The 144,179-nt window shown below is 41.3% G+C and overlaps 7 protein-coding genes across 23 annotated transcripts in view; 3 read left to right on the top strand and 4 right to left on the bottom strand.

Annotated features, from left to right (window-relative positions):
- LOC110523727 (SET domain containing 1B, histone lysine methyltransferase) overlaps positions 1-9,773 on the bottom strand; it is a 23,366-nt gene extending 13,593 nt beyond the window's left edge. For 2 of the 3 annotated variants that reach the window (XM_021602673.2, XM_021602675.2), the window contains exons 1-5: positions 7,628-9,633; positions 7,287-7,441; positions 6,896-6,994; positions 6,398-6,668; positions 3,632-3,741 (exon numbers count right to left, since the gene is read on the bottom strand). In XM_021602673.2, the coding sequence (XP_021458348.2) occupies positions 3,632-3,741; positions 6,398-6,668; positions 6,896-6,994; positions 7,287-7,441; positions 7,628-7,688 (696 nt within the window). In that variant the 5' untranslated portion in view covers positions 7,689-9,633. Of the gene's footprint in view, positions 1-3,631; positions 3,742-6,397; positions 6,669-6,895; positions 6,995-7,286; positions 7,442-7,627; positions 9,634-9,656 lie in introns of those variants that run through there. The other variant, XM_021602674.2, reaches the window with a different exon arrangement.
- Positions 9,774-9,882: 109 nt separating this feature from the next.
- rhof (ras homolog family member F) lies at positions 9,883-18,278 on the top strand. Of its 3 annotated transcripts, none has more exons than XM_021602677.2 (5): positions 9,883-10,016; positions 15,063-15,150; positions 16,484-16,593; positions 17,313-17,447; positions 17,666-18,278. In XM_021602677.2, exons 1-5 carry the CDS (start codon positions 9,957-9,959, stop codon positions 17,828-17,830), a joined length of 558 nt encoding a protein of 185 aa, XP_021458352.1. In that variant the 5' UTR covers positions 9,883-9,956; the 3' UTR covers positions 17,831-18,278. The 3 variants fall into 3 exon arrangements, with proteins under 3 accessions (XP_021458352.1, XP_036833303.1, XP_021458351.1); XM_036977408.1 differs by lacking the exon at positions 9,883-10,016 and adding an exon at positions 10,764-11,678; XM_021602676.2 differs by lacking the exon at positions 9,883-10,016 and adding an exon at positions 13,383-14,340.
- A 4,621-nt stretch (positions 18,279-22,899) lies between these two features.
- LOC100653458 (transmembrane protein 120B) lies at positions 22,900-31,297 on the bottom strand. Its single transcript, XM_021602667.2, has 12 exons — positions 31,138-31,297; positions 30,129-30,247; positions 29,883-29,999; positions 29,729-29,788; positions 29,536-29,631; positions 29,349-29,438; positions 29,160-29,225; positions 28,943-29,004; positions 28,707-28,799; positions 25,281-25,345; positions 24,892-24,960; positions 22,900-24,493 (listed from the first exon to the last, which is right to left on the bottom strand). The coding sequence occupies exons 1-12, from the start codon at positions 31,198-31,200 to the stop codon at positions 24,377-24,379; spliced, it is 1,017 nt and encodes a 338-aa protein (XP_021458342.1). The 5' UTR covers positions 31,201-31,297; the 3' UTR covers positions 22,900-24,376.
- morn3 (MORN repeat containing 3) lies at positions 30,345-38,337 on the top strand. 2 transcript variants are annotated; one of them, XM_021602670.2, is made up of 6 exons: positions 30,345-30,582; positions 32,041-32,187; positions 36,760-36,917; positions 37,062-37,221; positions 37,822-38,006; positions 38,146-38,337. In XM_021602670.2, the coding sequence occupies exons 2-6, from the start codon at positions 32,043-32,045 to the stop codon at positions 38,206-38,208; spliced, it is 711 nt and encodes a 236-aa protein (XP_021458345.2). In that variant the 5' UTR covers positions 30,345-30,582; positions 32,041-32,042; the 3' UTR covers positions 38,209-38,337. The 2 variants fall into 2 exon arrangements, with proteins under 2 accessions (XP_021458345.2, XP_021458344.2); XM_021602669.2 differs by lacking the exon at positions 30,345-30,582 and adding an exon at positions 31,368-31,686.
- On the bottom strand, positions 38,335-42,727 carry LOC110523726 (calcium release-activated calcium channel protein 1). The gene is made up of 2 exons (XM_021602671.2): positions 41,597-42,727; positions 38,335-41,360 (listed from the first exon to the last, which is right to left on the bottom strand). The coding sequence occupies exons 1-2, from the start codon at positions 41,708-41,710 to the stop codon at positions 40,800-40,802; spliced, it is 675 nt and encodes a 224-aa protein (XP_021458346.1). The 5' UTR covers positions 41,711-42,727; the 3' UTR covers positions 38,335-40,799.
- A 14,223-nt stretch (positions 42,728-56,950) lies between these two features.
- LOC110522926 (lysine-specific demethylase 2B) lies at positions 56,951-112,970 on the top strand. 8 transcript variants are annotated; one of them, XM_036977406.1, is made up of 21 exons: positions 56,951-57,033; positions 58,734-58,878; positions 59,132-59,210; positions 59,633-59,679; positions 60,588-60,766; positions 60,861-60,967; positions 67,568-67,661; positions 68,078-68,231; positions 68,416-68,531; positions 80,094-80,220; positions 80,525-80,946; positions 81,058-81,144; positions 104,530-104,766; positions 104,918-105,061; positions 105,305-105,391; positions 105,547-105,894; positions 106,161-107,233; positions 107,473-107,636; positions 108,380-108,541; positions 108,814-109,032; positions 110,602-112,970. In XM_036977406.1, exons 2-21 carry the CDS (start codon positions 58,752-58,754, stop codon positions 110,781-110,783), a joined length of 4,155 nt encoding a protein of 1,384 aa, XP_036833301.1. In that variant the 5' UTR covers positions 56,951-57,033; positions 58,734-58,751; the 3' UTR covers positions 110,784-112,970. The 8 variants fall into 8 exon arrangements, with proteins under 8 accessions (XP_036833301.1, XP_036833300.1, XP_036833295.1 ...); XM_036977405.1 differs by having other exon boundaries at positions 56,982-57,438; XM_036977400.1 differs by lacking the exon at positions 56,951-57,033 and adding an exon at positions 57,866-58,088.
- A 346-nt stretch (positions 112,971-113,316) lies between these two features.
- LOC110523723 (E3 ubiquitin-protein ligase RNF34) lies at positions 113,317-139,221 on the bottom strand. 5 transcript variants are annotated; one of them, XM_021602665.2, is made up of 9 exons: positions 139,093-139,221; positions 138,859-138,894; positions 123,717-123,935; positions 119,542-119,925; positions 117,628-117,693; positions 117,231-117,432; positions 116,966-117,001; positions 116,725-116,766; positions 113,317-115,191 (listed from the first exon to the last, which is right to left on the bottom strand). In XM_021602665.2, exons 2-9 carry the CDS (start codon positions 138,865-138,867, stop codon positions 115,007-115,009), a joined length of 1,143 nt encoding a protein of 380 aa, XP_021458340.2. In that variant the 5' UTR covers positions 138,868-138,894; positions 139,093-139,221; the 3' UTR covers positions 113,317-115,006. The 5 variants fall into 5 exon arrangements, with proteins under 5 accessions (XP_021458340.2, XP_021458337.2, XP_021458338.2 ...); XM_021602662.2 differs by having other exon boundaries at positions 119,542-119,979; positions 139,093-139,220; XM_021602663.2 differs by having other exon boundaries at positions 119,542-119,979; positions 139,088-139,211.
- Positions 139,222-144,179: the final 4,958 nt, after the last annotated feature.

Genomic DNA, 144,179 nt, shown 5'->3' with positions numbered 1-144,179 from the left:
TCACAGAAGGCAGTGATGAAACACAGTCAGGTCAAATTAATTAAATTATTACCACCCTTGATAAAGAGGAGCAAAACAAAGAACTGTACAAATACTGAGCTTTATTGTGCAGTATGCTAAAAAGAAAATTGGGTAAATATATTATTTTATACTAATACAATTGCTCAGAGAAATATATTTTAACAAGCAATACATATTTTTCTCAAAAAGATAGGTCAAAAGTATTGGCACCCCTGTTTTGAATATCTCACCTTCCAAGGATAATGCCACAGCCTTTTTATAAAAAGGTGTAATGAGATTGGAGAACACAGGGATCTTATACCATTCCTCCATACATAATCCATTCTAGATCCTTGATATCCTTAAGTCTGCGCGTATGGACTGCCCTCTGTAGCTAGGTTTCCATCCAATGGGCGACATATTTGCATGCAAATATTCTCAAATCTGCATAAAGAAAATGTATGCATTTACCCACCAGTGGTGTGTTTCCACACAACTGACTTGCGGATAAAAACATTTTTTTTTTTTAAAGTGATGACGACGTAGTGCACAGAAAATGTAATTTTTTCACTTACGTTTTCATGTACTGAATAAAAATATATAAAGGTCAATGTGTTTCCATCGCATGTTAACAAATTTAAACTAGTTTAACAAAAACTGTTGCATTAAATAACTCATGTCTGGTCTTGGCAAGGGTGCTCTAGCCAAGAACTAGCAGACACGGTGAGGGTAGGCTTGACTGCATGAGATTATTATGGATAAGAGCAAGAATATTTGTATTTATCAAATGGCAGTGAAGCATCATGTCATCAGAATATGACCCTGGATATTTATTGGAAAGGAGCATCAAGCTCATCAACATGCACTTTCACCACCCTGCGAAGTTCATCATAACTTAAAATATATCTGTAGTCTATTAACCTGCTTGGTTTCTCGAGTCGTAGTGGGAAGACCACACACACCATATCATCGTGTGACTCCAAGTTTACCTCAATATGATGGTTATTATTGAAATATTTGCGCATAAAGGCATTTCCACTGCCATTTCTCGCATAACTAATTTTACAGACACAAAGGGATCCCATGTCGAGCAAACAATTAATCGGTCGGCATTTAGAAAATTGTACCGAAATCACCTGTTTCCATCACAGATTATTTTTTTTATACGATACGAGTTTATTTGCATAAAAACTATGGATGGAAACATGGTTTGTGTGGCCATAGAGATCCACGTCCATGTAATCTGAACATTGCACAGGTTCAAATCCAAGTGTCTATTCCGTTTAGTAATCTCCAGGCTTTTACATTTATTGGATGACATGAAAATAGAGCTCTTTGGCCACGCACACCAGTGGTAGGTTTGGCGTCACAAGAAAAATGCATATGAAGTAAAGAACCCCATACCTACTGTAAAATATGGTGGTGGATATTTTATCTTATGGAGACATTTTGCATCCACTGGTCCTGGGGCCCTTGTTAAGGTCAACAGCATCATTAACTTTACCCAGTACTAAGGCATTTTAGCCAAAAAAAACTGGTTTCCTCTACCATGAGGCTGAAACTTGGCCACAAGTGGATCTTCCAGCAAGACAATAACCAAGCACACATTAAAATCCACAAAAAATCTAAATTTTGCAATAGCTATCTCAGTCTTCGGCTTGAACCCCATTGAAAACCTGTGGTTTGAATGGAAGAGGACAGTCCATAAGCCAGGGGCGTAAATTGGTTATGGCAGTAGCTCAACACCAACAATGTAAAATAGGCTACTAAATCATTCTAATACCGATTAAAAAGCAAATGCAGTTCAGCAGTATTAGCGGGTTGAATTCCCCCCGTCACTTTACCATACCCTAGGTTTAGCTGAAATGACGTCCCTGCCATAAGCGCAGACAAAGGATATCAAGGATCTGGAAAGATTCTGTACAGAGGAAGGGTCCAAGATCCCACCCAGTGTGTTCTCCAAACTAAAAAATAATTATATATATATATTTTAAAGGCTCAGTGTCATTATGCGCACATGGTGAGGTATTGAAAAACAGAGGTGCCATTGATTTTGACTCCCATTAAAATAAAATATTAGTGGTAAAAAAAAAATTGCATGCAATACAGCTCAGTATTTGTATTATTTATAATTGCTAATCAAGGGTGCCAATAACTCAGAGCCTGACTGTATATAACATCAGATTATCAGCACCAGAGTTATGATTTCACTTAACAGGCCAACAGTTATATCTACAGATGTATGGTCAAATTTGAGTTTTTGCAACACTTCCCAATATGTATTAATTAAAACAGCTAAAAACAGCCTAGCAGTGCTTGCAGGAGCAGCTGGGCAGTAAGGGCTACGGTTCAAAGTACAGGCAGCCCCTTTTCTCTGCAGGCAGGCAGACGTTCTTGACAACATTCCTTCCTGGGCCCCATTTTACCACCTGCTGCACTGATAGAGATTAGAGATAAGGGTGTCAGCTTAGATTGGCTAGGGGTTCACTGGGACTCACTTGAGTACAGGGCAGTAACAATTATCCCTTTCATACACAGACCAAAATCCCACTAATTTACCATGCCTACTTCATTTTACATGCTTTATGTTAGATCTGAAAGGGGTAGGGGGTAAAAACAACAACATAGCAAATGAAAAGCCACCTAAAGACCTAGACATGATTCCTGCATTTTCACAGACCACGTAACCAAAATACAGGTATTGTGTCTGTGTAAATGGTTCTGTGCTTTTTCTGTAGGTAAATTAATTAACACGTCGGCAGGTAGCCTAGTGGTTAGAGCGTTGGACTAGAAACCGAAACGTTGCAAGATCGAATCCCCGAGCTAACAAGGTAAAAATCTGTCGTTCTGCCCCTGAACAAGGCAGTTAACCCACTCTTCCTATGCCGTCATTGAAAATAAGAATGGGTTCTTAACTGACTTGCTTAGTTAAATAAAAGGTCAAATAAAATGTAACACCTCCCTAATTTGAAATGCCAACAGCCCCCATAGTTTTACAACACACCCCACCCATCACAATTTGCAAGAACATGGTAAAGGGGCTGTATGAAAGGAGGTTATATAAACATTGCTATATATCCATATCTCTCTCTCTCATATATATATATATATATATATATTCTTTATTAGATGTAATAAACCACATCTGTCTGAAATGGGTAAATGAGTCAGGCATAGAGCAAAATGATTCACCAAACAAACCTTTGAAGCTGGAAAAACTACTGACAGTAATTACTTAACTAGGCCTTCAACTGAAATACATTTCAGGTGAGATACACTGGCTATTCTGCAGTATATATTGACAATGGAACATACAGGGAGGATTTCTGCATTTTGAAAATTACATATCTTGAAAACTAAGTCAATAATTGACAAACACCAAAAGATCCTTTTGGTTGGAGTTTTCCTTGAAAGTTGGGAGACTCAGGATTATGCTCAGAACTTTACAATCAATTCAAGGGACTAGGGCATTGTCTATCAGTGGGCACTGCTACAAAAGGTACATCAAATAGAATGTTCAGACAAATTAAACATGCTGACCTTTCCTGTGAGCCTGTTATGGAACACTTGCACATTTTCTTAAATACAACATAAGTGCTGCTAAACATCAACACAAAAAGGGTGGTCTTACCAGAAGAGCCTCTGCCAGGCTACGAGGGGACACTTCTCCTCCCACCGGAAGTGTCCGAGGGGTGAAGGTGCCATTCAGAAGTAGCTGGAAGTATCGAAGGCGATTCTCTCCTGAATGGATAAGGTTAAGATATGGTAAATAAAGGTTTGGTGGCACCTTACTGAAATAGAAAATTATATTTCTCAGTTACCCTTTAGTTGACGCCTTAGGAGGTGAGTAAAAAGAACATCATGCACAGCAATAAATACAAAATAATGTATATGCAATAATATGTGATATATAGTGCCTTTACACCCCTTGACTTTTTCCACATTTTGAATTTAACATGGATTCAATTGAGTTGTCACTGGCCTACCCAAAATCCCCATAATGTTATAGTGGAGTTATGTTGTTTGAAATTTTTCCAAAAAATAAAATATGAAAAGCTGAAATGTCTTGAGTCAATAAGTATTCAACCCCTTTGTTATGGAAAGCATACAATTCAGGAGTAAAAATATGCCTAACAATTAAAATAATATGTTGCATGGATTCTATGTGCAATAACAGTGTTTAACATGAGTTTTGAATGTCTACTTCAAGCTCTGTACTCCACACATACAGATAAGTGTAAGGTCCCACAGTCCTGCAGTGAATTTCAAACACAGATTCAACCACAAAGACCAGGGAGGTTTTCCAATGCCTCTCAAAGAATGGCACCTATTGGTAGATGGGTACAAATAAATAAAAAAAAGACATTGAATATCCCTTTGAGCATGGTGAATTGAATTATTACACTTTGGATGGTTTATCAATACACCCAGTCACAACAAGTAAACAAGTGCCCTTCTTAACTCAGTTGCCGGAGTGGAAGGAAACCTCTCAGGGATTTCACAATGAGGCCAATGGTGACTTTAAAACATTGTTTAATGGTTGTGATAGGAGAAAACTGAAGATGGATCAACAACATTTTAGTTACTCCACAATACTAACCTAATTGACAGAGTGAAAAGAAGGAAGCCTCTACAGAATACAAATATTCCAAAACATGCATCCTGTTTGCTTCAGCACTAAAGAAATACTGCAACAAATGTGGCAAAGCAATACACTTTTTGTCCTGAGTACAAAATTATGTTGGGGCAAATCCAATACAACACATTACTGTGTACCATTCTCCATATGTTCAAGCATAGTGGTGGCTGCATCATGTTATGGGTATGCTTGTAATCTTTAATGAAGGGGGAGTTTTTCAGGATAAAAATAAATAAAACAAATGCCGCTAAGCACAGGCAAAATCCTAGTGGGAAAACCTGGTTCAGTCTGCTTTCCACCACACACTGGAAGAATAATTCACCTTTCAGCAGGACAATAACCCAAAGCACAAGGCAAAATCTGTACTGGAGTTGCTTACCAAGAACACAGTGAACGTTCATGAGTGTCCGAATAACATTTGACTTAAATCTACTTGAAAATACATGGCAGGGCCTGAAAATGGTTGTCTGGCAATGATCAACAACCAATTTGAGAGAGCTTGAAGAGTTTTGAAAATAATAAATGGACAAATGTTGCACAATCCAGGTGTGGAAAGCTCTTAGAGACTTACCCAGAAAGACACACAGCTGTAATTGCTACCAAAGGTGCTTCTACTGACTCAGGTGTATGAATGTTTATGTAAATGAGATAGATTTGCAAACATTTCAAAAAACATGTTTTCACTTTGTCATTATGGGTTATTGTGTGTAGATGGATGAGAATTATATATTTTTTCATCCAACATGAATTCAGGCTGAAACACAACCAAATGTGGAAAAAATCAAGGGGTATGAATACTTTCTGAAGGCATTATTATTCAATTTATTTAATAAAACAGAAAATGATGGTTTGGAGGAGTTTCTGCATGATTTATAACAAGACATTTTCTCGTGACATTTCATGGACGTTTTAAATCAGCAGCTACACATGGAGATCATTAGCCTAGTTGAAAAATACATTTCAGGGATATATGCCTACTACTGCCGGCAGGTGAAAATATAATAACAAATTGACAGTACTCAGTAGGCCTAAGATTTTATGCATGATCTCCAGCCTTTCTATATAGGCTACCAGTAGGCCTATAAACCAAATGCATCACTGAGCACCTTCTGCTGACATGAGAGGAACCTCTGTCTCTTTAAGAGAATGAAACTGTTACAGGTTCTTGATGTGTCAATTTTAAATAAGATACATTACCAATATTAATGGCTACAGCCAAAGATATTAAGATTGTAAAATGCAGCTAGCATGAACCGGTAAAATATTGTTTAATTACAGGCTGAAAGTAAGCAACTATATTTTGGCTATAGTTTAACATATTTCAAGTCTAATCGTTTGATTATAGGCCATCCCTGTGCATAGAAAGAAACAAACTACAAATATAACTAATTCAATGATTACTGCAATAATCAGATATAAATAAAATAAACAAGTCCAAACCGATATAGGCCTAACAGTGTTTCATTTGTATTTTAGTCTAAAAAAGACCGTTCTGCAGTTTGTACACCGTTTTGATGCTCGTGGGCTGAATCCCATGTAAATCGTACTGACATTGAGATGCAATTACTCTGGTAACCAAGCAACCAGAGTAAATGTATACACGTGACTAAATGTTCTCCTCCAAAAGTTTAATTAGTGACACCTTATAAATAAAGGATCATGTTATCACATATGTGTAAATGTAGTTCCTACAACAGCATTAATTGCACATTATTTATAAATACTCTCATATATTTAGCCCATGCAAAGATTGCTTACCTTTAGGATCCAGCTCCACGTGGATGATGTTGCCCATGACAGACGTGTTGTGTAGAGTCTGGACAGCATCCTTGGCTGCTTTTACAGTTCCAAAAATAACTTTAGCTATTCCTAAATGCTTTTTGTTCTTCGGATTGTAGAGAATTTCCACCTCTTCTATGTCTCCAAATTTCTTGCACATGTCAGTCAAAAAACCTTCTCTGATGTTATCATTCAGCCTGGCAAATGTCACCTCCTTGGGTGGAACACGGCCAATGTAACATTCGTCAATCTGGAGAAATAAAATAGTTGCATTACATTATGAATGTTACATTTATGGCATGTGTTGCCTGCCTGGCGCACTACATCCTAAATAAAAAAACATGACGCAATCAACATCAGCGAGGGGGTGTGTCTGCATACCTAAAACTTCGGAACTTTAGAAGGCTGTAACAGACCGAAAATGTCTAAATCATTGCACATTCGTTTAAGATCTTAGTGTTTAACTCATTAGCCTACCTTAAACTTTGGAACCGGCAGATCGATCTCCTTGTACTTTGTCCAGAGACGACCGATTCTTGGGTCTCGGACGATATCGACGGGTGGCATCCCAGGGTTCTGTAGAATGAATGATAAAATGTAGCCTAGCCATTCAAAGTTCTGACAAGCAGGAGTGTTATAACAGGCCGATTGCCGATCAATCAAGTTGATAGGATTTTTTTTTTTTTTACATAAACCCTTGACTGCGTTTGTAGCGCCGGGATAGTGACACTTTTGATGCACTGTGTCAGGTGCAGAAAGTAGCGTGTCCTGCCCACTAACAATGTACATTGTGTCAATCTTTGAGGCGAACACTATGCAACAATGTAGGGAAGGGGTTTCTCTTTTCTAATACGGATGTAACACTTACGGGCATGTTAAATGAAGTTCCATCGTAACGATACAGTTTGTGCGATCCCTTTTTCAACGCTGGGTCAATAATCAACTTGAAACTTCTCCAATGGTGACTTCGTTTCTCTCCCGAACTGCAAACGGGATGGTGGTTGTCCATGCCGTTCGCCAAACCTGTAGAAATTTCAAGAAGATGAGAGCAACAGACTCACGCACGAACACTCGTTACATGGTAGCGATAGCCTACAGTAGTAGATGCTTGAATTTGCAAATACTGAGGAAGAAAATGGGGGTCAGAAGAGTATCCCAGTAACCGAAACAGACATTACAGAGGAAAGAAAAAAAAAAGAGCAGGCTTACTTGAACTCTGCTTTCTGCCATGGTCTTCGTTTAGCCTGTTTCTTTCCCCTGGCTTGGACATGATTTATCCGATCGAACGATATTTTAATAATCAAACGGCGAGATCGTTTACCTCCCACTGATTACACTACATGATTTAAAGGATACTGCCTCCTTTTTGCGAGCCAACACATATTGTGCCTCCAGTCTGGGGTTTCGGTCTCTCCCACAATACACCACTATTGAGCTTCCCTTCCCTCATACCATTCGCACTTTCGATTCGAGGTTCTTTACGTATGCGTATATTTTTTAATATTATGGGACAATTTTAAACACAAAATCACACTAATAAATCAAGATATGTATTCATTTTAATGCAAATATTAAAAGTAATTGTATAGTAACTATAGCTCGCACATTGGGCATGTAATAAGTGTTGAATCTACCGCCTACATTTACTCATACGGGAAACAAGATGGACATAGAAGGCAGACGCAACTTCTGTCTAAGCACAGATCTAGGGTCAGTATTACGTTAATTCCTGCTTGAAAAGGTTAGCCAAAGGAATTTTAAAACCTGACCCTAGAGCTGTGTTAATGGTGCTTCTCATGAAAACTGTTGGGTCTGTTTACAATATATTACGTAAATAAAACATTACTCAAAAACAGTTTGCAACTGCAGACTAGGACTACATTATAACCTATGCAATTAGTCTGTAATACCCTTATAATATCCAAAAGCCAAATATGGGGAGATTTTAAAGTAACCATTTATCTTAGCCGACACGTTCTGCATTATTAATCTGTTCAATTGTCCTTTTGAGCTTTTGTGTTAAGTATGTAAGGAGATGTACCATCCATTGCATGATATTTTGCAGTGCTTGGGCAATTGGCTGGTTAACAGTAGCAGTTCCACTGGCCAATCAGAGCGAAGCTCCATTTTAGCTTCTGCTATTAGAGGCACGGCTGAGGAATCCTTTAACAGTGAGCAGAGAGGGGGCTGAGCGCGCGCTCAGCAGCCATTTTCCTGAAATGGGACTCAATGGCCAATATGGGTTTCCTTTGTTCCAAAAGGGATCTTATACTTGATTTCCTCATCTCTTTATGGACTATGATAAATTACAATGATTCATCATTGACAGGATTGAGAAGAAGGAAGATAAAATACTGGATGTTATCCCTTTGACATTTTTAACCTTTTTTTCTCCTCTGCTTGGAATCCATCTTTGTCCTAACTAGGTCATGGCACACCCATAAAAGTATTTGTGATTCTAAAGTAAAAAATAGTGAATAAACAGCTTGTAGTTGCTATGAAGAGAAAAAGTATAATGACATTGTAATGGCATTTTGCACTGTAAATGGCCATGTATGATAGCATTTGTAAATTACATTTTATTAACTTTTGTAAAATTTTAAATGCAGGAAATGTGCAGTTACTGTTATTAAAATATCACAATTCTGTTTATTCATTGACTTCTATCATACATTGATCATTTATGAGTAATGGTGTCAGTAGAATTGCCACCTCTCTTCAATACATTAATTTGCATGCTGTTTTAACTATATCCATCAGAGGCTAAGTATATTTGCTGCTCTGTCAGCACAAAACAGGCCAGAGAGCAAATGGCCTTTCTCAAAAATGCTGAATCTGGAAATTGGCTGTTTGTTCTCAGCTAACCCCCTTTTTCTACATTAAAGAGTGGTTGCTTCTCATCTTTCACATGGTAGGCTACAGTATCTAGTTACACAACAGACACCTTTAATGCCCTGAAAGTTAGTAAGTATTCTTCCTTCAAATGATGGCTCATGCACTAAATGTGTGAAATGATAAAGGTTCATAGTAAGGAGAAGGCTATAGGCCTACATTGTTTTGGGACATTAGACAGAACGAATGTGAGGGTAACATTTACTTGACCTTGTTTCAAGGGCATATTTTTATTTCTGTAGAATTCCAGACTCAATCCTACTTATTAGTATCCCCAAAGGCTAAGCACATAGATACTGAATCCAACAGGAAGCAGATGAAAAATGAAACTAATGAAAATATTTACCTTAACATTGTGATGAAATACATTTATCAGGCCTAAATGCAGGGGGAAATGGAACGTTTTCATTCCCATCTTCGGATCCTCTAATATTGGCTTAAGGGAAGGGTGGGGATGCAACACCTAAAAAAGGAAGAAAACAATTAGCCCAAAACTATTTCACTTAGTCTTCACTGCTATTTGACCAACGAATAACAAATGCTGAAAATCTTCCATCAGCATCAGTGAGAGCAGTATGCAAACCAACTCCCCTCTCTCTTCCTGAAGACAGAATTGCAGTCAAATCCCTCACCCTCGAATTTGAAGATGTTAAAAGTGAAGCTACACGACATAACATACTGCCATGGAAATCTTGTCATTTTAAAGGTAATGGATTTTGAGCTGTCTCAAAGCATAGGCTATAGTTCTAAACAACAATAATGGGAAAGCTGATTGTTTTAAGAAGCAGGTTCACCAAGGATGTATTTATCCAAGTTTATCTTAACAAGTATTATATTGAAATAAGTGAAATTATATTGTTGGAATTAAATACTAATCATACACTTACAGTTAATTAAACATGTAATCCAATAGAAAGATGTCTTATTGGGAGCACTGAAATGCTTTAAGGGGTCATTAATCTTGTAGACATCTCATTGCTCCCACTTGTCCAAAAAACGACCTTTTTATATGTACTGTTGTTTAATGGCTTCTCTCTGCTGTTCTGTTCTCAATTTCAAAATGGCTTCTTCACAGACAAACGAGATCACTATGTGCTGGTTATGTTGCTGCGCCATTGCTGGGCGAAATAGTCAGTCGCAAAAAATAACTGAGTCTCCCACACAGGTCTCTGTTTGCTCACTGGAAATGTAGCATATCAATGGTGCGCAAGAAATATGACTTCAACGGGTGTGTGTGTATCTGTGTGTAAAAGAGTGTAGGCTACAGCAGAATTCAAACGACAGAGCGGAGAAACATGGCACATTCAGTCTAGTTGCTGGTAGATCTAAACCGGTTTTGGCGAACGACAGTAATCTGAGAATCTGGCCGGTTGCCACGCGTCTGAGAGAACTGCACCCACACAGCCATATAAGGTCAGAAGAAACGATTTCGAACATAGTGCTGTATTTCGTTCAGGATACTCAAAGGGGATTTCAGACTTCTTCGTGCTCTCTCTATTTCCCCTTCAAGATAATGGTTCGATGTTGTATTTCGAGGTGTTGATCAGCTACTCAGAAGATGTTACATGTCAGACAAGCAAGATGTAATCCATCCTATAGGTAAAGCAGAACAATAGGAACAAAGCTGTGTGTGTGTGGTGAGGTTGTTTTCCTGAGTAAGGGTCTCCAGGTGTGCTCGTCTGGCTACAGTTGCTATGCGTACAGTAGTCTATGCCATGCATAATGCTGATCAATCTTAGTCTCTTGATCAACACAGCGGTTGAATAACCTCACTGTCAAAAACAGAGAACAGTCTACATGTCGGAACTGTTTTAGAGTCAACTGTAGAGGAGCTGGGTTTTCCAGGAAGGGTTCAATACCCAATGCACAATTGCTGCGTAAATGGCCAAGGTTAAAAGGATAGTCGAACCATAAGGTCACGAGGCTAAACTAGCCTAAAGCAGCCATCCAACGACGTGTTTACACCCTCTGAAAACAAAATTGATGCGTTGGGCATACCAGATACCAGCAATTGATGGGCCTTTCTTGTAGAGAATATAACATATAGAATATAACCATGCAGACCATTCCATTCGTTCCTCAGTGCTCAAATTATTGCAGGGCATGTTTTTACTATTATAGAAGCAACTAGAGTAGAAGGTAAAATGTAAAAAAAAAAAACATTGTTGGCCAAATGTCTTTCTATGACCGGCAGACCTCTATTAAAAATCCGACTGAATCATAGTAACGTTTTTTTGTATGGCAAAACCGGACAGCTGTTTTTGTGCAATGTTAGCATTACGTAAGCATAGAAGGAACACAAAAGCACACCCAGTGGGGGAAGGGAATGGGCCTCTTGTGCAGAAGACCAACGACTGCTCGCAGTACAGTAGGCTACACTATTTCTCTTTGCACATTCGTAAATACAGAGCCTAATACTCGGACCGTTGCACGTCAAGCTGTTCTATGCAGGCAAGATGGGTATCTATTTAGGCCTTTATGTCAATCTGTTAATAGTTCAAATGATAGCATAACTCAATTCATGTTTATATATTTTGGGGATAATGTTGCTTTCGATAGTTGTATAAAATGTTTTGGAATGTATTTGGAGAGCTGGACACAGGTTACTGCACCATTTTTTTGCATTTAATTTAGAATAATACATTTAAATGTATTCAACCAGCATTCATCGCCTGGAGCCTATAGACAAAATAAAATTGTCTTCAAAATAAATAGACCCAGGGTAATTTAGATAATTTGCCAAATGACTAAACACTGTTAAAAGTTACAAAATGTATATTTACCGTTATAAACGTTGAACATATACTATACATTCAACACGTCAATTTTTCGAATCACATTTTGACCATTCTAATCTGGATTGCAGTCCCACAGAAATATAATCGATTATAGGGAGGAGGTTTTTACAATGATCAAATTGGGCTACTCCCGTTGATTTATGTTGCGTGCACATGATATTTTAGCTCATAAATTGTGTTAATTCAGTAGGCCTATGTCACAGGAAAAAAAATATATAATTGTAAGATTTAAACACAAATGTTGCTTAAAAAATTTATTCGCCTACAACATTATCCAAATCAAAATGAATCCCATGGATCGTTTTGATTTGGATAGTGTTGGAGGCGAATACATTATGTGGAGTCAAGATTTCCTCGAGTTTGGCCTCGACTCCAGCGTCACCATTTGCGCACAGTACGAAATGGACAGAAGAGAGAGAGCGGCCATTTTAGTACCGCTAGTCAAAACTGTATTTTACTCCAATTTAATGCGAATATTGAATGTTTATGCATGTGTTTAAACATAGGGCCTACATTATTCATATGCGTTCACTCTCTTTTCTGAATAGTCTTTTCCCTGCTCCATGACCGCTTGAGAGCATAGGAGTGTTATAGGCCTAGCCCTTCAAAAGGGCAGCTGCCTGTTCTCCAAAGGGCTGAAATAAATCTTAAGAGAAATTGATTAACTGTTATTGGTGCAATAATAACAGAATATAGCCAACGTTATTATTCATATAACATATCACTTCACATAAATCCCACAATTTAGATTAGAAAAACATGACAAAATCCACTGATACAAATGTAGATATTGTGTGTATATTGAAATTGCCTTTATTTTTCTTTGGGTCTATTTATTTTGCCACAAACTGTATGCTATCTAAACCAAATATATCTCTCCTTATCTCTCCTTATTTTTTTTCACACACATACTGCCTGTCAGAATCCAAAATGAAATATCCCTTTTGGTGGCATTCCTGTAGGTGGCAATGAAGCACTAGGTTGAAAATAGTTACATAAAAGTATGCATTTAAACATAAAAAAATGTTTAACAGTTTACCCAATGGTCTTTCAAATGTGCTTTCTCTTATAAAATGTTAATCAAAATATCATGTTACTTTTGTAAGAAATTGTTTAAAAAATATAATTTTTAATTGTAAATAAATATAAATCAATAAGATGTCTGTCTTGTGTTGTCTTTGCGCTTTTGAAATTGTTGGTGGTTTAAAATACTGACAACTGTCAAAATGAAGAAGACATCTCAGAGATGATGATTTCTTAAAGAAAATTGCATCTTTACACTAAGAAAAAAGTATCTTTAGTACTAAACTGCCAACTTACATTTATTGTGGTTTAGTGGTCACATTTTCAGTATAATTTTAGAGGCCTAGTGAAGGCACACAGGGTGACATAGAATAGCATTTTCATCCATAGTGGTTATATCTCTAACTCTAAGTAAAATAAGAGAGCTCCAGAATTCAAGGTGGCACAGATCCATCAAGTCAAAGGTTACTAGGCCTGTGTGATCCCTGACCCCATCTAACCCCAATCTTCATCAGAGTCCTTGCAATAATATCCCTCTATATCACATAGCACCAATACTTCTCAGATGCCACTGATCATTATTGATTTCTTCTCTGAGAGGGAGGAGGAAGGCACAGAGGAGAGTGAACTACTCAGAACTTTGCTGAAGCACACTCAATACACCTTTTTAAATACAGACAATGCCTCTGTGTGAGCCTCAGCCCCACCTAGTGATGTTAAGGGACAGGCCAGATGACTACAGAGCGGGAAGGTGAGAGAGCACTGCTGTTGACTATTGCATGACAGCTCTTACCACAGAGACTCTTCCGGTGAACAAATTGATGTGGGTGAGAAGTGTTTGGACAGGAACAAGAAGTGGTGAGCAGAGCAGAGGGAAAGACCTGGTTAAGATGAGACTGAACTTGGTTTCTTCCTTTCCTGTTTTTACTCACTTATTCTTCTCACTTAGCCAAGCTCTGTTTCTTTAAATTAACTTATCGTACAACACTGACATGTGTTTAGACTCAGTTTGGAGGAACTGACATTACCCTGACTTCTGTCTGACGGCGACCTGTTGGACCGTACAGAAGAGATATGACACAGAAAGGTACTATGACAAGCAATGGCACCGCTAAGAAGGGAGAAGAGCTCAAAATTGTTATTGTGGGTGATGGGGGTTGTGGGAAAACATCCCTTCTAATGGTCTATGCTAAAGGAGACTTTCCAGAGGTAAGGACAGCATGGCATCTCTTTAAATATAAGAGTATAAGAAGGTAAATGTGTTTGAATTTTATTGTTTAGATTAAGATAATCACCCTTTAAAAATATATTGAATTATGCAGTCATGATTAATTTGTGCCCTGTTGACACTGTCATCACCAAGCCAAACTCAGAGGTTGGCTGTGAAACTAAAATGTTATGAGTAGCCTAATGATTATCTCCACTTCTCTATCATGAAATTAATATAAAATTATATTGTTTAAATATTTAATCTTACCAAAATGCCTTAATACAAATAAAACAATTATTCTATTGACATCTCCATTATTTAATTTTGGTCAGCAGATTTATGTTAAGTTCATTATACAAGTTCAGACTGAAGTGTGTGTAATGCCAAAGGTCCAGCATAAACATGAACCTTTCAAATAATGAAGGCAAATATATTCCTTTTACACTGCATTAACACTCCCAAACAAAATCATGGTATTTGAGAACAGAAAAATAACACTATTCTAAATATAGGCTTCCATCTCCAAAGATAATGTTGTTACATAATTAGGGTATTGTCCTAGACAGATATTGAATACATGTACCGGTAGTGTTCTATGGCACTGTATCCAGTTTTGGTTCTATTATGTCTCAATTATGTGCTTTAATATTATCCCATGGAGGAAATGCAAAAGGATTGAAATACGGAATTTCTTTCTCCCTTTGTCATTTCTGTTTAACAGAAGTATGCTCCGTCTGTGTTTGAGAAATATGTCACCACAGTCAAGTATGGAGGGAAAGAGATTAGACTCAACCTCTATGACACAGCTGGTAAGTATTATTAAGTATCTATATATCTAACAGAGTGTTACATTTCAGCATGTGGGCAGATATGCAGGGTGTGAATGTGGAGTCACTTTGCCTGTCCTGTTTGAGCAGAGGTATTCTGATAGCAGATCTTTGATCAGCTAGGTGGAACATAAAGCTAGAGAAGGATAGAATTGTGTCAGACGTCAATGCATTCAAAACAATGGGTTCAAAACAGAGATTCTGAAAGGGTTTCAATTAGAAACTAATATAGCCACCCGTTTTAAAAAGATAGTCTTGTTTTCTGGAGAATAAGCAGTAAAAACTAACATTGGACTAGGACGAGCACTGAACATGTCTTATGCCTTTCTCTGACTGGCTCCTTTTTCCCGAACAAGGTGTTGTGTTGAAATGTCATAATGGATTATTGTAGAATACTGTCTGACTTTGTAGTTAATAAAACATTTTTGGTAAACTATGAGTATGACACGACATCTCACTGAGCATTACACCTTGCCCTCCTGCAGCACTGATAAGCAGCCGTTTTGTAGAAAGCTGTTGTGACAGGATGTGGCCTAGGCTCATCTATAGACAGAAATGCTGTTTCTATCTGTGTTTGTCATCTGACTGGTCTTTGAAACTTTTAACTAGACATTGTCAACGAAACCTCAGATTATCAGCTGAAATGGCTAGATATTGAATTGAAAATCTTTGTTTTATTGTTACTTACTTGCAAAGTAGTTTCAAAATAATGCCTTACTCTGTTGAAAAGTTTTTTATTTGATTAGGATCATGTCAAACTTGATTTCTAGTCTTTTCAGCTCCTTGTTATGGATTTTAGATTTTTATCCAGACTTGTAGGACACTTGGCTTCTTGAGAAATTAGTTTCAGAAATGACTTTATACTTGTTCTCTATCAATACTGGATATTCAACTCCCCTCTAGATATGCACATGACACGTATTGACTAATAAGTGGCAGAATGATCTACTTAGGTTGTTCCTGGAACATAGTATCACGTCCCAGCACATTGTTTACTGTGAGTCATCACTGCTGCACCAGCCACTTTATTTTACAGGAAATGGAAGTTGAAGCCAGGATGTGGTTTTATAACTCACCCCCAGCATGGTTCTGTATCAACTTGTTCCATACTAGAGTTTATTTTTTTAGATAAAAGTGGAACATTTTAATTTGACATACTTTTAACATTGTTATTTTATGAATGTGCCATTATTTTTCATTCTTGGACTGCAAGGATAAGCCCAATGGATCAGATCCTTGTTTGCCATTGTCTGTATTTTCTTTAAAAAATGTCATCAAACACTTAACATTGTGTATTTCTGTGTACCTTTTTCAGGCCAAGATGACTACGATCGTTTGAGGCCACTCTCCTATCAGAATGCCAACCTGGTGTTAGTCTGTTATGACGTAACCAACCCCACCAGTTTTGAAAATGTCTTAATCAAAGTAAGCTCACTGACCATGATTCATCAACGATATTCCATTATGCAGTGACAGCCAATGACATTCATATTCTGCCCAACAATATCCAACGCTAATGCAGCTCACCACAGAGTGAATTGGACAGGCCGGTGTGTTTTGCTAGGATCCCAGTACAGTGCATAATGAACCTAACATTAACTGAGTGTGGTTTGGTAAACAAACCCAACATTAGTCACTACAGAGAGGTGGAAAAGGATTGTGTGAGTTCCCCTCTTATCAGTGGTTAGACGTCATGTCTAGGTAGGAATTTAGTTTGATGAATGATTGTAAATGATTGACTTTGATATAGTGGTGTACTTTCTTTTGACTCCCTTCGCTACATGTGAATCAACCACAGCACAAACTGGGACTGTGCTGGAAGCCTCCCTCAATGAGCAGGGAAATGTCAATACAGAGCCATGAATGCAAACAGTGTGATAAAGACATGGGGAATGTAGTCAGAGTGAGACGTACGCGTAAAACACTACAGCAAGGGAGGGGGGTGGTAAACACAAAAGAAAACACACCTATTTGTAGAACCGATACCTGGGTGTGTGATGCAATGGGCGTAGAGCCAAGCCAAACAACCTGTCTATGGAGTGTTTTTTGCAATCCCAATGTGGTATTTTGACCACCTTCCTTCCTACCTTGACCTCTGACCCCTGACCCCTATATTAACTTTTGTGATCTGCTGACTCACACAGTGGTACCCGGAAGTGAACCACTTCTGTCGTGATGTTCCTGTCATTCTGATTGGCTGTAAGACTGACCTGAGAAAGGATAAGGAACGTACCAGAAGGCTCAAAGCCATGGACCAGGCTCCCATTACTTACACACAGGTGAGGATCAACCTGTCCTCCTGATGAAAGGGTTTATACACATAACTTACGGTGTGCAGCTTTGACTTTAACCATTTCATTTGAATTATGGATGATGGCCTTCAATTGCTTCTCAAATGTTTGATCCTAGTCCCCCTGATTTGCCCTGTGTGTCAGTTTCCAATTCTGATCCAGTACTCCCCTGTCTTCCAATGAATACTCTTTGTTTGGTTTCACAGGGTGAGGAGACCAGGCGGCACATGAGTGCTGAGCTTTATCTGGAGTGTTCAGCCAAATATCGTGAAAACGTGGAGGACATTTTCAGAGAGGCCACTAAAAAAGCCCTGGCATCCTGCCGCAGAGCAAAACACCGTACGAGGAAGAGGCATTGTGTCGTCCTGTGACCTCTTAGTGAAAGGACAGAGGCTTGAAGTCAATTGACACAACAGGACACCCTGTCCCCTGGTCTTACATGTCAAATCTACACCATCTGCTGCTTGTCTATTATAAACAACTGCTTGCCACATCCTGGGTCAACCTAATTCAATTTCATCAAGAGCCTGTCTGGAGACACCGTCCCCAGCCAACTCATGCCCTTGGAATCTGGACAATGATATTCAACACTGAACTAATGTCTGCTAGGGTCGAGATGGTAATCCTGCTAGTTCTGTGGTCTATCCTGGGATTCCAGAGTGGTTTTGTCTCCACGTTAGGCCAAAGTATAAGTGGGAATATGATAAAGTAGATTGAATATGATAAAGTAGATTGTGTACCATAGAATTTTGTCAAATGTCCTTTTTATCAGTGACTGAATTGCTATTTTTACTTTTATAAATAATTTGTTGTACCCATTGCTGGTCTGTGATATATTAGTTTATTTTTAACCAGTTAAATGTAATATCAAAATGTAGATTTCTGCCTGAATAGACATAGCAAAAGTAATTATTTATCATGAGAGGGCCATAAACAATACCAAGAAATGCTTATACTGCCAGAAAGATTCAAATCTCACCTTTCCGGTAAAAATAGTTAGAAATTGCTGAGTTATAATCACTTTTGAGGACACAAGCTTATGTACACAGTACAAATATGATAGAAATATGACAAATCATATGATTTTTCCCCTATTCAACAAAAGTGGGTGAATAGGGCTGGAAATGGTTGATATGCTTTCTAAATATAATAACAATCAAATTATAACTTACTATAATATTTCACCTTCTAAATAGAAAATAAATATGATCATACAGTTGAAGTCTGAAGTTTACATACGCCTTAGCCAAATACATTTAAACTCAATTTTTCACAATTCCTGACATTTAATCATAGTAAAAATTCCCTGTCTTAGGTCAGTTAGGATCACCACTTTATTTTAAGAATGTGAAATGTCAGAATAATTGTTGAGAGAATTATTTATTTCAGATTTGATTTCTTTCATCACATTCCCAGTGGGTCAGAAGTTTACATACACTCAATTAGTATTTGGTAGCATTGCCTTTAAATTGTTTGACTTTGATTCAGGTAGCCTTCCACAAGCTTCCCACAATAAGTTGGGTGAATTTTGGCCCATTCCTTCTGACAGAGCTGGTGTAACTGAGTCAGTTTTGTAGGCCTCCTTGCTCGCACATGCGTTTTCAGTTCTGCCGAAAAATATCTATAGGATTGAGGTCAGGGCTTTGTGATGGCCACGCCAATACCTTGACTTTGTTGTCCTTAAGCCATTTTGCCACAACTTTGTAAGTATGCTTGGGGTCATTGTCCATTTGGAAGACCCATTTGTGACCAAGCTTTAACTTCCTGACTGATGTCCTGAGATGTTGCTTCAATATATCCACATAATTTTCATTCCTCATGATGTCATCTATTCTGTGAAGTGCACCAGTTCCTCCTGCAGCAAAGCACCCCCACAACATGATGCTGCCACCCCCGTGCTTCATGATTGGGATAGTGTTCTTCGGCTTGCAAGCCTCCCCCTTTTTCCTCCAAACATAACAATGGTCATTATGGCCAAACAGTTTTATTTTTGTTTAATCAGACCAGAGGATATTTCTGAAAAAAGTATGATCTTTGTTCCCATGTGCAGTTGCAAACTGTAGTCTGGCTTTTTTATGGCGGTTTAGGAACAGTGGCTTCTACCTTGCTGAGCGGCCTTTCAGGTTATGTCGATATAGGACTCGTTTTACTGTGGATATAGATACTTTTGCACCTGTTTCCTCCAGCATCTTCACAAGGTCCTTGGCTGTTGTTCCGGGATTGATTTGCACTTTTCGCACCAAAGTACGTTCATCTCTAGGAGACGGAACGCATATCCTTTCTGAGCGGTATGACGGCTGCGTGATCCCATGGTGTTTATACTTGCATATTGTTTGTACAGATGAACGTGGTACCTTCAGGTGTTTGGAAATTGAACCAGACTTGTGGAGGTCTACAATTTTTTTCTGAGGTCTTGGCTGATTTTTAGATTTTCCCATGATGTCAAGCAAAGAGGCACTGAGTTTGAAGGTAGGCCTTAAAATACATCCACAGGTACGCCTCCAATTGTTTCAAATTATGTCAATTAGCCTATCAGAAGCTTCTAAAGCCATGACATAATATTCTGGAATTTTCCAAGCTGTTTAAAGGCAATAGGCAACTTAGTGTATGTAAACTTCTGACCCACTGGAATTGTGTTACAGTGAATTATAAGTTAAGTAATCTGTCTGTGAACAATTTTTGGAAAAATTACTTGTGTCATGAACAAAATAGATGTCCTAATCGACTTGCCAAAACTATAGTTTCTTAACAAGAAATTTGTGGAGTGGTTAAAAAACGAGTTTTAATGACTCCAACCTAAGTGTATGTAAACTTCCGACTTCAACTGTACTTAGTGGCAGTACAAAATTGGTACCCTTTCTGCCCAGAGACGCCATTCAAATGCCTGCTAACTCGTTACAACTTCAGCTTTAAGCACAAAGTGATTTAGTCCCCCTGTGACCAAGAAAAAGTGCTCTTGTTTGAATTCTACGTTTTTTCATGTTGATCTCTAAATCCATCTGAGAACATCACAGCAAGATGACACTGCTTTTGCCGCAGATGCTTTCCCGTCTCATATGCCATATTGTGAGCTGAGCTGCGAGGTTCACAGGCAGAGGAAATCGATCCCTTGTCTGGATAGGCCAGAAAATGTGACGTGTTTTCTCTATGCAAATTAGGTGTCAGATTACACCTACTGCATCTCAGCCATAGAATTTGAATTTAATAGGATCTCTATGATCTCATCATTGGCTTACAGGAACGCGTCAATTCTGCCTGTACATGTTGCGCGATTCACAGAGCGCCCGTACACACAAATGTCAGTCGGAACCGGTCCAAGAACTGCTCATAGTCCCCTAAATAGGGGACTTAACATTTAAACTTGTCTCACCATCCATCATTGAGAGGATGAATGTAATTTTCTTTAGCAGTTCAATTTCTAGGAAGAGCTTGGTTCTACTGATCACTTTATCACCTGGCAAGATTTGTTTCACGAAGTCGTCTATAAATAAATACCCACTCAAGGAATAGTTTGCCCATTACACAGTGGTGGAAGAAGTACCCAGTTGTCATACTTGAGTAAAAGTAAAAAATACCCAAACAGAAAATGACTCAAGTAAAAGTGGAAGTCACACAGTAAAATACTACTTGAGTTAGTCTAAAAGCATTTGTTTTTAAATATATTTACAGTACCAGTCAAATGTATTTTTTTTTCTATATTTGTACTATTTCTACATTGTATAACAATAGTGAAGACATCAAAACTATGAAGTAACACATGGAATTATGTAGTAACCAAAAAAGTGTTAAACAAATTCAAAATACATTTTAGAATCTTCAAAGGTGCCACCCTTTGCCTTGATGACAGCTTTGTACACTCTTGGCATTCTCTCAACCAGCTTTACCTGGAATGCTTTTCCAACAGTAATGATGGACTGTCATTTCTCATTGCTTATTTGAGCAGTTCTTGCCATAATATGGACTTGGACTTTTACCAAATAGCTTCTGTATACCTACCCCTACCTTGTCACAACACAACTGATTGGCTCAAACGCATTAAGAAGGAAAGAAATTCCAAAAATGTCACACCTGTTAATTGAAATGCATTCCAGGTAACTACCTCAAAGTTGGTTGAGAGAATGCCAAGAGTGTGCAAAGCTGTCAAGGCAAAGGGTGACTAATTTGAAGAATCTCAAATATAAAATATTAGATTTTTTTAAACATTTTTTTGGTTACATGATTCCATCTGTTATTTCATAGTTTTGATGTCTTCACTATTATTCTACAATGTAGAAAAGAGTAAAAAGAAAAACCTTAATGAGTAGATGTCCAAACTTTTGAATGGTACTGTAAGTATCAAAAATAAAAGTATAAAATCACTTCACATTCCTTGTAATAAATAAGCAAACCAGATAGCATGGTTCTTTTTTTATTTAAAAGATAGTGTTGGAGTGTGCCCCTGGCTAAGACAATTTACAAACAAAACATATGTTCAGTGAGCCCACCAGATCAGAGGCAGTGGGGATGACCAGGGGTATTTTTAAAGAAAAACATTTAACTAGGCAAGTCGGTTAAGAACAAATTCATATTTACAATGACGGCCTACACTTGATAAGTGTGAATTTGAAAATGTTCCTGTCCTGCTAAGCATTTGAAATGTAACTTTGGGAGTCAGGGAAAAAGTATGGCGTAGCAATTACACTATTTTCTTTTGGAATGTAGTGGAGTAGAAGTAGTCAAACATAAATGGTAAAGTAGAGATACTCCAAAAAAACTACTTAAGTAGTACTTTAAAGTATTTTTACTTGAGTACTTTACACCACTGCCATTACACATGTTCATGTAAGCGACTTACCCTTTCTGCAGAGGATGATAAGTAGACTGCACCTTTTACATTGTCAGGACAATTTACAACTATTTACTATTGTGGTTGAAAGCTGATAGACATCAGTTCCTTTCAGAGCTGGAGTCTGGACAAATATCTATTGCAGTTTTCTAAAGTTTAATGACAGTGCCCACTAGTGGTGGTTGCTATGAAAAAACACTGACATAGCAATGTCCTACAGTAGTACTGTAGATAGGCAACTGAATAAAATGTGAAAGCGGATGTATATATTTCTTTGCTAAGCAAAGATATTTGTTACATGACTTATCAATTCATATTTGCTAGTTCCAAAACACAGGGCCTTATATCAATGTAAATAAATGCCTCTCAGATAACATCCTGTAATCAGAGACAGAATCAATGAAATCACTCTTGTTACAGTGATACGTTTAGGCACAAGGTACAGTCTTATGATGGGACAATCCATGACATGAAACCAATACCACAACATATGAGGAAATAGGTGCTGTTGTGTAGTGCATTGCGGCAGTTTGATGTTAAACAGAATGTAACATTTTGGACTAATGGTCAGTAAAAGGCTTTTGCAGACAAGTATAACAAAAAGAGTGGCTCCCTTCAAGCGTAGAGTGGATTTTTCTTCTTTACGGAAACAAGACTAATATCCAAGACCTTAGATTTTGTCAATAACAAAACAATCGATTCCAAATGGAACAAAAATCAAGTAATTGTGACAGGCTACAGGGAGAGAAGGCATTAGAGAGCGCTGTCACCAAGTTGTTCAGATCTAATACTACAGTTCAAAATTAAAGGACACTGAAAAGGGATACACAAGCTCATGAGATTTTGCCTTAGTTCAGAGTTGATGCGTTACAATACATACGGTATGTCAGAGTTATAGAACTTGATCACGCCAGCACATTTGTACTGAAGACATTCCCAATTATTTGCTCAAAGTACCAGTGCTCATAGCAGCAACTGTTTGAAGTAGACACAGCATACGGTGACAAAGGTGAACTCAAAACAACCAGCACAGCCTGAATTGGACAGGACTCAAATAATCATTAATTGAAAGGGTTATCATTTTGAACTAGATTACAGGAATTATTTATAAATGGATTCGTCTTAATTCTGAACCCACTGAAGTTAAGACTCCAGGAACTCCGTTTAACAAGGTGCATTACAGAAGGGAAAGAAAATCCTTGTTAGTCTAAAACCTTGACATGTATTAGTATATTCATTATTTAAAATAGTATTATTTAAAAATAGAACAGCTGTAATTTATGGTTGCCAAATCAACCCAAACAATGGTAGTAAATGGCTGCTGTTAAAGTTTGTAAATGTCTATGATCAGTTAACAAGTCCTGGCTGGTACATTGCTAAAATAAAAAGCAGGCTTTAGTTCTTTATATAAGATGTACCCGCATCAACATGTCAATATCCAGAGAAAAGAAACATGTTTACTTTCAAACAGCACACCGGGAGAATTGTATAGTTCAATGCATCTTTACTGAAGAATATATCAAAACGAGACACTTGTAGTTGCGAACAGTGAAAATTGCTGTGCCATGGATGTATTCAAATATTCCATACCGAAAACCGCTGTGTGAAGTATTGACAGTACATATACTTTGTAGGTAAATCTAACCTCTTCTCATGACCTAATGCTACCCGTCTTTGTTTAGTTGCATATAGTTTAAAGAGTGGATCTCTGTACATGTAGTTCATGCTCTGTCCTAAATACATCCACACCATAATGAATAAGTCTGTCCAATTACTCTAAATCTACAGGATCAAGCCTCAAATGGTCCAGGATCGCAGTGGTTCATCTGCCAGAAGAAGGCCGCTCTGTGTTGCGATTGCATGTGTAGCAAGGACAACGACAAAACTATTGGAAACAAAAGCACATTCAGCCAAGGTTATTGGTTAATGTTGCAGCTGTCATCAAGGCTGAGACACATCGTTCTCTTCACTCCGTCTTTTCCTGGCAAAAACCCCCTGCAGTCCATATTCCCATCGATTGTGCGTTTCAAAGTGCCATTTTGTTTCATGGTCACTGGCCACTTGGGAGTCTGAGCTGTAGTTAGACTTGTATTCACTCTTGCTTTTGCACTTTCTCTGGGTTTTCCTGGACTTTTTGGCGAACAACTTTCAATGTGGTAAGAAAATTCCCCAGGAATAGGACAAGAAATGTCAGTGCCAACATAAATACCTGAAATACACAAAAAGGCATTAAAGAAATCACATTTATGCTGAAAATCTTTACAAGACTACTGACACTGGAAGTTAAACCTTCCATTGAGGACATCTAGTACAATGACATCACAGGTGTCATTCTTAAAATTATTTTTATTTTAATACACAGTTCCAAAAATGTGGCATGTCAGTAGTGAAGTTAAGATATTGGGCTTTTAAAAAGCAAAGTGTCACCAGCTACTTCATGATGACACAAAATTGATATATTTTGCATCATCATGATGATGTGGCCTGTGACTGAGTAGAGAGTAGTCTTGTAACGAGACAGGGGTGGATGTAGAGGCATGTTGTACTGTATTCTATATGAAAACAAGGGATTTTACAGAGATTGGATGGTAGTATTTCTGTCCTTACCTGCCACTCTTTACAGTCTTTATGTCCTGCCAACCGAAACAGGGTCAAAGCATTGTACAGCTGCCAGAACTGTGAATGGGATTGGAGAGAGAAGTTCAGTCTAAGACCTAAAACCTTATTCAAGAACACAAGCATGGCAGCTGGCGTATGTACATGTAAAAGTATAAACAGCTGAAATAAGGAACAAAATGTAAGCTTTGCAATCATGTTGGGCAACACTTATTTTACAAGTGTGACAGATTTTGCAATACCATCTTTTAACTTCTTCAAGTCTCCCCACTCCACTCTCTTCCCCCATAATGCCTCATCCTAGTCTGTGTGAAACAAGCTGGCACACACTCAGACCTCATCCCTGGATAACCATTTTAGTACAGTTGTGTTAGACTTACATGTCCGAAGAAGAGGAATGGCAAGAGGAAGGTGAGCCCTCTCCACATCCATGACTGGAACCCCTCTGCAAAACAGAAACAATTAATAAAATGGTGGAAAATCCAGAACATTGAATAATGTATAAACTTCCCGAAAGACAGTATGTTTACATCCAGTTCAACTGGCTTTGTCAGGAGTACAGGTTAATCATTAGACTAAAATACATGGTAGAGTAAAGTAAGCTATATCAAAAACAGCTAAACAAGAGGGACAAAACCTTTATCCTCTTGACCAATACTATGTTCAAAGGGCAGCTGCAAACTGATTGCAAAATGTTGTCCATTAGCTCCCTCTGGTAAGCAAGATTTCACTAAATATATTTTGCTACAGTCTATCATAATTGGAATTTTGGGCAGTAGAAATGTAAACTTTGATTAAAAGAGGACGTGTGTGAACTCATGCAGGGCATTCCGACAACTGGGACATCACTCAAAATGGAAGAGTAGAGACTTGCTCAAGGTTAAAACACCACCTTTGTCCCATTTTTCCAGTCATGGGGTTGCTTGTGGCCCACTTCTTTGTAAGAACTATTAAAACACATGCAAATGTCTTGTACAGGGAATATAGCGGAATACAAACAGTGTAGCTATTCCCACCGCAAGGCAATCAAACAAGAGAAATGTCGGTATAGGGACAAAGTGGAGTCGCAATTCAACGGCTCAGACACGAGACGTATGTGGCAGGGTCTACAGGCAATCACAGACTACAAAAAGAAAACCAGCCACGTCTTGCTTCCAGACAAACTAAACACCTTCTTTGCCTGCTTTGAGGATAATACTGCGCCACCGATGCAGCCCACTACCAAGGACTGCAGGCTCTCCCTCTCCATGGCTGACGTGAGTAAGACATTTAAACGTGTTAACACTCAATAGGCTGCCGGCCAAGACGGCATCCCTAGCCGCATCCTCAGAGCACGTGCAGACCAGCTGACTGGTGTGTTTACGAACATATTCAATCTCCCCATCCCAGTCTGCTGTCCCCACATGCTTCAAGATGGCCACCATTGTTCCTGTACCCAATAACACAAAGGTAACAGAACTAAATGACTATCGCCCAGTAGCACTCACTTCTGTCATCATGAAGTGCTTTGGGAGACTCACCTCCACCTTAGCTGCCACCCTAGACCCACTTCAATTTGCTTACCACCCCCAATAGATCCACAGATGACGCAATCACCATCACACTGCCCCTTACCATCTGGACAAGAGGAATACCTATGTAAGAATGCTGTTCATTGACTACAGCTCAGCATTCAACACCATAGTACACTCCAAGCTCATCATTAAGCTTGAGGGCCTGGGTCTCAACCCCGCCCTGTGCAATTGGTTCCTGGACTTCCTGACGGGCTGCCCCCAGGTGGTGAAGGTAGGAAACACTTCTTCGCTGATCCTCAACACTGGGGCCCCACAAGGGTGCGTGCTCAGCCTCCTCCTGTACTCCCTGTTCATCTATGACTGCGTGGACATGCACGTCTCCAACTCAATCATCAAGTTTGCAGACGACACTACAGTAGTGGGCTTGATTACCAACAATGACGAGCCTAAAGGAAGGAGGTGAGGGCACTGAGTGTGGTATCAGGAAAATAACCTTGCACTCAACGTCAACAAAACAAAGGAGATGATCGTGGACTTCAGGAAACAGCAGAGGGTGCACCCCCCTATCCACATCGACAGGACAGCAGTGGACAAGGTGGAAATCTTCAAGTTCCTCGGCATATACATCACAGACAAACAGAAATGGTCCACCCACACAGAGTGTGGTGAAGGCGCAACAGCGCCTCTTCAACCTCAGGAGGCTAAAGAAATTTGGCTTAACACCTAAAACTTCGACAGATGCACAATTAAGAGCATCCTGTCGGGCTGTATCACCACCTGGTACGGCAACTGCACCGCGCACAAACGCAAGGCTCTCCAGAGGGTGGTGCGGTCTGCATAATGCATCACACAGGGGCAAACTACCTTCCCTCCATGCCACCTACAGCACCCGGTGTCATAGGAAGGCCTGCATGTTCACCCCGCTACCATCCAGAAGGCGAGGTGCATCAAAGCTGGGACCGAGAGACAGCTTATTTCAAGGCCATCATACTGTTAAACAACCATCACTAACACAGAGAGGCTGCTGCCAACCTACAGACATGAAATCATTGGCCACTTCAATAAATGGATCACTAGTCACTTTAATAATGTCTTGCATTACTCTTCTCGTATGTATATGTATTCTATACCATCTTGCCTATGCCCGCTCGGTCATCCATATATTCTTATTCCATCCCTTTACTTAGATGTGTGTATTAGGTAGTTGTGGAATTGTTAGAGTACTGTTAGATATTACTGCAGTCAGAACGAGAAGCACAAGCATTTCGCTACACTCGTAATAACATCTGCTAACCATGTGTTGGCGACCAATAAAATGTTATTTGATTTACAGGCATGACTGAAATTACTGGCACCCTTGATCAAGATGAGAGAGAGAAAAAAAGACGAAAGTAATGAGATATTGTATGCAAAAATTATATCATTTTATACAATTGCTCAGAGGGAAATATTTTATTTAACAAGTAATAAAAAAACTATTCTCAAAAAGATAGGGGTCAGAATTATTGGCACCCGTGTTTTCAATACTCATGCACCCTCCCTTTGCGAGGATAACGGCACAGAGCCTTTTTCTAAAATGTTTTATGAGATTGGAGACCACATTGGAAGGGATCTTAAGAGACCATTCCCCCATAGAGAATAGTTCCAGATTATTATGATGCATTCGTAAATTCACGCTGGAGTGCCCTGGGCGTTCGTAAATTCAAAGCGTTGTCAGATTGTCCGTTCATAAATTCAGAGCGTTTTGCTCTTGAAGTGTTTGAGCGCACACTGGACACTCTGGCCAAGGAATAGGGTTTATTTGAACGTTCTGACCTCCCAAGTTAACTGGGTAAAGTTAGCTAGCTTGCTTGCTACTTCCAGACGTAACTGAGAGAACACCTCACTCTGACCATTTTACTTGACCTAGCAGAGCTGGTTAGGCTTTTCACAATGTTAACTAGAGCGTTGGTGACTTAACTGTGCTGCTGGCGACAGTTTAATGAAGCAAACCCCCCCACTATATTTTACAGTAGATATGGATTTTTTTTCTGTATATGCGCATGGCGTGCGTGGCCAAAGAGCTCTATTTTCATGTCATCCAACAAATGCAAACACACAATGTTCTATTTTTTTTTAGCATACAATATAGCTCAGTATTTGTATTATTTATTTTAGACCGCCTTTAAAAAAAATGTTTTATCAAGGGTGCCAATAATTTTGGTTGTGACTTAATGGTTCAAAAGCTTTCCCAAGTCATAACCAATAAGCAAGCCTTAGAAACTGTCTTAACTGAAAAGGAACTCATCATACCCACTGTGAGGTCCAACTGATTTCTTTCCCCCAAAGCTCGTAACCTGTATAAGCAGCCACTTTGGTAGTAATATTGAAGAAACTGCACAAAGCCTGAAAAACACAGGGATGAATTTCAACAAATGAATCAAATACTTTTACAATCAATCATATGAGTAATGACATGGACTTACATTGTGCGACTTCTTTTCAAAAAACTCAACACATGAAGATAAAATGAGAAAGTAGATGCTTACTCTGATAAATGGAGAAGGCAAGGAATTGACTTCTGAACATCTGATACATGGACCCCTCTGGCCTTTGAGAAGAAAAGAGGAACCAATCAATACAGGCAATCTAATAACATTTATCAAACTGCTCGTCAAGCAACCTTTGAGGATAACTGCCAATCGATTTTGACCAACAGCAATTCATGAAAGTGTTCAAAGTTGAAAATAAATAAAAAGGACTTACCAGGTAAGCATTACACCTGATAGGAAGGTAGAGACGTAATGATGGGAGACCCACCACCCTTTGATCCTGAAAGGACACATTGAGTGGAATTAGAATAAAGCAGCAGAACTAGGTCAACATGCTAGTCTATTATTTGAATCTCACGGAGTAAATAAATAATTCGGTCACATAAAAAGCTTAGTAGCTCACCGGGACCCATTGCTCATGAGGATGCTTTCCCTTATGGTCAAAGTGCAATAGTACCAAACCAGCAAGAAGTTGAAGATTTCATCTGTGACACTGAAACAAAAAACAGACATTTACAACTACCTTGCTTTAACAAAACATTAAAAGATGCAATGAGGAAACATCAAAATGTATAATATAACCAACTCACCGGTAATTGAACAAGAAGAGACAGGTTATGGCAGCAAACATCAAGATTATTGTCATGCAAAGCTTGAACTTCTCATATTCATCTTTGTAGGCAAATCTGCTCGAGCGAAAAGATACAACAAGGAATTAGATGCAGCAACCAAACAGATGTGACTGAATACAGATATTCTGTAAAGCTGAAGCAACACACTTACTTAGCCTGGTTGCTGAGGAGTGTGACATTCACATTGCCAAGGACCAAATTTAAGTACAATCTGAAAAGAGACACATACTTTTACACCCTCTAATGACAAACTGCGTCAAATCTGTAACCAACCAAAAAATAACCATGTCCTCAAATACACTGACCCATTCTTCTTTGGCAAATAGGCTTCCATATCAAAGAAGAAATGTTCTTTGTCTTTAATTTGCATTTGGATGTCTTTGATCAGTTCTGTTTCTTTCTCATCGCTTGTTTTTGTACATCTGTAAGAGAACAACACACTAAATGCTCAGGTCCTAATTATGAGAACCTTTGGTACAGGAAAACAAGACTGGATGGACCATTCTTTGTCAATAACTGCAAGCTGCCAGCACTAATAATAGGCTACTTACTTGCGCAGACTGTTCCGGAGGTCTTTTAGACCCTTCCTCTGTTTACTAATGGCAATGCTGCATGTTGCCTGGAGGTTGGTGAGCTCATCGAGCTTCTGTCTGTACACTTTGTGAGTTTCCTAGAAATAAGAATGGAAAGCAAATGACTGCACATTGCTCACCAGTACTCAAATATGTTGATAACGGTCAGGCAATTATTTTCAAAGTCCAAATTTAGACAAGCCGTGATGGATAAGGTCTTGGACAGATCCCCTCTTTTATTCTTGCAGTTTGAGGCTGTCTCAGTGGCTTACTTTCTTTCTTTCCTCTCTCTATGGTCCTTGATCTAGCAGTATATGACAAGTGGATGGAAGGCAATATTACAATATCATTGAAACCTATCCAGTCGTTTCAAATGGTAGCAATTAAGAAGGAAATAACGTTAAGAGGGGAGGAAGACACGACTACACCCGGAGTTAAGTGACATTTATTTGCTACTTATCCGCATTGGTTGACTGATTTAACTGCGCCGAAGTGAAAACTTGGTGGATTTCACTTAAACACAACTAACGTTACCTAATCATTGTTATTAATCGGAGTTGGCTTGCTAGCTTGCTGGTTATAAGGACTATAACAGGCGAACGTTATTATTGCTAGATATTTAACGTTAGCTAACATTCGCCATTCATTGTTCAAATGTGCGGATATTAAAAGCTAGCTGTACCACTTTAAGTAAATTTGACTTGCAGATACCACAGTATACGAATTAGTTATATTGGAAAGTTCCTAAATACAACATATTGTGTACAAAAATACCTGATGTTGTGTACAAAAATACCCTTTATCAAGTTAGTATGCTAGCTAGCTTCTAGCCATGTTGGCTGGGTTAGCTAAACTAGCTAGAAAGCTAGCTGAGCTGACAATAGTAACGTTATATCAGTTATCTTCCAACCTCTCTTTCTGAACTGGCGGTAGTCCACTTCATGCCACGCACCTAGCTAGTTATCAAACTGGCTTCACATAGGCCTACCTGTAACTGTTGATATTCTTGGTCAATTTCTCCCCATTCAGTTTGACACCTTTGCAGTGACATTGTGTCAGTAAGCGGCACTCGCCGACTCCCACTGTACAGAACGGACAGTGCAGCTGTCCACGATTATTTTCTTATTTCATTTAGAGCGCATGCGTCCGAACGCCTACTACTGAAAAATGTACATCTGTGTCGTCACTTGTTCTAAGTGCAGAAACAAACTTACTAGACAGGAACCCCTACTACAGTAACATTTTCATAAACAGAACTGCATTTGTATGAATGTTTTGAATAATGATTTTGAGGGCAATATAATGACACATTTACAAAGAGAAAGTTTCTCAGCCCGAACGAAATCTAGTATTTGTACATCTATGCAAGTTGGTTGCTATGGGGATAGGACGCTTGGTAATTGTTGCCTCGCTTGTCTTTTACCACCTAGCTAGCTAACCAGCTATGTTGACCTAATGTTAAATTTGACTTCACTTTGAAAATTTAAAAGACAAGTGGATTGAGCTAATAGGAGTCGTTCGCTTGGACACATACGAGGTACAATTTGAGTTAATCAATTATTTTTAGCTGTAAAAGTAATGTATAAAAATGTCACATTTGCTAGCTAGCTAGCTAACTTTGTTGGCATAATCTGCGAAATGTTCTTATTTTGTTTCAGTTTTGGTTATAGCTAGCTTCAAATGATAAACTATTTTCAACTACCTGTTCCATGAATGGACTGTCAAGTCTTTGCATCCATAGCTGTAGTCTAGTGGTTACCAGATACATTTATTTCTACAGCATCCTCCAAACCAGTTGGTGGTGGGGCTGCAGTTATGCTGTAAATTGATTAAGGATTATGCCTTTAAGTTAATAAACAATGTTTGAAAATCATGTATGTTCTGCTTACAGCCATGCCTCATCTGAAGAAACCTCGAAAAGTGGAGCCCCTGTCAAAATTATGGGACAGAAAGGCACAAAAGTGTGGACTGCGACACACTGTTTATTCAGTCAATGGAGATGAATACACCGGGGATTGGCTGGACAGCAAGAAGCATGGTACTACTGTAGCATGACATAGATTTTCCACACACCAAGTATTAGGCCTAGGCTTACTGTGTCACCATTCAGACACATGGGCTGTGATTGGTTCTCTCCAATTTAAAAATAATAATCTTTCAACAGATTATAAGAACATACAGTACCAGTCAAAGGTTTGGACACATCTACTCATTCAAGTGTTTGTCTTTATTTTTTTCTATATTGTAGAATAATAAACTCTTGGCATTTTCTCAACCAGCTTCACCTGAATGCTTTTCCAACAGTCTTGGAGTTCCCACATATGCTGATCACTTGTTGGCTGCTTTTCCTTCACTCTGCGGTCCAACTCATCCCAAACCATCTTAATTTGGTTGAGGTCAGGTGATTGTGGAGGCCAGGTCATCTGATGCAGCACTCCGTCACTCTCCTTCTTGGTCAAATAGCCCAAATACAGCCTGGAGGTGTGTTAGGTCATTGTCCTGTTGAAAAACAAATGATAGTCCCACTAAGCGCAAACCAGATGGGATGGCATATTGCTGCAGAATTCTGTGGTAGCCATGCTGGTTAAGTGCCTTGAATTCTAAATAAATCACAGACAGTGTCACCAGCAAAGCACCCCCACACCATCTCACCTCCTCCTCCATGCTTCAGGGTGGGAACCACAAGTGGAGATCATCTGTTCACCTACTCTGCATCTCACAAAGACACAGCGGTTGTAACCAAGAAGTCATCAAATTTCGACTCCTCAGACCAAAGGACAGATTTCCACCTGTCTAATGTCCATTGCTCGTGTTTCTTGGCCCAAGCAAGTCTCTTCTTATTGGTGTCCTTGGTAGTGGTTTCATTGCAGAAATTCGACCATGAAGGCATGATTCACGCAGTCTCCTCTGAACAGTTGATGTTGAGATGTGTCTGTTACTTGAACTCTGTGAAGCATTTATTCTGGCTGCAATTTCTGAGGCTGGTAACTCCAATGAACTTATCCTCTGCAGCAGAGGTAATTCTGGGTCTTCCTTTCCTGATCTGTAAATGATGGGCAAATTAACATTCATGGATATAGTTTACTTAGAAGGGACAGAAATAGGAATGGTGGGGGTGTAGCACTGTACATTCAGAATCATATACCTTCTGAAAGGAGCGATTACCTTAATGTATGTCAAATAGAGGCACTATGGGCTCAAGTACATCTGCCTCACCAGGCACCCATATTGGTAGGTTGTGTGTATAGGCCTAGCTCTAAGGTGTCCTATCTGGATGACTTATGCACTGGGTTTGACCAGGCCACAGATAGTAACAGAGATGTATTTATCTTGGGTGATTTTAATATAAATTGGAAGGATCATAATAATTAAAATATAACTAAATTGATGAGATATGCCAAGAACTGTGGTTTGAAACAAATGGTTAATGATACCACTAGATCATCAACTAAGTTGGGTCATCGTTCAGATAGCATTGATCTGATCTTCTGTAATATACCATTGCAATGCAACCTCTTAAGTCTACCCTCTCCTTTTTCAAACATTCTGTTAAAAATCGCGCAACATTTCAGCGTCCTGCTACTCATGCCAGGAATATAGTATATGCATATGATTAGTATGTGTGGATAGAAAACACTCTGAAGTTTCTAAAACTGGTTAAATCACGGCTGTGACTATAACAGAGCGTGTGTTTCATAGAAAGGCGCAAGAAAAACTGGTCACTGAAAGCTGAAAATAATATCCATGCGCCTCTTGCATGTATTGTTTAAAGGACACCAAATTAAATAGGGCCAAGGATGCAATTCCTACAGATTCCACACGATGTCGCCATTGTCGTCATTTTCCTGAGAGTTATTTCTTGGTCAAACAAAGGAAAGAGATTCCATTTCTTCCGGTCTCCGACAGGATGTTTTGGAGGAGAGATTTTCGACCATGATTTGAAGACGTGGAGCTATTGAATACACATCGCCCCGTGATCATTTTGATAGATTATAAACGTTTACTAATATAAGTTGGATTACAAAAGTATTTCGAAGTGTTTTGTGAAAGTTTATCGTCAACTTTTTTAATTTTAAAAAATGACGCAGCGTTTTGAAACAATGTTTTTTTCTGAATCACACAGTTTCCATAGATGGCTATTTTGGGTATATATGGACCGATTTAATCGAAAAAAAGACCCAATAGTGATGTTTATGGGGCATATAGGAGTGCCAAGAAAGAAGCTCGTCAAAGGTAATGAATGTTTTATATTTTATTTCTGCTATTTGTGTAGCGCCGGCTACGCTAATTATTTTGTTTACGTCGCCTTCAGGCATTTTGGGGTGTTGCATGCTATCAGATAATAGCTTCTCATGCTTTCGCCGAAAAGCATTTTAAAAATCTGACTTGTTGGCTAGATTCACAACGAGTGTAGCTTTAATTCAATACCCTGTATGTGTGTTTTAATGAACGTTTGAGTTTTAACGAGTACATTTAGCATTTAGCGTAGCGCATTTGCATTTCCAGGTGCCTACTTGAGACGTCTGCGTCTCAAGTAGGATCAACAGGTTAAAAGCCAGATCAATGCTAGTGGGCTGGACAGACCATAATATTGTGGCCATTACCATGAACACCAATGTTCCAAAGAAACCCCAAAGGATTGTGGTCATGATACATTTTTAAAAATTTAATCATGAGCTATTTCAAAATGATTTGGCTGCTGTACCCTGGGCGCTGATTTATCTAGAGGATGATTTAAATCACGCTACTGAATGCTTATTGATTTGCTCACTGAGGTAATGGACCATCATGCACCAGTAAGAAAGAGTACAGTTGAGGTTCGTCAATCTCCATGGATTGATGAGGAACTGGGTGCGGCTTTTTCTCAAAGAAATATGGCAAAATTCTTAGCAGCCATATCTAAACTAGAAATTGATGAACATAATTATAGAACATTACGTAATTATGCAGTTAAATTAAATCGTAAGAAAAAAACGTTATTTTACAAAAATGCTTTTAGTGGTTGTAAAAAGGTATGGAATACAGTGAAGGGCTTACTTGATACATCTATTTCATCATACCCATCTAGTGTGGAGATTGATGGGAGAACAATAACAAAACCAGCTGATATTGCCAATAATTTTGCAGTTTCTTTTACAAAGAAAATGTATTTACTGAGTGATAATGTAAACACCCATTCTTCCAAACAAGCTATTGTCCAATGGATTGATGATCATATTATGAGCAAAAAAACATGCTCTTTTAGTCTACAAATGGTTTCAGTAGAGGTGTTAAACCTATTGAAGTCATTACCCAATGGTAAATCTACAGGTTATGATCTTATGGACAATTTTTTACTTCGCTATGCTGCTCCCCAGATAGCAGCTCCACTGAAATACATATTTAATTGGTCACTGGAAAAGGGGACATTTGCAAATGTATGGAAGCATGTTAAACTGTGTTCTATCCTGAAAGACAGCAAAAAAACAAAACAATTACTCCTCCCAGTAGTTGACCAATCAGTCTGCTCTCTTCACTCAGTAAGATATTGGAGGGTATTGCGAGTCGACAAATATGGGAGTACATGGAAAAAAATGATCTGATTACAGCCAATCAGCATGCTTATCGCAAAAACCATTCCACTACCACTGCATTGGTTGACATGACTGACCATTGGCTCAATGCTATGGATAATGGCAGCTTTGTGGAGTACTATTTTTAGATTTTAGTGAAGCATTTGATTTAGTGGATCATTAAATAATTTGGACAAAAGAGAATGTTGGTAAGAGACAGACATTCAGTAAATAATAGGAATAGATTGTGTTATCCAGACAGAAAAGAGAAATAGGCAAAAGAACATTTCGATTTAGACCAATAAAGAAATTGAATAATTTAGCTGAGCAAACCAGAAACCTTTCAATATATAAATTCAAACAATACTTTAAAACCATTTAAATATAATACATAGGAAAGTTGTGCTGGACTATGGTCGATGAAGAATCAATCTATCTTGTTAGACTGTTAGGGTATTAATCGGGTCAATATGTTAGTGTATTATGTCTGTTTGTAGCAGTGTGTTATATGTAAAAATGTGATCGTATTATAAATTGTATTTTAATGTTTAAGGACTCTTGGAAGATTAGTCCAAATGAGGACTAAAAAAGATCCTAATCAAATCAAATCAATCATGTGGCAGTCCTCATGAGCCAATTTCATCATAGTGCTTGATGGTTTTGGTGACTACCTCATGAAGCTGGTTAAGAGAATACCAAGAGTGTGCAAAGCTGTCATCAAGGTAAAGGGTGGCTACTTTGAAGAATCTCTAATATAAAATATTTTGATTTGTTTAACGCTTTTTTGCTTACTACATGATTCCATATCTGTTATTTCATAGTTTTGATGTCTTCACTATTATTCTACAATGTAGAAAATAGTACAAAATAAAGAAAAACCTTGGATTGAGTAGGTGTGTCCAAAGTTGTCAGGTACTGTAGATAACTTTTTTTCTTTCCCACTATAACTTCAATAGTATTGGTCATCACTTAATTTGTTACCAGCTAGACCTATTTAAAAAAAAAATCTGTAATCAATATGTGGGTAGCTTTTCTCACTGTTCCTTTAATTTTTCTAGGCAAAGGAACTCAAATTTGGAAGAAGCCCGGGGCCATTTATGATGGAGACTGGAAATATGGCAAACGTTATGGATATGGGACCTATAGCAAACTCCTGTCTGTAACCAATGAGTATTCAAGGGAATACTCAGGTGGATGGGAAAATGACAAAAAGCATGTATGTACACAGGACAATGTTTGTTTTGTTAGGCTAAGAATGTAAATAATGTAAACCTAGGCCTATTCTATTTCTTCATTTATTATAAGACACCTGGCCTCAGTGAAACAAGGGCAGGTTTCTATGTCTTCTCATCTACCTTAGGGGTTTGGGACCTACTTCTACAGTGACACTGCCTGCTATGAGGGAGAATGGAGTGAGGATCAGAGGAGTGGCTGGGGCAGGATGTATTATGACAATGGGGACATATATGAGGGAGAATGGCTGAAAAACAAACATCACGGACAGGGCATGCTTCGTCTCGGTAAGGGCACATTATTTTACATTTAAGACTATCTCATGACTGGGGCGGCAGGTAGTCTAGTTGTTAGAGCGTTGGGCCAGTAACCGAAAGGTTGCCGGATTGAATCCTCGAGCTGACAAGAAATCTGTCGTTCTGCCCCTGAACAAGGCAGTTAACCCACTGTTCCCCGGTAGGCCGTCATTGTAAATAAGATAATGTTCTGACTTGCGTAGTTAAAAAGGTTACATTTGAAAAAAATAACCATTTAAAAAAAAAAAAAAGTAATGACTGTTGTCAGGGGTGTGTGGAAGACAAAAAAAAAAGTTGATTTCCAGAGTGTGCAGTGGATGGGTGAGAAAGATGAAGTAATTGTAGACTACATTTTATTGCATCTTCATTAGTGTACTTTGACAATATGGATGTAATTCAATGAAACACTAAGACATCAATATTGCACACAAGTCTTACTACTGTGCCAACAGTGATTCGATAATACAATGGGTTTTTTTGTGAAAAAAAAGTTGTAATTTGGTTTTAATTAATTCTGTGTGGGTTTGAATGGATTTAGCCGTAGACTATATACAGTATGTCAGGTTGCGACTTCTCTCATTTGTTTTGAAGCAAATGAAAACAGGTATGAAGGCAACTGGAAGTATGGGAAGAAGAATGGGCATGGAAAGTTCTTTTACCTGGACAAAGGTCAGCTTTATGAGGGCTTCTGGGTGGATGGAGTGGCCAAATGTGGAACAGTCTCTGACTTTGGAAGAGATGAGGCACCAACACCAACAATATACCCAATTCCTAAGGTACATACGTTGTCTTTTGAAGTGTTTTAAGAGGTTTGTCTTTACCGGGTGTTGCAAGTGTTGAGCCAAGCCACTTTACCTGCTTATGTGAATATCAATTCACTGTATGGTGAGGTCTCCCCCTTTTCTCTATTTAAAGGTACATCTGTTGGATGTGAGATCAGTTTTAATGGAAACACAATCAACATACCACAGTGAATAGGACAAGCCAAAGAAGAACATCAGAACACCCTAAAAGTGCTCCATCTCTGCTGATCTCTGGACACCATGCTCACTTACCATGCTGTTAAATGCCATCATGTAACAAATAAAAGAGAGCACATCATCATGAGGAAGATTTGAGTAATTTTACTTCTATGAAACGGGACCACTGAACATGATTTGACTTGTAATGAGATCATGGTGCCATCTGGATATCATTCCCCAGTGGCAACTCGAGGTATTACAAACACATTCCTAGAAGCAAAACTAAAAGTAAACAGTTACATTTGCCAAGACCAACCCACTCAGTGTACAAACAAACAAGTCACAAAGGGTGCACTTTGAACAGAAAATGAAAGCAACAGATAACACTTTTACAAAGCCAATTGTGTTTAGAAAGAATATGTGCAGTTAATCTCTGTATTCACGGTTTAAGCAGCAGTGAAAATAACTTGACACTTTTCTAGTCACAAATTCATATTTTCCGACCAAATAATAATGGTACAAAATGCTATTTCAATACCACAGGTTACAACTATGAAAACACTTTTTGTAGAGTTTATGCAGTAACATTTGGCCAACCGATTAGACTAAAAATAACTTAAACAGGCTGATTACATTTAATCTCTCAAACATGAATTGAAACCTGAACCTTAGGTTGAATACAGAACTGACAGAAGTAAGACAATGGTCGCGTTCTGCTGGTCAGACGTTGCATGCATCAACCAATGGTTGAGTGCCCCATCGTCGACTGCGCCTTCGGACACCAGATTGTTATAACATGTGGTTAGCTGGTACTTAAAATACCTATCCAGGCATTGTAAGATCTGGCATGCATCAGCAACGCCTGGGCAGAGGTACGAGCCCATTCATTGGTGCTCATAGAATACAATGAGGCAAGCCACCGTGTCACAATATAGTAGTTAAAGGGATAGTTTACCCAAATTACAGAATGACATATTGGTTTCCTTACCCTTTAAGCAGTCTATGGACAAGGTATGACAGCAATCCAGTCTTTGGTTTAATTTCCCTGGGACTGTTTCCACAAGCTAACGTTTTAGCATTTGAGGCACAAATCCCATTCAAGTCATTTTTTGCACATCATGTTCAAAACTTCTAAGTGACTTTTGAGCTTTACTACCAATTTTAGATACTTTCTTATGATTTGGACACGATGCGCGAAAATTGCTAATATCGACCCATCAATGTGATTTGTGCCACAAATGCTAAAAAGTTAACATGTGGAAACAGTGCCAGGGACACCAAAGCATAGATTGTTTTCATACCTTGTCCTTGGGCTGCTTAGAGGGTAAGGAAAACAGCGTCCTTTTGTAATTTGGGTGAACTATCCTTTTAATGAGAGGCCTCTTTAGCCCCCTCCAGTACCTGTAAGGTAAAAAAAAAAAAAAAACTGGCCTAAATGCTCCAAATGCCAGTGAAAGATGCATTCTCAAACATTTGTATAACTTCAGCCAGTAGTTTTGAAAGTGCTGGTCACGAGACAAAAGTGCTACCCGTTTTTTGTGTACGACTTCATCCAATTGTGTGCTATGTCATCCATTTTGTGTGATATGTTACAAATATAGCAATTTGTATGATTTCATAAGATTGAGCAATTTGTGTGGTATGTTACGAATCCAAATGACCCTTTGTTAAGCCCCCGGCCCCCTTGGTTACTGTTGCAACCTTGCACCACGTTTTCCCAGGAAGCCCAATTCCCCCTTCGAACCACTGGCATAATCCCCTCACAATGACAAACTGTGTTTTTAATACACAATGAAATTAAACACAGACTACCCCGTGCAAGTCAGGAGACTCTCGGGTATGTTGTGGTTGACTGTCATTGCAATTGCTTCATGGGAACCTGGTAAAATGAAGGTTGTAGTGTGGCTAGCCACTGGACGGCTCTGAATGCACCGTCAGCATGCAGCCAAAGTTACTAACCACTTTTGGAGCTAACTAGTGCTCTTAAATCGTATCCTGATGTCGACAGCAGATGAGAGTTGTATTCTAGCATGGCTAATTTAACTTTTTTTTTATATAAAAAAAAAAAGCTATTAACTGCAATATTGGGTGGTCAATAAGACAGAGCTAGTTAAGCAGCTGAGTTAGCAAACAATGTAACTAAAGTATAATTTTGAATTAGAAAAATAATTAAACAGGCTCTGCATTTCAGGAATCACAGTAGCAAGTACCTGCGTACTTTTCAATTGTAAAGTAATTTAAAACTATTTGTTTTTGGATAGAAATTCTGTTTTTGTAATGGCTTTCATGTGTTTCAAATATGAGCTTATCCGTGGTGTTGGAATTGCTGACAGGTGCTATCCATTGGAGCGCTGCGATTGGTTAGAGTGCATCTTTAAGACTGTGTTAACTGGTATAGTTTCACAGTTAAAAAGTAACACTGTCTGGAATCATTCTTTGAAAAATAATTTTTAAAAATCTCTAGAAATGTGAATATTTGGAAATGGTGAGTAACATCTCAAATGTTTTGAAATTATGAGCAGATTATGTAGCGTTTTAATAGAAATGTATAACTATTGGCAACAAAGGATTGGCTTGAAATAGACATTATCAACGAGAGGTCAGTCTTTATGGGAAATGAGAGCTGGGGGATTGCAAGTGGGACTCTCCTCTACCGTCCAGCTCATTCTGCAGCCTGGTCAGGTTGGATAACTCCTCCAGCTCCTGGAACTGCCTGTCTGTCTTGTGGCTGACAAGGGAACGGTAGAAATGTACAGCGAAGACTATAAATATCAGGCCAAAAGGCACCATGATGGAGGTGGAGGTGATGGCAGCAGCCACACCTGCAGATATGGTCCCATTGTTGGGGTTGTGGTTCTTAGGCCTAATGGGTAAAAATTTGACCCAGCAGAGGAGCACCACCTCAGCCAGGAAGAGCAGGGTGCCAATGACTGTCGAGAAGGCCCAGGCCAGCTCTATGTGGTGGTGCATTCTCTCATGTGGAGACTCCTTCACCGAGTTGAGGTTGTGAACATTACTGACTGCCTCAATGTTAGGCAGGATGCAGGTACTAACCATCAGGGCAAAGAGGTGAACAGCCACCAACACTGTGGTGCAGGCACTGAAGGCAATGAGGAGACCAGGTGGGTATGGATAGCTTGTGTCCAACTGAACCTCCACCATTGCTACCTGAGAGAAGGGGGGAAGAACATTGTGGAATAAGCATACAAGACAGGCTGTCTGGAACATGACCTTCCAAAATGAAGCAGAACTCTTTTTTTTTTTAAACTAGGGAGTGCAAGAAATCCATACATGATTAATACATAACGTTTCTGGTTTTGGATGATGCTGGTCCTCATGCTATGCATATCAAATTAATTGCCTCTGCTGCTATGCATCTGACTTTGGGCCAGTTTATTCCTTACCATAGCGAACCCAGACAGTAGAGCAGACGTTCGACTGGAAGCCTTCAGTTTTGCTCGACTCAAGTAAAGCTTCCTCCACGACAGTGCTTGTAATGAATGTTCGTTCAGACTCATTGCACTGCTGAAATTGAATAGACTGAACGGGCTGATTGTTGTTTGACTCGTAGCCTATGTGGCTGTTCAACAATTGGCATTAGCTAGCCTGGATAGTAACATCCTCGGTGTCCACGGACATCGATGTAGAAAAATTATCGGTTGAGGTCCATTCTATCGATTCTCGCTAGTATTCCTGTTTACCTTTAACGTCCACTTCTTCCGCACCGCCGTTTCGATTGAGCTGGATTACCCATAAACCATTGCGGTAAAGATAAATAAACTTGGAACAAGTCTGCCTATGTAAAATAAGTGAGTTATTGCTATAGTTGATCATACAAACAAGGTAGTTACCTAATTCACCACAAACCTCTTTCTAGTTCGTACAATGATTAGATTACGGTCATTGTTTTTCATGTAGGGCCACTTGTGCAAAATGTCACCAAGCTTACTTGACCCCATGATGAAGGAAGATTTTGAAGATGATCACCCAGGAGGTGTTTTCTCTGGCGTCTCGAAGGGGTCTTCGTGGTTTAGAGAGAACATGTCAGAAGTGGTAGACGCACGTCGAATGACCCGAATGATAGATCGAAAGAAAAGAGTGAAGTCTATCGGTTTTATTGTAATTTGATCAAGACAAAAGTTTTTCCCGACTCATGCAACACTTGGGTATATGAGATATGCACTGAGACAATGCGGCCAATTGAGCCGAGACTTGCAAAACGCAGTCAATCCATCAATCTGTGTCCTCCTGAATTTGAGTGCGCAAACACTTTACGGTATCGCGTTTTCGGATGCACTCTCATGCAAAGATTGAGACGATAGCTACAAATCATTCCAAGCAAACAGTGACACACGCTTACTCAATCTTCCCAAATAAAAATGATACCAACTCGTATTTGTTTTAAATAGCACGCTTTTTTTCATGTTTTTACTTTAACGTCACGGGTAGAGTGAGATTGCAGTAGCCTCCCTGGGGTGCTGTTCCGCCAATGTTCAAATCAAATGTATTTATATAGCCCTTCGTACATCAGCTGATATCTCAAAGTGCTGTACAGAAACCCAGCCTAAAACCCCAAACAGCAAGCAATGCAGGTGTAGAAGCAAGTTAAATTGTGAAAGCAACATGTGTTTAGTTATAGGGTGCGTTCGTAAATTCGCTCTGGCTATCTATTCCGATTTTAGAGCACTCGCGTCTAGAGTGTGCCAGAGCACAGAATACTGATGCATTTAAGAACGGTCAACGCCGGTTTTAGCACAGTTACCAATACTCTAGGAAACATGAAAACAGTCTAGCCAGTTCTGCTAGGGAGAGTAAATGGTCAAAGTGAGGTGTTCAATTCAATTGAATTCAAATTGAAATTGTACAAATAGTTAAAGTAAAAATGGAAAATAAATCAACATAAATATGGGTTGTATTTACAATGGTGTTTGTTATTCACTGGTTGCCGTTTAATTGTGGCAACAGGTCACAAATCTTGCTGCTGTGATGGTACACTGTCGTATTTCACCCAATAGCTATGGTAGTTTATCAAAATTTTATTTATTTTTTTCGAATTCTTTGTGGGTCTGTGTAATCTGAAGGAAATGTGTGTCTCTAATATGGTCATACATTTGGTAGGAGGTTAGGAAGTGCAGCTCAGTTTCCACCTCGTTTTGTGGGCAGTGTGCACATAGCCTGTCTTCTCTTGAGAGCCACGTCTGCCTACGGCAATCTTTTTCAATAGCAAGGCTATGCTCACTGAGTCTGTACATAGCCAAAGATTTCCTTGATTTTGGGTCAGTTACAGTGGTCATGTATTCTGCCACTGTGTACTCTCTGTTTAGGGCCAAATAGCATTCTAGTTTGCTCTGTTTCTTTGTTAATTCTTTCCAATGTGTCAAGTAATAATCTTTTTGTTTCTCATGATTTGGTTGGGTCTAACTGTGTTTCTGTCCAGGGGCTCTGTGGGGTCTGTTTATGTTTGTGAACAGAGACCCAGGACCAGCTTGTTTAGGGGACTCTTCTCCAGGTTCATCTCTCTGTAAGTGATGGCTTGTTATGGAATGTTTGGGAATCACTTCCTTTTAGGTGGTTGTAGAATTTAACAGTTACTGTATATTTTAGATTTTAGATTCTTCAAAAAGCCACCCCTTGCCTTGATGACAGCTTTGCACACTCTCAGCATTCTCTCAATCAGCTTCACATGGAATGCTTTTCCAACAGAAAGACTTCCCACATATGCTGAGAACTTGTTGGCTGTTTTTCCTTCACTCTGCGGTCCGACTCATACAAACCATCTCAATTTGGTTGAGGTCGGGGGATTGTTGAGACCAGGTCATCTGATGCAGCACTCTATCACTCTCCTTCTTGGTAAAATAGCCCTTACACAGTCTGGAGGTGTGTTGGGTTATTGGCCTGTTGAAAAACAAATGATAGTCCCACTAAGCCCAAACAAGATGGGATGTCGTATTGCTGCAGAATGCTGTGGTAGCCATGCTGGTTAAGTGTGCCTTGAATTCTAAATAAATCACAGACAGTGTCACCAGCAAAGCACCCCCACACCATAACACCTCCTACTCCATGCTGTATGGTGGGAAATACACATGCAGAGATATCAATTCACCCACACTGCATCTCACAAAGACACGCTATCTTCTGTATATCCCTCTACCTTGTCACAACACAACTGATTGGCTCAAACACATTAAGGAGGAAATAAATTCCACAAGTTAACTTTTAAGAAGGCACACCTGTTAATTGAAATGCATTCCAGGTGACTACCTCATGAAGCTGGTTGAGAGAATGCCACGAGTGTACAAAGCTGTCATCAAGGCAAAGGGTGGCTATTTGTAGAATCTCAAATGTAAAATATATTTTGATTTGCTTAACACTTTTTTGGTTACTACATGATTCCATATCTGTTATTTAATAGTTTTGATGTCTTCACTATTATTCTACAATGTAGAATGTTTTAAAAACAAAGAAAAACCTTGAATGAGTAGGTGTTCTAAACCTTTTGACCGGTAGTGTATATGTTGAAGAGAGTGGTGCTTAAGCTGTAGCCCTGTCTCACCCCACGGCCCTGTGAAAGACATCTGTGTGTTTTTTGCCAATTTTAACCTCACACTTGTTGTTTGTGTACATGGATTTCATAATGTCATACGTTTTTCCCCAACACCACTTTCCCCCAATTTGAATAGCAGACCCTCATGCCAAATTGAGTCAAAAGCTTTTTTGAACTCAACAAAGCATGAGAAGAGTTTGCCTTTGTTTTGTTTGTTTGTCAATTAGGGTGTGCAGTGTGAATATGTGGTCTGTTGTACGGTAATTTGGTAAAAATCCAATTTGACATTTGCTCAGTACAGCACTGAGGAAATGTACACGTCTGCTGTTAATGATAATGCAGAAGATTTTCCCAAGGTTGCTGTTGACGCATATCCTACGGAAGTTATTGGTGTCAAATTTGCCTCAACCCCAATCCACAAAAGTGATCAGTCCTTGGTTCCAAATATTAGGGAAGATGTCAGAGTTGAGGATGATGTTAAAAACTTTAAGTATCCAATTGGAATTTGTGGTATGTATATTTTGTCATTTTATTTAGGAGACCATCAACACCACAGTCCTTTTTGGATTGTAAGGTTTGTAATTTGTCCTGTAGTTCATTCAATGTAATTGGAGAATCCAGTGTGTTCTGGTAGTCTTTAATAGCTGCTTCTAAGATTTGTAAAGTTTTCGCAGTTTGTTTTTTGTTAAAGAGCCGAAAAGATTGGAGAAGGGGTTTAGATAACTCTTCGTGTTGTTTGTTTAGTGTGTTCCAATTTTCCCAAAGTGGTTAGAGTCTTCTGCTTTTAAATGCTAGTAAAACTAAATGCTGCCCGCACCCACCCGCCCGACTAGCATCACTACTCTGGACGGTTCTGACTTAGAATATGTGGACAACTACAAATACCTAGGTGTCTGGTTAGACTGTAAACTCTCCTTCCAGACTCACATTAAGCATCTGCAATCCAAAATTAAATATAGAATTTACTTCCTATTTCGCAACAAAGCCTCCTTCACTCATGCTGCCAAACATACCGTCATGAAACAAACTATCCTACTGATCCTTGACTTTGGCGATGTCATTTACAAAATAGCCTCCAACACTCTACTCAGCAAACTGGATGTAGTCTATCACAGTGTCATCCGTTTTGTCACCAAAGCCCCATATACTACCCACCACTGCGACCTGTATGCTCTCGTTGGCTGGCCCTCGCTACATAGTCGTCGCCAAACCCACAGGCTCCAGGTCATCTATAAGTCTTTGCTAGGTAAAGCCCCGCCTTATCTCAGTTCACTGGTCACCATAGCAACACCCACCCGTAGCACGCGCTCCAGCAGGTATATTTCACTGGTCACCCCCAAAGCCAACAGCCCCTTTGGCCACCTTTCCTTCCAGTTCTCTGCTGCCAATGATTGGAACGAACTGCAAAAATCACTGAAGCTGGAGACATATCTCCCTCTCTAATTTTAAGCATCAGCTGTCAGAGCAGCTTACCGATCACTGTACCTGTACATAGCCAATCTGTAAATAGCACATCCAACTACCTCATCCCCATATGTTATTTATCTTTTTGCTCTTTTGCACCACAGTATCTCTACGTGCACATCATCATCTGCACATCTATCATTCCAGTGTTAATGCTAAATTGTAATTATTTCGCCTCTAGGGCCTATTTATTGCCTTACCTCCCTAATCTTCTACATTTGCACACACTGTACATAGATTATTCTATTGTGTTATTGACTGTACGTTTGTTTGTGTAACTCTGTGTTGTTGTTTTTGTCGCACTGTTTTGCTTTATCTTCGCCAGGTAGCAGTTGTAAATGAGAACTTGTTCTCAACTGGCCTACCTGGTTAAGAAAAGGTGAAATAATAATCATAATAATTTTTAAAAGTCTATAGATTCTTCAATTACATTAAGCTGATTTCTGACATGATGCTCCTTCTTTTTCCGTAGTGTATTTATGTATTGTTTTAGTGATTCACCATAGTTGTTATTTTTTTAGGTTCTCTGATTTAATATTGTTTTATTTGATAGGGAAGCTCAGAGGTCAAATATACAGTGCCTTGCGAAAGTATTCGGCCCCCTTGAACTTTGCGACCTTTTGCCACATTTCAGGCTTCAAACATAAAGATATAAAACTGTATTTTTTTGTGAAGAATCAACAACAAGTGGGACACAATCATGAAGTGGAACGACATTTATTGGATATTTCAAACTTTTTTAACAAATCAAAAACTGAAAAATTGGGCGTGCAAAATTATTCAGCCCCTTTACTTTCAGTGCAGAAAACTCTCTCCAGAAGTTCAGTGAGGATCTCTGAATGATCCAATGTTGACCTAAATGACTAATGATGATAAATACAATCCACCTGTGTGTAATCAAGTCTCCGTATAAATGCACCTGCACTGTGATAGTCTCAGAGGTCCGTTAAAAGCGCAGAGAGCATCATGAAGAACAAGGAACACACCAAGCAGGTCCGAGATACTGTTGTGAAGAAGTTTAAAGCCGGATTTGGATACAAAAAGATTTCCCAAGCTTTAAACATCCCAAGGAGCACTGTGCAAGCGATAATATTGAAATGGAAGGAGTATCAGACCACTGCAAATCTACCAAGACCTGGCCGTCCCTCTAAACTTTCAGCTCATACAAGGAGAAGACTGATCAGAGATGCAGCCAAGAGGCCCATGATCACTCTGGATGAACTGCAGAGATCTACAGCTGAGGTGGGAGACTCTGTCCATAGGACAACAATCAGTGGTATATTGCACAAATCTGGCCTTTATGGAAGAGTGGCAAGAAGAAAGCCATTTCTTAAAGATATCCATAAAAAGTGTTGTTTAAAGTTTGCCACAAGCCACCTGGGAAACACACCAAACATGTGGAAGAAGGTGCTCTTGTCAGATGAAACCAAAATTGAACTTTTTGGCAACAATGCAAAACGTTATGTTTGGCGTAAAAGCAACACAGCTCATCACCCTGAACACACCATCCCCACTGTCAAACATGGTGGTGGCAGCATCATGGTTTGGGCCTGCTTTTCTTCAGCAGGGACAGGGAATATGGTTAAAATTGATGGGAAGATGGATGGAGCCAAATACAGGACCATTCTGGAAGAAAACCTGATGGAGTCTGCAAAAGACCTGAGACTGGGACGGAGATTTGTCTTCCAACAAGACAATGATCCAAAACATAAAGCAAAATCTACAATGGAATGGTTCAAAAATAAACATATCCAGGTGTTAGAATGGCCAAGTCAAAGTCCAGACCTGAATCCAATCGAGAATCTGTGGAAAGAACTGAAAACTGCTGTTCACAGTCTCTCCATCCAACCTCACTGAGCTCGAGCTGTTTTGCAAGGAGGAATGGGAAAAAATGTCAGTCTCTCGATGTGCAAAACTGATAGACATACCCCAAGCGACTTACAGCTGTAATCGCAGCAAAAGGTGGCGCTACAAAGTATTAACTTAAGGGGGCTGAATAATTTTGCACGCCCAATTTTTCAGTTTTTGATTTGTTAAAAAAGTTTGAAAAATCCAAACAATGTCGTTCCACTTCATGATTGTGTCCCACTTGTTGTTGATTCTTCACAAAAAAATACAGTTTTATATCTTTATGTTTGAAGCCTGAAATGTGGCAAAAGGTCGCAAAGTTCAAGGGGGCCGAATACTTTCGCAAGGCACTGTACTTTTTAGACTTTCTACTGTTCTCTCATTTGCGATTGGAAGTAGTCAGCAAGCTAGCCAATATTAGCCTGTTAGCTTGGTTGCTTGACTGCCATTATGAGGTTAGAACGCTCGGATCAACCCTACTCCTCGGCTAGAGTGTCCAGTATGCACTCTGAATGCTCCGAGTGCGAAACACTCTGAATTTACCAAAGGACAATCAGACAATGTTCTGAATTTACGAACACCCTGAGCGCACTCTGAGCGTTCTCTGGCACTCCAGATAGAATTTAAGAACACACCCATAGTCATAAGTCATGATAAACACTATAGACATACACACACACACACACACACACACACACACACACACACACACACACACACAGCAATATCTAAGTGTGCTTGATATTTTTATCTTTGTATGTCATTAAAAAAGTGTAAAATAAATAAAAATGGTTAAATAACTACATTTACTTGGTCCCCAACATTCTTTATAATTTGTTTAAGTTGTTATATTACAGTGAACTTTGATGACCCCAATGTAATAAAAAAAACACTTTCAAAATGGCTGGTATAATTTTTTTTAAACGTGTGCCACAAGTAGTTCATTAATCCAGTGTGATGACCGTTGCATACCATACGATGGCCATATTATGCCAGCTTAAAACATGGGGTAAAATAATTGGTTATTCTATATTACAGTGAACTTTGAGGTGTTGACTAGTAGATCATAATGTCTATTTTATGTCAGTTTACATATGTTTTGTGGTGTGTGCTACTAGTAGATAAATAGTCCATTGACGTCAACATTGCAAAGCATAACATGCCCATATTATGCCAGCTCTAAAATGGGGGAAATACTTGTTTTGTCCTATTATTGTAACGCCCTAACCTTAGAGAGCCTTTTTATTCTCTATTTGACTTGGGTCAGGGTGTGACTAGGGTGGGCAATCTGTTGTATTTTCTATGGTGGCCTGGTATGGTTCCCAATCAGAGGCAGCTGTCTATCATTGTCTCTGATTGGGGATCATACTCAGGCAGCCTTTTTCCCACCTTAGTTTGTGGGATCTTGTTTGTGTGTAGTTGCTTTCTGCACTGCATATAGCTTTACGTTCGTTTTTTTTTTGGTGTCGTTTAATAAAAGTAAGATGTTTGCCTACCACGCTGCACCTTGGTCTCCTCATTCAAACGACAGACGTGACAATTATAGTGTACTTTGAGGTGTTCTAATTAAATGTGTCCACTGTTGCAATTGAACTGGATGATTAAAGATGTTGATTAAACTTAAAACTACTGTCACCGTCTCAGCTCACACTTCCCTTCACCGAATGAAACCAGTTTGATGTTTATGCTTTTATTCAAGATAATGTAAGAGCTTTGTGTGTGCAATAGTTTGAAGTGAAATCTTGATTACATCGAGACCAATTCCAAAATTAAACTTGAATTATGTCTAATTATTTAATTATATGTTTCATATTGATGTACACACCACATATCAGTCATGCAACTACATAAAGTGTATATAGTGCATAACACATCCCCAAAGTGCAGTGAGAGTATATGTGCCCGTCCCAAAATAATGTTAACATCAATATCATATATGGCCTATTACAAAGTCACACACCCAGTGCACTTGACTTGGGTAATATAAGATATGCCCAGTTCCAAACCAAACCCTTCTGTAGAAAGTGTTTTATGACATTGGAGAACACATTAGGAGCAATCTTAGACTACTCCTCCATACAGGATCTTTCCAGATCTTTGATATCCATTGTCTGCACTTATGGAATACCCTCTTCAATTCATGTCAAATGTTATTGGTCACATACACATATTTATCAGACGTTACTGCGGGTGTAGCGAAGTGTTTGTGTTCCTAGCTGCAACAGTGCAGTAATATCTAATAATTCACATCAATACACAGAAATCTAAAAGTAAAATAATGGAATTAAGAATTATATAAATATTAAGACGAGCAATGTCGGAGTGGCATTGACTAAAATACAGTAGAATAGAATACAGTATATACATATGAGATGAGTAAAGCAGTATGTAAACATTATTATCCTGGAATCCAGGATCCAGGATCCTGGTATCCTGGAAGGATATTGACCTCATCCCGTCAGTAGAGGATGCCTGGATATTTTTTTTAAATGCCTTCCTAACCATCTTAAATAAACATGCCCCATTCAAGAAATTTAGAACCAGGAACAGATATAGCCCTTGGTTCTCCCCAGACCTGACTGCCCTTAATCAACACAAAAACGTCCTATGGCGTTCTGCATTAGCATCGAACAGCCCCCGTGATATGCAGCTGTTCAGGGAAGCTAGAAACCATTATACACAGGCAGTTAGAAAAGCCAAGGCTAGCTTTTTCAAGCAGAAATTTGCTTCTTGCAACACTAACTCAAAAAAGTTCTGGGACACTGTAAAGTCCATGGAGAATAAGAACACCTCCTCCCAGCTGCCCACTGCACTGAAGATAGGAAACACTGTCACCACTGATAAATCCACCATAATTGAAAATTTCAATAAGCATTTTTCTACTGCTGGCCATGCTTTCCACCTGGCTACTCCTACCCCTGTCAACAGCACTGCACCCCCAACAGCAACTCGCCCAAGCCTTCCCCATTTCTCCTTCTCCCAAATCCATTCAGCTGATGTTCTGAAAGAGCTGCAAAATCTGGACCCCTACAAATCAGCCGGGCTAGACAATCTGGACCCTTTCTTTCTAAAATTATCTGCCGAAATTGTTGCCACCCCTATTACTAGCCTGTTCAACCTCTCTTTCGTGTCGTCTGAGATTCCCAAAGATTGGAAAGCAGCTGCGGTCATCCCCCTCTTCAAAGGGGGGGACACTCTTGACCCAAACTGCTACAGACCTATATCTATCCTACCATGCCTTTCTAAGGTCTTCGAAAGCCAAGTCAACAAACAGATTACCGACCATTTTGAATCTCACCATACCTTCTCTGCTATGCAATCTGGTTTCAGAGCTGGTCATGGGTGCACCTCAGCCACGCTCAAGGTCCTAAACGATATCTTAACCGCCATCGATAAGAAACATTACTGTGCAGCCGTATTCATTGATCTGGCCAAGGCTTTCGACTCTGTCAATCACCACATCCTCATCGGCAGACTCAACAGCCTTGGTTTCTCAAATGATTGCCTCGCCTGGTTCACCAACTACTTCTCTGATAGAGTTCAGTGTGTCAAATCTGAGGGTCTGTTGTCCGGACCTCTGGCAGTCTCTATGGGGGTGCCACAGGGTTCAATTCTTGGACCGACTCTCTTCTCTGTATACATCAATGAGGTCGCTCTTGCTGCTGGTGAGTCTCTGATCCACCTCTACGCAGACGACACCATTCTGTATACTTCCGGCCCTTCTTTGGACACTGTGTTAACAACCCTCCAGGCAAGCTTCAATGCCATACAACTCTCCTTCCGTGGCCTCCAACTGCTCTTAAATACAAGTAAAACTAAATGCATGCTCTTCAACCGATCACTACCTGCACCTACCCGCCTGTCCAACATCACTACTCTGGACGGCTCTGACTTAGAATACGTGGACAACTACAAATACTTAGGTGTCTGGTTAGACTGTAAACTCTCCTTCCAGACCCATATCAAACATCTCCAATCCAAAGTTAAATCTAGAATTGGCTTCCTATTTCGCAACAAAGCATCCTTCACTCATGCTGCCAAACATACCCTTGTAAAACTGACCATCCTACCAATCCTCGACTTTGGCGATGTAATTTACAAAATAGCCTCCAATACCCTACTCAACAAACTGGATGCAGTCTATCACAGTGCAATCCGTTTTGTCACCAAAGCCCCATATACTACCCACCATTGCGACCTGTACGCTCTCGTTGGCTGGCCCTCGCTTCATACTCGTCGCCAAACCCACTGGCTCCATGTCATCTACAAGACCCTGCTAGGTAAAGTCCCCCCTTATCTCAGCTCGCTGGTCACCATAGCATCTCCCACCTGTAGCACACGCTCCAGCAGGTATATCTCTCTAGTCACCCCCAAAACCAATTCTTTCTTTGGCCGTCTCTCTTTCCAGTTCTCTGCTGCCAATGACTGGAACGAACTACAAAAATCTCTGAAACTGGAAACACTTATCTCCCTCACTAGCTTTAAGCACCAACTGTCAGAGCAGCTCACAGATTACTGCACCTGTACATAGCCCACATATAATTTAGCCCTATCAACTACCTCTTTCCCAACTGTATTTCATTTATTTATTTATTTTGCTCCTTTGCACCCCATTATTTTTATTTCTACTTTGCACATTCTTCCATTGCAAAACTACCATTCCAGTGTTTTACTTGCTATATTGTATTTACCTTGCCACCAAGGCCTTTTTTTGCCTTTACCTCCCTTCTCACCTCATTTGCTCACATTGTATATAGACTTGTTTATACTTTATTATTGACTGTATGTTTGTTTTACTCCATGTGTAACTCTGTGTTGTTGTATCTGTCGAACTGCTTTGCTTTATCTTGGCCAGGTCGCAATTGTAAATGAGAACTTGTTCTCAACTTGCCTACCTGGTTAAATAAAGGTAAAATAAAATAAATAAATAAAAATTAAAGTGACTAGTGTTCCATTATTTAAGTAACCAGTGATTCCATGTCTATGTATATAGGGCAGCAGCCTCTAAGGTGCAGGGTTGGGTAACCGGGTGGTAGCCGGCTAGTGATGACTATTTAACAGTCTGATGGCCTTGAGATTGCTGTTTCAGTCTCTCGGTCCCAGCTTTGATGCACCTGTACTGACCTCGCCTTCACAGCAAATTTGAAAGTGTTTATTTAACACCATGCGTGTTCATTTTAACATTTGTCCAGTGTTTATATAGGTCCACTCAGTGTTAACACGTTTTGTAGTGTTAGTATTGAAACACCCTTGAGTGTTAAGATACAACACTTCAGGTGTTGTTCAAATGACCCATCGGTGTGACCCACCCTCAGTATTAAGCAGCAACATTAAGCAGTGTTGAGGATCAACTCTAGAGAATGCATCCTGTAGCTGAATTAACACCAGGAAGTGCTAAATATTCACACTAGGAAATATATATATTTTTGTCTGGTTCTCACCCACTCATAACTCAAGCCTGCAAGTTGTAGGTGAGTTAAACAGGAGCAATAAAGGATTTGTTACAAGAGTAGTGACTCTGCTTTGTATCATTTATTTAGGCCACAAAGAGAGGGTGGATCAGAATATAATCAGTGCATCACAGGCACATAAAAAAGAAATCGGTGCATCACAGTGAAAACAATGCATCACAGGCGCATCACAGTGAAAACAGTGCATCACAGGCGCATCACAGTGAAAACAATGCATCACAGGCACATCAGAATGAAATCAGTGCATCACAAGCGCATCAGTACATGTACTATTTGAGAGCAAGAGTATTTGCAGAGTTGCTATTTAACACGAGGAAGTTCTCCTAAGACTAGGTATGCTATTTTCTTGACAAATTTGCCAATAATCTGACTATTACTCAATCATGTCAAACAAAGGAACATAAATGCGCTCATCAGCACTTTGAAGACAAAAGGCTTATACATCAACTTTGACAATTTTGTCATCAACACCGTCAAACACAGGGAATGCATGGTTATGTTCAATTAAATTATCAGCATGGAACTTGTCCAGCAATAAGTATACAATATTGTTAACAACAATGATCTGAGTTATTTTTACACAAGACTGGCATTTCATGCTCCATCTTAATGCAAACTAACAGTCCCTCTCTGTACTCCATGCCATCCATCTTAACCCAGCTGGCAGAGTAAATGGCTTTCTGCATAGTGACCTGAACTGACGCTGCAAACTCCTCACCAGCAGTAACATCACTCAGGGAAAACGCTTTCATCGGTCCATACTCCGTATGTCGCAATGGTGATGTCTCCCAGTGATGACCTATACGAAATTGGTGTTTTTGGTAAGGGACTTAGTAATGTTCTTGAAGTTTTTGAGGGTGTTCTAAAGAGTTTGTGCTTTGCCTCAAACCTCATATGTAATAAAGGACTGATTTGTCTTATGCATGCTGGGTGTTTTTATAAAGTGATGTGTGGGTATTAAGTTATGTAGGAACAACTGTTTGAAAAGTGTGTGATGTTCAGTTATCAAATGCTTCAGATACAGTCATGCCCTGGCTAAGAAAAAAAACGGATTATTGCAGTAAGATGAGCAGCAAATTACAGTTCTCATTTTCTGGTGGAAAAACATCCCCCAAAATCAAGGGAACGTTTCTCACAAGACAGTTTGAAACTAATTAAGTGCTATGCCAGTTCCACTGTTCTCTAGGTTGACTTTAGTTGGATGGTTTTTGCGTTCCAATTACCCATAGTCAAATGAGTAGATTCTAGAGAGAAGTGCACGTTTCTAAAGAAAATCTTCAGAGACATATTCAAACAACAATTTTAACTCAAACTGAGCAACCCTTACTAGAATGTCATGCATTATGTCCACAGAACAATGACTACAAACATGTAAGTGCTGCAAACTGTTCAGTTTAGAATTTCTTTACACCATTCACAGACGGGAGCTGTGGGTCTGACTGCAACGGATTCAAATGCATTTCAAATCGATATTTACCACACAAAGGTCATCCTCACTGTAAACCGTCTGAACATTAGACTTTTCTATCAAACAGAACCGGCAAAAGTAATGACCACTGAAGGACCCTGAAACCAAGGACTGCATTCACCCCCAAATTGTCTCCGGTTATTTGGCAGATAGTGCCATAAACTCTATCAGTTTAAAGTAATTTACACCATCACTCCAATTTAACATCATTAACCAAGGGCTCTAGAATGGCATAAAATACATATTTCTTTAGATCTTGATAATGAAATAATGAAAATAACTGAATATTCATCACAGCAGAGTAAAACTTGGTGGGGATTCCTGAGGACAAAATAAACGGTGCCTATCTGGTAAACACCACGCTTGGATCCAAGCAGGTTGGCAGCTTCAAAGTCATCATAGCACAATTGGATCTGTAAAGCCCATCTAGGTTTTGAGAACAAGGGATGAGTCTCAAAAAACTTCCAACACAAAAGTCTTCATATGTGTCTTCTACAGATCTATCCCTAGGTGCATTTTCCAATAACTTACAGATTTCAGAATTGTCGACACATGAACGTCAATATTTCCAGTGTAGGAATACAAATGTATCTTTCACTGGGACTTGATCATACATGCCTGTTTGTTTATTTTGCCTGCTGTCATATCTAACTCTCAACACTTCTTCTACTGACTTCACAACATCTCTTGGTTTCTGTGTTAAAACTGGCAAATGGGTTTTCAAAGTTCTCCCAAACTATAATTTACAGCAGATGTAGAGGGGTTATCCATAGGCATAACTGACAGAACATCTTGTTCAATTTGGGAGTGCAGCCCAGTAGTAAGCTCTTCTAAATCACAAACTACTGTTGACACAACACTATTTGCAACACCGCTAGCTTGCAACATGGCAATGAAGGAGGCACACATATCTTTAGCAAGACTGTCCATTCTTCTCAAAACAATCACTGAGTGTTATGGTGTGGGACACCAATGTTGCCACCCATTTGTGGAGCTTCTGACTGGACTGGAGAATCAGCAACATGAGAGGGCACTTTTAAGATTAATGCATCAACTACTTTACCAATATCCTTATGAATACTATTCCGAATGTTTTCTGAAACCGGAGTATGTTGAAAACTGCCATCTACAATTATCTTGAGCACCGACCAATCTAAACTTGGTGGAGGGATAGAAACTATGCTTAATTCTCAAATGAGATATCAATGACTGGCTGTTTCTGTGCAACGCTTGACAGCAAAAGCACCGTAACCTACATTTATCTAGTTAAGAAGTTTTGTCCTCAACTCTATCATGCTAGGGGCCTCTCTTGTTTTGTCTATATCAATGTTGTAGATGGTTGTCTGCACAAATGTGTAGAAGTTGACAAGAGCATTGTCATACGTCAGGTTAAAGACAAATTGGGCATTGAACAGTTCATCAAACGCACACAGACCACTAGTTGCCTGGCAGGGAACAAGCCTCTTGTCCACCATGATGTAGTAGTTGTCAATCTTACTCTGTCTTCTTCCGATGGCAAGGAGGTATGTCTGTCGACCATGGCTCCCATCAAGATGGTCTACAATGCTGCAACACACAAATGGTCTTTCTAAGTCACTCTCCACATGTTAAGACAATGAAGAGACAACCCCCAAAAAGAAGCCTACCGGGTTAAATAAAGGTGAAATATATATATATATATATTATTTAAAAAAAATAAATAAATAGCCTCCTTGCAAGCTTCACCAACAAGGTCCAGGACAGTCTTCCTGCTATGGGTTGTGCCTGGGGTGAAATACTCTTCTTGATGCACCCAAATTCAGGAGGAAACGGACGTGTGGATCCTTGACTTTTTGACTTTTTTTGGGGGGGGGGGGGGGTACTTTTGAATATAAGAAATATTGTTTCACCCTTCCCTTCTCCCTACTACTTTGCGTTAAAGTGATACATTTTCACCCCATCCAGTAGGTGGCGGCACACACCACAAACGTCGTTTACGGACTGCCATAATACCATAGAAGATGATTTATTGTGAAATTTAGCCCCGACTACATCGATTCGCCCAAGGTCAATACTTCTAAACATGTAAATTGTTGAAATCTTACCCTGTACCAATGTTTAACCTCTGTAGTTGTGTCCCTTTATTTGTTTGCTCAAATCCATACTTTTTAACAAAACGTTCGTCAAATACAACCTCGGTTTCCTCGTTTCTGTCTCCAAAATGGCATATCAGGAAGAATACGCTAATTCAATCGCAGATTACGTTAAGTAATGTGCATTAAGTCATTTTAGAGCAACACAACATTAGTCAACGGTCGGTGGTTATATTTGAATGTTTTGTTAAATTTGGATTTCAGTAAACAAATAAAGGCAATACAGAGGACAAACAGGTACAACGATTTTTGAACGAAAATCGTTCACCACTTTAAGAAGAAAATTGAAGAAAAATGAGTTTATATTAGACAAATTAAGGTAGGTTCCTCCCGGTTTCGTTCTGTTTAAGAAACGTTTTGCAGCCGGATCGTTCTAGTGAATATGTCCCTGCTCAGTTCTGTTGCAGTTCATCAGAAACTTCCTTCACCATGTGGGGTTGAGTTTAGTTTGCTAATCTGAAACATATACTGGAGAATGCGCACCAAGCCAATTGCACATTATTTGAATGGTAGCGGGTGATTATAACGAAGCCATGCGTGTCACACGTTGTAGTTAAACTAACACATTGTTATAATAGATTGTCTAAATAATTCAATGTCTCCGCTGCGGATATCGCGCATGTATGCCATGCCGTTCATGAAATTGCAGATCTGTGACGGACAGTGTGGAATGGTCGCAGAAAGAAATTGTAGTGTTTTTTATAAACGTTCACAACTATTTGAGTTGACATGAATAAGTAGTGTTGGAAATCAGCCACTACGGATGACGTTGTCCAACAATGTTTTGATTCAATCGGTGACGTAATCCAGAACACAACAAATATGGTTCCCACTTAGTTTTGTGTCGAAACGTAAAGTGATAATTACTTTCAATGTGATTATTTGTTTTTTTTTAAATTAAGGTTTAAACGGATATACTAGGCAAGGGCTCAGATCATGGAAGCGAGTGCAGAATCTGGACGCAAACTGGTGTGTAGCATTACCCTATTATAGCTAGCCTTGTTTGACTACTGTGTACGCGTTAGCTGAGCTATCATCAATAGCTAGCTAGCGTTACAGTGATCCTCATTAGTCAGAAGAAGTGCCATGTTAAAATGTTGACAAAGTTCAACTTTATGTAGTTACTTACATTTGACTTGTTTGGTAAATTATATAGCTAGGTAGTTGGCTACATTACATTATTCACAAGCCCACTCAGCGCAACGTTGTGGCAAGTGCAGCAGTTCCAACGTTGTTGTTATTGTTTTGCATCTATCTTAGCACGTTATGTCAATGTTGATCCGGGACATGATATCAGCGATTGATGTATTTTACGAACATTGTCTAATCATCTGTAAAGGTGTTTGCAGCAGAAGGCCCATCTACAACCACACATTCAGAGGTTTAGCCTAGCCATGTGCACGTGCACCACTGTTTTATTGTGAATTATTTCGAGCCTACACAACAATGCACTGACTGGCCTACTCTTTTCTAATTTGAAAAGACAGCTCTTATTCCAAGCCATGCATACATATTCATTATATGCAATTTTTAAAAACACGGTTAGTGAGATGTGATAAATTAATATATTGATATTGATATATACTTTTATAACAGTTATTTTCATTCCTCTAGCGCTCCATCTGCCGGACAATGTATGACGAAAACGAGGACTTCTCTGACGTTGAAGAAATTGCAAATGTCAGGGGTTTCAATCTGGAGGAGAAACTTGTTAGTGACTCATACAACACACATTTCGTTCAGTTGATGGATGGCAAAGGTACACATCTGTTTCATTCATAAAATATTACCACACACTCACAGTCCCCCATGCAGACTCATAACTGACTGGACATGCACAATTTCTACCCTTTTATGGATTCACACATGATAAGGGAAAAGTTCCTGTTGGGTAATTCATTTTTGTGCAGGATGTCCTCACAAATCCATGACATACACACACATCACACATTGCTCTACCTGAATATATATGCAGAAGTTATGGCCCACTGACTACACTTTTTTCTTCTCAGATTTCACTTATGAGTATGTTCAGAGAGAGGCACTTCAGACCCCTCTTATTTTCAAAGCCAAAGATGGACTGGGAATCAGGTGAGACATGAGTCAAATATGATGACCTGTGACCAATACAATCAATTTGTTTTTACACTACTGCTACTCACTGTTTATTATCTATGCATAGTCACTTTACCCCTATCTACATGTACAAAATAACTTGACTAACCTGGATCTCCGCACATTGACTCTTACAGTTACTTTTTACTTTAGTTTATTTAGTAAATATTTTCTTAACTCTTTCTTGAACTGCGTTGTTGGTTAAGGGCTTGTAAGTAAGCATTTCACAGTAAGGTCTACACCTGTTGTATTCGGAGCATGTGACAAATACAATTTGATTTGATCATGTTTATCCTATTACATGCTCATTTTCTGCCTTGGTTAAATATTGGGCTTTATGGAATGGTTTGATGTTAATATGCTTATCTTGACTATATTCTTTAAAAAAACAAAAACAGAATGCCAGACCCGGAGTTCACCGTCAGTGAGATTAAAGGTTTGGTTGGTAAGTCTATCTGTTTTTAAATAGCAGGCAAAAAAGTTGCTAAATGCTTCCTTTCCCTCCATCAATTCTTATCTTAGTCAGCAGTGCTGGTGTACTCCACAATACCCTGCATTTCTTGATGAATGAAAAGCATGCTACTGGAAAAGGTGTTATGTCAAAAAGTATGTGGGTGTTGATGTAAACTTCTATAAGCCTGTAATGCAAAAATGAGATGACTCACTGTACCAAGACAATTTCTATACATTTGCATTACAGACAAAATAGATATAGGCCTAGTCATATAGATTCTATATTTTAATCAGACTGACATCAGTTAAATGGCACTTTTTACTTAGGCTAAATGACCACTTATTAGATTTCGGCAGGGTTCTTCAGTGCGACGATTTTACTCGCATAAGCGCTTAAATATTTTTCTGTGCGACCTAGAATTTTAATTAAGGACTACCAGTGCCCAGACAAATGTAGCATTCTAGCTTTACTACCTCAAAGATTTTTAATTGTGCCCCTACATTTCTTTGTAAGCGCCTACATTTTCAACTTAGTGCACACATATTTGGTATTTTATTAGGATCCCCATTAGCTGTTGCAAAAGCAGGAGCTATTCCTCCTGGGGTTAACACAAAACATGAAACATAAATACAGAATGACATAATACAGAACATCATTAGACAAGAACAGCTCAAGGATAGCTACATACCTTTGTTTATTTGCCCGACGTAGGCTAGCCCTGCTCATGTCAGATGATGAAAGTGTTCAGGACAGGGTGTACTTTTTTTTATTATGGTACATAATGTATGTGTGCTGTGGTTCAGCAACTCCACCTATTGGTAAAGGTTATGAACAAAGCGCATACAAATTGTACAGTTGTACCCAGGTTTACCGTAAGACTGCTGTGTTGGTGTTTGCAGGTAGCCGTCGTGCCGTTGATGTGATGGATGTGAGCACCCAGAAAGGCTCTGAGATGAGCATGGCCCAGTTTGTCCGCTACTATGAGACGCCTGAGGAAGAGAGGGACAAACTCTTCAATGTTATCAGCCTAGAGTTCAGCCACACCAAACTGGAGAACCTCATCAAGAGGCCCACTGTGGTGAGATGACGCTGGCAGTTTTTATTTCATCTGTTCATTATGAACGAGAGCAAATTTGATAGTGAATGCCAGCCAACTGTCAACTCTCTTATAGGTGGATTTAGTGGACTGGGTGGACAACATGTGGCCCCTAAAACTGAAACGAAGACAAACCGAAGCCACTAATGTCATCTCAGAGATGAAGTACCCCAAAGTACAGAAGTAAGTATTTTAGAAATGTCCTTAGTTATTGCATAGTATTTGCCATGCAATGTCAGAAAGTTTCTTTGGATGTTTTAACCTGTTTGCAAAACGTAGTGGATTGTACCTAACAGGAAAATGCTCAAGCACAGGGCAAATTTTATTTTTAAAAGCTGCTTTGCTGGGAGGAAATATTAGCCTACTCCTCCTCCCTTTTCCAAAGTCCCTCTGCCCGCTGCGCACTGCTGTTGTTCACTTCCTCTTATGGCTCTAGATGGTTGCTAGGCAGCGGGGCTCTTTCATGGTGGAGGGCGGTTCTTCACAGAGTGCAGAAGTGACTGGATCCTCCTCAGCCAATCAGTTGCCAGCATTAGGGCATAACCCGCACTCCAGAGCCAATTGTGCCCTCCCTTTCATCCTCATTCTTCCCCTCTCTCTCACACTCTATCTTGCTCTCTCTCTTTCACTATAATATTCTCTCTCCTCCCAGTTTCTCACTCTTTCTCTTTACTAAATGGAGCCCTCCGCAGATGGAGAGGCAGGGAAATAAAAGCCAGAAATAAAAGCTATAGCAGTTCTCTCCTGTCCGGTCGGTGAAAAGCTTGTGGGGGGGGGGGGGGGGGGGGGCTGGTCCTGAGCGAACCGGCTCAGAGAGAGAGGAATAGCTATCGGGTACGTCTCTGTCTTTCATTGGGAAAAGCTGCTGGGGTTTAGAGATGTCGGGAGTACTCTACCATGTCATTTGACTTCGCTTTATTTACCCCCTCTTTAATGGAGACGCTTATGGGGTGCTGAGATTGATTGTGAGTGGTGTTTGTAGTGGGATGTTGGGCTCTTAGCCCAGGGTCTGGTCACTCTCTGTCCATAGGGGAAACTGCTGTGCAGCCAATAGGATGGGGATCTATGTGTGTGATTATGTTGTGTCTCACAGGTTCAGCAGATGGGCCCTCAGTTTATGATAATTGCAACAGACGTGGGTGAAGATAGTTCTATCATAAACATCTGTGAATGTGTAGGAGGCCTATATGTGCTTCTTTGGAAATGATTTGTCTTTGTTTGCAAGTATGGTATTCATAATATAAAGAGAGTGAATGTGAAGTATGTAAGCCATACAGTATTATGCGTCTCTACATGTTCCGTTGAGTGTAGGTGATATTTGTGTCTAGTTATACAAAAGGTGGTCCAATCCTGGATACTGATTGTTTAAAACTGCATTCCAACTGGTGTCTATTCAACAAGTTACCACCGGCTAAAGCTATGACGTTGAAATGCATATTTACTCTGATCCATCTCACTGCGCAATTCACTGTCTCATCAACCCAGCCAGGCAATTTATAAACTTGATCTCCACTATAAAAAGCATCTAGACATTATATCCCATTTTTTTTTAGACAAGCAGTTGGTTTTCCACAGCTGAGATTTGTATAAACCTCTGACATTTGCAACATTATTTCAATATTGAAATTCTTTCTCCACCTGTCCCATAGTAATGAATGTGTCGGGACGAAACAGACCACTTTTCTCAGCCAGTTAAATTCATGAATCAGCTGGCACCATTTTTATGGATATATACAAAGAAATGTCAAGAAAACAGGTAATGTCAGAAAACAGGTAAAACAAAACGAAATGCAGCTTGTTTGAAGTCTTTCCAGCTTCAGTTTGTTGTGATTGTGTTAGCTGTGTTGTTGGCTAGCTCCTCTGAACAACAGTGTCCTGACGAGAGAACACATTTTCTATGCCAGGTGAAATCGCGCCCCATTAGCTCATTGTTATGGATGATTCCAAATAAATGTCACTAGAAAACAGCTTAAACAAACGCAAATGCAGCTACTTTGATGTTATTCTGGCTGCACTGTTTGACGTGACTGTAATTTAGCCATAACTGGCTAGCAAGCAAGCAAGGAATAAGTACGTTGCCAGCCAGTATGGTAATGGAACATTTAGAATGAGTGACTGGGTCGCGTCCATAGATAGAGAACAGAAATGACGGATGGGTCACATCTCTTGCAACCGAACCGATAGAACGAATGACCAGTCGGCTTGGCTGGCAACCTTAGATTTGTGTCGGGACTATATCTTGTGGAAGGATGAAATAGTATGAATAAAAAATGTTTTTTTTATTAAAATATGTCAATCATTATTTTAATATGTTGGTAACCCTTTGTATAAAAATGATAATGCCCATGATGCCAGTGTTTGGAGGATATATTGGCACGGTTTGCCGGCCCTCTACGACACTCGTGGCAATATATCCTCCAAACACCGGCTTCTTGGGCATTATCACTTAAATGAATGAGGTGTCCTTCTCCCTGAGTATTTATGTGCTTAAACTGGCAGTTTAACCCATTACCTCAGTCAAGGTCATACTCCTGTAAACCCTTTCCTCAGGTCTCTCTGTGGGAGGGAGCAGATACACTGCTGTAGGATGGATGACAAGCCTGTATCTTTCTGACTAGCGTCATACAGTAGGAGCCAGCGGAGGCTGGAGAACTATATCTTAGCCCCCGAATTATGTAATAGACCAAATTAAATATGTATGGCTGAAATTAGCCGCGTTGACAGGATGGGAAGTGGTCTGTATTTTATGAGCTCTTGCAACTGGCTGGATCAGAGGAGGCAAACAAGCTTGTATTGATCAACTGGTGTTATGGAGGCTCCCTGGTGGACTCGTGCTGCCAAGAGAGGTCATTTGTCCTACAACAGGAACAGGGGTTGTGTCGATCAGTGTTTGGTATAGATTTGGTGTATTGTTTGTTCATCATTCATGATGGATGTCCCATGGCATGAATAGTGGAATTACAACCCTGTGAAAGGCTTTGAATTAGAAATGTCATAACCTTTTTCATCAAACACTCAGTGTATGTATGGACCTGTATCTAGAATTGTTGTTGTTGCCTGATTTACTGTAGGGTATAGATCTAAGAAACCTGGCGAGTAGAATACCTGTGCTGACTTTAAAATGATACCAGGAGAAAGGATGTACCATTTTGCAGTAGCCTACATACAAATCAAACCATCTTACAACAATCATGACTGTGGCTTTAACCATAATTTGCATTGTTTTCCCTATATTAATTTAGCAGCCTGCTGCTAGAATGTTTGATTCACTCCGCTGCATAAGAACACTACATAAGCCTCGGCAAAATGTGTAGAATTGCAGGAAATGAGCTTAAAACATTAACATTTTCTCCCCTCCGAAGGCAAAATTTGCAGGAAGTCTCTGCAGCCAAGAGAACAGCATTTAAAAATGTTCCTTCAGAGACTGCGCCATTGGCCACGACCACAGATTTATAAGTAGATTTCAGTCAAAAGTGTAACTCGGCCACTAAGGAACATTGACTGTCTTGGTAAGCAATTCCAGTAGATTTGGCCTTGTGTTTTAGGTTATTGTCTTGCTGGAAGGTGAATTAATCTCCCAGTGTTTGGTGGAATGCAGACTGAACCAGGTTTTCCTTTTGCCTGAGTTTAGCTCCATTTCTTTTTTTATCCTGAAAAACTCCCCGGTCCTTAATGATTACAAGCATACCCATAACATGATGCAGCCACTACTGTGCTTGAAAATATGGAGAGTAGGACTCCATAATGTGTTGTATTGGATCTGTCCCAAACATAAGACTTCATATTCAGGACAAAACTTTTGCAGTTGTACTTTAATGCCTTCTTGCAAACAGGATGCATGCTTTGTAATATTTTCATTCTGTACAGGCTTCCTTTTCACTCTGTCAATTAGTTTAGTATTGTGGAGTAACTACAATGTTGTTGATCCATCCTCAGTTTTCTCCTTTCACAGCCATTAAACTCTGTAACTGTTTTAAAGTCACCATTGTCGTCATGGTGAAACCCCTGAGCGGTTTCTTTCCTCTCCGGCAACTGAGTTAGGAAGGACGCTCGTATCTTTGTAGTGACTGGGTGTATTGATTAGAGGTCGACCGATTATGATTTTTCAACGCCGAGGACCAAAAAAAGCCGATACCGATTAATCATCCGATTAAATTATTATTATTTTTAAACATTTTTTTAAACATTTTTTTATTTGTAATAATGACAATTACAACAATACTGAATGACCACTTTTATTTTAACTTAATATAATACATCAATAAAATCAATTTAGCCTCAAATAAATAATGAAACATGTTCAATTTGGTTTAAATAATGCAAAAACAAAGTGTTGGAGAAGAAAGTAAAAGTGCAATATGTGCCATGTAAGAAAGCTAACATTTAAGTTCCTTGCTCAGAACATGAGAACATATGAAAGCTGGTGGTTTCTTTTAAAACGAGTCTACAATATTCCCAGGTAAGAAGTTTTAGGTTGTAGTTATTATATGACTATTTCTCTCTATACCATTTATATTTAATATACCTTTGACTATTAGATGTTCTTATAGGCACTTTAGTATTGCCAGTGTAACAGTATAGCTTCTGTCCCTTTCCTCGCCCCTACCTGGGCTCAAACCAGCAACACAACGACAACAGCCAGTTACCCATCGCTCAACAAAAGCCAAGGCCCTTTTGAACAACTACTTGAACAACTACTTCAAGGTCTCAGAGCGAGTTACGTCACCGATTGAAACGCTATTAGCACGCACCCCGCTAACTAGCTAGCCATTTCACATCGGTTACACCAGCCTAATCTCGGGAGTTGATAGGCTTGAAGTCATAAACTGCTCAATGCTTGGAGCACAGGGAAAAGCTGCTGGCAAATGCACAAATTTGCTGTTTGAATGAATGCTTACGAGCCTGCTGTTGCCTACCACTGCTCAGTCAGACTGCTCTATCAAATATCAAATCAGAGACTTAATTATAATATAATAACACACAGAAATACAAGCTTTATGTCATTAATATGGTAAAATCTGGAAACTATCATTTTGAAAACAAAACATTTATTCTTTCAGTGAAATACGGAACCGTTCCGTATTTTATCTAACGGGTGGCATCCATAAGTCTAAATATTCCTGTTACATTGCACAACCTACAATGTTATGTCATAATTACGTAAAATTCTGGCAAATTAGTTCTCAACGAGCCAGGCGACCCAAACTGTTGCATATACTCTGACTCTGCGTGCAATAACCGCAAGAGAAGTGACACAATTTCCCTAGTTTAATATTGCCTGCTAACCTGGATTTCTTTTAACTAAATATGCAGGTTTAAAAAAATATACCTCGTGTGTATTGATTTTAAGAAAGGCATTGATGTTTATGGTTAGGTACATTTGTGCAACGATTGTGCTTTTTTTGCAAATGCGCTGTTATTAAGTCATCCCCCGTTTGGCCAAGTTGGTCTTCACACAGTTCGCAACGAGCCAGGCGGCCCAAACTGCTGCATATAGCCTGACTCTGTTGCACGGAACGCAAGAGAAGTGACACAATTTCCCTAGTTAAAAGAAATTCATGTTAGCAGGTAATATTAACTAAATATGCAGGTAAAGACGTTGATGTTTATGGTTAGGTACACATTGGTGCAACGACAGTGTTGCTTTTCACGAATGCACTTGTTAAATAACCATTTGGTGAAGTAGGCTATGATTCAATGATAAATTAACAGGCACCGCATCGATTATATGCAATGCAGGACAAGCTAGTTAACCTAGTAATATCATCAACCATGTGTAGTTAACTAGTGATTATGTGAAGATTTGATTGTTTTTATAAGGTATGTTTAATGCTAGCTAGCACCTTACCGTGGCTCCTTGCGGCACTCGCATAACAGGTAGTCAGCTTGCCACTCAGTCTCCTCGTGGAGTGCAATGTAATCGGCCGTGATCGGTGTCCAAAAATGTTGATTACCGATTGTTATGAAAACTTGAAATCGGCCCTAATTAATCGGCCATTCCGGTTAATCGGTCGACCACTAGTATTGATACACCATCCAAAGTATAATTAATAACTTCATCATGCTCAAAGGGTTATTCAACGTCTGCTTTAAAAAATAAAAAAAACGATCTATCCAATAGGTGCCCTTCTTTGCGAGGGCCCTTCTCTGGTCTTTGTGGTTGAATCTGTGTTTGAAATGTACTGCTCGACTGAGGGACCTTACAGATAATTGTCCATGCAACTTATATTACTTGCTAAACAACATATTTACTCTTGAACTTTAGGCTTACCATAAGAAAGGAGTTGAATACTTATGGACTCAAGACATTTCATCTTTTCTTTCTTAATTAATTAGTAAAAACTGCAAATAACCATCCACTTTGACATTATGGGCTATTGTGTGTGTGTCCACACATTTGTGGTTATTGATTTTTTTGATGTTGGTCGGAATAGAGTATTGGTAGATGTAGAAGATTTCAACCAGGTATTGGGGCTATTCCAAATTGGTTGAACTGCTTGTTTTGAAGGAATAAATAGACATTTTCGGCCAAATAGCATTCCATGTACTGGAATGTTGCAATGCTACACTTTCTGGATAGTTTCTGGGGTAAGAACAGTGAACAAAAGTTTGCTCACTGAGCGCTTCTTTGACAAAGTTGGTGACCATACTGCACATGTTTTATTTACCCATTTCTGATGTTCATTTAGCTCAGTATCTAACCCACTGTCTGATCCCTCAGGTTCATCATAACTATGCAGATGCGGGGTCTCATCATCCATCCCTCTCATCCCTCCTCTGTAGGTACTGTTTGATGAGCGTGAAGGGCTGCTATACTGACTTCCACATTGATTTCGGGGGCACGTCTGTGTGGTATCACGTTTTCAAGGGAGGGAAGGTAAGTTCATTTATTTGTATTATTATTTGTATTCATTTTTCTTTAACAGTATGTGGATAACAGCAGTGCATCCACCTGAGGCTCTGATGTACCCTCCCCCAATGCCGGTACTGTAAATGTATCAGATTTCTGCAGAGGCGCTACAAACGAACCTGCCCCCTGTTTTTCTCAGCGACGGCTGCAGAAATCACAGGACTGTTGCTAGGTAGTCCGTTGAGGGATCTCATTATATAAACGTGCACATTTCAAGCTAGAGGAAGAGAAATGTTGAGGTAGGATAGTCAAATCTAAGAAATGTCCCGGCTTCTCTAGTATAAGATGTAACATTGAGTGCTGTTAACATAGAAATATCACCCTTGTTTTAGATGACTACCAAAGCTACATTTACAGCTTTTCATACCCTGTCCCGTCCCCAGGTGTTCTGGCTGGTGCCTCCGACGCCTCATAACCTTGCCCTGTATGAGGAATGGGTTCTGTCAGGCAAGCAGAGTGACATCTTCCTGGGAGACCGTGCAGATGGCTGCCAGAGGGTGGAGCTGAAACAGGGCTACACCTTCTTCATCCCCTCTGGTGAACTGCCTAGCATTTAATTTTGATGTATTCCTATCATATTGACGTTAATATTATTGTAGCAAACCATACATTACATGCTCTGCTTTATTCAAGCATGTGTTTGAGGACATGTTTGGGCATGCTATCTGTTTTGAGTGGGTCAGCCGGTTCTCATGATGTTTGGCTGGCTGTCCTGTTTCAGGCTGGATTCATGCAGTCTACACCCCTGAGGACACGCTGGTGTTTGGAGGCAACATTCTGCACAGCTTTAACATTCCCATGCAACTCTCCATCTATGAGATAGAGAATAGGACTAAGGTAGGCTGTCATACAGGTGTCCCACTACTGACGCTTCACTCCACCTATGACCATTAGTTAAACTAAACTGTGTCTCTACAATGAAGATGGATGAGGAAACAGCCTCACCTCATGCAAACAAGTCAAGGTCACTTAGTTTGCTGCGTCAATGAGTGTGAGAATGTCAAATCAACCTTGTGATGTCATCAGAGTGCGCAGCTGAACACTGTATGCTGGAAACACTCGGCTTGTTATTTTTGATTAAAACATAACTAATATTCGTTAAATATAAATACCAAACTTGTTTTTGCGTGGATTCCGTGACGTGGTTAGCTTTTAACAGCTAGGACCGCTATTTCTTGTCCCAGAATTCTGCTTAACAGACAGGTTGAAGCCTGCTTGACAGAGCTGCTAAGCTGCTTGCCACCAAGCTAACGAAGTTAGTCCCAGATGAGTTTTGCAATGGAGCCCTCTTTGTCTGGAGAAATAATTGTAGTGTTCCTGCGCTGTAGGAGCTGTGTCTACTACGCTTTGCTTCAGGACAAACCGGATCACTCAGAGTTCCAATGCGGCAATTGTTTGCTTGCCGGGGATTATAGGCTTGAGGTGGCTTCCTTGATCACGCAGGTTGCCAGTCTACCTAAGAAACTGGTTAAAACGCAGAGTGGAATGTTTACCTTTTCTACGCCAGTGGCTGGACGGTGTACGCGCTTGTTGGCTGCATCTCCGCCTTGTCTTTTGTCATTATCCGACTGGCCTGTGTTGCCTGGAGCTCCCCCATCTGATAGCAGAGTTGAAGGGGCACAGCAAGAGGAGCAAGGCAATCAAAGATGGTCACATGTCATGAGCCGTGGAAGGCAAAGACAGCGGCCTCCCGCAAAGCAGTCTACACTCCCAACGATAGGCCCGGAGTAGATACAAACAACGAATAGTTTTGGCGTCCTGGAGCCTGATCTTCCTGCACCTTATGTCTGCGGCCGCAGTGCCTACTCCTACGATTTCGAAGTTGACGTCGGCAACCTTCCGTCCCTGCTCTGGATCGAACAGGGATTCTCCATATGTCGGAGGCCTGTGCCGGGAGCAACAGGCTCAAGTTATCCTACCTCTCGCCCGCCCATAAAGTGTTCTCCGAGGCATGGGAGTGGGAGGTGTCCTCGTCCTTCTCGCCAGCCGTGATTTTGTGCTGCTCCATGGTAAGAAATGTGAATGTTTTTGCACCAGGAACAATGTCCTATCCCAGAGCTTGAGTAAATGACATTACTTAACTGCTATCGAATGTGCTACTTCAGGACATGGAAATCGATTCTATCGTAGTTCATGTGCGTTTTAATAACATTATGAAGGGCAACTCTGAACTGTTGAAACTGGATTTTAAAGAGGTCATTGACTCTCTGCTAGACGCTAATTAAATACCCATCATATTTGGCTCTGTGCCCTCTGAATAGTGGCATTAAATGCTTTTGCAGGATTCTTTCTTTTCACTACTGGCTACGTGATTATTGCAGCTCAATTGGTGTAATTTTTTGTTGACAATTTCAATAACCTTTTGGAAACAAAACACATTTTATAAGGAGGATGTGATCCATCCAAATCATTTGGGTTCCTGGATCCTTTTACAACATTAAAGCTGCATTGAGACAATGACTTATCAATGACTCAAGCCCAGCTCAGCTAATCCCTACCATTGTGATGCAGAGTTGTCATAATTCTTCAGAAAATGTACATTATACCAGGGGAGTTGGTAGACACAATGTAAGTAACCTGATGTTCTGAAAGAACTGCAAAATCTGGATCCCTACAAATCAGCTGGGCTAGACAATCTGGACCCTCTCTTTCTAAATATATCCTCCAAAATTGTTGCAACCCCTACTACTAGCCTATTCAACCTCTCTTTCGTATCGTCTGAGATCCCCAAAGATTGAAAGCTGCCGCGGTCATCCCCCTCTTCAAAGGGGGAGACTCTAGACCCAAACCTACATCCATCCTGCCCTGCCTTTCTAAAATCTTTGAAAGCCAAGTTAATAAACAGATCACCGACCATTTTGAATTCCACCGTACTTTCTCCACTATGCAATCTGGTTTCCGAGCTGGTCATGGGTGCACCTCAGCCACGCTCAAGGTCCTAAACGATATCATAACCGCCATCGATAAAAGACAGTACTGTGCAGCTGTCTTCATCGACCTGGCCAAGGCTTTCGACTCTGTCAATCACCGCGTTCTTATCGGCAGACTCAACAGCATTGGCTTCTCAAATGACTGCCTCGCCTGGTTCACTTGTCAGATAGAGTTTAGTGTGTCAAATCGGAGGGTCTGTTGTCCGAACCTCTGGCAGTCTCTATGGGGGTGCCACAGGGTTAAATTCTTGGGACGACTCTTTTCTCTTTATATATCATTGATGTCGCTCTTGCTGCTGGTGATTCTCTGATCCACCTCTACGCAGACGACACCATTCTGTATACATCTGGCCCTTCTTTGAACACTGTGCTAACAAACCTCCAAACGAGCTTCAACGCCATACAACACTCCTTCCGTGGCCTCCAACTGCTTTTAAATGCTAGTAAAACTAAGTGCATGCTCTTCAACCGATTGCTGCCTGCACCTCTGGACGGTTCTGACCCAGAATATGTGGACAACACCTAGGTGTCTGGTTAGACTGTAAACTCTCCTTCCAGACCCACATTAAGCATCTCCAATACAAAATTAAATCTAGTATCAGCATCCTATTTCGCAACAAAGCCTCCTTCACTCATGCTGCCAAACTTGCCCTCAAAAAACAGATTATCCTACCTTTCCTTGACTTTGGCTATGTCATTTACAAAATAGCCTCCAACACTTTACTAAGCAAACTGGATGTAGTCTATCACAGTGCCGTCCGTTTTATCACCAAAGCCCCATATACTACCCACCACTGTGACCTTTATGCTCTCGTTGGCTGGCCCTCGCTACATATCCGTCGCCAAACCCACTGGCTCCAGGTGATCTATAAGTCTTTGCTAGGTAAAGCCCCGCCTCAGTTCACTGGTCACCATAGCTACATCCACCCGTAGCACGCGCTCAAGCAAGTATATTTCACTGGTCATCCCCAAAGCCAACACTTCCTTTGGCCGCCTTTCCTTCCAGTTTTCTGCTGCCAATGACATGAACGAATTGCAAAAATCTGCAAGAAGCTGGAGACTTATATCTCCTTCACTAACTTTAAGCGTCAGCTGTCTGAGCAGCTTACCCGTCACTGTACCTGTACACAGCCAATCTGTAAATAGCACATCCGACTACCTCATCCCCATATTATTACTTACCCTCTTGCTCTTTTTCACCCCAGTGTCTTTACTTGCACATCATCATCCACACATCTATCATTCCAGTATTAATGCTAAATTGTATTTTTTTTTCCCGCTTCTAGGGCCTATTTATGGCCTACCTCCTTACTCTTCTACATTTGCATACACTGTACATAGATTTTTCTATTTGTCTTTTCTTTTGTGTTATTGTTTATTGTTTGTGTTATTGTTATCCGTTGTTTATGTGTAACTCTGTGTTGTTTTTGTCGCACTGCATTGCTTTATCTTGGCCAGGTCGCAGTTGTAAATGAGAACTTGTTCTCAACTGGCCTACCTGGTTAAATAAAGGTGAAATAATTCATTCAAAAACAGCGTAATTTTGTCCCTCTAGCTGTCCTGAATGCCTCTGCTGATCCTTCAGCTATTGTGTGCAGTAATCATGTGCATATGAACCAAATGTATACTGTTAGCACCGAGGCAGTGTTCCCTAGTAGGAAGTTCACTGTGTGCAGCTCACCATGCACAAACATAAATAACATGAGCATATCTACTTCTGCTAAGCTTCACCGTAAAGCAATGAAAACAAGTAAGCATCCCGGAAGAAAAGTGCTCAAAATAGCCAACGTTAACATATTTTTCAACCTCTCCCTGTCCGAGTCTGTAATACCAACATGTTTTAAGCAGATCACCGTAGTGCCTGTGTCCAAGAACACTAAGGTAACCTACCTAAATGACTACCCGTAGCACTCACGTCTAAAGCCAAGAAGGGCTTTGAAAGGCTGGTTATGGCTCACATCAACACCATTATCCCAGAAACCCTAGACCCACTCTAATTTGCATACTGCCTCAACAGATCCACAGATGATGCAATCTCTTTTGCACTCCACACTGCCCTTTCCCACCTGGACAAAAATAACACCTATGTGAGAATGTTATTCATTGACTACAGCTCAGTGCCCTCAAAGCTCATCAATAAGCTAAGGAACCTGGGACTAAACAGGTCACTCTGCAACTGAATTGTGGACTTCCTGATGGGCCGTCCCCAGGTGGTAAGGGTAGGTAACAACACATTCGCCATGCTGATCCTCAACACGGGCCTGTCGGGTGCGTGCTCAGTCCACTCCTGTACTCCCTGTTCACTCATGACTGTACGGCCAGGCACGACTCCAACACCATCATTAAGTTTGCCGATGACACAGTGGTAGGCCTGATCAACAACGAGACAGCCTATAGGGAGGAGGTCCGAGACCTGGCCGTGTGGTGCCAGGACAACAACCTCTCCCTCAACGTGATCAAGACAAAGGAGATGATTGTGGACTACAGGAAAAAGAGGACCGAGCACACCCCCATTCTCATCGACGGGGCTGCAGTGGAACAGGTTGAGAGCTTCAAGTTCCTTGGTGTCCACATCATTAACCTGTTGAGTGTAGGGGGCAGTATTTTGATGTTTGGATGAAAAACGTACCCAAATGAAACTGCCTATTTCTCAGGCCCAGACTTTAGAATATGCATATAAATGTCAGATTAGGATAGAAAACACTCTAAAGTTTCCAAAATGTCAAAATATTGTCTGTGAGTATAACAGAACTGATATTGCAGGCGAAAACCTGAGGAAAACCCAACTCAGAAGTGTTGTTTTTCCTGAAAGCTCTCTGTTCCATTGCCTGCCTTCAATCCATTTATAGGGATATCAACCAGATTCCTTTTCCTATGGCTTCCACATGTTGTGAACAGTCTTTAGACGACATACTTTCAGGCTTTTATTTTGAAAAATGAGCGAGAATGATCACATCGCGTCATTGGATGGCTGGGTGCCAAGCAGCATTTTTTTATGCGCTGCTGGCACAGCTTAGCGCAGACATTTTCTCTCTCCTATTGAAGAAGCTATCGTCCGGTTGAAATAGTATCGATTAGGATTGATTATAAAAAATGTTTGACATGTTTCTACAAACTTTACAGATACTATTTGGAATTTTCGTCTGCCCGGTTGTGACCGCTCGAGCCTGTGTATTTCTGAACATAACGCGCCAACCAAATGGAGGTATTTTGGATATAAAAATAATCTTTATGGAACAAAAGGAACATTTATTGTGTAACTGTGAGTCTCGTGAGTGCAAACATCCGGAGATCATCAAAGGTAAGCAGTTCATTTTATTGCTTTTCTGACTTTCGTGACCAATCTACTCGGCTGCTAGCTGTTTGTAATGTTTAGTCTGCTGAGAGAGATGTCCTTACATAAACGCTTGGTATGCTTTCGCCAAAAAGCTTTTTTGAAATCTGACACGCCAGGTGGATTAACAACAAGCTAAGTTGTGTTTTGCTATATTGCACTTGTGATTTCATGAAAATTAAATATTTTTAGTAATTTAATTTGAATTTGGCGCTCTGCAATTCAGCGAATGTTGACTAAAATGATCCCGCTAACGGGATGGGTGCATCAAGAAGTTAACTAACTAACATGGTCCAAGCACACCAACACAGTCTTAAAGAGTGCACGACAAAACCTTTTCTCCCTCGGGAGACTGAAAAGATTTGGCATGGGTCCTCAGATCCTCAAAAGGTTCTTCAGCTGCACCATCGAGAGCATCCCTGGCTGGTTGCATCACTCCTTGGTACGGCAACTGCTCGGCCTCCGACCGCAAGGAAATACAAACGGCCCAGTACATCACTGGGGCTAAGCTTCCTGCAATCCAGGACCTCTATACCAGGTGGTGTCAGAGTAAGGCCCTAAAAATTGTCAGACTCCAGCCACCCTAGTCATAGACTGTTCTCTATGGTACCGCACAGCAAGCTGTACCGGAGCGCCAAGTCTAGGTCCAAAAGGCTTCTTAACAGCTTCTACCCCCAAGCCATAAGACTCCTGAACACCTAATCAAATGGCTACCCAGACAATTTGCATTGCCCCCCCCCACCCCTCTTTTACACCACTGCTACTCAATGTTGTTATCATCTATGCATAGTCACTTTAATTACTCTACCTACATGTACATATTACCTCAACTAACCGGTGCCCCTGCACATTGACTCTGTACCGGTACCCTCCCTGTATATAGTCTCGTTATTATTGTTTTACTGCTGCTCTTTAATTACTTGTTACTTTTATTTCTTATTCTTATCTCGTAAGTAAGCATTTCATTGTACGGTTTACACCTGTTGTATTCGGCGCATGTGACTAATTCGATTTGATTTTATATGTAGCTTAAGAAACAAGGTTCATGAAATCAATAGTTTGCTAGTAACAGATGACATTCATATTCTGCCTATTTCTGAAATCAGTTAGATAATACCTTTTGATACAGTGGTAGCAATACAAGGTTAGAACATTTACAGAAATGCCAATGGTGGAGGTGTTGCTGTTTTATATTCGGAACCACATTCCTGTAAAGCTTAGAGAGGATCTCATGTTAAATACTGTTCAAGTAATATGTCTATAGGTTCATCTGCCTCACCTAAAGCCCATTATTGTGGGAATCTGGATAACGTGTAAAATGCTTGATAATGTATGTGATATCAACAGCGGTATATTTTCTGGGTGATTTAAATATTGACTGGCTTTCATCAAGCTGCCCACTCAAGAAAAAGCTTCAAACTGTAACCAGTGCCTGCAACCTGGTCCAGGTTATCAGTCAACCTACCAGGGTAGTTAAAAACAGCCCAGGAATGAAATAATCAACATGTATTGATCACAGCTTTACTAACGCTGCAGAAATGAGCTTGAAAGCAGTATCCAGATCCATCGAATGTAGTGATCACAATATAGTTGCTATATCTAGGAAAACGAAAGTTTCAAAGGCTGGGCCTAATATACTGTATGAGGTCATACAATATGTTTTTTAGTGATTCATATGTTGTTGATGTAAAGAATATTTGTTGGTCTGTGGTGTTTAATGAGGAGCAAACAAATCCAGCACTTGACACATTTATGAAATTGCCTTTTCCAGTTACTAATAAGCCTGCACCCATTTAAGAAAATGACTGTTAAATCTCAGTGGAATGATGAGGAATTGAAAACATTTATGGTTGAGGGATGAGGCAAAAGGAATGGCAAATAAGTCTGTCTGCACAACTGATTGGCAAACGTATTGAAAATTGAGGAATCATGTGACTAACTGAATAATAAAGAAGAAGAAACTACACTATGAAACAAAGATAAATGACAAAGAATGATAGTAAAAGGTCTTGGAGCACCTTAAATTACATTTGGGGAAAAAAGGCAAACTCGGCTCCATCATTCATTGAATCAGATTGGTCATTAATCACAAAACCGACTGATATTGCCAACTACTTTTAATTATTTTTTTCATTGGCAAGATTAGCAAACATAGGCATGACATGCCAGCAACAAAAGCTGACACTACACATCCAAGTATATCTGACCAAATTATGAAAGGTGAGAATTGTCATTTTGAATTCTGTAAAGTATCTGTGTGGAAGAGGTTAAAAAATTATTGTTGTATATCAACAATGACAAGCCACTGGGTCTGACAATTGGATGGAATATTACTGAGGATAATAGCGGACAATATTGCCACTCCTATTTGCTATATCTTTGCAAACCCTTAGTAAACTTGTGGGAAAAAATTGTGTTCGACCAGATACAATGCTATTTTACAGTAAACAAATTGACAACAGACTTCCAGCACGCTTATAGGGAAGGACATTCAACAAGCATAGCACTTACACAGCCACCCCTCGTAGCCTGGTTCCTTTCTACGTTTCTTTCTAGGTTCTGGCCTTTCTAGGTAGTTTTTCCTAGGGGTTTTAGGCTGGGTTTCTGTACAGCACTTTGTGACATCAGCTGATGTAAGACAGGGCTTTATAAATAAATTTGATTGATTGATTACACAAATGACTTATGATTGGCTGAGAGAAATTGAGGATAAAAAAGATTGGGGGGGCTGTTTTGTTGAGACTTCAGTGCGGCTTTTGACATTATCGATCATATTCTTCTGCTGGAAAAACGTATGTGTTATGGCTTTACACCCACTGCTATATTGTGGATATAGTTACTTGTCTAACAGAACTCAGAGGGTGTCCTTTAATGGAAGCCTCTCCAACATAATCTATGTAGAATCAGGAATTCCACAGGGCAGTTGTCTAGGCCCCTTACTTATTTCAATCTTTACTAATGAATTGCCACTTGTCTATGTATGCGGATGACTTATCACTCACTATACACGTTAGCGACTGAAATGACTGCAACACTTTACGAAGCGCTGCAGTTAGTTTCAGAGTAGATGGCAAGGAATAAGTTAGTACTAAATATTTCTAAAACTGAAAGCATTGTATTTGGGACAAATCATTCACTAAACAATTAAATCATGTAGTAAATAATGTGGAAATTGAGCAAGTTGACTAAACTGCTTGGAGTAACTCTGGATGTTAATTGTCATGGTCAAAACATATTGATACAACAGTAGCTAAGATGGGGAGAAGTCTGTCCACAATAAAGCGCTGCTCTACCTTCTTAACAGCATTATCAACAAGGCAGTTCCTACAGGCCCTAGTTGTTGCAACTGGGCTGCTGTTCAGTTGTGTGGTCAGGTGCCACAAAAATGGACTTAGGAAAATTGCAATTGGCTCTGAACAGGGCAGCACAGCTGGCCCTTGGATGTACACAGAGAGCTACCATTAATAATATGTATGTCAATCTTTTCTGGCTCAAAGTGGAGGAGAGATTGACTTCATCACTACATGTATTTATGAGAGGTATTGACATGTTGAATGCACCGAGTTGTCTGTCTGAACTACGGGCGCACAACTCGGACACCCATGCCTACCCCACAAGATATGCCACGAGGTCTCTTCACAGTCCCCAAGTCCAGAACAGACTATGGAAGACCCACAGTACTACATAGAGCCATGATGACATGGAACTCTATTCCATATCAAGTAACTCATGCAAGCAGTAAAATTAGATTTAAAAACATAAAAATACACCTTATGGAACAGCGGGCACTGTGAAGAGACACAAACACATGCACACACACGATAACATACTCACTATACAGACGTACACATGGATTTTGTATTGTAGATATGTGGTAGCGATGGAGTAGGTGCCTGAGTGCACACAGTGTGTTTGTGAAATCTGTCAATGTATTGCAATGTTTTAAAAATTGTATAATTGCGTAGCTGCTGCCTTGTCAGCAGATAATGGGGATCCATAATTAATAGAAATACAATTAGGCCCTTCCTCAGCCAGACCTCCTTGGTTTTCACAGATCTGATCAGGATAGGTTTAAGTAATATGAAATAAACTGTTGGGAAGCTAGGGATTTGAATGGAACTGTGCAGGAATGTGACACCGTAAGGCACACAAGTGCTGAAAGTGCAGTCATTTCCATTACCGTCCAATTGAGAAGCAGACTGATGCTAATGGTGGTGCCGATGAGGATGAGGGCTTTGCCCCCCTGCTTTAAAAAAAAAAAAAATGCCATCCATATTCATGTGGAAATGGAGTCAGTGACAGGAGTGCATGTTGAATCAGGCTGAAAATAATCTTGGCGCTTGCTTCATATTATCAGCCAGAGACGGACTTCAAGGAAAGAGGGTCAAGCCTGTAGGCCTATTTGTTTATCTCTTCTTTTCACACAAACTCCCAAGGGCTTCTTATGGTGATCAGATATTGTGTAGGATTGGTTTTGTGTGTATGCGTTTGTTTGTACTGTATGACCTATATAGAGGAATTCCTAGACAGATTTCACTCGTCTTATTCGGATATTCTTTACAATAATATGATCAGAGTAGTTATTGTAATAATATGGATGCTAGTCCTGCAGGCTTTGCGATTTATGTGGATACTTGGCTAAATGTGGCTTTCTCAGAAATGATGGATAGATTGTAGGAAGAGTCAGCTTTGCAGGAAGTACCGTACTATTTTTGTTTCTGCTGGAAAAGAGGCATGAGTGTAACAACGGCGACAGTTTCATACGCTCCCCAGGGCTCGGCACGTTGTGCTCGCTCTATTTTTACACCTCGAGATAGAAATGTAGCTAAAGAAAGGAAAGGATCATCACTTTGACAAGTGTTGATCTGTGTGAAATTGTCTTTGGGAGATAAATATAGCTGTGTTTCTAAGAGGAGAGTGGGAATCAGATCATGCTGCTGTGTCTATAAGAGGGCAAGCTCTGCCTGGAGAAGCGAATGAATGGAAGAGCTTGGCCTTCAGAAGAGCCTCTGGTTTGCCAGTGTGTCTTACATTTGTGTCACTTAACTTAAAGGTCCTGAACAGTCATTTTGAAAGTACTTTTTCTCAAATGGCTAACTACTGGGAAGTTTGAAAAGACTGGCTGAGTGGGCGGCGAGCTAATATTCAGGAGCTCGCCTTGGCTGACCAGTCATTGAAACGCCTATGTCAAAAGCAACTTGGATGCAGTGTCGCAGTAAAATCATCTCAAGCAAATTTGGTGATACACAAAGCAACTCAAACAACGTTGAAATTGCATCAGTTATATCACATTTTTCATACATCTCTAGGTTTGTATGTATCTTGTGATGTGGTTCACAGCAGCAGTGACGGATGTGTTGACTTGACAGCTGCGTCTGAGTTTTGGATCCCCCACCCCCATTTGTTCCATGCTGGCTGAAGACCTAATACCAGACACAGATGTAAGGGCAAACATATAAGTATCTTTGCCATAGATGAATAGGGTACACTTTTAAAAATTATATTTGCTGACACCCTACAGTCACATTTTTGGCACCAGAAGAGTAGCTAAATAAACTACGCTCCTCTGCCAACACTTCTTCTCCGATGTTTGTTACAAGACAGTACTTATTTATATTAGGTAAGAGAATATCATGCTGTATTAAAATGAGAGTTAAGGTGATGTCACCTTGTCCCCTTTATAGTGAATCCAAGTGGTTGACATGGGGGAGGGGACCAGTAACTTTATGATCAAACTTTCAATCAATGTACAAGCAAGTCAGTTTTCCTTACTTGGGTCATCATACTTTGATCTGGTTCCTTAAAATATCATCCAATTTCTTGAAAAACATGATATTTACTGTTCATAACCTTTTAACGTTGTCTTTTATCCATGTTGTTTTTAAGTTGGATTTATTTATTTAATTTTTTTTTTTTTTTTACAATACTTGACAGTCACAGTAGATCTACTGTCTGGGTATTAAGACAGTGAATGCATCACTAGACTCACATTAAAGATAAGGTATCAACAAGGTATTAACTTTGTTAATCATAAAGAAATGGTAGTAGATTAAACATGGTAATGAAACCCCCATTGTCTTTTTTTTAAGCTTTTTGTTCTCTCAGACTGTGAAAGTTTCTCCAAACTCGTTTCAGGTTCATTCCAAGTTCCGCTACCCATTCTACCATGAGATGTGCTGGTATGTCCTGGAGAGGTACGTGCACTGCCTGACCAAGCGCTCCCATCTCACTCCGGAGTTCCGCAGAGAGCCTCTGCTAATCGGTGAGTGAGCCCAGCTAATGCCGCTATTTAACCAATACCCAGAGTGTGTCTATGAATACCGGTTCTATCCTGATAATTCTTATGGGGAGCCTTGCCTTGCACTCTTGTTGTAATTACCACTCACAAGTGGGTAATGCTTTGGAAAGAGCCAATGATATAACTCATGTGTTTAATCAGTTAGTTTGCCTTCTCACATAAATGATAGCATGATGAAAGTGACTGAAATTATAATCTGACCGGAATGGTTACACATGGAGCACAGCAGATTCGTCCCCTCGTCTTCTCTCATTCTTGTCTTCCTCAGACTTGGAAACTAAGCTGAGCACAGAGAGCCCCTCCTCTGACTCCCGGAGTCAGGACATGGACGAGGAGGACTCCTGTGAGACGCAGCAGGGACGGGATGAACAGGGTGACAGGTCAGCATTTGATGATCCCTGCTCTCCTGATAACACGAAGGGTAAATCCAGCGGCCTTCGACACCTCAAAGCTGCCTTGTCCAATGATTCTGAGGACACCTGCATCACCACCTCCACCCAGCCTCCAGAGTTCCCCAAAACCCCCTTTGGCTCGCCAGTCTCAGAGTCTCCGAGTAAATGGACTCATCTGACTGAGTTTGAACTGAAGGGCCTCAAGGCCCTCGTGGAGAAACTGGAAGCCCTCCCTGAAAATAAGAAGGGTGTTCCAGATGGCATCAAGGACCCCCAGGCCCTGCTGGAGGACATGAAGGTATGTGCCTCATCCAGCTTAGTTCTCGTGTATTTTTTTGTCTTATGTATATATCTGGATGAACCATTACAAAACACAGGAACATACTTTACTCTTCTACCCGTTCCCCAGGTTGTCTTGAAGGAACATGAAGATGATGACCCCAAAATGGCTGCCACTGGAGTACCTGTGGTGTTCTGGCCCAAGAAGTCTGCCAAGGTGAGAATGCATGCATGTTTCCTTAGAATTGTATATTCATTTTTCATCTGATATCCTGCCCATCCTGATTCTCTCTGTCTTGGACCAGTGAAGTAGTGAGCATATCCTAGGGGAGAGTGGGGTAAGTTGAGCCACCATTGTTTATTGGAAACTATACAGAAAATGAACCATTTGACCAAATATTTAGGAAGAGGTCATCATTTCATGGAGTCTGTGAAGGAAGACATTTCCTGGGGAAAAGTAGTAACAAGTTAGGTCCAAAAAATAGATTTTCACCAAGTCAAATGAATTTGTTAGAGGTTTCATGATGCTTCTATCTAAACCAAGGTAGATCATGTTTAATATTGTTCTATACATCAGTTGGGGTCTCTATAAGCGTCAACATGAGGTCCTAAACCTAGCATGAAAGTGCACCCTTTTTTTTCCCTCGGGTGTCGTTGAGCCAATGGCAAGTTGAGGAAATTTGAAGTGTTTTCTTCTCAGGTGTAATGCAAGGCATTATCGCTGGGATATGAGGTAACAGCAAGGCCTTGCCTATGTTAAAGTACAAAGTGTTTGTTAGGTGTTAAGCGCTGTTAAAATATACTTACAATTATTAAAAGACAAGAAAGTGATTGTGATTGTATGGAATTGTGTTTGGGAAATAAAGATGGTTTTGAAAAGGTAGTGGAAATATTTAGTGACCGTAATTACATTTTTGGCCGATACCGATATCCGATATTTTCCTTGCCCCCCAAAAAACGAAACCGATATTTAAAATTTTAGTGGCCTTTTAAGCATTCTAGTAGAGTTAGAGTTAACACACACATTGACCGTGCGGTCTAAGGCACTGCATCTCAGTACAAGAGGCTTCACTACAGACCCTGGTTCGAATCCAGGATGTATCACATCTGGCCCGTGATTGGTAGTCCCAAAGGGCGGCACACAATTAGCCAAGAGTCGCCCGAGTTTGGCCGGGTTAGGCCGTCATTGTAAATAAGAATTTGTTCTTAACCGACTTACCTAGTTAAATAAAGGTTACACATACACTAACTATATATAGCTAGGTGTCATCATCTAAAAGAACCCTAATTTCTAAGACAGTTCTTATTTGATTAATAGTGGTCGGACCCATCTAAACAGAATAAGGATTTGCCACAATAGTGCTCTTTGCAGTTAGCCTTCAAAATAAAAGTATGTCATTAACAGTGATGTAAATGAATACAAATAGTACAATGCCATACTTTTATTTTGAAGGCTAACCGCAAGGTCCACTATTGTGACAAATCCTTATTGTGGCTAGCTTCACATAGATGGGCCTGAACACCATTAATGTGAAGCTAGCCACAATAAGGATTTGCCACAATAGTGGACTTTGCGGTTAGCCTTCAAAATAAAAGTCAGGTCGAGCCTCTCTAGCCAGATGACGCTATCTGGCTGCTTATAACGTTAGCTTTGGGCAACAGGGTTAAGTAGCTGGCTAGCTATTTATTTTCATGAACTGAAGTTCAATTTCAATAGGCAAACAAGTGGCAACCTAGCTAATACACTCACAAGGATTCCTAAATCATTGCTAAGAATAATGACAATTACTGCAGTTTCTACTGGGCATTGTTTTCAGGCTGGTTGTATTGGTGCTAGCTAGGTACAAAGCTAAAGCTAGCTACCCCAGAAGTTGCGGTTGAAAAATTATGCTTTATTACCAACGCGGTATTGTAAACACATCATTCGTGGCCGGTGTTTGCTTGTTTGCAGACTTTTTTGTTCTGCTTTGACAGTGCTACTGTATCTATTTTGACACGCATAGACCCAAATGGCATTCCATAGTATGTATGTATGTATGTATGTATGTATGTATGTACAGTGCCTTGCGAAAGTATTCGGCCCCCTTGAACTTTGCGACCTTTTGCCACATTTCAGGCTTCAAACATAAAGATATAAAACTGTATTTTTTTGTGAAGAATCAACAACAAGTGGGACACCATCATGAAGTGGAACGACATTTATTGGATATTTCAAACTTTTTTAACAAATCAAAAACTGAAAAATTGGGCGTGCAAAATTATTCAGCCCCCTTAAGTTAATACTTTGTAGCGCCACCTTTTGCTGCGATTACAGCTGTAAGTCGCTTGGGGTATGTCTCTATCAGTTTTGCACATCGAGAGACTGAAATGTTTTACCCTTCCTTCTTGCAAAACAGCTCGAGCTCAGTGAGGTTGGATGGAGAGCATTTGTGAACAGCAGTTTTCAGTTCTTTCCACAGATTCTCGATTGGATTCAGGTCTGGACTTTGACTTGGCCATTCTAACACCTGGATATGTTTATTTTTGAACCATTCCATTGTAGATTTTGCTTTATGTTTTGGATCATTGTCTTGTTGGAAGACAAATCTCCGTCCCAGTTTCAGGTCTTTTGCAGACTCCATCAAGTTTTCTTCCAGAATGGTCCTGTATTTGGCTCCATCCATCTTCCCATCAATTTTAACCATCTTCCCTGTCCCTGCTGAAGAAAAGCAGGCCCAAACCATGATGCTGCCACCACCATGTTTGACAGCGGGATGGTGTGTTCAGGGTGATGTGCTGTGTTGCTTTTACGCCAAACATAACGTTTTGCATTGTTGCCAAAAAATTCAATTTTGGTTTCATCTGACCAGAGCACCTTCTTCCACATGTTTGGTGTGTCTCCCAGGTGGCTTGTGGCAAACTTTAAACTACACTTTTTATGGATATCTTTAAGAAATGGCTTTCTTCTTGCCACTCTTCCATAAAGGCCAGATTTGTGCAATATACAACTGATTGTTGTCCTATGGACAGAGTCTCCCACCTCAGCTGTAGATCTCTGCAGTTCATCCAGAGTGATCATGGGCCTCTTGGCTGCATCTCTGATCAGTCTTCTCCTTGTATGAGCTGAAAGTTTAGAGGGACGGCCAGGTCTTGGTAGATTTGCAGTGGTCTGATACTCCTTCCATTTCAATATTATCGCTTGCACAGTGCTCCTTGGGATGTTTAAAGCTTGGGAAATCTTTTTGTATCCAAATCCGGCTTTAAACTTCTTCACAACAGTATCTCGGACCTGCCTGGTGTGTTCCTTGTTCTTCATGATGCTCTCTGCGCTTTTAACGGACCTCTGAGACTATCACAGTGCAGGTGCATTTATACGGAGACTTGATTACACACAGGTGGGTTGTATTTATCATCATTAGTCATTTAGGTCAACATTGGATCATTCAGAGATCCTCACTGAACTTCTGGAGAGAGTTTGCTGCACTGAAAGTAAAGGGGCTGAATAATTTTGCACGCCCAATTTTTCAGTTTTTGATTTGTTAAAAAAGTTTGAAATATCCAATAAATGTCGTTCCACTTCATGATTGTGTCCCACTTGTTGTTGATTCTTCACAAAAAAATACAGTTTTATATCTTTATGTTTGAAGCCTGAAATGTGGCAAAAGGTCGCAAAGTTCAAGGGGGCCGAATACTTTCGCAAGGCACTGTATGTATGTCGTCAAGCAAATAGCAGTGTAGCTAATACTGTGCAACTCCGGTAGGGCAACATCTGAAAGATAGCACACTTTGTAGTGTGTACCGGTGCTCGACCAGTCGGCGAAAGCCAACATCACCCACGACAGAAAGCGGTTAATTGTCAAGGGCAATGAATTCCATTATCTTGGCTTTAATCGATTTCGCCTTTGAGTTGTCTCGCGGAAATGTTCTTAGTCTTTCAAATGACTGCTCGACTTGACTGCTCGATTCACACAGCAGACATTGTGTGCTAGGTTAGGAATGCTGTGTTGCACGTGTAGCTCAAAATGTTACGTGCCGTCATTATGTCATGTACTTGCATAATATAGGTATGCAAGTCAGCTTTGACATCGGGACCGATTTTTGGCATTTTTAGCTAATATCGTCCGATTCCGATATGTTCACCGATATATCGTGCATCCCTAGTAATATTTCATTCAGTACAGAAATTTGAAAGTGGCAAATTACCCAGGGTAAGTTGTGCCAAGAGACCATTTTTTGGACAAGCTATGTTTTCAAAACTAATGTTGACATGAATTCTGATTATTTCCAGGGATACACAACATCTGGAAAAATATGCAGATATCTTTGTTAGAAAGAATATTTTCTATATTTAAACTATATTTATTTGACGGAGTGATGCTGAATGTAAAAAATGGTTCAACTTACCCCGCTCCCCTATTTCTGGTTCTTGTGTGTCACTCTCTCACTTCATTGTCTCCTTCCCTAGAACAGAGGCTTTACTTATTTCCATAATTTTGACTTAGCGGGCTGCAGGGTTGCCTAACGAGGAACACAATGAGATTCTCTATTTGTTGCTTTTCATCTTCATGTCACAGCTGTGTCTCCTCATCAGTGTTTGTTGGATAATTAACACTGTTTTGAAGTGTTCTTGTTTACCAAGCAAGAGCTTTGCGCTAAGTGATAAATGGTTTCCTTTCAGTCAGTCACTCGGTATAACATACTATGGGGGGTCAACTATTTTGTATTTTTACATTTTTAATTTCACCTTTATTTAACTAGGCTAGTCAGTTAAGAACCTATTCTTATTTACAAACCCGGACGACACTGGGCCAATTGTGCGCCGCCATATGGGACAATCACGGCCGGATGTGATACAGCATGGATTCGAACCAGGGACTGTAGTGACACCTCTTGCACTGAGATGCAGTGCCTTCGATGTGGCGCAGCGTTCTATCAATCCTGCTCACCTGAAGCAAACTGAAATCACAATAGATGGCGCAACCATTTCCTTAATTCTTCGCTCTTCAGGTCGCCTGAAGGAAGAACATGTCACGCAATTTGCGCACTTTCCAAGCACACGAAGGCTACGAGATTCGCTTCCGAATTAGGTGTCTGTTAGCGGGGAGAGAGTACTCGTCCCCCTAGATGTTGCAAGTTTTGGGCCTGGGGTCTTGGTATGGCTTTTGTGTTTGCTAAAAGCTAACTACTTTCTGTTCTGCTTGTGTAGCCAGTGCTTCCTTGCTTGAGTAAGATGGCCAGTGGTGAGAGGAAGTTCAAAAAGGCTAACTAGTTGGGTTTGAACCTCCGACCGTGCTGTAGGGCATGTGGTTCCACAATGAAAAGGAAAGATACTCATCACTGAACAATGATGTGACATCATTTAACTGAAGTTTTCTGACGTTTGCTTTTTTGGTTGTGTGCCATTATTGCTGGCTAGACTACCCTAGACTTTACTTAGATGGCAGACATGTTCTGATTAGTCTGTCAGTATTTGTTCAGGCTTGTGATTGCATTGCAGATGGAAACTTTTATAGCGCCCAGTTCAGATGGGTTTATGCAGATAGATCTTCACAGATATACTGTATGAAGAACCATCTGAAGCTCTGTTATATGTAACTAACTCATTTGACAAGGTCAACCTTGTAGTCCCAAGGTCACGATTTGTAGTTGAACAAGTCATTGCATGTGTAGATTTAATTATTATGTAATTTTTTTACTTGAATTGAAAAAACGTTACATGCTCTTAGGATGCATGACTTGGACTGTGTGTCCATAGTATGACGTGATTGTGTGTCCCATAGTATGTTATACAGAGTCACCGACTGAAAGGGAACGTACAGTTATGATTATAATTACTGTTCCCTGAAAGAGGGAACAAGGTATATAACATGTTTGGCCCCACGCCGTCAGGGGTTTTGGGCTCACTGAAGAGCGGTACTGAATTGAGAAAATGGATGCAAGCCCCGGTATTATAGCCAGGAAGGCTGTGTGATTTCAGCTTGATTCAGGTGAATAGGATCGGCCGTTGACTCTTCATGGTATGTTGTACCTTGTTCCCTCCTTTAGGGAACATTTAGTTATATTCATAACTGGACATTATGGATGACCTAGGCATACTGACCAGCTTGACAAAAAGTCTGATTTATCCTTTTGTAGCAGGTCCAAAAATGTGAAATTGTGTCACAGCATCTGTGCCTTTTTGTAAAAATAAATATATTCATGTAGTTCTGTCCTTGAGCTCTTCTGTATTATGTCATGTTTTATGTGAACCCCAGGAAGAGTAGCTGCTGTGTTTGCAACAGCTAATGGGGATCCTAATAAAATACCAAATAACACATTTCCACTGCTGTGTTAAGACAGAATGGGGAAGGAATGCAGCATAACAGAACATGGTCTGTGTGGAGCTCTGTGATCTTCTCTAACTTCCTGTGTTGCATGTTAAGTTCCAAGCTACTGGAAATACAGTAGATGCCATAGCAGAGCCATCAAATCCAGATCCACTGATACAGCGGGCAGGGAGGAAAGCAACAGACTAGATGAATCACTCACAGAGCAGTGTGATTGAGACACAATAGCAGTGCTCTGCATTGTGCTAGAATTTTGAGAATAGAAATCTGTGGTCAACTGCTGCTCCTCACCGTCGGTCCCTTTAAATGCCAGCCGGTGATTCTGTGTGCACCTTTGGTGATTAAACCCCATCTGTCTCTATATTGGCTGGACTGGTCTGGTCTGGTTTTCCTTCCCAGTGATCCTGCTCATGAATATCCCCCAATTGGTTTTGCGTTCTCTCTCCTGACTGGAAGAAGTGGGGCTCCCTTGCACATATTCAAATACATTATCTGCATATGGTCTTCCAATTGGCTGCACTGTCTTCCTGTACTCCCTCCCAGACCTAGCTTTTCTCTACTCATGAGCTAGCCTGATCTGTGGTGCGGTGCTGTGTGCCTTGCCTTTGCTGGTGATTGTGGAGCAGGAGGGAGGGCCGTGGGGTAGACAGCAGTAGGAGGAGGAGGCTTTAGGCTGGGGCTGCCTTCAGCCATGTCAGTTTGCTGTGAGCTGGTCGGGGTATGAAAACCGGCCATGGCCATGTCGCTGAGCGCTGACGATGAGGATTACGACTCAGAGGCTGAGCAGGTTGGTTAGCGCACTGAACCCAACCCCTCGGGACAAAGAAAAGGATAGGAATGTGTATGTGTGTGAGGCACGGTGAATTGAGCTGAGCATTGGTAGATGTTGTGTGGAACTGGAGCCACCTAAAGAGATGCCGTTTCTCCTTTCTCTTGTTTCTTTTCTCCCCTGTACTTTTCATTGACAGGTTGTGTGCGTGTGTGTACCTGGTAAGTGCAGGAAGAAGGCACTGAGTGTTCAGACAGCAGTGTTAGTCCACAGGGCAGCTACTGGTTGTTCCAGAACAGGAAAGAAAAATGAGATAAACAACAAGAATGTTGTGTGTGTGATCAGACAGAAAGATGCAGATTAGAGATGAATATTTAAATGGCTCGTATGGGCTTGTGTAAGCATGTATGAACAGGGAAGAATGAATCAGATGCATTTTAATAGATTTACTGTGCCTGCGATTGTGTATGGTAAAGAGAGAAAATGAAGTTCATGTGTATCGTGTGAATTGGGTTTGGCACAGCCTGCAAATTGTGCATGTAAACAGTGAGGGAGATATTGTGTTTGTGTATAGGCTCTTCAGCCACACAGTCATATCCCTGACTGCATTCCACACCCCCTTCCAATTATACACAGGCTGGGTTGTGATATCATTGGATACAGTTGAATTCTTTTCCATCCTTCCACAGATGAGATGGCGGAAGATTCCCCCCGTTATTGCTGTAGATATTTACACAACCAGTTTGTATGTGGTGTTCCTGTGCAAGTTTGCAGATGTTCAATGTCAGATGAAAACATATCACCATTTCAAGGGTCTGGTTGCAGATGTTTTTACAGTGCTATGAGATATGGATAGATTGATCTGAGATAAATTACAAGAAGTTGTTCAGTCAGTCACTTGTGAATTCCTTGTCCTTTTTGAGTTTTTGTTGTATCAAGAGCAAGTTTCATAGGCTTGTAAATCCAGAAGATTACAATAGAAAGTGCCAGTGCAGTCAATGTTTGGACAGCAGTTGGCAACAAGCCTTTTTGATCCCCGTTAACATGAATATTCAGGAAGTAGCCTAAAATAAATATGGTGACGTGATAACGATTCATCTTTTTCTGACCGTGCCCCTGGGCGATCACAGTGCCTCAGGTTCTGAGAGCTCTGCATCTATTATTCCTCGCTCGCTTTTTCCTCTTGAGGTTTTCCAGCAGTATTTTATCTAAGATCCAGATGTCTGTTTGTACTGTATGACTGGGAGTGCGTGGGTATGGCCAATGCACATTGAGTAGGTCCTCCTGTGCTTAGCTGTAGTGCAGTAGATTATTATGCTGTGGCATCTGCTTCTACTCCTCTGCTGAACCTCAGCTTTGCTGAGCTAAGGAATAAGCCTGCTTAGTAACGCTCATCTTCATACCTTACATAATATGCGTCTGTGGTCTTGGAATGCATTACATAGTTTACAGATAACAAACCTGTTGTCAAACTACTAGGCATTAAAGGCTTTGTTGCTGATGAGATGGAGAGGCTACACTTCTGATGTCATTGCATGTCCTTGCAAGGAGATGGCATGCTCCCTATACAATCTCCATTGGAATATGATGAGGAACATCTGTCACTGAAAGTGATCCTAGCTTCCTGTGACCGTGATTATGGTAACTGAGACTCTCTTCCTCTATGACGAGGGAGATTTAACCCCTTATGTCACTGCTCTACAGGAATCTCATTGTGCGTTTATCCTTTCAAGGGGTGTTGCATCCAGACATGGTGGGAGACCAAGGTGATTATGGAGACAATGTGGAGGGCTGTCTGGAAAATCTTTTCTCATGAGAGGTCTGTGGTCCTTTGGCCTCCTGGCCCGAGGTATGATCTGACAGCGATAGAGCTACTCTTTTAAGGCAGGTTAACTTCAAGATCACTAAATTATGTCAGGTAATCGGTTACATAAGGGAATCTGATGGATGATACATCAGTGTCTTGTTACTTTTGGTCATGTAGTGTACGTCACAAGCATGTGAGCACCTGCTCGTCGAACATCTCATTCCAAAATCTTGAGCATTAATAGGGAGTTGGTCCCACCGTTTGCTGCTATAGCAGACTCCACTCTTCTGAGCTCTATACTAGATGTTTGAACATTTATGCGGGGACTTGCTTCCATTCAGCTACAAGCGTTAGTGAGGTCGGGCACTGATGTTGGGCGATTAAACCCGGCTTGCAGTCTGCGTTCCAATTCATCCCAAAGGTGTTCGATGGGGTTGAGTTCAGGGCTCTGTGCAGGCCAGTCAAGTTCTTCCACACCAATCTCAACCTCGCTTTGTGGCCACAAAGTTGGAAGCACGGAATCATCTAAAATGTCATTGTATGCTGTAGAGTTAAGATTTCCCTTCACTGAAACTAAGGGGCCTAGCCCGAACCGTGAAAAACAGCTCCAGACCATTATTCCTCCTCCACCAAACTTTACAGTCGGAACTGTACATTGGGGCAGGTAGTGTTCTCCTGGCATCGGCCAAACCCAGATGGTGAATCGTGATTCATCACTGCAGAGAAAGTGTTTTTCCACTGTTCCAGACTCCAATGGCGGCGAGCTTTACACCACTCCAGCCGACGCTTGGCATGGCACCTTGTGATCTTAGGCTTGTGTGCGACTGCTGGGCCATGGAAACGCATTTCATGAAGCTCCCCTACGAACAGTTCTTGTGCTGATGTTTCTTCCAGAGGCAAGTTTTGCAACCGAGGACAGACAATGTTTACGTGCTTCAGCACTCAACAGTCCTGTTCTGTGAGCTTGTGTGGCCTACCACTTCGCGGCTGAGATGTTGTTTATCCTAGACATTTCCACCTCACAATAACAGTACTTACAGTTAACCGGGACAGCTATAGCAGGGCTGACAAACTGACTTGTTGGAAAGCTGGCATCGTATGACGGTGCCATGTTGAAAGTAACTGAGCTCTTCAGTCCAATTCTACTGCCAATGTTTGTCTATGGAGATTGCATTTCAGCGTGCTTGATTTTTATAGATCTGTCAGCAATGGGTGTGGCTGAAATAGGGGTGTCCACATACTTTTGTGTATATATGGTGTTTGCCAAGGAGGTGACCGGTGACACAGGACAGGTGATGGAGCACTGTACATGTCCATGCTTTGTTTAGTTTTAGCAGTTCCTTGGATCAGTCAGACCCCCATTCTATAGTACTAACAGAGTCCCTCGGATTCCACCACTGATTTAGATTTCCCCCAATATCCAAAATAATCCTCTCTGGCTGTTTCTTGGATCTCTGATCACCCCAGCGTGGACACTCTGCTTAGTGTCCACTTGTTTGAGGATAAGTCTAGAACAAGGCAAGGATCTATCCTCGGACCCTGCTGTTCATTTGTGTTTTCTCTGTGGTAGCTGGGCTTGTTACTGAACCTGATTTCTTTGTGTATGACAGTAAAACATTCTTCTGATGACTATAACATTTGTTGGCACCTTCAATTCTTGCACATTTTCTCGTAAAAAGTATATTTCAACACTGTTTGCTCAGGTAAATTTGCTGAACTGCTAAACTTGGACCCAATCAGAACTCCTGTACACACCCCTCATCATGAAGGCAGCCAATGGCCTGCTTCTATGTAGGATGTAAACACATGCTCACGTGAAAACTGTGATAAAGAGGATCATCTAGCTAGCCCCCAAAGACTGAAATAAGATGCATATCTGTTTTTGATTTTTGACCTGAATTCGTGTTTCACTTTTTCAGCATCTCCTTTCAGGAAAGCAAACTTCCTTTCATTGAGGCACATGTCCAAGTCATTAGACACCCAGGGCTTGTAGTTGGGAAATACTCTTAACAGTTTTTGTGTTAATGACGGTGTACTCACAGAACTGGATATATGATGTGATGCTGTCTGTCGACTCATGGGGATCCCTGCACGAATCAAAGAACACCTCCCAGTCTGTGACATCAAAGCTCCTCCCTGCCCCCTTCTGTCTATACCTGAATGGATTTCTCCACAGGTTTTTCGTGTTTCACCTATTGCCTATATCTCGGATGCGCTGCACACTGCCTTCTATGTGTCATCTACATTGCCATAACAATGTAGTTGAGTGATGAAACAGGTGACGTACTGTTGCAGACTGGGGAGGTGTGCGGAGAGGGAGAGCGAATTTAAAATCCTCAAGCACAGTCAGGTCAGCCGATGGTGAAAGAGCTGCATTGAAGCATTGAAACAGTCCTGGCAACAGCTTGCTTATTGTTAAGTCCAGGCACATAGACCAACCTGTCCAAACTCGCGGGGTAGTTAGAATGGCCTGAATGATACAACGAGATTCTCAGTCTCTGGTGATCAATTGTTCAATGACGTTACACTGCTTGGACAAGCATTTCGCTACACTCGCATTAACATCTACTAACCATGTGTATGTGCCCAATAAAATGTGGTTTGTATTATCTACAAAGATGCATAGCCCCCCCGGGCTATTGATTTATGTGTTGTTTTGTCTCAATCTGTTCTAATAACATTGTATCCATCTACGTTCACATCAATATTGTCCTGCGTGAGCCACGTTTCTATAAAGCAGATTTTTAGATATCTTCTCCTAAAGGATTTAGCCGCTAACTCATCCAGGTTATGATGTAGTGACTGCCCGTTTGACAGGGTGATCACCGGGGAGCGGGTGATGGCTTCCCTACCTCTGTAGTCTGTTGCTAATACCACCTCTTGAGCCTCGCTGCTGCCTCTTCTTCTTTACGTTTTGACAAGGCCAGGCTGCTTTCGAGCTTTATCTCGGAAAGGGAGCAGGCACTCACAGGAATAGATGATGATGATGGTTGATTTATTGATTTACTCACTGACTATAGTGGTTGCTCCACTAAATATTTAGCGATTATGCTGCAGGACTTAGAGGTAATTTGTGGTTTAGTACGGTACCCTGCGTCACCAATTCATTGCTCCAGACCAGCGCAAGGGGGAGTTAGAGCACTGATTATGCTTTTGGGTCCTACTGTGTCTCTAACTGACAATGAATGGGCAACCATAAACCTAAATAGAAACAGATAATTGTGCACGACTTCAGTATTACTTACTGAAACTGTTGTTACACTGAGGATTTTATTTTGTTAGGATTATTTTGCTCTTACTGTAGTACTGTAGCCCACTCCGGACCGGTCACATTGTACAGTGCCTGAGTGGCGCAATTGTCTAAGACACTGCATAGCAGTGCAAGCTGTGTTGTTACCAATGCTGGTTCAATACCCGTGCCGGCCTTGACTGGGAGACCCATGAGATGACTGTAGGTTTCTGTTTTCTCTCCCTCTAAAAACAGAAATAAATCATTCTGAATAACAAACTGGCTTTATTTACAAATTAGTAACAATGTCTCACCCCATGGGCTTTTTCTCACTCATTTTACCTTATTTGAAAACAAAATCATCTCCAAAATATTGTTATTTTTTAAACAAAGCGATTATTATTAATTTAGAATTATATAAAAGCTCCTTGGATATTCTCACAGGTACATTATTAACCCTGTTATTAGCAGGACAATATATCATGGCTCCCAAGTGGCACACAATGGTTTTGCCTTGCAGTTCTCCAGCTGTATCCACTGAAAGCGCACAAGGTTCAAGGCACAAGGGCAGGGGGCACGGGATGGGCCACAGAGCCGCGCACAGAAGACAGACTAGCCCATGGGGAAGGGAGGAGGAGGAAGGGGGAGGGAGGGTGGACCGCCACACTGGGTAGCACAGAGCAACACTTTAAGGGGCATTGCACTAATAATGGCACTGACTAGGGAAACATTTCCACCTTGCTTAGTGTCAGTCTCCACATTCAAACTAAAACAATGTAACTAATAATGGCATCTTTATGCTTTCGCTAATAAAATGTATGATAAGAAATACTCTTTCAAAATGCTGATGTTTATTTGGTTATGGATCCATAACGAATTACTATGGGAATAAATATCACTGAAATATCCTTCAATCCTCTATATGTAATTATTGGCGGAGTGTCTTTCATATTTTTCGATACACTGTAGCCCTACTGTAGTTGTAGCTCTTATTTAAAGAGCATAAAGTTCGAAGCAATAGGATTTGAAACAATAGCCTACAACTATTTTAGCACCATTTAGCGCTGCTCTGAGACAAGCATGGGGACTGGTCTTGATAAATCAAAGAGATTTTTATTTTCACTGAATCTCCTTTTGAGTATTGGTTAGATTACAATTAGGGTGATTAAATGTTATGCTCTTAGAATAATCTTTATTTAACTTGGCAAGTCAGTTAAGAACAAATTCTTATTTACAAGGACAGCCTACTCCTTCCTCCCGGTCGGGGAATTGAACCACGGTCTCCCGCGTGCCCGCACGACACTGGGATTCTTTAGCTAAATAGCCCAGTACTGTAGCCTACTCCCGGCCGTCACGTTGTACAGCGCCATATTTTCCGTTCCATCTTAATGGAAACCTAGAGTTTTTTTAGAAACACCATAATATTAATCTAATTAATTAAGCAACATTTCTTAAAATCAGTCCCATATACTAGGTTTTAAATTCTCTAGTACAGCCAATGTTGAAGGCCATCAAATGCTTCTCAAAGATGCCCTCTGGTGGTGAAACTAGCATTAATGGTACCAGTGGTTGGCACTTAAATAACGTGCCATAGAATTCTGCGGCACCATGCAAGCTGTGCCGCAGTACGATGCAACTTTTAAAGGATGAACCACTGTACATACAACCTCCGGTAGTGATTGTAAAGTTTTTTGCATATCACAGCAATTGAGATTAAGAGAGTCACACATGCCACGTACAATCCACTTTCAAACTTGTGATGCACTTGGACTTAGACAAAACAAAATTCAGCGATATCACTATGAACAAACCAACAATTGACGCAGGTGAGCTCAGGGTCTGGCAGCAGTGCATATGCTACACGTATAGCGTACCTTGCCATACAATCTTCTTTAAAAAACAGCAGGGAGAAATGTTTACACTGTGCTCTGCAATAAGATGATCAGTGTTTGATTTCTAATCCAGTTGAGTTATCAAATGTCAGCAGCTGCCTAATTCCATTGTGGGCATGCAGCATGTTTGATGCATTGGAATATAGACTATGCTATGGAGAATGATAGTCTCCAGGATTATAGAAAAGGCAGTTGTGAAATTGAGTTTCAAATACTTAAATGTTGACAGTGCCAAATTCTTGCCACTTATTATTTTACCAACTATTACTGAGTATGAGGCATGTTTTCCATAATGTACGTTTCATGCGTATACATTTGTCACTATATATCGTGTATATCGTGCCCCCCCCCTTCTCACAAATCAGGTTTTTACAACGGTCGTAAATACCTGGTAGAGACTGCCATGTAGTATTGAGGGAGAGAGTCTATGGAGAACAAAGAGCTTCTCTTTAGAAACTCCTAATCCCCAAAATGGGAGAATTAAACAGTATTTATATTTTTGAGAATGTGGGAATGGTCCGTGGACACTTAAGGGACAGTCATGTCGAGTGTGTTTCATTTGGTGATCTCATGAAGGACAGGAAACTAAACACACAACTATTTCTCTTAATGTGTACATATTCCAGCTGTTAGGTTTACATCTGAAGGTTGTATAAGATGAATAAGTATAAGAATACTTTTGGAAAGATAACAGTGATTTATTCTTCTAAATAAGAATTTGTTGTTTTATGGTAACTTATGCACTGTCAGTAGCCACGCCCAGGTGGGCACAAATATGACAAGATGGCCCTTTTCTACCCAAGTGTAAAAGCCCCCGTGACGCCATTCACACCAGACCACCAAACCACAGTGTAAGCTAAGGTTGCAAATAGTTGAATTTCCAAGACTAGAAAACATGCAGCTGACGCAACATGTGAAATGGTTAAGAACTACAACTCTATAGGCCCTGGAGGCCATACAGCGTGTAGCATTGGCTACACGGCTGGAAATGGTTCAACTCTGAGACTATCGATCACTACAGAATAAGAGCAAATCCTAGGTGTAGAATTACTAGTCTGCAGCTGGAAATTAAGTCTAGTACAAGAATACTGACAACCACGGAAGCATCTATTCTATACAACGACAATCTGTATGCCTGACGTATCCATTACAACAGACACTATCCAGAGCCGCTGCGAAAGCGACAACCATGAAAGACATTGTGACTTCTGGGGAAGTTAATCAGAGGCTCTCTGATGAACTGACTCTCCAGCAGTCAGACCGGCGATTCCAACAGAGAAGACAACAACGACATATGAACGTAAATATATACATACAACTTTTCTCGAATGAGCTGCCGTTCATGTGCAAAGGATTAGCATTTCAATTAATATAATTATCAGCTGTATGTAGTGAATCCATTTTGTCTTTCCTGCTCTTTTATCTGTCCCCACCCCTTTCCATTGTCTACCAAGCCGTCATGCCTGTTTAGCCCACTTGAGACGTATCAATGCATTGTGTTAGTAACCAATATCAACTGTTTATGTATTTCTGTGATTTATTTAGTTAGTAAATAAATAATTAAGCCAATTTGTATATTGCTGATTCATCATTTAGGCTAAGGTTCGAGAAGGTAATGAGAACTCAGGTAATAATGCTACATTAATAGAAGACTAATCAATAAGATATGATAATATCTGAAGAGTCGATTCGGGAAAGAGAGACTCCTGTGGTGAAGTGCTTCGACTTCCTAGTTAATTAAAGTTTACATGATTAGTTTAATCACATAATAATAATTACACAGAAAAATGTATTTGATAATACAACAGTCTTCACATTAATGAATAGTCAGACACAACACATTTGAACAAGGAACACAATCAATTTGAGTGTTTCACCATGTATTTCGTATGGACAGAAATTGCAAAGGTTTCTCGGGTAGGCCTGTTACGTTGACCGTATTACCGCCACACCAGCATTCACGAGTCATGACCGCAGTCAAATTCCACGTGACCACTTAGTCAAGGTAACTAGGCTTTGCCAAAACTGCTCTCTGATGCCGCTGTTCTTATAAGCCGAGTCGTTGCGCAATTGCATGTGAAAACAGATTTTTGACTGGCCACCATTCAAAAGATAATCCCAGCTTTCTTGTGCTGCTAAATTCTTAAAATGAAGCACGTCAACCTGCATTCCAACCGGTGTAGCCTACCAGGCATACATAGGCGCGGTGCATGAGTTTCAAGTTTGGGGGGAAGATAATTTTCACCATAAATGCACCTTTTATAATGAAGCATTCCATTCCATGTTTCATCACATTTGCAGACTTGTGTAAGGTAGCCTACTATTTTGCAATGTGATGAGTAGATTGAATAGTCATAATTTAGGCTAATAATGTAACTCAATCACTGTTTGCAAAAAAGACCGTTCAATGCATGGCTGAGCGTGTAGAGTAGGCCTGGGCTATATCTCTTCTTCCTGCTGGAGGAATAAATGATTGTCCAAAAACAAACTTAAGTAGCACTGACCCAACATTGATAAATAGTGAATATGTGCAGTGCGCACTCACCAGGGATATTGCCTATGCTCTCCACTATTCGCTCAATTAAGTTGATAATTTTGATAACTGAAAGAGCTATTAGTCTTTATTCTTCCCTGCAATAACCATTTGCTTTCCAAACTGTTTTCCCGCGATTTGTATTTTACATTTTTGAATTATGCCTGGCTTGGCCTCTAGCCTACTTTTCAGACAGTCGCAACACAACAATAATCCTTTCCTTACGACTGTAGGCAATGCGATTTAAAACAATACACAACCACATTTAAAAAATAAATAAAAAAGATAATGATCCTCTGTGGTCAAATCTGATCCTCTGTGGTACCCTGTTTTGAATGATTTTATTTACTTATTTATGGACAGGAGTAGGCTAATTTGGCTATTTAATTTTGGCATTTTAATTGTATTTACTTTAGAGAAAGCTTAGTTTCCCCTCGCCTTATGAACTTCCCGCCTATGCTTGCATATTAAAAACGGAACCGCACGTAACCTACATTCGCTATTCGAGTGCAGGCTACAGATTTTTATCATTTTCTGTGGGCCATTATCAATCAAAAAATTATTCCACACCTACAGTACCAGTCAAAAGTTGACACACCTATTCATTCAAGGGTTTTTCTTTATTTTTACTATTTGCTACATTGTAGAATAATAGTGAAGACATCAAAACTATAGCAACCAATTTTTTAAACAAATCTAAATATATTTTATTTTTGAGATTCTTCAAAGTTTCCACAGCTTTGCATGCTCTTGGCATTAACTCAACCAGCTTTATGAGGTAGTCACCTGGAATGCATTTCAATTAACAGGTGTGCCTGGTTAAAAGTTCATCTGTGCAATTCCTTTCCTCCTTAATGCATTTGAGGCAATCAGTTGTGTTGTGACAAGGTAGGATTGGTATACAGAATATAGCCCTATTTAGTCAAGTCCATATTATGGCAAAAGCAGCTCAAATAAGCAAAGAGAAACGACAGTCTACCATTACTTTAAGACATGAAGGTCAGTCAATCCGGGAACATTTCAAGAACATTGAAAGTATCTTCCAAATCAAATCAAATTCTATTTGTCACATACACATGGTTAGCAGATGTTAATGCGAGTGTAGCGAAATGCTTGTGCTTCTAGTTCCGACAATGCAGTAATAACCAACAAGTAATCTAGCTAACAATTCCAAAACTACTACCTTACACACAAGTGTAAGGGGATAAAGAATATGTACATACAGATATATGAATGAGTGATGGTACAGAGCGGCATAGGCAAGATACAGTAGATGGTATTGAGTGCAGTATATACATATGAGATGAGTATGTAAACAAAGTGGCATAGTTAAAGTGGCTAGTGATACATGTATTACATAAAGATGCAGTAGATGATATAGAGTACAGTATATACGTATACATATGAGATGAATAATGTAGGGTGTGTAAACATTATATTAGGTAGCATTGTTTAAAGTGGCTAGTGATATATTTTACATCATTTCCCATCAATTCCCATTATTAAAGTGGCTGGAGTTGAGTCAGTGTGTTGGCAGCAGCCACTCAATGTTAGTGGTGGCTGTTTAACAGTCTGATGGCCTTGAGAAGCTGTTTTTCAGTCTCTCGGTCCCAGCTTTGATGCACCTGTACTGACCTCGCCTTCTGGATGATAGCGGGGTGAACAGGCAGTGGCTCGGGTGGTTGTTGTCCTTGATGATCTTTATGGCCTTCCTGTGACATCGGGTGGTGTAGGTGTCCTGGAGGGCAGGTAGTTTGCCCCCGGTGATGCGTTGTGCAGACCTCACTACCCTCTGGAGAGCCTTACGGTTGTGGGCGGAGCAGTTGCCGTACCAGGCGGTGATACAGCCCGACAGGATGCTCTCGATTGTGCATCTGTAGAAGTTTGTGAGTGCTTTTGGTGACAAGCCGAATTTCTTCAGCCTCCTGAGGTTGAAGAGGCGCTGCTGCGCCTTCTTCACAATGCTGTCTGTGTGGGTGGACCAATTCAGTTTGTCTGTGATGTGTACGCCGAGGAACTTAAAACTTGCTACCCTCTCCACTACTGTTCCATCGATGTGGATAGGGGGGTGTTCCCTCTGCTGTTTCTTGAAGTCCACAATCATCTCCTTAGTTTTGTTGACGTTGAGTGTGAGGTTATTTTCCTGACACCATACTCCGAGGGCCCTCACCTCCTCCCTGTAGGCCGTCTCGTCGTTGTTGGTAATCAAGCCTACCACTGTTGTGTCGTCCGCAAACTTGATGATTGAGTTGGAGGTGTGCGTGGCCACGCAGTCGTGGGTGAACAGGGAGTACAGGAGAGGGCTCAGAACGCACCCTTGTGGGGCCCCAGTGTTGAGGATCAGCGGGGTGGAAATGTTGTTGCCTACCCTCACCACCTGGGGGGGGCCGGTCAGGAAGTCCAGTACCCAGTTGCACAGGGCGGGGTCGAGACCCAGGGTCTTGAGCTTGATGACGAGCTTGGAGGGCACTATGGTGTTAAATGCCGAGCTGTAGTCGATGAACAGCATTCTCACATAGGTATTCCTCTTGTCCAGATGGGTTAGGGCAGTGTGCAGTGTGGTTGAGATTGCATCGTCTGTGGACCTATTTGGGCGGTAAGCAAATTGGAGTGGGTCTAGGGTGTCAGGTAGGGTGGAGGTGATATGGTCCTTGACTAGTCTCTCAAAGCACTTCATGATGACGGAAGTGAGTGCTACGGGGCGGTAGTCGTTTAGCTCAGTTACCTTAGCTTTCTTGGGAACAGGAACAATGGTGGCCCTCTTGAAGTATGTGGGAACAACAGACTGGGATAGGGATTGATTGAATATGTCCGTAAACACACCAGCCAGCTGGTCTGCGCATGCTCTGAGGGCGCGGCTGGGGTTAGGGTTAGGGTTAGGGTTAGGGTTAGGGTTATGTTTTAGTTGCGGGCCGTGTCAGTGGCACTGTATTCTCCTCAAAGCAGGCAAAAAAAGTTATTTAGTCTGCCTGGGAGCAAGACATCCTGGTCCGTGACGGGGCTTTTTGTAATCCGTGATTGACTGTAGACCCTGCCACATACCTCTTGTGTCTGAGCCTTTGAATTGAGATTCTACTTTGTCTCTATACTGACGCTTAGCTTGTTTGATTGCCTTGCGGAGGGAATAGTTACACTGTTTGTATTCGGTCATGTTTCCGGTCACCTTGCCCTGATTAAAAGCAGTGGTTCGGGCTTTCAGTTTCACGCGAATGCTGCCATCAATCCACGGTTTCTGGTTTGGGAATGTTTTAATCGTTGCTATGGGAACAACATCTTCAACGCACGTTCTAATGAACTCGCTCACCGAATCAGCGTATTCGTCAATGTTGTTGTCTGACGCAATACGAAACATATCCCAGTCCACATGATGGAAGCAGTCTTGGAGTGTGGAATCAGATTGGTCGGACCAGCGTTGAACAGACCTCAGCGCGGGAGCTTCTTGTTTTAGTTTCTGTCTGTAGGCAGGGATCAACAAAATGGAGTCGTGGTCAGCTTTTCCGAAAGGAGGGCGGGGCAGGGCCTTATATGCGTTGTGGAAGTTAGTCGCAAAAACCATCAAGCACTATGATGAAACTGGTTCTCATGTTGACCGAAACAGGAAAGGAAGAACCAGAGTTAACTCTGATGCAGAGCACAAGTTCATTAGAGTTACCAGCCTCAGAAATGGCAGCCCATATAAATGCATTCCAGAGTTAAAGTAACAGAAACATCAACTGTTCAGAGGACACTGCGTGAATCAGGCCTTCATGGTCAAATTGCTGTAAAGAAACCAGTACTACAGGACACCAATAAGAAGAAGAGACTTGCTTGGGCCAAGAAACACGAGCAATGAACATTAAGTCCACATTTGTTTTTTTAAATTCCAACCGCTGTCTTTGTGAGACGCAGGGTAGGTGAACGGAGGATCTCCGCATGTGAGGTTCCCACCGTGAAGCATGGAGGAGTAGGTGTAATGGTGCGGGCGTGCTTTTTCTGGTGACGCTGTCAGTGATTTAATTTAGAATTCAAGGCACACTTAACCAGCATGGCTACCACCACATTCTGCAGCGATACGCCATCCCATCTGGTTTGCTCTTAGTGGGACAATCATTTGTTTTTCAACAGGACAATGACCGCAAACACACCTCCAAACTGTTAAGGCTATTTAACCAAGAAGGAGAGTGATGGAGTGCTGCATCAGATGACCTGGCTTCTGCAATCACCCGACCTCAACCCAATTGAGATGGTTTGGGATGAGTTGGACCGCAGAGTGATTGAAAAGCAGCCAACAAGTGCTCAGCATATATGGGAACTTCTTCAAGACTGTTGGAAAAGCATTCTAAGTACATTTGGTTGAGAGAATGCCAAGAGTGTACAAAGCTGTCAAGGCAAAGGGTGGCTACTTTGAAGAATCTCAAATATATAAAATATATTTTGATTTGTTTAACACTTTGGTTACTACATGATTACATATGTATTTCATCGTTTTGATGTCTTCACTATTATTCTACAATTGAAAAAATAAATAAATAAAAACCCTTGAATGAGTAGGTGTCCAAACTTTTGACTGATAATGTATATTAGTAGGCTATACAGTGCATTCGGAAAGTATTCAGACCCCTTGACTTTAAAAAATGTTACAGCCTTACTAAAATGGATAAAACATTTAAAAATCCTCATCAATCTACACACAATACCCGATAATGACAAAGGGAATACAGGTTTTTAGAAATGTACATTATAAATAAACAGAAATACCTTATTTAAATAAGTATTCAGACCCTTTGCTATGAGAGTTGAAATTGAGCTCTGGTGCATCCTGTTCCCATTGATCATCCTTGAGATGTTTCTACAACTTGATTGGAGTTCACCTGTGGTAAATTCAATTGATTTAACATGATTTGGAAAGGGACACACCTGTCTATTCAGGTCCCACAGCTGACAGTGCATGTCAGAGCAAAAACCAAGCCATGAGGTCGAAGGAATTGTCCGTAGAGCTCCGCGACAGGATTGTGCACAGGTCTGAGGAAGGGCACCAAAAACATTCTGCAGCATTGAAGGTCACCAAGAACGTAATGGCCTCCATCATTTTTAAATGGAGGCGTTTGGAATAACTAAGACTCTTCCTAGAGCTGGCCAACCGCCAAACTGTGCATTCGGGGGAGAAGGGCCTTGGTCAGGGAGGTGACCAAGAACCCGATAGTCACTCTGACAGAACTCCAGAGTTCCTCTGTGGAGATGGGAGAACCTTCCAGAAGGGCAGCCATCTCTGCGGAGTGCACCAATCAGCACCAATTGGTGGAGGTGCACCAATTGGTGGAGTGCACCAATCAGGCCAGACGGAAGCCACTCAGAAGTAAAAGGCACATGACTAAAGGACTCTCAGACCATGAGAAACAAGATTCTCTGGTCTGATGAAACCAAGAGTGTCTTTGGCCTGAATTCCAAGTGTCACGTTTGGAGGAAACCTGGCACCTTCCCTACAGTGAAGCATGGTAGTGGCAGCATCATGCTGTGGGGATGTTTTCAGTGGCAGAGACTGGGAGACTAGTCAGGATTGAGGGAAAGATTAATGGAGCAAAGTACAGCGAGATCCTTGATGAAAAGCTGCTCCAGAGCGCTCAGGACCTCAGACTGCGTCGAAGGTTCATCTTCCAACAGGACAACGACCCTAAGCACACAGCCAAGACAACGCAGGAGTGGCTTCTGGACAAGTCTCTGAATTTCCTTGAGTGGCCCAGCCAGAACCCGATCGAAAATCTCTGGAGAGACCTGAAAATAGCTGTGCAGTGATGCTACCCATCTAACCTGACAGAGCTTGAGAGGATCTGCAGAGAAGATTGGGAGAAAGTCCGCAAATTCAGGTGTGCCAAGCTTGTACTGTAGCGGCATACCCAAGAAGACTCGAGGCGGTAATTGCTGCCAAAGGTGCTTCCATAAGGTACTGAGTAAAGGGTCTGAATAATTGCGTAAATGTGATATTTCAGTTTTTTTTTTATGTTGAATACATTAGCAAAAAAATTTAAACTATTTTTGCTTTGGCATTATGGGGTATTGTATGTAACTTGATGAGAAGGAAAAAAAAATTTTAATCAATTTTAGAATAAGGCTGTAATGTAACACAATGTGGAAAGAGTCTAATGGTCTATATACTTTCAGAATGCACTGCATGTAAAGACCAGATTCAATTTGACAATAGTCTGATGGGTGAAACACATGTATTCTTCTGTGGGTTGCTGTGGAAACAAGTGCCTGTTGGATACTTGCCATTTGAATTCACATTACCATAATTTCCTCTTGTGTACAGCCCTCTTAAAGTGGGTATTGGTCATGCCATAACCATACATCAGTATGTTCCGTTTGGTACAGTACAAGTACAGTATGTCCCTGTGATCTATACTATGAGTAAAGGGTGGTTATGATTGCAGCATATTTTTGATGTAGGAACAACCTCCAGTAGTCTGCCTATATAGATGAGATCACAAGTACCCTCAGTAGCTAATATCTCCTGGCCAGGCATAGCCTGTGTGTTCTTGTTTGCGTACAGTACATCTATATAACGTGTGTGTGTGTGTGTGTTTGTTTATGAGCAGCATGTACAGTATTGTCTCAGTGTTGGCTCAGCCAGTAATAACAGGAGAACATAAACTCAATAATGGAAAGTGCTTCACATCAAAGCAGTCCCCCTCCTCATCTCTCACTGTCTTCAATTGAATTTAAATGTATGCCCTCTCCCTGTTTTATTTAACACTTTGTTAAAAAAATAACAAAATGTCATGTTCTCACTTGAGTGCGGTCGGATGATGGCTTCTTCCCTGGTCCTGTGTTTTCCATAGAAAGTGGAAGTAGCTAGTTAGACCAGACAGCCGAGTACAACCGGTCATAATAAAGGCTCTGCTGCTTATGACTCGACACTTAATTGGTCAACCGCTAGCATTGATTAGATGAGTCAATACACCTGGTTTCCCTAATCAGCTGCTTATTCAGGGGTCAATACTGCAGACACTGCAGCCCACCGTAGACCTGATCCATCTGTCTCTGTACCTTTTTAGTGTTGCGCTATAAAGACACCTCTCCCTCCACTTCAGCAGCAGCGGCCTCCTAACAGACCCAAACCCAAAATGGCGGCCTCGTCTCCTGCGGCGGCGGTCAAGCTGTCGGCCAGCCGGAGCACGTCTGGCGCCAGGAGGAGAAGGACGCGTTGTCGGAAGTGCGAGGCGTGCCTGAGGACAGAGTGTGGAGAATGCCACTTCTGTAAAGACATGAAGAAGTTCGGAGGTCCAGGTCGCATGAAACAATCCTGCATCATGAGGCAGTGTATAGCGGTAGGTCTCCGACTAATCTTAACTACAGTAAGTCTGTTTGGCTTTTTATTGTGGTATGTTTTAAATGGTCAAACTAAAACTATCCTGCAAGGGACATTATGTGTGTGGACGTTTTAGAGTGAGTTTCTAATATGATGTTTGTGGTCTCCAGCCTGTCCTGCCCCACACAGCGGTGTGTCTGGTATGTGGAGAGGCAGGGAAGGAGGACACAGTGGAGGAAGAGGAGGACAAGTTTAACCGCATGCTCATGGAGTGCTCCATCTGCAATGAGATAGTCCATCCTCTCTGCCTCAAGGTAAACGGCTCAATGCGGTGTGTGGATGCTGTCACTGAGCCTCTCATATCTCTCTGTACGTGATCGATCGAATCAGTGTGAGCACTTATGTTACTGCAGTGTATTTGTTTATGGTTGCCCTTCCTCCTATAGAGGACTCCTATGCTGCAAATGATAAATGATAGCTCTGCTTCTTACTGTCTCACTTTTACTTGTGCTTCCTATCACCTTCACCCACTCACTACTTTGTGTTCTTTTGTTCAGGTGAAAGATTCTGGTGGAGTTGTAAATGACGAGTTGCCAAACTGCTGGGAGTGTCCAAAATGCAACCATTCAGGGAAGACAGGGAAAGTAAGCATCTATGTGGGTGTGGAACCGGAATACTCTGAATATCTAGCCTCTGTTCAAGACATCAAATGTATCGTAAAAATACTTTAGAATTAAAAGTGTCCGGAAACAAATAGGCAAAAGATATAAAGTAGTCTTCTCTTGTTTCTCACCTTTTGGCCGTCAAGCAAAAAAGAGGACCAGGGTTCAAGTACGCGTCCAACCTTCCCGGGTCGCTGCTGAAGGACTCACGATTGAACCGTGACATCAAGGAAGAGCCCGACCCGCCCAGTCTGCCAACATCACCCACTGGGACCACGGCAACCGTGGCCACAGTGAAGAGGAAGGCGGAGCGTGATGACACCCCCAAAACGAAAGCAGAGGAGTCTCCTCCTCTGAAGAAACGTTCTCCCATGCTGTCTCTGGGCGGGCTGCCCCGACCCAGGCCTGAGGACAACCCTCTGAGGAAGAAGAGGATGCTGTTCGACATCAAAGATGAGGACGAGCCTCCTGTTGTCAAGAAAAAGGTGATTTATCCAACAGACTGATCAGCCTGATCACAGATAATTACGTTTTTAATGAAGTATCTGTACTGAGCATTCCTCTTGATTTGAGAAAAATTGACAAGTTTATTTAGTCAAGATTCAATTACCAAACCGTAACCCCTTACTTGTGAAACACTACTTGGAGAAAAATGTAGAAAATTATATGTATAAGGCCACTTCAAACTGTAAAGTGGATTGTAAGAAATGAATGTCAGAGTAACTGATCTGCTGCCTATGTTCCTTTACAGAAGAAGCCCCCAAAACCTGATGACCTTTTGATCCCCAAGCTGTTAAAGACCATCAAGCAAGAGCAAGTAGATGAGGACGACGAACACAAAGACCATGAAGATGAAGAGGAGGACAGATGCACAGGGGACAGGGTTGTAACTAAAGGGAGAAGAGAAGAGGAGGAAGAGGATGGAGATGAGGAGGAGGAGAAAGATGGTGGTGTAGAGGACAGTAAAGACGGTACAGTAAAGACTATGCTGAGTCCACTGCTACGGATGTCTAGAGCCAGAGAGAGTGACCAGTCCTGCTCCAGCTCTCCCCGGGCAGGGCCCAGCAGTGTAGGGTGCGATGCCCCAGAAAAGACACCTGGCCAGCTGAAGGCACGCAAGCGCCGCCGCCTCCCCAACAAAGAGCTGAGCAAGGAGCTGAGCAAAGAGCTCAATCTGGAGATTCAGAAGACCGAGGACTGCCTGGCCAATCAGAACCGCAGACCACTGAAGAGGGAGGACAGCCCAGCCAATAACATCCGTCGACCCTTGAAAACTGAGGACTCCTTGACCAATCCGAACCGCAGACCACCAAAAACAGAGGACTCTCCTGCCAATCATAACCGCAGGCCAATTAAGACTGAGGATGGTCTATCCAATCACAACCGCCGGCCATTGAGGACCGAGGACCGCTTAGTCAATCAGAACCACAGGCCAATGAAGACAGAGCCTGAGAGCGACGGGGAGGAGCCTAAGCCCAAGCGGCCACTCAACAACTGCACCAGTGACCTTGGAGACTGGCTCCACCCCAGGGGGCGGGAATTAAACGGGACGCCCCGCCAGCTCTCGCCCCTGGGGTGGAATCGCAGCCCTCCGATCACACCCATTTGCCCACGCCCCCCTCCCTGCCGCTCACCACCCAAGTGTGTCCAGATGGAGCGTCACGTGATCCGGCCACCTCCCATCAGCCCCCCGCCAGACAGACTGCCCCTGGAAGACGGACAGACCCACATGATGCACAGGGAGGTGTGGATGGCCGTGTTCGGGCACCTCGCACACAGAGACCTTTGTGTCTGCATGCGCGTCTGCAAAACCTGGAACAGATGGTGAGTTTTCAGCTGTGACTATCAGATAGAGCAAGGGGTCTGATACCAAGTTAAACCAGTCAGTCTTGTGAATTAGTGGGTTGTGCTTCTCATAATGGACCTTGTTCATTGGAACTACAGTATGAACACTAAGCTGTAAGGCTCTCTAGCCTAGAGCTCTCACCTCAGTGTAGTCCTTCCACAACCTTAGCTATGGCGGCTGTGTGATCGTGTGCTGACCTTCGCCCCTGCCTCCCCAGGTGCTGTGATAAGAGGCTGTGGACGCGGATCGATCTGAACCGCTGTAAGTCCATCACTCCCCTCATGCTGAGTGGCATCATCCGCAGACAGCCTGTGGCTCTGGACCTCAGCTGGACCAACATCTCCAAGAAGCAGCTCAGCTGGCTCATCAACAGGCTGCCAGGTAAACACCAGCCAGCAGTGTTGTAACTGAGGCAATGTGCAAATCCCTCTGTGCCTTTATAACAGAATGGTCTGAACTGTCGTGTGTGTGTGTGTGTGTGTGTGTGTATACAGTGAGCTGTTACACTGTATCTCTGTCCATGGTTCTGGGTACACACTGGAAACCTGATGTCACCACTACTGTCTATTACAGTGCTTCTCTGTACTGAGGGCATTGACAGGAACATATTTAATGTGACTAGTTGTGATGGGTTTATGTTTGGCAATACTGTAATGCCGTCTTTGTTTCCATGGCTGGGCGAGCTGCTCCGGCATGTCTGACGCTTGTATCTCCAGGGTTTCCTTAAGTGTTTCAGCCCATTTGCTTTGTTTCTTATTAATTTATGCGGCGACTATAATTACATTTGCATAGTGATTGTTTTTGTTTCCTTGTTTTTGAAGCCTCAGGTTAACGAGCTGCTGGAGACTAATATGATTCCTTAATGGAAAATCACAATTAGTCCCCCCCCAACGATTGAAAATAGCAGCAGAGAATGTTACACGTTAGCTGGGACTGGCCTAGTTGGAGGGAGGGAGCCCTGATGATGTATTATTCAGGCTTCTTTTTTTGGGGGGGGGGGGGGGGGGGGGGGGGGGGGGGGGGGGGGGGGGGGGGGGGCATTGTGACAGTGCTAGGGTGTTAGCAAGAGAGAGAGTGATGTTGAGTTTCGACCCCTTGTTAACCCCTGACTGTTGTCCCTGCAGGTCTGCGGATGCTGCTGCTCTCAGGCTGCTCCTGGGTGGCTGTGTCTGCCCTCTGCACCGCCAGCTGCCCGCTGCTGAGGACCCTAGATGTCCAGTGGGTAGAGGGGCTCAAAGACGCCCAAATGAGGGACCTACTCTCACCCCCCACAGACAACAGACCAGGTATATTCCCACCATCCTCCAGTGTGTTAGAATGACCGTCTGCACACGTGGCGAGGAGTTTTGAACAGCATGTCCATGTGTTTTGCGATCCAGTCAGGCTGCTGCAGCCCATCCATGTCAGGTTTTGCTGTGCTCTCTGGTGCCCCCATGTGGCTGTCTTTACAGGCCATACAGCTGGAAACACTTGGACCTGATTGTGCTCCGAGTAAGGAAGCTTAAAAACAACTTGACACATTCAATCTCTCCGTCTCTTTCTGTCTCTCCTTCTCTAGGTCAGCTGGACAACAGGAGTAAGCTGCGGAATGTGGTGGACCTGCGTCTGGCCGGGCTGGACATCACAGACACCTCCCTGCGCCTCCTCATCCGCTACACGCCCCAGCTGACCAGGCTGGACTTGAGCTACTGCAACCACGTCACTGACCAGTCGGTCAACATCCTGACTGCGGCTGGGACCACCACCAGAGACTCGCTCACTGACATCAACCTCTCTGGTAGGAGGATACAAGGCCGTGTTACAATGCCTACTATCACTACGGACAATGACTATGTCAGAATGTCCCTACATCCTAATGTTTACTGAAAGTATTTACGACTAACAGTAACAGTACTAGTCACCAGTTAGAACATATTGGTTAGAATCCAGACACAGCCATTAACTATCCGTTGCAACGTTCATTCGTTGCTTCATGGCATAGGTCATGGCATGTTTCCTATTCATTGGTTCATGGCATAGGTCATGGCATGTTCCCCACTGAGAGGAATGCACCCCCCCCCCCCCCCCCCCCATAAAGACATGTAACGAGCCCATGGATGCCAATATGAATCTCACAAACAGTCAGGAATGATCTAATGAATTCAGGGCTTGTTAAGTTAAACCTAGGCTAAATAGAATCCTTCCACAACCGTAAGACCCACTAATAATGTAATTGTTTTATTAAAATAGTTGAACCTACTTTTGTGGTGTTGCAATAATCACTGATCTGGCTTTCAAGTGTGTTAATGACAAAGCCCTTTTTGTTATAAAATTACCCAGAACCATGTGTAATGCAAATCCACTAATGATGACGAACTTATTCAGGCGGACATTATAGAAAACGAACACAGGTCTCATAAACAATATCTCAAACACAAGCCCACATGCTAGCGAGGAGCCAGCTAATATTCATATTTCAAGTCTAGCCAACTTGGATCTATTTTCTTGCTAAAAAGGCAGAACAGGAGGCCTCCCGGGTGGCGCAGTGGTTAAGGGCGCTGTACTGCAGCGCCAGCTGTGCCATCAGAGTCCCTGGGTTCGCGCCCAGGCTCTGTCGTAACCGGCCGTGACCGGGAGGTCCGTGGGGCGACGCACAATTGGCCTAGCGTCGCCCGGGTTAGGGCTGGACACACACCCTCCTGTCCGTCTCCAACTGTAGCGATTCTGTTGGACCAAACCTCAAATTCAAACCGATTGTTGTCAGAGAGTGGCAACTAGAAATGTGCATGCAGCACAGAAGGACACGAGACCAAAAAGACAGACATTTGGAACACTGCGCTAAAACATACATTCAAATAAATGTTATAGATTGCGCAGCCCTATATAAATAGCTTTAATTGTGCCTATTTGTGATGCTCTATTGGAGCCAATGGGGCGGAGTAAAACTAGGGCTCACAGTCCCCCCGGAGTGAAGCTCCACTACAAACCATAACTGAACCCCCCCCCCCCCCCCCCCCCCCCCCCCCCCATGTTTCTCCACTCTTGAGTAGTGCCCTTAAAGGTTGGATCAATGAGAGATAGACATTCCCATTATGAGACAGTCGGGGGGAACCGTGTGGCAGTCAGACTAATGAGGTCTCTGGCACCACTGATGTCAGTCACTCACTGACGGAACCGCTTGAAAGCTTGTTAATGGAGCACTTGAAATCCCCATGCACATGACTACGGTGAGATTTTGGTTAGAATCTTATATCCTAGAAGGATATCCTAGGTGTATAGGAGGAGCCTATCTGTCTGTATACGCACTGAAGATACTGAATGGTCTCCTATTACATCAACCTATCTTCCTCCTCCCTCCCCTCTGCAGTGTGCAACAGAGTCACGGACCAGTCGCTGGCCTACTTCAAGCGCTGTGGAAGCATCTGTCATATTGACTTGCGCTACTGCAAGCAGGTGACCAAGGAGGGCTGTGAGCAGTTTGTTGCTGAAATGTCAGTGAGTGTACAGTTTGGACTTGTAGAGGAGAAACTACTGCAGAAACTCTGCTAGCGGTTGAGAGAGAGACTGCGCTGTATACACTCGCTAGTTAGGACACTCTTCAGAATAAGGAACCGTCAAGGGTGGCGTCATCGCCATGGAGAAAGTGTTGCATTTGACGTAGGACATTTTACAAGTGACTGTGGCTCTGATACTCATTGAATGCCTCTTGTGCTGCTGAAACAAGCATGTTTTCCAAAACAGGATTTTCAACATGTAAAAGGCCACCTGGCATTACTGGACATTTGACAAAGCATGTTCCCCCCCCCCCCTGTTTTGTCTATGCCAAGATATTTAAGTTATTTTTTTATTTCTGCAAATGAACAGGCAGTGTATGTTCACAATGGTGAAGTTTGACTTCTTTTGTTTAGTATGTGCTGTTGTTGCAGTGCACAGTTTATGCATTACACATCAATATTTTTGTATCAGAAAGTGTTTCATACTTTTATGTGCAGGGTTGACTGCACTGATTTACAGTACCATTTTTGATGGACAGTATTCAATCTGTCTCTTGTTTTTTATTCTTTTAGACTAGATTTATGCCAAGAGCAGTAGCTTGTTTTCTGTACGGCTGTTTTATATGTCATTTATTTAAGTGCTGAGGTTCATCTTTATGCGTGTAATTGTCTGTACAGTACACAGATACGTTCTCCTTTTCATGTTTTACTCAACTTAAATTTCGAAAATATCTAGAAAAAAAAAAATCTATTTGTACTGTTTGACAAATAAATATTACTGTCCTTTCCAAGGTTTATCAAGTCCGTATGAGTAGGCACCAGTGACTGTTTGCAAGAGGAAGCATCATAAGGCTGATTTAAAGTCTACTACTGCATACCAAGAATCTGTCCGTCTTCATATACCAGGCCGGTGTGACATTATCATGGTCTGTGTTGTTTTTTTCACAAGGGATTCTCACACCTATGGATGCAAGTTTTAAGTAGACACTTGCTTTTGAATAAAACCAATACAGTATGTACACTGAGTGTACAAAACATTAGGAACAGCCTCAGTTTGTCAGGCCATGGACTCTACGAGCTGTCGAAAGCGTTTCACAGGGGTGCTGGCCTATGTTTTCTCTCCAATGCTCCCCACAGTTGTGTGAAGTTGGCTGGATGTTCTTTGGCTGGTGGACCATTCTTGATACACACTGGAAACTGTCGTGTGAAAAACCCAGCGCCGTTGCAGTTCTTGACACTCGAACCGGTGCGCCTGACACCGACTACCATACCCCGTTAAAAGTATAGGTGGCTGGCGGCACTTTAATTGGGGAGGACGGGGCTCATAGTAACGGCTGGAACGGAATACATGGAATGGTATCCAACATGATTCCCATGTGTTTGATACCCATTCCATTGACTCCTTTCCAGCCATTATTATGAGCCGTCCTCCCCGCCCAAGCCTCCTGTGGTTCAAAGGCACTAAATCTTTTGTCTTGCCCATTCACCCTCTGAATGGCATACACACGCGTGTCGATTGTTTCAAGGCTCAAAAATCCTTCTTTAACCTGTCTCCTCCCTTCATCTACACTAATTGAAGTGGATTTAATAAGTGGCATCAATAAGGGATCATGGCTTTCACCTGGATTCACCTGGTCAGTCTGTTTTGGAGAAGAGCAGGAGTTACTAATGTTTTGTACATTCAGTGTATATGATCTACTGGGGTACTGTACGGTCAGTGTCTGACAGGTAACTAACTACTTTATATTATACCTTAATTACACTGGTTGTAAGTAGTGGCTTTTTTTTGTGTATGCAGGCTATTATTAGACTACACTGAGTGTATTAAAAAAAGGCTATGTACAGGAAATGACAAAAGTACGACTACTAGGGGCTCCTAATCGATGTTTTGATAAATCTCCTTTTTGTATGTGGACAGGTCTAACTACCAATCACCATGTCTTCCCTGTGTGGTTGGGAAATGTATTAGTATATAATTGGTCAACTGTATATACTGTAAATCTTCCGCTTAGAGAAACTAGTTTGTGACTTTTGAGTTATTAAAAACTCATCCTAAATACCGAGCTCTCTATTTTTGGTCACTTTTTCCCGCCCACAATCATCTTAATTTATCTTTTTGTTCATAACCAGTCTGTGCAATATGTAAACAAAACATGTGTGAAATATGTTTAAAATGTCATACATTGGAGTATCTATGAATGTTTTTTAGGTTCTGAAATAAATACCTTAAACATCAAATCTAGAGTAGTATGCCATTCTGTCAACATTGCATTCATTAAACCGGGAATAAACAATTCATTGATGGTAGCCAGTCGGATACAGCAAGAAGTGTGTTAAAAAAATTACAGGATCTTTGCTTATTATTTTATGGTATAATCTTGTAATTACCAAAATAAGAAGTTCAAAGATCCAGGATTCCATTGAATGCCCATATAACTCATTATACTTTAATATCATATAGCTGCCTACAAGTGGCATCTTTTTGAGAAGTAGCAGGATTATAATGAACAAACATGTAAACACAGTGACAGAGTTCGCTACCGTGCGTGATGTATAAATGGATCCCAGCAGGTAAGAACAAGAAATTCTCCAAAGGAAAAGGAGAGAACTTTAATTGTGAGCTGTCACATGATCAGTAAGTGCCCTGTTTTTGATTGGCAGAACATCATATTCATCTGATCAAATTAAGTGCATTTACATTCTGAAAAAAATTGCAATTCAACCTCTCAAAAATATCAATTAATGCTAATAAATTATATAAGACTTCCAAAGCAAATGGAAAAATAGATTTGTCTATAGATTACATATCAGTAAACAACAATATTAGATATCCTATGCAATACATTTTACAGCAATAAGCTTTTCTGCTATAACGTACCACAGGCATCAGTAGCTACTCTTTTAAAGTCATTCAAAAAATCTGAAAGAACAGAAGCTGTATTTTATCAACTGATTAATGTAGAATAGACTTAAGTTATGCTTCCTTTTTATTCTCTTAAAAAAATATTAGAGATATCACAAGACACACCCACAACATGATACAAGATATGTTTAAGTATAGGCACCGATTACCTACTTCTCGAGTTGAGCACGGCCAATGGACAACACAAGCGGACAAAACACCTATGGAAAAATAAATGGCATGATATTGCTTAATTAAATGGCAGAGACACATTGCCAGTCATGCCTGACTTTAATAAAAGCGACACAGAGCACAGGAATATAAAGCACGGGATGACCCAGCCACAGTGTATGGCATGTTACCACAGTAGACAGCGTGCAGTAGACGGGAGCCTTATCCAAGCCAAACAAGATCATCAACATAGTACATATTGATCATAATGTGATATCACTTGTGACTGACTAAACACATGCAAGAAGAGATGGGTGGAACAACTCTGAACTGAAGCCCCTTACTAACCCATAGCATGTGGCTCAAGTGTTTCCCTACAATCTAACCAATCACGGAGCTTGAACACATTTGATTCATTTGAGTTTGGGTTGGATGCTGCTCCAATCTACAATGCATGGCCTGAAGTGAGGAGTGGCACTTGGCATAGAAACCGCAATCAGACATCAGTAATGTACTGTAGTTGTGGTGTGAAGTTTGGCACCTAAAACACCCTACGATGTGTGTGTAGAACGAAACAGCACAGAAACATACAGACTGGTTTATAGACAGACAGTCCCTCACTCACACATAGAAGTCTCTTTTTTTAAATATTGCACATACTAAAGAACAGTGAAGGAGATACGTACAGTATAGCCTGGTGTGACAGGAGTGTGTAAACCATATCGACTCTAACCCTGGAATATCGTCATCATTTCCACCTTGATCACCTCAGCCACGCACCATGAACGATCACATCCAATTCAAGCATCCATGGGACCAACTCCGCTCCATGGTTAATTATACGTTTTTTTTTTTAAATGCTACAAACTGAATTGAAGCACTGTAAAATAAGATATTGTAGTTATTTTTGGAACGGTTCAGTGTGTGTTACACTAAAGACCTGTAGAAGGTCAGTCAGTGCAGCTAGTGGGGTCCAGACCATCACTGGGGGGGAGTGGGACTTGTAGTTCTAGTAATAGAAGTTAGGCTGTGTGAAGCTGTCTGCTCTGCATGTCATTTCAACTGGAGGATGTGCACGTCTGTTGCATCCTTGGAAACGTGCACAGCCCATTCACACTCCCTCACTACAGATTCAGGTTTTCGAGCATGTGCACACTCTGCCACAGGTTCAATGTCCTCGGCTGAAATGCTCGCCCACGGCAGAGTTAAGACTTGAAGACGTGCACGGCCCGCACCACGTACTGCCTGCAGATGGGGCACTCGCTCATTCTCATCCCACATTTGGTACAGGTGACCATGTGGCCGCACTCCAGCAGCACACAGTCGATCACAGCGTCCATGCAGATGCGACACAGGTGATCATCAGAGGCCAGCTGAGCCTTCATACTATCTGTGGAGAGAAACAAGGTATGAGGAAACAGCATTACCCTACGCAGTACGCAGCCTGAGGATGGCCGTCTTCTCTGGTTCATTCACATACCCTACATCAGTAGCAGTGGAGCCCTCAGAAAACGGGCTCATTGTAATGGCTGGAATGGAATAATTGCAACAGAGTCACGTGGTTTCCATATATTTGATCTGTTTGATACCGTTCCATTCATTCCATTCCAGCCATTACAATGAGCCCATCCTCTTATAGCTCCTCCCACCAGCCTCCTCTGATCAGTAGCTACATGATGTATGTAGTGTGTCAATAGTCAGTTTAAACTGGTCTCTCTCCAGAACAACACTTAGTGTGTTAAACAGCAGGGTTAACGGGTCTCTCTCCAGAACAACACTTAGTGTGTTAAACAGCAGGGTTAACTGGTCTCTCTCCAGAACAACACTTAGTGTGTTAAACAGCAGGGTTAACTGGTCTCTCTCCAGAACAACACTTAGTGTGTTAAACAGCAGGGTTAACGGGTCTCTCTCCAGAACAACACTTAGTGTGTTAAACAGCAGGGTTAACGGGTCTCTCTCCAGAACAACACTTAGTGTGTTAAACAGCAGGGTTAACTGGTCTCTCTCCAGAACAACACTTAGTGTGTTAAACAGCAGGGTTAACTGGTCTCTCTCCAGAACAACAGTTAGTGTGTTAAACAGCAGGGTTAACGGGTCTCTCTCCAGAACAACACTTAGTGTGTTAAACAGCAGGGTTAACGGGTCTCTCTCCAGAACAACACTTAGTGTGTTAAACAACAGGGTTAACTGGTCTCTCTCCAGAACAACACTTAGTGTGTTAAACAGCAGGGTTAACGGGTCTCTCTCCAGAACAACACTTAGTGTGTTAAACAGCAGGGTTAACGGGTCTCTCTCCAGAACAACACTTAGTGTGTTAAACAGCAGGGTTAACGGGTCTCTCTCCAGAACAACACTTAGTGTGTTAAACAGCAGGGTTAACTGGTCTCTCTCCAGAACAACACTTAGTGTGTTAAACAGCAGGGTTAACGGGTCTCTCTCCAGAACAACACTTAGTGTGTTAAACAGCAGGGTTAACTGGTCTCTCTCCAGAACAACACTTAGTGTGTTAAACAGCAGGGTTAACTGGTCTCTCTCCAGAACAACCCTTAGTGTGTTAAACAGCAGGGTATAATGCAACTCTCAAGCCCTTTATATTATTAGGAAGGGTGTCTCAAAGACCTGCACTACAATGAAACCTGATGAAGATGGTGGGATTCAAATAATATGACGGGTCGTAACGAGGTAAGAGTTGTTAGGGACCGCGTTAATGACAGGATGAACGACAGGCCTTCAGTACTAATGAGATGATGGAAATGAGAACAACATGGAACCATGCCGGGAAATATGATCAGGATCCGACGGAAATTAGACTTCAGCATGCATCAATATGGAGAGTTGTATTTTAAGACAGTGCTGAGCACTCTGTGGTTTTGCAGTTGGGATGATGGTGGAGTTAGACATGCTTTACACAATAATGCCTTACCTCCCACTGCACCATTGCATATAGGTGGAGGATATGCCACCACTTAGAATGAAAGCACATACCAAAAGAGCCATTAGTGATTCTAACAGGATACAAGCTCCTACTCCAATTCTTCCACCTCACGTAGTACTGAGAACAACTCCTGTACACAGTCATCTGATCCAGCAGTGAATGAGAAGTCACACTTTCACACAAATATGTGCATGTTATATACAACCCAACGATAGTGTTGAATGCTCACCTGCGGTCATGCTGTTGATGTTACTGACATTTTCCACTAAAATAAAATCAAGAAATGCATTTTTAGTACTGTGCTGTATCTGGAACTGTAAATAACACCAATCAAAAAAAGATGTTTTAACTTTCTTAAGTTTCTATATGGTTGAAAATAGGGTTTAACTGGAGATTGATAAGCTACAATGGTCGTTATTAACAGGATCACTATGGGTTCTAGCTGAGGTTGAGGTTGGTTGGTAAAGGAGGAAATGATTCAACGTGGTGCTTACTGGACTTCCTGTTCTGCTCGTTCTCCCTGTAGAGCCGATGTACCCGCTCGATCAGCTCCCACTTCTCACAGCAGCCAGAGTAGTTGACAAAGTTACGGGCCAGAATCTCTTTGAGCTGCCGAACAGACAGGCTCTCAATGTCCCCCTCATTATCCAGGTCAGACAAAGAGGCCCGCATCCTCCTCTGCGTCACCGGACTGACCTACCAGAGAGAGAAGAGGAGGCCCTTCAGAAAACATGTGCAAGCCAACAAGTTCAACTACGACTAGGTTTTTGTAGTGAACGCCATGGTCATTGAAGCAATAGCACAGAGTGAATCCTCTCACAAGAGTGGGTCAGTGAGTTCTCTTCAGTTAAACACATGCGGGGGAGACAGAGGCAGAGCTGGCTGTCTCACCTCTATGATAGGTTCCCTGGCAGGTTCCAGGTGCAGGAGGGGGATGGTTGGAGCTTCCCCATGCGGCTGGGGTTTCCACAGAAAACAAAACATAGATCAAAAAGACGGTCAGATTCAATTTTTGAAATGGTATGAAAGCAGATAAGCAGCTTTGAAATACTTGTTTTTTTCCCCCGACAGGATGCTCCTCACTCTTTCGCCCACAAATCAGAATGTCTATAAAACACCACAGGGTGGGCTCTAATCACGAGACTTCCACTTGCAGTTAATCACATTGATATTTGATGGCTCTCTTAAAATGTCTGATAAGGAAATTCGGTATGGAGGCGTGTCCTCTAAAAGGTCGTCCGTGTTACACTTAGTATTCAGCATCATTTGCTTCTTCTAATCTTTAAATCAGTGGTTAACTATTCCCTTTTTTGAAGGCGATGGCTTTATTAGGAGTTTGCCTGCGACCAGAATCCAATGGTCTTGGCAGGGATGCAGCAAAAACGCAGAGTGAGTCTGGTGAGAATGCGTTTGGCTTGCGGCATATTGCCCTACATTAACTTAGCCCTTTATGTGAAATGAAGAGAGTAGCCTAGACTCCCATCGTCTCTGTCTCCACTGGACCATAGCACATAAAGCAGTTAGCTAATGGTGCAGGCGCCGGGCATTCTTCTGGTGTGACATCACAATGAGGGATGGGTGTGTAGGGGTCGGGGGACGCTGACGTCCCTGGTCGCACATGCACACACACGCGCTCCCTCCGTCACATTCCGCTGGACCAATAAGCCAGCAGGCTCCCAGCATGCACCTGCGTTAATAATGCATCAGCAGTCCTGTTGGTGGCGTGCTAGCCTCCCCAGCCCAGATGTCACGCTCGAACGATCGAACCGCTGTGCAAGCACCGGGCACCAGCGATGCCCATAACCAGCCGAGGGCGTTACAGTTAGTGCATTCATCTTAAGATAGTTGGTGAGACAACCACACATCACTGTCCGAGTACATCTCTCCTCGATAGCAGCAAAGACAGTGCTAGAGGTATCACAATAGGAGGATGTTGATGTTTGGGATGCCGAAGATGACCCCAGGGACAGAGATGTGAGAAGTACTGTTGTCTTTCTCTTTCTCTCTGTCTTCTCAGTTACAGCTGTGCGGTTGAGAGGAATCAGAAGCCAGCCTGTGTGCGACTGAGCGTGACATAACCGACTCAGCTTAACAGGCAAAGGGTTTAAGCCTTGACTGTTGCTGACTGGCTCCAGCTCCCAGGGTGACACTGTAAACGCAGCTGTTTCCAACAGTCAGTCAAGTGGACGTCAGCTCACTGCAGTAGCGCTGGGCTTTTCCCTGTGTGAGTGAGGCACCTCATTCATGTCAAACACACACAGCACCAGACTGTATCAAACTGTTTTTTTTTCTGGCTGCAAAGAACAGGGCCTGACTGCAATACTACACTGCAATTACTAGACTGCTTGGAAGCTTTTCATGCTCCTATATTTAGCCTATATGGTTTTCCCAGGGGGTTACTTTCAGTAGGACTGGGGACAATCATAGCCCTACAAACCAGCACTAGAGATCTAGAACAGATTGCACGTTGCTGATTGTTATGCTTAGCTGTGACTTCACACTGACAAATATGCTTCCCACATCCGTGCCATGTGCTCTTCAAGCTTCACATTAATTAGCTTTGAAACAAGTAGGACAGATGTCAAAAGAGTAGGGAAGGCAGTAACAGAGGGGGGCAGACGTGAGGGAATGGGACCAAGTTTTGTGTGTGTGTGTGTGTGTCCGCGTGCGCGTGTGAGTGTGTTGTGTGTGTGGATGTGTTGTGTGTGTGTGTGTGTGTGTGTGTCCGCGTGCGTGTGCGACTGTGCATGCGTGTGTGAGTGTGTGGGTGTGTGAGTGTGTTGTGAGTGTTGTGTGTCGTCACACCTGGCTCTGAGCGGTCCCTGAGCTGTCACTCCGGCTGAGAGGAGCGTCTCCCTGGGAGGCAGAGAGCACCGACTGCTCCGAGGCGGAGCGTCGTGTGGCTGAGGGGGGCGAGGCGTGGAGGGAGTGGGGGAGGGAGTGCAGGCTGTCTGTGTCCTCCTCCTCCTCCTCCTCCTCTACAGCTCCTTGTGTGGAGGTGTTTTCCCCTGCTTCCAGGTGGCAGAGCACCAGGTCCACCAGGTCCGCCTTCTCCCTGCAGGTGTCTGTGGGGATGTTGCGCAGCAGCAGGTACTGGCGCAGGTCTTTAACGCGCAGCGCCATGAGCTGTGGTCTCTGGAAGGCCGTGCCGCGCAGGAGGTGACAGGTGGTACAGCAGCGGAGGTTCTCCTGCAGCACCGAGCACAGGGCACAGAAACTCTTCTTACAGTCCGAGCAAATGTGCTGAGAAAGAGAGGGAGAGAGAGAGGGAGTAGAGAGAGGGAGAGAGAGTAGAGAGAGAGAGAGAGAGAGAGAGGGAATAGAGAGAGAGAGGGAGTAGAGAGAGAGAGGGAGTAGAGAGAGGGAGAGAGGGAGTAGAGAGAGGGAGAGAGCGAGGGAGAGAGGAAATAGAGAGAGGGAGAGAGTGAGGGAATAGAGAGAGGGAGAGAGGGAATAGAGAGAGAGTTAGTCGAGAGAGAGTAGAGAGAGAGGGAGTAGAGAGAGAGGGAGTAGAGAGAGGGAGGGTGTAGAGAGAGGGAGAGGGAGTAGAGAGGGGGAGTAGAGAGAGGGAGAGGGAGTAGAGAGAGAGAGGGAGTAGAGAGAGGGAGGGAGTAGGGAGAGAGAAAGGGAGTAGAGAGAGCGAGGGAGTAGGGAGAGGGAGGGAGTAGGGAGAGAGAGAGGGAGTAGAGAGAGAGAGAGGGAGAGAGGGAGTAGAGAGAGGAAGAGTCACCACACACATTTAGAAGACAGGCGATCCCATCAGCCAGTCATGTCCATTCCTCCTGATCAATTAATTACTAGATTTAATTAATTATTTGGCATCATGGAGTCATTTAACTTTCCTGTTTTTGGAAATATATTAATTACAGCTAATGAGAGGGATTTGCCAAATTTGCTAGCCAACAGCTTTCCAAAACAAGGACTCATTTGTGAAGGTGGTAAATGACCTTTTAATGGTGTCAGACCGATCTTTCCTCATGCGCCGAGATCTTAGTGCTGCTTTGATACCATCGATCACCACATTCTTTTGGAGATATTGGAAACCCAAATTGATCTACACGGACAAGTTCTGTCCTGGTTTGGATCTTATCTGTTGGAAAGATATCTGTTTGTCTCTATGGATGGTTTGTCCTCTGACAAATCAACTGTAAATTTCGGTGTTCCTCAAGGTTCCGTTTTGGGACCACTATTGTTTCCACTATATATTTTACCTCTTGGGGATGTCATTCGGAAACATAATGTTAACTTTCACTGTTATGCGGATGACACACAGCTGTACATTTCGATGAAACATGGTGAAGCCCCAAAACTGCCCTCGCTGGAAGCCTGTGTTTCAGACATAAGGAAGTGGATGGCTGCTTGTTCTAGGTCCCAAGAAACAAAGAGATCTTCTGTTGAATCTGACAATTAATCTTGATGTCGTCTCGAATAAAACTGTGAAGGACCTCGGCGTTACTCTGGACTCTGATCTCTCTTTGAACGAACATATCAAGACTGTTTCAAGGACAGCTTTTTTCCATCTACGTAACATTGCAAAAATCAGAAACATTCTGTCCAAAAATGATGCAGAAAAATTCATCCATGCTTTTGTCACTTCTAGGTTAGACTACTGCAATGCTCTACTTTCCGTCTACCTGGATAAAGCAATAAATAAACTTCAGTTAGTGCTAAACACAGCTGCTAGAATCTTGACTAGATCCAAAACATTTGATCATATTACTCTAGTGCTAGCCTCTCTACACTGGCTTCCTGTTAAGGCAAGGGCTAATTTCAAGGTTTTACTGCTAACCTACAAAGCATTACATGGGCTTGCTCCTACCTATCTTTCCGATTTAGTCCTGCCGCACATACCAACACGTACGCTACGGTCACAAGACGCAGACCTCATAACTGTCCCTAGAATTTCCAAGCAAACAGCTGGAGGCAGGGCTTTCTCCTATAGAGCTCCATTTTTATGGAATGGTCTGCCTACCCATGTGAGAGACGCAGAATCGGTCTCAACCTTTAAATCTTTATTGAAGACTCATCTCTTCAGTGGGTCATATGATTGAGTGTAGTCTGGCCCAGAAGTGTGAAGGTGAACAGAAAGGCACTGGAGCAACAAACCGCCCTTGCTGTCTCTGCCTGGCCGGTTCCCCTCTTTCCACTGGTATTCTCTGCCTCTAACCCTGTTACAGTGGCTGAGTAACTGGCTTACTGGTGCTCTTCCATTCTGTCCCTAGGACGGGTGCGTCACTTGAGTGGGTTGAGTCACTGACGTGATCTTCCTGTCTGGGTTGGCGCCCCCCCTTGGGTTGTGCCGTGGCGGAGATCTTTGTGGGCTATACTCGGCCTTGTCTCAGGATGGTAAGTTGGTGGTTGAAGATATCCCTCTAGTGGTGTGGGGGCTGTGCTTTGGCAAAGTGGGTGGGGTTATATCCTGCTTGCTTGGCCCTGTCCGGGGGTATCGTCAGATGGGGCTACAGTGTCTCCTGACCCCTCCTGTCTCAGCCTCCAGTATTTATGCTGCAGTAGTTTATGTGTTGGGGGGCTAGAGTCAGTCTGTTATATCTGGAGTCTTATCCGGTGTCCTGTGTGAATTTAAGTATGCTCTCTCTAATTCTTTCTCTCTTTCTCTCTTTCTCTCTTTCTTTTTTCCTTCCTTCCTTCCTTCCTTCCTTCCTTCCTTCCTTCCTTCCTTCCTTCCTTCCTTCCTTCCTTCCTTCCTTCCTTCCTTCCTTCCTTCCTTCCTTCCTTCCTTCCTTTCTTTCTTTCTTTCTTTCTTTCTTTCTTTCTTTCTTTCTTTCTTTCTTTCTTTCTTTCTTTCTTTCTTTCTTTCTTTCTTTCTTTCTTTCTTTCTCTCTCTCTCTCTCTCTCTCTCTCGGAGGACCTGAGCCCTAGGACCATGCCTCAGGACTACCTGGCCTGATGACTCCTTGCTGTCCCCAGTACACCTGGCCGTGCTGCTGCTCCAGTTTCAACTGTTCTGCCTGCGGCTATGGAACCTGTTCACCGGACGTGCTACCTGTCCCAGACCTGCTGTTTTCAACTCTCTAGAGACAGCAGGAGCGGTAGAGATACTCTGAATGATCGGCACAGCCAGAAGAGGACTGGCCACCCCTCATAGCCTGGTTACTCTCTAGGTTTCTTCCTAGGTTCTGGCCGTTCTAGGGAGTTTTTCCTAGCCACCGTGCTTCTACACCTGCATTGCTTGCTGTTTGGGGTTTTAGGCTGGGTTTCTGTACAGCACTTTGAGATATCAGCTGATGTAAGAAGGGCTTTATAAATCAATTTGATTTGATTTGATTCCCTATGACATCACCATGTTCTAGGACAGAGGAGGACTTTATCTCATTTCTTGGCACATAAAATCTAAATAATATTATATGGCAAATTGCCCAGATATTCCTGACATTCACAAGCTTATCTTGGTTTACTGAGGCAATTCAGATGAATCGACTGACGGACAGCCAGTTTGAATGGAGATTTTTCCATGTCATTGGTGTGTAAATGAGCAGCGGACCACTCTGACAGATCTATTCTTCAATCATCAGTGTTAATCCCCCTGAACCTCTGCTTTCATGACACAAATATCAAGCTGAGCCACACACACACACACGTGTGGTTATAATATAACCCGGGACTGAATCTGCCATCGGCATAGCAACAGGTGTGAGCGGGCTGATAGAGCAGTCTGAGCCTGGAAGCTCAGAGAACGCTCCAGGGGCTTCCATCGCTGTCCCAGCATGCCACACTGTCAGACAACGCCTAGAGACACTCTGCCATTTACCTGTCTGCAGTCTAAGCTGGTGCCCTGGTGTGGCCATTATGATTGAGTACTTCATATGGAAGTTAGTTTTATTTGTTTATTTTTAAGGGGCGCATTCTTCCTCCTCCTCCTCATCTTCTTACACACTGTCCTCATCAGCTTTCTCATCATAAACAACATCATCATCGTCATTCTTTTACACACTAAAAACATCATCCCCCTCACCACTTACCTTGCGCCTGAAGACAGAGAAGGCCAGCCCACAGGCCTTGCAGAGCTGACCTACACTCCCTGCGCTGGTGGGGGGGTAGGTGGAGTACCCGGCGCTGGGGGCAAAGCGGAAGGGTCCCGCCCCGGCCCCGAACCCTGGCTGCTGCCCGCGCACCGTCCCGGTGCCCATCACCTCGTTCAGCAGCCCGCAGCATGATGCCCACATGGACGATGCCCCTGCCTACGACACAAACATACACAGCATGCACGTCTGTTCTCCAAGTTTGAATGCCTAGTTTAGAGTCCTATTATCCATCCCAGTAGGTTCATAAACAATATGCCTTTGGCAGTACTGAAATCATAGTAGCCTGCAATGCAATCAATACAGTGCCCCAATTTCATCCCTTTTTTACAACTTTTGTTGCAGGTCACATCACTAAGGGAAAGGATCTCAGACTTCACACTTTATTTGTCATTTGTCCCTGAATCCCACAATGCCTCAGTGTGATCTTCCGCTGCTCAACAACCTTTCCCCTCAATGAACTACATGCCTTTGTGGCTCCTGAGTTCCTCTACAAAAGGCATTGAAATATTGTAATACAGTCTCCGGGATCCTAGTGCATTGAAAATTGTGTAGCAGTGCATGGCGGCAGCCGGCGTATTCAGAACAGAACGTATTCAGAGGCCTGTGAACAGTGGAGCAGCAGAGGCGGATGTTACGGTTTATAGAGCTTCAGAAGAAAGACTTAATAGTCTCTCAGACTGGAACGAACAGGGTGAAAGACACAAAAAAAGACAGGACGCGGGCTGCAAATACATTACTATGAGAACTCTTTGGGTCTGTTTGAGGTTGAAAATGACTGAGTCAAGCACCAGAGTAGAGGTCGACCGTTTAATCGGAATGGCCGATTTCAAGTTTTCATAACAATCGGAAATCGGTAATTTTGGACGCCGATTTTGCCGTTTTTTTTTTTTTTACACCTTTATTTAATCTTTATTTAACTAGGCAAGGCGGTTAATAACGCATTCTTATTTTCAATGACGGCCTAGGAACGGTGGGTTATCTGCCTTGTTCAGGGGCAGAACGACAGATTTTTACCTTGTCAGCTCAGGGATTCAATCTTGCAACCTTACAGTTAACTAGTCCAACGCTCTAACCACCTGCCTCACGAGGAGTCTGCCTGTTACGTAAATGCAGTAAGAAGCCAAGGTAAGTTGCTAGCTAGCATTAAACTTATCTTATAAAAATCAATCATAATCACTAGTTATAACTACACATGGTTGATGATATTACTAGTTTATCTAGCGTGTCCTGCATTGTTTAAAATAGATGCAGTGCGCATTCGCGAAAAAGGACTGTCGTTGCTCCAACTTGTACCTAACCTTAAACACCAATGCCTTTCTTAAAATCAATACACAGAAGTATATATTTTTAAACCTGCATATTTAGCTAAAAGAAATCCAGGTTAGCAGGCAATATTAACCAGGTGAAATTGTGTCACTTCTCTTGCGTTCATTGCACGCAGAGTCAGAGTATATGCAACAGTTTGTGCCGCCTGGCTCATTGCGAACTAATTTGCCAGAATTGTACGTAATTATGACATAACATTGAAGGTTGTGCAATGTAACAGGAATATTTAGACTGATGGATGCCACCCGTTAGATAAAATACAGAACGGTTCCGTATTTCACTGAAAGAATAAATGTCTTGTTTTCGAAATGATAGTTTCCGAATTCGACCATATTAATGACCAAAGGTTCGCATTTCGGTGTGTTATTATGTTATAATTAAGTCTATGATTTGATAGAGCAGTCTGACTGAGCGATGGTAGGCACCAGCAGGCTCATAAGCATTCATTCACTTTCATGCATTTTGCCAGCAGCTCTGCTGTTTATGACTTCAAGCCTATCAACTCCCGAGATTAGGCTGGTGTAACGATGTGATGTGAAATGGCTAGCTAGTTAGCGGGGTGTGCGCTAATAGCGTTTCAAAAGTCACTCGCTCTGAGACTTGGAGTAGTTGTTCCCCTTGCTCTGCATGGGTAACGCTGCTTCGAGGGTGGCTGTTGTCGATGTGTCCCTGGTTCGAGCCCAGGTAGGAGCGAGGAGAGGGACGGAAGTTATACTGTTACACTGGCAATACTGGCAATACTAAAGTGCCTATAAGATATTCCAATAGTCAAAGGTATATGAAATACAAACGGTATAGAGAGAAATAGTCCTATAATTCCTATAATAACTACAACCTAAAACTTCTTACACGGGAATATTGAAGACTCATGTTAAAAGGAACCACCAGCTTTCATATGTTCTCATGTTCTGAGCAAGGAACTTAAATGTTAGCTTTCTTACATGGCACATATTGCACTTTTACTTTCTTCTCCAACACTTTGTTTTTGCATTATTTAAACTAAATTGAACAAGTTTCATTATTTATTTGAGGCTAAATTGATTTTTTTGATATATTATATTAAGTTAAAATAAGTGTTCATTCAGTATTGTTGTAATTGTCATTAATACAAATACATTTTATTTTTATTATTATTATTATTATTTTTAAAATCGGCCGATTAATCGTTATCTGCTTTTTTTGTCCTCCAATAATCGGTATTGGCGTTGAAAAATCATATTCGGTCGACCTCTACACCAGAGCCCAAACAGCCTGTCCTAATGAGCTAGTCCATAGGGGATGTTGCAATTAATCAATACATTTCTGTCCATTATCTAATGAATAACAACATTGCAGCAGGAAAGTGACCACAGCTCTTATAGACAAAAAACACCAGATGAGAGGAAGGTGAAAACATCTTCTCTACGTAAAGACTTCTATGGTTACTGTGGGAGCAGTGGGGTAATTTCTCAGTTATGACAGCCTTATGACCTGGTAGAGTAGGTGCACTTAGGGATATTAGTGTGGTCAAGGACCATAAGAGGACCGTACAGTGCATGTGACATGTTTGCCTGATCAATGTTTTACTGACAGCAAGACTGTCCACTCCAGAGCCTCAGACCCAAGATGGTGTGATCTCAGGCGCAGCTCCTTGGAGCATACTGATGAGAGGATGAGGGAGGGGCTGGGAGAGAGAGAATATGTCTTCTGTTCCACGGTCTGGGGAATCAAGAGCTGACATGAGCATACAGTATGTGGCTCTGTCGGAGTTCAGAAGAGAAGCCAGTGTATATTTTACGAGCAGGGGTCTCCGCTGTCCACAAATAAAGCTCTGCTCAGCCATGAACTGCCACAATACTCAGGCCTGCCCTGTGATCTCACCTCAGTTACATAAGTGCATGTCAGATGGCTAGATGGAAAATGTAGAACTGACTGCACTGAGAAAGAGAAGGTCTTCTCGGAAATACATTACAGCAATAAGCTTATTGTGAAACTGAACAGAAAGGACCACAGCAGCTCACTTTCTAGTTCCAGTTTTACCGATAATATTTTGCTTTGTTGCCTTCAGAAACTATTCATACACCTTGACTTATTGCAAAATGTGTTGTGTTAGAGGCAGAATTCACAATGGGTTCAATAAAATTTAACTTCTCACCCATCTCCACACAATACCCCATAATGGCAAAGTGAAAACATGTTTTTAGAAATGTTAGCAAATTTCTTGAAAATGAAATACAGAAATATCTCATTAACATAAGTATTCACACCCCTGAGTCAATACATGTTAGGATCACCTATGACAGCGATTACAGCTGTGAGTCTTTCTGGGTAAGTCCCTAAGTGTAAATAAGAATGTCTTAACTGACTTGCCTAGTTAAATAAAGGTAAATAAAGAAAAAAAGAAAGTGCTTTTACACACCTGGATTATACAATATTTGCACATTACTTAAGTGAAAACTGTAACTAGGCCACTCAACATTAAAATGTTGTCTTAGTAAGCAACTCCATTGTATATTTGGCCTTGTGTTTTACGTTATTGTCCTGCTGAAAGGTGAATTAGTCTCCCAGTGTCTGTTGGAAAGAAGACTGAACCAGGTTTTCCTCTAAGATTTTGCCTGTGCTTGTTCTATTCAGTTTCTTTTTATCCTAAAAAACTCTAGTCCTTGCCAATGACATGATGCAGCCACCACCATGCTTGAAAATATGAAGAGTGGTACTTAGTGATGTGTTTGATTTGCCCCAAACATAACACTTCTTATTCAGGACATAAAGTGAATTTCTTTGCCACATTTTTTGCAGTTGTACTTTACGGCCTTATTACAAACAGGATGCAGGTTTTGGAACATTTGTATTCTGTACAGGCTTCCTTCTTTTCGCTCTGTCAATTTGGTTAGTATTGTGGAGTAACTACAATGTAGATCCTCTCACAGCCATTAAACTCTGTAACAATTGTTTATATATTTACTTATACCCAATTGGTAGTCTCGCCTCTCCCGTACAGGCTCGGGAGAGGCGAAGGTCGAGAGCCATGAGTCCTCCAACATACAACCCTGCCAAGCCGCACTGCTTGCTTAACCCAGAATCCAGCCGTACCAATGTGTCAGAGGAAACACTACAACTGGCCACTAGTGCCAGCCCGCCACAAGGAGTTGTTAGAGCGCAATGGGCCAAACCCTCCCCTAACCCAGATGACTCTGGGCCAATTGTGTGCCGCCTCATGGGTCTCCTGGTCACGGCCGGCCTGGGATCGAACCCGGGGCTGTAGTGACGCCACAAGCACTGTGATGCAGTGCTTGAGACCACTGCGCCACACTGGAGCCATTACTCTGTAACTGTTTCCTTCCTCTCCGGCAACTAAGTTAGGAAGGACGCCTGTATCTTTGTAGTGACTGGGTGTATTGATACACCATCCAAAGTATAATTAATAACTTCACCATGCTCAAAGAAATATTCAATGTCTGTTTTTTTATTTTAACCCATCTACCAATAGGTGCCCTTCTTTGCGAGGAGTTGGAAAACCTCCCTGGTCTTTGTGGTAAAATTTGTATTTGAAATTCACTGCTAGACTGATATTCACTTTCAGATAATTTTATGTGTGGGATACAGAAATAAGGTAGTCATAACAAAATAATGTTAAAGACTATTATTGCTCACAGAGTGAGTCCATGCCACTTATGTGATTTATTAAGCACATTTGTATTGCCATAACAAAGGGGTTGAATACTTAATCACTCAAGACATTTCGGCTTTTCATTTTTAATTAATTTGTTACATTTAAAAAAAAACATTGGACAATTCCTTTTATTGTGTGTAGGGGGTATTGTACGAAGGCCAGTAACAAAAACATCATTCCACTTTGACATTGTGTGTAGAGGGTATTGCACGAAGGCCAGTAACAAAAACATCACAATTGAATCCATTTTAAATTCAGGCCCCTTGACTTTTTCCACATTTTGTTACTTATTCTAAAACGGATATACACACAATACCCCATAATGACAAAGCAAAACAGGTTTATACATTTTTGCAAATGTATAAAAAATAAAAACTGAAACATCACATTTACATAAGTATTCAGACCCTTTACTCAGTACTTTGTTGAAGTACCTTTGGCAGTGATTACAACCTCAAGTCTTCTGGAGTATGCCGCTACAAGCTTGGCACACCTGTATTTGGTGGGTTTCTCCCATTATTCTCTGCAGATCCTCTCAAGCTCTGTGAGGTTGGATGGGGAGCGTCGCTGCACAGCTATTTTCAGATCTCTCCAGAGATGTTTGATTGGGTTCAAGTCCGGGCTCTGGCTGGGCCACTCATGGACATTCAGAGACTTGTCCCGAAGCCACTCCTGGGTTGTCTTGGCTGTGTGCTTAAGGACGTTGTCCTGTTGGAAGGTGAACCTTTGCCCCAGTCTGACGTCCTGAGCGCTCTGGAGCAGTTTTTTTTTATCAAGGATCTCTCTGTAAGTTGCTCCGTTCATCTTTCTCTCGATCTTGACTAGTCTCCCAGTCCCTGCCATTGAAAAACACCCCACAGCATGATACTGTCACCTCCATTCTTCACCGTAGGGATGTGCCAGGTTTCCTCCAAACGTGACGCTTGGCCTTTAGGCCAAAGAGTTCAATATTGGTTTCATCAGACAAGATAATCTTGTTTCTCATGGTCTGAAAGTCTTTAGATGCCTTTTGGCAAATTCCAAGCAGGCTGTGATGTGCCTTTTACTGAGGAATGACTTCCGTCTGGCCAATCTACCATAAAGGCCTGATTAGATTGATGCAGAGATGGTTGTCCTTCTGGAAGGTCCTCCCATCTCCACAGAGGAACTCTGGAGCTTTGTCAGAGTGACCATCGGGTTCTTGGTCACCTCTCTGACCAAGGCCCTTCTCCTCCCTGATTGATCAGTTTGGCCGGGTGGCCAGCTCTAGGAAGAGTCTTGGTGGTTCCAAACTTATTCCATTTAAGAATGATGGAGGCCACTGTGTTCTTGGGACCTTAAATAATGCAGACATTTTTTGGTACCCTTCCCCAGATCTGTGCCTCGACACAATCCTCTCAGAGCTCTAGGGACAATTCCTACACCCACATGGCTTGGTTTTTGCTCTGACATGCACTGTCAACTCTGGGACCTTATATAGACAAGTGTTTGCCTTTCCAAATCATGTCCAATCAATTGAATTTACCACAGGTGGACTCCAATCAAGATGTAAAAACATCTCAGGGATGATAAATAGAAACAAGATGCACCTGAGCTCAATTTCAACTCATAGCAAAGGGTCTGAATACTTATATGTAAATGAGGTGTTTCTGTTTTTTATTTGTAATACATTTCCCAAAATTTCTAAAAAACTGTTTTCCCTTTGTCATTGATGAGGGGGAAAAACAATTGTTTAATCAATTTTAAAATAAGGCTGTAATGTAACAAAATGTGGAAAAAGTCAAGGGGTCCGATTACTTTCCGAATGCACTGTATGTCAATGCTACAGTATTCACACCCCTCGACTTTAAAATGTAAATGAGCCACCATGACTCAGATGCGCCCCTTCCCTTTGGACAGTCACTCAGTGGGCCATTACTACACCCTTCCTCCTCTTTTCTGCTAGATTTACCAAGATGAGGCACAGCGGTCTGGCCATAAAATCACTCATATCTGGCCCAGTGCCAGAGGCAGAGCTTTCCCCTGTCACCTCAATTAGCACCCAGTAAGCTCTGCAGGGAGGGACTGCCAAAGCATACAAGAGATACCTGCAAACAAGAGTTACACTACAGTGCACTACTCTGTTACCAATATCTACACTTTCTTTGCGCTTATTAATATCTCATCTACTGATCATGAAGATTAAATATTAATTACTATAACATGCCTGGTTGTGGGCAGTTTTATCTGATGGGGGGGGGAGCTTAACCCCACCTGTCATGTTTGACTGTTTTCTACACTGTTAAAATGTCTATCTCATGATGTGCTGGACCTGCTGATGAGCATTGTGATATTAAATGCTTCTGACCTTTGACTTCTATCATCCTTTTTTTGCAGACTATATGACAGTGTAAGACATTCCCTAAAGAACAAAGACCAGACAAGGTTGACAAACTGTGCAAATAATTTACGTTTTCTTCCTAAACGCAAAATCCACCAATTCTTCACGTTTTTTCACTAGAAATGATTGCTTATGGGTACCTTAATGTGTGTGTAAAATATTACTGTTCTCCTCTATTGTTTTTTTATTCATAGATTTTAGATGCGTATTCAAAAATAACGCTATTTATCCATTCTTTAGATGGAATGGAATGTTCGCATCCTATATATTTGACCGTGACATGCCGTTGTCTCACCAAGCTATCTTAAGCCCAACGGACTAACTGTAGGTCATTATGGATAAGAGCATCTACTAAATTACAAAAATGTCTAACCTACAGATCTCATTTTACTGTACTGTTTATACTGATGTCACAAATGTACAGTTCTTTATTCAAAATGTCGTTTCTGTTACATTTGACTGTGTATAACCTATCAGTACTACTTATTTCTCCGAGAGTGAGGGGGATATTGTTCAGCAAAATAAAATGATTATTTATCTCTGAAAAGAAACCATCAAGTGATAGATTTCAAACAAATGCATGTCTGTCATTGAACAACCCCATACCATGATTAGATAGTGAAAAAACACACCAATCTCTTTCATAAATTCTTCATACAATAAAAGTGAATATATCAACATTTCAATTTTTTTTATTATATAGCGTTTTGTAGTGGTGGAAAAAGTACCCAATTTTCATACTTCAGTAAAAGTAAAGATACCATAATAGAAAATGACTCAAGTAAAAGTGAAAGTCCACCAGTAAAATACTACTTGAGTTAAAAGTCTAAAAGTATTTGGTTTTAAATATACTAAGTATCAAAATTAAATGTAATTGCTAAAAAAAGAATTAATAATTTTCAAATTCCTTATACATATACAGTACCAGTCAACAGTTTGGACACACCAACTCATTCAAGGGGTGTTCTTTATTTTGACTACTTTCTACATTATAGAACAATAGTGAAGACTATGAAGTAGCACATATGGAATCATGTAGAAACCAAAAAAGTGTTGAACAAATCAAATATATTTGAGATTCTTCAAAGGTGCCACCCTTTGCCTTGATGACAGCTTTGCACACTCTTGGCATTCTCTCAACCAGCTTCACCTGGAATGCTTTTCCAACAGTCTTGAAGGAGTTCCCACATATGCTGAGCACTTGTTGGCTGCTTTTCCTTCATACTGTGGCCCAACTCATCCCAAACCATCTCAATTGGGTTGAGGTCGGGTGATTGTGGAGGCCAGGTAACCCCCATACTCTAATTCAATTCCCACTCTCCCCACTACATATGGCAGAAAGGTAGGCCTCACTTGAAGCCTGATCAGGAGTTAATGTGCTTTTGAGTGAAATCGGCAGAAGCGTTGAGCCAAAATGTGGAGACGAAGTGTGGGTTAAGGTTAGAGTTAGGGACAGGGTTACAGATAAGGTTGAGCTGGGAGTTTATATGAAGTTAGGGTTGAGGCTAGGTTTAGGGTTGAGCCGGGAGTTGATATTAAGTTAGGGTTAGGATTGAGGCTAGGTTTAGGGTTGAGCTGCAATGTGGACATGAAGCTAGGGTTAATGCCTCAACCCTAGACACAATGGCCACCCCTCAGAGTCTGGTTCCTCTCTAGGTTTCTTCCTAGGTTCCTGCCTTTCTATGGAGCTTTTCCTAGCCACCATGCTTCTACATCTGCATTGCATGCCATTCTGGGTTTTAGGCTGGGTTTCTGTACAAACATCTGCTGATGTAAAAATGACTTTATAAATAAATGTGACAGATTGGCATAACCCTAACCTTATTCCAATTAACAATTAATTAATTTGCCCCTCTTCCCACTACATGGCAGAAAGTTAGGCCTCGCTTGAAGCCTGAACTAGATTTAATGTGCTTTTGAGTGACATTGGCAGAATGGTTGAGGCTAGAAAGAGAAATCACGCATGGGGTCGTTCAACAGACACTACCGATGAACCCAAGCCTATATCTGACCATGTGAAATGAACTCTTCACATTGAATACTTGGTCCTACAGAGAACAAGGCATTTCTCTCCATAGAAATTACCTACACCCCTCACATAATCATAAAGCTCCGTTAACTGCGATTGAGATAGCTAATCGTCCTTGCACGCAACCAATCGTGACCTTATAGGGATGCCCTGTGTTGTGGTTCAGCTTCCTGTGGCAAAAGGAAGTGTCTTAATTCATCCTCAACATGGTCCTTCATTCTCTCCCTGTAGTTACACAAAAACACTGTCTTCCATCCTCTGTAGAACGGTCAATTCTTAACGTAAAGACTTGAAACTCAGGGCATCATTAAAGAGGGTCCCCAGGAGGCTGTACATTTAATCCTATGATTACAGAAAGTGACTTAATAGGGGGTCATATGGGCAGTTTCAAAGGGTTAAAAAGGTTGAATCTTCCCAAATTGTACATATTTGTGACTGGGGGACCTGGCATATGAAAGTCAATCGCCCCAAAATAATGTTTCACCACCATTGGACACAATGGTCTTGCAAGTCAGAAACTAAGAGCATTGTTATGAATTCCTGAATGAATTCAGAAGAGGATATTGGTCTTTTTTTCTTTCTTTTTTTGGACTTGAAACTGTCTGTCTGTCTGTCTGTCTGTCTGTCTGTCTGTCTGTCTGTCTGTCTATCGGCTGTCTGTGGGAGAGTAGAGGGAGAGATAAGAGGAGGGAGAGGCAGGAAAAGAAGGAGGGAGAGAGAATGAAGGGGGAGGAGAGAGAGAAAAAGAGAGAGAGGGAGGGTGAGAGTGGGAGGATTTTTAAAGAAGGGGGAGGGAGTGAAAAGAGAATGAGGGGGTGATAAAGAGGAAGTAAATAGTGAGAGGCAGACATTAAATAAACGAGAAAAACATTAACCTTGTTACATTCATCTTTTCCCAATGACTACAATGTATTGAGAAAAATATCAACCCTGTGACGCTCATCTTTTCCCATTGACTGCAATGTATTAAGAAAAACATTAGCTAATTCAACATTTTACCTTTTTGCAAAAAGGTGCCAGGATGACGTTTTCCTATGATATCATGTTGCAAAGCCTGAATACTCATAAACTGTAAACCAGGTCTAACCCTGCACCTCAGTTCCAGTAATAACCAGGTCTACACCTTTGACTGAGTCCCAATACTAATATAACCCAGATCTACACCTGTATATCTCAGCCCAAATAGCCAATTATCTTGGTTCGTATGGGTATGTCCCAGTACTCTGATAAACCAGGTCAACCCTTGTGACTATTCAGCAAAACTCACATAAACCAGGTCTACCATTGTGTAAGAGACACTAAAGACACCTTTTGACATTAAATATTTGTTACGTTATTACACAAATTCAGTTTATGGGTCCATACATGGCCAATTCCCCCTGATTTAAACATGTTGGCGCTAATGGAAAACCATCTGTAAAATAATCTTGATCAAGTATATCCATTACCCAACTCAACTTGAATCTACTGAAAAAAGCAATCATCTGCTATGATAAACTATATACAGTGCCTTGCGAAAGTATTCGGCCCCCTTGAACTTTGCAACCTTTTGCCACATTTCAGGCTTCAAACATAAAGATATAAAACTGTATGTTTTTGTGAAGAATCAACAACAAGTGGGACACAATCATGAAGTGGAACGACATTTATTGGATATTTCAAACTTTTTTAACAAATCAAAAACTGAAAAATTGGGCGTGCAAAATTATTCAGCCCCTTTACTTTCAGTGCAGCAAACTCTCTCCAGAAGATCTCTGAATGATCCAATGTTGACCTAAATGACTAATGATGATAAATACAATCCACCTGTGTGTAATCAAGTCTCCGTATAAATGCACCTGCACTGTGATAGTCTCAGAGGTCCGTTAAAAGCGCAGAGAGCATCATGAAGAACAAGGAACACACCAGGCAGGTCCGAGATACTGTTGTGAAGAAGTTTAAAGCTGGATTTGGATACAAAAAGATTTCCCAAGCTTTAAACATCCCAAGGAGCACTGTGCAAGCGATAATATTGAAATGGAAGGAGTATCAGACCACTGCAAATCTACCAAGACCTGGCCGTCCCTCTAAACTTTCAGCTCTTACAAGGAGAAGACTGATCAGAGATGCAGCCAAGAGGCCCATGATCACTCTGGATGAACTGCAGAGATCTACAGCTGAGGTGGGAGACTCTGTCCATAGGACAACAATCAGTCAGTCGTATATTGCACAAATCTGGCCTTTATGGAAGAGTGGCAAGAAGAAAGCCATTTCTTAAAGATATCCATAAAAAGTGTCGTTTAAAGTTTGCCACAAGCCACCTGGGAGACACACCAAACATGTGGAAGAAGGTGCTCTGGTCAGATGAAACCAAAATTGAACTTTTTGGCAACAATGCAAAACGTTATGTTTGGCGTAAAAGCAACACAGCTGAACACACCATCCCCACTGTCAAACATGGTGGTGGCAGCATCATGGTTTGGGCCTGCTTTTCTTCAGCAGGGACAGGGAAGATGGTTAAAATTGATGGGAAGATGGATGGAGCCAAATACAGGACCATTCTGGAAGAAAACCTGATGGAGTCTGCAAAAGACCTGAGACTGGGATGGAGATTTGTCTTCCAACAAGACAATGATCCAAAACATAAAGCAAAATCTACAATGGAATGGTTCAAAAATAAACATATCCAGGTGTTAGAATGGCCAAGTCAAAGTCCAGACCTGAATCCAATCAAGAATCTGTGGAAAGAACTGAAAACTGCTGTTCACAAATGCTCTCCATCCAACCTCACTGAGCTCGAGCTGTTTTGCAAGGAGGAATGGGAAAACATTTCAGTCTCTCGATGTGCAAAACTGATAGAGACATACCCCAAGCGACTTACAGCTGTAATCGCAGCAAAAGGTGGCGCTACAAAGTATTAACTTAAGGGGGCTGAATAATTTTGCACACCCAATTTTTCAGTTTTTGATTTGTTAAAAAAGTTTGAAATATCCAATAAATGTCGTTCCACTTCATGATTGTGTCCCACTTGTTGTTGATTCTTCACAAAAAAATACAGTTTTATATCTTTATGTTTGAAGCCTGAAATGTGGCAAAAGGTCGCAAAGTTCAAGGGGGCCGAATACTTTTGCAAGGCACTGTATATTAAATTAGATCACACATGTGACCACTAAGATATGTATATGCCACAAGCATCATGGATTCAATGTATTGAAAATGAAGGCACATATGTAAACTAGACCCTTTAAACATTAGATTTACAAAAGACAATATTTAAAAATATTTATTTTTTAAATGAATGTATTTGAAGAGTTTATTCCCAAAACACTGTATTCACCAATTTTTCACATTTGTGTTTTTACATCAGCAATTATTTCTTATGGGTCCCTTCATGTGTGTTTAAAATATTACTGTTCTCAGATGTTGTTTTTATTTTTGGTGTGCAAAATGCTATGTATCCTTTGTTTAGCTGGAATGGAATGTTGGTATCCTGTATATTTGACTGTGACAGGTGGTTGTCTCACCTAGCTCTATCTTTAGATGAATGCACTTACTGTAAATCCCTCTGAATAAGAGCATCTGCTAAATGACTCAAATGTCCAATGTATAGACCTCATATTACCGTATTGAATTATTATTTTCTTTTTTAGAAATGTAGTTATTTGTTACATTTGACTGTGTAAAACCTAGTAGTACTACTTCTTCCTCTCAGAGTGAGGCGGATATATATATATAAAAAAAACCAGGATTATTTGTCTCTCTGAAATGAAACCGTCAAGTGATAGATTGTAAACATACTGATTAGATTTTGGGGAAAAAACACACCAATGTATTTCAGAATTTCTTTAAACAATAAAAGCACATTTTACAGACAAATTTGGAATGAAACTCTCTTAGTTTTTAAGCTGTTGAATACAGACTTCTGGTGCCAAATTCATCAGGAAAAGGACACCTTGGAGATTTCTGCTTGTGGTCTTGTGACCATTTTGAGAAATCATATGAAACTTCTCTGAATCATACTAGACACCCTAATATATTGCTTAGTTGTTGATAAGTACAACTTTAACTTCTCTAAAACCTTTAAAGTACCAAAATATTGTTCTCACTATTGTGACTGATGAGATTAAATGGGTTAAAGGCTGTTGGCACATCTAGAAATAAGACCTCATTCTTACGCAGTCAAAAAAAAAAGAAGTGAAGAACAACTGCTTTAAACACTTACTCTTGGGGTGGAAGAGGACAGCTCCTTCTAATAAAAAATAGTGATTTGGATCAGGGAATATTTTGTTTGCAGGAAATAAAAATGAAGTGGTGCGTCTGCTCCTGTGATATTAAATACAGTATGACTGCTGTATTTAATAAACGGATACCTTTCTGAGTATGTATCACATTTCATTCCAACAAACCATAGCTCATCTCACAGGTCCAAATCCATTTTGGACTTCAGAACTGTGTCATGGCAGTCAACCTATCCTGAGTGAATTCTCTTGCACAATAAAACAATATACCCCAATGAGCAACAGACCTGTCTCGAACAAGTCCCCATGACAATTCAATGGAACTCAAGAGAAGTCATGTTGAGTAACAGAATGCAGTATCATTTCATTACCTGAAAAACGCACGATACACCGACTGCAACAACAACAACAAAAAACGGTTCATGTGTGTTTCTGCACGTACTGTATTTCAGCTATCATCCTCCATTTCTCATGAACTGAAAAGCTCATTTTCAATATAAACCAGATTAGTCAACAAAACATCACGGCGTTCTCTCTGGGACAGATTATGGTTTGTCATGATCAGAAAGAAGACCAGGTGACCTTTCACCTGCACTGAGACAACAAGGACAATATGGAATACCTGAAGATATAGATGTTACACAAACATGCAATAATACACATGTGTTTATGATAGGCCTTTGAACAATCATAGCCAGCATTTGTATCGACACTTGTCTAACATCAATGTGTTCCTTCATTGCATATACAAGGAAGATACAGTACGTCTTCACTGCAAAGTATTCACCTCCCTACAATGGGTGGGGATAAACTCCTTATGTTTACTTTGCAAAGCGCCTTGTGATACTATTGCAATTTCAAAGACAACTGCCTGCTGTATAACATAACACTGATATGCTGGATCGGAGCCAAACATTACCATTGGAAATAATTGCTCAATTTAGAAAATCTTTATATACTCTGATACTCATTAGTGTTGCAAGAAACAGGACTTTTAAAAAGGGGGTAGAGGTGGTTAATTAAAACGAGGTAAATAACTTTCCCGCAAGTTGGATACTCTCACTGACAAAGTGCAAGGGGGTTATTTTTCATAATCATCCATCCTCCACCTCACCATCACCATTGTTATTGTTCTCGCCTGTTGTAGCACTACCGGTCAGTGAGTTGTAGAGATTACTGAGTCCAAAGGCTAACTAAGTACGGGTATTTATCAACAGACCAGAAATCTCACAAATATTTCCTCACTCATTGACTGCAGTATACTGATCTCATTATAGCAGATTAACGCTGGGAAATGGAATAGACATCGCACTGTGGTCCCAGTCTGACACTGGTGCACAGTGGTACAGTCCACTAGTGTCAGACTGAGGGTCAGAAAGCGCTCATGACCATCAACATATAATATCATATATGGATGCCATTATAAATAGAACGCAACATAAATATTTCAACCCTGAGAAAATATTCCAACCGGTAAAAACATGAATGTTACTCACCTTATACATGCATCCGTATAATCAGAGTTTGCAACCCTTTAAAGCAAACGACAACACAATTCATGTATTGTAATTTTATAACATTGCATGGGTTTGACTGCATATGAAATTGACATTTTGTTTAAATATTTGTCGACAACCGTAATTGAAAGTTGTAAAATAGATAGAATGCAAGCCGGTTGTGCAAAAATATAATAACACAGATACTTTGACATTGCAATTGGCTTACCATACCTTCATTCCGACTCCCGGTTCTGGAATTTGTCGAGTAATATTAGAATGATGACCATTGCAAGGGCACAAGGAATCACACCATTACGTCTTCCCTCTCAGAAGCTCTCTGTGTATTTGCAGAATGAGCATAACGCAACGTACAAGTCACCCTGGACCAATCAGCAAATAACCTGAGGTACGGTTATCTTTACCAGCCAATCGCCTTTTCAATTGCCGCATAGTAGGCGTTCTAAACTATCCTTAGACACGCGCACTTCTTGATACGGGCAACCCGCCGTACACTATCGATATTTAATTTAGATATTGGGAATTTATGAAACGCTGTTTCAGCATTTTTTATTAAGATGTTAACTTGATTATGTTGCAACATGTTTAGGGGTGAACATGAAACTAGTGCACAGTGCACAGGTGAGTTATATCTCAGTAGGCTATGATTTCATTTTAGCCAAACACAGAGCCATCGAACACACCTGTGGCTTCATATCTGCGGATCACTTCACTGCACTAGAAGTCTATAACAAATTATAGAGCCTAGTGAACCTCTGAATGGTCATTTGATTCGCCTATGATTATCAGTAATGCATACACAAATACTTCTTTGGGGAAAAAAATACAGTGTCTACTATATTTTGCATGATTTTCATCTGATGTCTTGAATAAGTATTATTTCACAAAACACTTAATCAGATCACTTAATCTCTAAAACCAATGTCAAATAAATGTGAGGCTATGCATCTGGCTCTACAAACTTCAAAGTAGGAGGGGAAACAAGTGTGTGTTTGTGTGTGTGTCAGGGTGATCAGAAATGCAAATAGACCCTAGGCTTGCAGATGCTGAGAGAGAGAGAGAGAGAGAGAGAGAGAGAGAGAGAGAGAGAGAGAGAGAGAGAGAGAGAGAGAGAGAGAGAGAGAGAGAGAGAGATGCTGCAATGGAGAGATTACAGCACAACAAAACATTAGGCCTACACAAAAGAGAAGTAAATAAACAAACCTCTGCAGACAGCATTAGTCATACAAGGAATAATCAATGCACAGAAAGGTGCATATGTACACTATAACCCACAACCTGCAAAAATCACATACTTCAGAAGTTGCTTTTTTTTTTTACTTCTTATGGGTAGACAGTAAGCCTGTCCAAAATAAATTTAGCCTGTTCCAAATATTAGGGACATTTGTACCATAAATTGTCCCTACAACAAAAAGCTATTTATACAGTGCCTTCAGAAAGTATTCATACACTATCTCTTCACGTATTCAACATTTTGTTGTGTTACAGCCTGATTTCAAAATTGATTAAATAGATTTTTTTCTCTCTCATCCATCTAAACACAATATCCCATGACAAAGTGAAAATATGTTTTGAGAAATCTTAGCAAATGTATTGAAATGAAATAGATAAATATCTAATTTACAAACACATTCACAGCCCTGAGTCAATACTTTGTAGACGCACCTTTGGCAGCGATTACAGCTGTGAATCTTTCTGGGTAAGTCTCTAAGAGCTTCCCACACCTGCATTGTGCAACATTTGCCCATTATTCTTTAAAACATTATTCAAGCTCTGTCAAATTGGTTGTTGATCATCACTAGACAACCATTTTGAGGCCTTGCCATGGAATTTCAAGTAGATTTAAGTCAAAACTATAACTAGGCTACTCAGGAACATTCAATGTGGTCTTGGTAAGCAACTCCAGTGTATACTTGACCTTGTGTTAATTTCTTTGCCACATTTTTTGCAGTTTTACGTTAGTGCCTTATTGCAAACAGGATGCATGTCTTGGAATATTTGTATTCTGTACAGGCTTCCTTCTTTTCACTCTGTCAATTACATTAGTATTGTGGAGTAACTACAATGTTGTGAAACTATCCTCAGTTTTCTTCTATTGCAGCCATTACACTCTGTATATGTTTTAAAGTCACCATTGGCCTCATGATACAATCCCTGAGTGGTTTCCTTCCTCTACGGCAACTGAGTTTGGAAGGACGCCTGTATCTTTGTACAGTTGTGGCCAAAAGTTTTGAGAATGACACAAATATTAATTTTCACAAAGTTTGCTGCTTTAGTGTCTTTAGATATTTTTGTCAGATGTTACTATGGAATACTGAAGTATAATTACAAGCATTTCATGAGTGTCAACGGCTTCTATTGACAATAACATGAAGTTGATGCAAAGAGTCAGTATTTGCAGTGTTGACCTTTCTTTTTCAAGACCTCTGCAATCCGCCCTGGCATGCTGTCAATTAACTTCTAGTTATCATTTTTGCCTTATGTTCCTGGATGGTTGGGAGAAGTTGCTCTCAGGGGATGTATTGGTACCATTCTTTATTTATGGCTGTGTTCTTGGGCAAAATTGTGAGTGAGCCCACTCCCTTGGCTGAGAAGCAACCCCACACATGAATGGTCTCAGGATGCTTTACTGTTGGTATGACACAGGACTGATGGTAGCGCTCACCTTGTCTTCTCTGGACAAGCTTTTTTCCGGATGCCCCAAACAATCGGGAAGGGGATTCATCAGAGAAAAGGACTTTACCCCAGTCCTCAGCAGTCCAATCCCTGTACCTTCTGCATAATATCAGTCTGTCCCTGATGTTTTTCCTGGAGAGAAGTGGCTTCTTTGCTGCCCTTCTTGACACCAGGCCATCCTCCAAAAGTCTTCGCCTCACTGTGCGTGCAGATGCACTCACACCTGCCTGCTGCCATTCCTGAGCAAGCTCTGTACTGGTGGTGCCCCAATCCCGCATCAGAATCAACTTTAGGAGACGGTCCTGGCGCTTGCTGGATTTTCTTGGGTGCCCTGAAGCCTTCTTCACAACAATTAAACCGCTCTCCTTGAAGTTCTTGATGATCCGATAAATGGTTGATTTAGGTGCAATCTTACTGGCAGCAATATCCTTGCCTGTGAAGCCTTTTTTGTGCAAAGCAATGATGACGGCACGTGTTTCCTTGCAGGTAACCATGATTGACAGAGGAAGAACAATGGTTCCAAGCACCACCCTCTTTTTGAAGCTTCCAGTCTGTTATTCGAACTCAATCAGCATGACAGAGTGATCTCCAGCCTTGTCCTCGTCAACACTCACACCTGTGTTAACGAGAGAATCACTGACATGATGTCAGCTGGTCCTTTTGTGGCAGGGCTGAAATGCAGTGGAAATGTTTATTTGGGCATTCAGTTCATTTGCATGGTAAAGAGGGTATACAGTGCCTTGCGAAAGTATTCGGCCCCCTTGAACTTTGCGACATTTTGCCACATTTCAGGCTTCAAACATAAAGATATAAAACTGTATTTTTTTGTGAAGAATCAACAACAAGTGGGACACAATCATGAAGTGGAACGACATTTATTGGATATTTCAAACTTTTTTAACAAATCAAAAACTGAAAAATTGGGCGTGCAAAATTATTCAGCCCCCTTAAGTTAATACTTTGTAGCGCCACCTTTTGCTGCGATTACAGCTGTAAGTCGCTTGGGGTATATCTCTATCAGTTTTGCACATTGAGAGACTGACATTTTTTCCCATTCCTCCTTGCAAAACAGCTCGAGCTCAGTGAGGTTGGATGGAGAGCATTTGTGAACAGCAGTTTTCAGTTCTTTCCACAGATTCTCGATTGGATTCAGGTCTGGACTTTGACTTGGCCATTCTAACACCTGGATATGTTTATGTTTTTGAACCATTCCATTGTAGATTTTGCTTTATGTTTTGGATCATTGTCTTGTTGGAAGACAAATCTCCGTCCCAGTCTCAGGTCTTTTGCAGACTCCATCAGGTTTTCTTCCAGAATTGTCCTGTATTTGGCTCCATCCATCTTCTCATCAATTTTAACCATCTTCCCTGTCCCTGCTGAAGAAAAGCAGGCCCAAACCATGATGCTGCCACCACCATGTTTGACAGTGGGGATGGTGTGTTCAGCTGTGTTGCTTTTACGCCAAACATAACGTTTTGCATTGTTGCCAAAAAGTTCAATTTTGGTTTCATCTGACCAGAGCACCTTCTTCCACATGTTTGGTGTGTCTCCCAGGTGGCTTGTGGCAAACTTTAAACTACACTTTTTATGGATATCTTTAAGAAATGGCTTTCTTCTTGCCACTCTTCCATAAAGGCCAGATTTATGCAATATACGACTGATTGTTGTCCTATGGACAGAGTCTCCCACCTCAGCTGTAGATCTCTGCAGTTCATCCAGAGTGATCATGGGCCTCTTGGCTGCATCTCTGATCAGTCTTCTCCTTGTATGAGCTGAAAGTTTAGAGGGACGGCCAGGTCTTGGTAGATTTGCAGTGGTCTGATACTCCTTCCATTTCAATATTATCGCTTGCACAGTGCTCCTTGGGATGTTTAAAGCTTGGGAAATCTTTTTGTATCCAAATCCGGCTTTAAACTTCTTCACAGCAGTATCTCGGACCTGCCTGGTGTGTTCCTTGTTCTTCATGATGCTCTCTGCGCTTTTAACGGACCTCTGAGACTATCACAGTGCAGGTGCATTTATACGGAGACTTGATTACACACAGGTGGATTGTATTTATCATCATTAGTCATTTAGGTCAACATTGGATCATTCAGAGATCCTCACTGAACTTCTGGAGAGAGTTTGCTGCACTGAAAGTAAAGGGGCTGAATAATTTTGCACGCCCAATTTTTCAGTTTTTGATTTGTTAAAAAAGTTTGAAATATCCAATAAATGTCGTTCCACTTCATGATTGTGTCCCACTTGTTGTTGATTCTTCACAAAAAAATACAGTTTTATATCTTTATGTTTGAAGCCTGAAATATGGCAAAAGGTTGCAAAGTTCAAGGGGGCCGAATACTTTCGCAAGGCACTGTATATATTTATATATATATATATATTTACATATACATCTTCCTCCCCCATGTCCCATTGCTGCAACTCCCGTACGGACTCGGGAAAGGCGAAGGTCGAGAGCCATGCGTCCTCTGAAACACGACCCTTCTTGACACACTGCTCGCTTAACCTGGAAGCAAGCCGCACCAATGTGTCGGAGGAAACATCGTACAACTGGCGACTGAAGTCAGCGTGCCTATGCCCGGCCCTCCACAAGGAGTCGCTAGAGCGCAATGGAACAAGGACAT

This window comes from Oncorhynchus mykiss, chromosome 5 (genome assembly GCF_013265735.2).
Source record: "Oncorhynchus mykiss isolate Arlee chromosome 5, USDA_OmykA_1.1, whole genome shotgun sequence".
Classification (NCBI taxonomy): Eukaryota; Metazoa; Chordata; class Actinopteri; order Salmoniformes; family Salmonidae; genus Oncorhynchus; species Oncorhynchus mykiss.
The sequence above is the reverse complement of the archived record's forward strand: the minus strand, read 5'-3'. Positions and strand labels throughout refer to the sequence as shown.

Excerpts from the sequence above, each read along its gene's own strand:
- morn3 (XM_021602670.2), top strand. The coding sequence starts at position 32,043 with ATGCCTCATCTGAAGAAACCTCGAAAAGTGGAGCCCCTGTCAAAATTA. Across the intron at positions 32,188-36,759 it reads GCTGGACAGCAAGAAGCATG|GCAAAGGAACTCAAATTTGG; the intron begins GTACTACTGTAG and ends TAATTTTTCTAG. Across the intron at positions 38,007-38,145 it reads CAATATACCCAATTCCTAAG|GTACATCTGTTGGATGTGAG; the intron begins GTACATACGTTG and ends CTCTATTTAAAG.
- rhof (XM_021602676.2), top strand. The coding sequence starts at position 14,206 with ATGACACAGAAAGGTACTATGACAAGCAATGGCACCGCTAAGAAGGGA. Across the intron at positions 16,594-17,312 it reads TTGAAAATGTCTTAATCAAA|TGGTACCCGGAAGTGAACCA; the intron begins GTAAGCTCACTG and ends TGACTCACACAG. Across the intron at positions 17,448-17,665 it reads CTCCCATTACTTACACACAG|GGTGAGGAGACCAGGCGGCA; the intron begins GTGAGGATCAAC and ends TTGGTTTCACAG.
- LOC110523726 (XM_021602671.2), bottom strand. The coding sequence starts at position 41,710 with ATGAGTCTGAACGAACATTCATTACAAGCACTGTCGTGGAGGAAGCTT. Across the intron at positions 41,361-41,596 it reads TACTGTCTGGGTTCGCTATG|GTAGCAATGGTGGAGGTTCA; the intron begins GTAAGGAATAAA and ends CCCTTCTCTCAG.
- LOC110523723 (XM_021602662.2), bottom strand. Across the intron at positions 117,694-119,541 it reads CAGGGACCGCTCAGAGCCAG|CCGCATGGGGAAGCTCCAAC; the intron begins GTGTGACGACAC and ends TGGAAACCCCAG. Across the intron at positions 117,433-117,627 it reads CCAGGGAACCTATCATAGAG|GTCAGTCCGGTGACGCAGAG; the intron begins GTGAGACAGCCA and ends TCTCTCTGGTAG.
- LOC110522926 (XM_036977400.1), top strand. The coding sequence starts at position 58,056 with ATGGAAGCGAGTGCAGAATCTGGACGCAAACTG. Across the intron at positions 58,879-59,131 it reads TCAGTTGATGGATGGCAAAG|ATTTCACTTATGAGTATGTT; the intron begins GTACACATCTGT and ends TTTTCTTCTCAG. Across the intron at positions 105,062-105,304 it reads TCCATCCTCTCTGCCTCAAG|GTGAAAGATTCTGGTGGAGT; the intron begins GTAAACGGCTCA and ends TCTTTTGTTCAG.
- LOC100653458 (XM_021602667.2), bottom strand. The coding sequence starts at position 31,200 with ATGTCACTGCAAAGGTGTCAAACTGAATGGGGAGAAATTGACCAAGAA. Across the intron at positions 25,346-28,706 it reads TCAGTTGGACCTCACAGTGG|AGGGGTTCCAGTCATGGATG; the intron begins GTATGATGAGTT and ends TCTGTTTTGCAG. Across the intron at positions 24,494-24,891 it reads AAGACTGTAAAGAGTGGCAG|GTATTTATGTTGGCACTGAC; the intron begins GTAAGGACAGAA and ends TGTGTATTTCAG.